The sequence below is a fragment of the Numenius arquata genome, chromosome 26 (assembly GCF_964106895.1).
Source record: "Numenius arquata chromosome 26, bNumArq3.hap1.1, whole genome shotgun sequence".
Lineage (NCBI taxonomy): Eukaryota > Metazoa > Chordata > Aves > Charadriiformes > Scolopacidae > Numenius > Numenius arquata.
In genome coordinates, this window is record NC_133601.1 from 807,339 (window position 1) to 938,730 (window position 131,392).

A 131,392-nucleotide genomic window follows, 5' to 3' on the forward strand; every position below is an offset into this window, starting at 1 on the left:
ATGCCAAACGCACCATGTTAAAATACACTTTTTAACTATTTCTTTGCAAACTGAGTAACAACAATGCGATTCCTTTGTAAGGAAAGGATTTATCAGCTGTTTTGATTAATTGGCATCAGCAGAGGGGGGGTCACTGCCGCAGTAAATGCGTGTGGGCTCTAAAACAAGGTCATTAATGTTGGGTGCTTTGGTGGTTCCCTGCTGAGCCCTGGAAGAAACCCACAGATTTTGGTGATTTCAGTTGAGAATTTAAATCTGCCGTGGGAGCCTGTCGGCTGCTCCTTCCCGGGAGGCACCCTCACGCTTTTCCTTTACTTTTGCTTTAATTTTTTGCGGTTGCGCCACGCTCCTGGCGAGTGCCCGACTCGGGTGCTGGCGCGTCGGAGCCGGGCTGCAAAGTCACGGGATTTTGTTGTTTTCTGGAGCTTTTTCTCTGCGGTGGCACCTCGGTGCAGGCGGGGGCTGGTCACTGCCCCCTCCCGCGCACGGGGCAGGCGTCAGTTCTTGCGGCGCTGGGATCTGTATTGTCGTCTGGCCAGGCTGCTGGAGGCCTCTGCAGCTCGGGAAGGAGAATGATAAAAGGCAATTTTGTGGGTAAATCACCTTCTCTGGTCACCACCTCGGTCTTGGAGAATCTGTTATAATGGAGTAATGGGGCTGGAATGTTTAATTTTGGCCTTTCTTCTGAAAAAAAAAAAAAAACCTTCTGGTATCTTAATTTCAGGCTGGAACGGGAAAGACACAATTACTAGACGTAATTAACAATGAGCATAAAATGTGTATATATGGAAACTTTACAGAAATAGGTGGGTGGGGAGGAGGGGGGGGCGGGGGGTGTCCTGGTACGAAGTAGTCACTTTAACATTGAAACCTCTGCCTCATCGAATTCAGGGTTTAACGTACTTGAAGCTCTGCGGTTCCTTACACAGCTTTGGTTTTATTTATACATCCCCTTTTTGTACGCTGCATTGACCCTGTCGTCGACGTCCCTGGAGTTACTTTCTGCTCCCGCCGTTCCCTGGGGGTTGGGGGGGTCCCTGGCAAAGGGGAGGATGTTCCCGGGCGCGTGTGTGTTCACGGGGCGATGGTGTCGCACGAGGGACGCGCCTGGGAGTCGCGCTGCCCCTCCGCTCTGCGGCCCCTCGGCCCCTTTCCCCCTTCCCTCCTCCTTCGTGTAGCAAAACCATTTGCACTTACGATACACTCCTCCACTTTGGATGTAGTCACGGTGTTGTTCTGAGGAAAAAAAAGAAAAAAAAAAAAAAAGAAAAAAAAAAAAGGCAAAAAAAGAAAAAATTTTAAAAAAGCGGTTTGCTTTTCTGTTGTGCTCCTGAGCTGGGAGCTCGGGCGGTCGCCCCCCCCTCCCCGGTGCGGGGCTGTCCCTGCTCTGGAGGGGGGGTCCCGGAGCTGAAACTCCGTGCTTTGCCCCAGAGACTCCTGCGATCGACGGGAAATCAAAAAAGGGAAAATGGATGAACTTGCCAAAGCCATTCACTCGCCCCCCCGGTTCCTTGCCTGGCACTGGCTGCCCGGGGGCTGCACACGGGGAGAAAGGGGGAGATACCCCCCCCCCCTCGCCCCCATCTCTGCCAGCCCCGGGGGGTGGCCATGGCCCCTTCCAGCCGCTCTCACTCGCTTTGGGTATGAAGGGACCGGAGGAAAAGAGCGTTTCCTGTCGCTGGTGGGGGCTGTATCTCAGTTGTGGTGTCACTTTTCCTTGGCAAAGCAGCCGATGGCGTTGCCACAGACAACACGGTGCTACGGCGGCGTTGGGGGGGCCGGGGGGGGGGCGGCCAGCGATGTTGCACAACACAGATCCCTGCGGAGTCCCCTCCCCGTCCCCCCGCGCTCCCTCTGTACCCCTGACCTTTGTAGAGTCGTTATTTCCGTAGACTTTGTTTATCTGTAACAAACTTTGTAGATTCTGTGAAATGTTAATTTTAAACGAAATCACTCGAGTCTTTAAATAGCGAAAGCATCGATATTCACTGCAGTCGGTATCTGAAGAGCTTGGGGGGGGCTGCCCCGAGGCTCTGGGCACTGAGGACGTGGTGTGAACTCTCCCTGCCATGGTCCACGGGGGCATTACTGTATCATGACTTGATGTTGCCGCATAGACTTTGAGATATCCCGTATTCGGGGGGTTTTGTTGTTGGGCCCATGTTCTCTTGCATAGTGTGAAACCTGTAAAGCTTGGTTAACCTGTACATAGGGAGCTTTACCGTCGACTAGTCATAGTGTACCTAGAATTGCCTGTAATATTTTAGCTTCTTACTGAATGTCTGTGATGGTAGGAACATATAATTTTTGTACATTATATTTACTGAGATGTCGCCTTTTTTATTTTACAAATACTTTGGAATTCAGATGTGTTTTTGCTTCCGTGAGGATTAATTTGGAAAAGTTTTTAATGACATTCCACTGATTTGAACTTTTGCTTGAGGTTGACTTCAATAAATCGTTCTGAATGTTCCAACGACAAAAAGGCTTCTCCCTGCCTCTCGCCGGCCGAGCACCGGGGCTGTCACCCACCGCGTGGCACCGCGTCGGGCGGGAGAGTCGGTCCCGTGGAGGGTAGGATGGATCTGCAGAGGGATGGGGACAGGATGGGTCCATGGGATGAGGCTAACGCTGTGAGGTTCAACATGGCCAAGGTTCAACGTGGCCAAGTCCTGCTCTTGGGTCACACCAACCCCACGGATGCCACTGGATGGAGAGCTGACTTGGTGGAAAGGGACCTGGCTTGCCCAGGTGGCCAAGAAGGCCATCAGCGTGCTGGCCTGTGTCAGGACCAGTGTGGCCAGCGGGGCTGGGGCAGTGGTGGTCCCCTTGTCCTCAGCACTGGTGAGGTCCCACCTCAAATAGTGTCCGGTTTTGGGGCCCTCACTCCAAGGAAGACATTGAGGGGCTGGAGCGTGTCCAGAGAAGGGCAACGGGGCTGGTGAGGGGTCTGGAGAGCAAGGAGAAGGGTCTGGAGAACTTGTGAGGAGCGGCCGAGGGAGCTGGGGCTGAGGGGAGACGCCATCGCTCTCCGCAACCCCCTGAGGGGAGGGTGTAGCCGGGGGGGGTCGGTCCCTTCTCCCAGGGAACAGGCGCTGGGACAAGAAGAAACGGCCTCAAGTTGTCCAGGGGGAGGTTTGGGATGGATTTGAGGAGACGCTTCTCCGCAGAAAGCCCTGTCAAGCGCTGGCAGAGGCCGCCCGGGCCCGCGGTGGAGCCGCCGCCCCTGGGGGCGTCCGTGGCGCTGTAATGGCGGCGGCCGCGCTTCTCCCCGTTCCCCCCGGGGGAACCGGGGACCCTGCCGGGGGGACGCGGGGGGCCCTGCCCGGGGCGGGGAGGGGAAGGGCCGGGCCGGGCCGCTCCGCCCCGGGGCGGGCGGCGGCGCCATGTCGGGGCGGCGGGCGGCCATGCGGCGGGCGGGGGAGCTGGCGGGGGAGGCGGCCGTGCGGGCCCTGCTGCTGCTCGCCTGCGGGTGAGGGCGAGCGGGGCGGCCCCGCGGCTCGCCCGGCCCCGGGGGCTGCGGGCCAGCCCCCCCCCCCCCTCCCCAGCGCCACAGCCCCCCGCCTCGGTGCCACGGGAAGGGCCCAGCGCCCCCAATAGCCGGCGGTGGCCGCCTTCTGCCCGACGTGGGATTATTTAATATTTTTGTTTTGTTTCGTTTTTACCCTTTTTTCCCCCCTCTCTCCCCAGGGCGATGGAGTTCTTGCCGCCGTTTCAGCGCCTGGTGCAGCCCGAGGAGATGTGGCTTTATAAAAACCCCTACAGGGAGGTGGATCGCGTCCCCGCGGTGCCCATGTTCGTAAGTGCCCCCGCTCCCCGCCTGGGCTTACGTTTTTTCTCTGATTATAAACTCTCCTTTTGAACCAAAACCTACCGGCTAAAAGCCTGATACTGCGAGCTCCTGCGGTTCTTACTGCGCTACTGAAGGTGCCGGGTATTGCTGCAAAGAAGACAACATTTACGGTCCGTTTTTGTCAGCTTTTTTAGGCTTCGCCATCCAGGGTTGCGTTTGGGGCTTTAACAAAGTTTGTTAAAACTGTTTTTTGTCAGTTTTTTTAGGCTTTGCCATCCAGGGTTGTCTTTGGGGCTTTAACAAAGTCTGTTAAAACCAGTGAGAGCCTTTGGCTGTTGTTCACAATCGATTTCAGGTCTGTTTCGGGATGACTCTGATCACGGACTGTAGCCTGTCTCTCCTTGTCAGGGAATGGTTTGCTTGAAAGCAGGGATTTTCAGCAAATCTTTATTACCATTTGATTGTGAAAATGTTTTCCCTGGGTCTCTCGGCTCTGTTAGGTTTTAAAAAGGGTAAATTTACTCTTTTGAAAGAGTAAATGTTGGATTTCAGGAGGGCGATGCCCCGCTCACGGGGGTGTCTGTGGAACCCGCGGCTCCTGGCTTGGGCAACCACCCGCTTTCCTGGCCAGTCCCACTGGTGATTTTCCACGAGATTTGGGCATGGGGTTTTTCAACCTTAAAAGCCAAACCCCCGGCGTGGTGTTTGGGTTTGGCGGTGGCAGCGGGACGTGTGCCGGACTTGCAGGGGACAGCAGCCTCCTCGGGAGCCTGTCAGACTCCCCGTGGGGGGAAATAACACCGCCGAGATGTTGTGAACGAGAACCTGTTCTCTCTGAATCAGCGGCTCCCGTGGGTTTTGCTGACAAGCGGCGTGGGTGCCGCTGGCAAAGAGCTAATCCCTGTAGGCTTGGGGACGGCGAGGTGCTGTGAAGGGACACCCACCAGCAGGAGACGAGGGACAGGGAGCCGGCCCCAGCAGCGCTCCCCTGCCAGAGATGCTGTTTGAGAGGCTGAGGATGCGCTGGGCATCTCTCAGAGGAGGGAAGGCTCCGCTGAGCCTGCGAAGCACGGGCAGGAGTGGGGTGCAGAGGGGGGGCTTTTCAGTGCGCTGTGTTATTTATGCTGCCTGGGGGCTTTTTCTTGTGCTTCTACAGGCGATATCCGGCAGCCCAGGGTTTTCTACATGAGGTGCTGCCGTTGGATGGCAGACAGAAGGAATAGCCATGCTGTGGGGAGCTCAGGGGTAGTCAGGGTTTGCTGCAAACACAGCTGGGGTGGGTTTTGTTTGTTTGGGTTGGTTTTGGGGCAGGAAAGCGCAGAGTCTCTGTGAGCGACTGCGGTTGTGTTCTGGCCAGAGAGCTCAGATCCGCTGCGCTGACAGACGCCCAACAGCCCTCTCGTCTCCTGGCAGTTCATCGCCTTTCTGTCTCCCCTGTTGCTCATCGTCCTGGCGAGGGTGTTCATGGACGCCGACCGAGAAGACACGCAGGAAGCCTGCCTCGGTGAGCTCCTCCTCACCCCGCAGAGCCAGAGCCCCCCGCGGGGTCTGCCCCGGGGGTCTCACACATGAGTCCTTGGCTCTTGCTGGGGCACAAGTCTTGTGCCGGGGGTCCCAGACCTGAGCTGTGCGCCTCCAGCTGAAGTCTGAGCGCTGCCCGAACGTGCCTCGAAGCTGCACGTTGAGGTGGGGATGGCGCTGACGTGGCCTCTCTGCTCTCTCCTAGCTGCCAGCCTTGCTCTCGCCCTCAATGGGTTTTTTACCAATGCCCTGAAGCTCGTCGTGGGGAGGTGAGAAACTGGCTCACTGCGGGGAGGGGAGACACGTCTGTGCCATGGCAGAGCTGCAACAGCAGCAGCAAGGGCCAGGAGCTGTTGTTGGACATACTCAGCCTGGAAGGAATGTGTTTTTTCTAGCTGTAAAGGCAATTAGAACAAACGCTGGCGGGGACCTGCTGTCTCAGGGCATCATTTAGATGGGCTCGCCCAGGCCTGTGCCGGGGAGGAGCGCTTTGGCACGCAGAAAGGGAGCGGGGGGGATGGTTTCACCTCCCTGGGCTGCGTCGTCGGGGTGGCAAAAAGTTCCCCGTGCCGAGCTGCAGCCGGAGGGGTTTGCTGGTGGCTGGCGACTCGGCCGGGGGTGCTCTGTGGGAGGGCTGGGTGCTCGGATGGCTCCTGGGAGCCCGAGGGCTACGTGCCTTGTTCTCCTGCCCCAGGCCACGGCCAGACTTCTTCTATCGCTGCTTCCCCGACGGACGAGCCAACGCAGAGCTGGTGTGCACAGGCGACCCCGGCGTGGTGGCTGAGGGGCGAAAAAGCTTCCCCAGTGGACACGCTTCGTGTGAGTTTTCCGTGTCCCCCCCCCTCTGCAGCCCCAGACAGCGAGCCGTGAGGAGCAGAAACCCTTGGGGAGGGCAGCTTGGGCTTGCTTTCACACACCCCGTGGCTTTGGCCACATTCATTGGCCTCTTTGGGGGCCTCAACTTTCCCTCTGCAAAGCAGTGGGGAGATGAATGTCACGTGAAGCTTCTGTAGCTCCTGGGAGGAGGGATCCTCGCCAAGTACCAGCTTCTACGGCTCCTCCATCGCTCATGAGCTGGTCCTTCCCTTGTCTCGCATGGGCAGGACCTGCCACCGCAGTCAGGGAGAGGGTGGAGGGTGAGAGCCTGGAGCCGTTTCTGAAGCGACACAATTCTCTTCCAGTCGCCTTCGCTGGTCTCGGCTTCTCCGCCTTCTACATCGCGGGGAAGCTGCGCTGCTTCGCTGCCAGCCGGGGGAGCAGGGCTCTGCGGCTCTGCGCCTTCCTCCTCCCGCTCTTCCTCGCCACCCTCATCGCCGTGTCCCGCACCTGCGACTACAAACACCACTGGCAAGGTGGGTCGGGCTCTGCAACTGGACGGGGGCACTCGGTGCCGGTGGGGGGTCCGTGCTGCTGCGGAGGTGCTCAGAGCCACCTTAGGGTTTTTGGATCACTCCTCCTGTGGTAATTACTCTGCTGCCTGCACGGAGATGATGCCTTTCTCTTTCTTTTTGGAATCTACACCAAACTCGGTTGTGGGGGCTATTTTCGGAGCAGCTCAGCTCTGCGCTGGGAAGCCACCTGCTGGAGAATTCCATGGCGAAACTTGGGCAGATAAAGGGAAATGAACTCTCCTCTGCTCTTGCCCGCAGATGTGCTGGTTGGCTCAGCGATGGGCTTCGTGCTTGCCTACCTCTGCTACAGGCAGTATTACCCTCCTCTGGTGGACTCCCTGTGCCACAAACCGCTTCTGTACAAATCCAGACAAGTGCCAGAGCACCAAGAGAAGGCGGCAGCTCCCGGCTTTCACCTGGAGATATAGCGATGGGCTCCGTCCTGCCGGCACCTCTCCGGCTGCTCCCCCAGGGCTCGGGCAGGGGAAGGCTCTGGGGAGGTCGCTCTGTGAGAAGTGGCTCAAAGGAGGATGAACCTGAAACCCAAGCAGGCGTTCTCTGCAGAGCTGGTAAGTTCTCCTGCTCAGGGGCCTGTGTTGCTTCATTTAACCCGATTTTTGTGGCCTCCCTCCCTTCGGGGCCGCTGTGAAGCAAAGGAGGTGCTGGGCGTGGGAGGAGAGCCCGGGAACAAGAGGTCCTGAAGCAAGACCTGGAAAAATGGGACAATGTTGGAGTGCCCCGTCCGGTGGGCCATCTTGTGTCTGGGCCACAAAGCGCCATTGGTCCCCTCCCTTCGTTCCAGCCGAGCTCTCCCGTCCCCTCCCTCCTCGGGGGAAGCCTGTGTCGAAATGAACTGCGGGATCCGCTCCTGGCGCCGGGTTTCAGTCCGTCTTTTCAATCAGAGCTGAGCTAATTTGGAGTAACGAGCGCGAGGTCACGGTCTTTAACCAAGGATTGAGCGGGGGAGAGGGAAGATGAAACTAAATTGTTATTTGTATTATTGTGCTAGCCTTGATTTTTTTTTTCTAACTTACCCAATAAAGGAGTTTAATTTTTTTAACGAGCTGTGGTACTCAAAACTTTACGTCATGGACTGGGTTTATGCTGTATAAGCCGATTCCTTTGGTGTGTCTGCAGGGGTTTCCAGGTGGGCGTTTATTTTGTGTCTCTTCCCTTGCAGCTTTAATACGGGTGTAAAGAGATGACAATCGGCAGAAAATGCCGTGGTGTCTGGAAGCATCCCTTCACGGGTGCTTGTTTCCCTGCACCGCGCTTTGTTTTCTCAGACAACGGAAGGGTGAGAACTCCAGGGCCCCGCGGTGTGGCAGGACTGGTGTAAGTAGTTATTTGTCACTCGTCTCCACCATAAATACGTGTGGTTTTGCTCAAGTCTGTGTACGCGCAGAGGTGAGGCTGTAGCAGAGCTCAGGACACAACAGTAATGAAAACGCCACCCCATCACCTTCAGTCTGGGCCACATAAGCCCTCTGTGACCCTGCAACTTCAACGGAAGTTACAGAAGTAGCTTTAATTTCCCCTAAAATAGCGCACGTGTGAATTCTTCAACCGCCTTCCCTCCCTCTCCCCCCGAACAGGCACACACCACAGCAGTCATCTACTTGTTTATTTTGGCTTTTACTGGAAAAGACATTAAATAACATTTAAAATTTATTTAACCTTTTTTTCTTCTTTTTTTTTTTGTTCTTTTTTTTAACAAAGTGCATAACTTAAAGAGCTGATCATTAGAGTGTCCCGTGTTAAGACTCTTCCTTTTCCTACTCTCGTAGGAGACGCTTTAGCCATGAGTAGCTCAGGCGCCGGCTGAGCAGCGTGTCTGTTCCTGCAGTCAGGTAAAAGAACAGCTTCTGTTCCCCGGGGCCGGGAGGGGGGCCGGGGGCTGCAAACAAAACCCTTCCCATTGTGCAAATAACACAGGACAACGGGGGAGAAACGAACAGGCGGCGGGGAAAAAAGGCTCCTTACCCCACGCAGGGTGAAAGCGGGAGGGAAAGTGGTTTGGCTCTTCCCAAGGCTGTGACAGCAACGACCTTACACACCATGAAGTGTCTGCCTCTGCCTTGTCCCCAGGCTCTGGCCACAGCCCAGCCGGGGTGGCTTGGGGTGGTTTGTGTCACCCGGGAGAGATCTGTCCCCATCCCTGTCCCCGTTGGAGCAGAGCGAGCACACCACAGGCAGCCACCGACGGCGCTGGGCTCCTTTCTTCACTGGGGTCACTGGGACAGGGTGTCACCACCCTACGGATCTGGGCTCTGGCCTTGCTGGCTGTATTTTGTGTGTTTCAAACCAAAAAAACAAAGACCCTGGCTGGTGTGAGATCCCTGTAGCCACCCTGAAAGCCACACTGCAGCAGGACAGTCGTGCTGCTCCGTGCCCCTGCAGAGCCGTGGAGGGATGTCCCTCGGGAGCTCCCAATTGTCCGGAGGCTGCTGAGGAGCAGCTGCTTTCCCCTGGCAGGGCTGTAGTTTGACCTGGAGGTGAATCCTCTCCCCTCCAGTCCCACCTGGCCACTAGCTTGGTCCTACACGAGACATCCCCAAGGTTTGCTGGCCACCGTGGGCTGGATGAGGATGCCCAGAAGCCACTACCAACCTACCGCAGCCGCAGGCACCAGCGCCCGGGTCAAGTGCCCCGCAACGAGCTGTTTTATGGGTCAGTCCTGCATGGCACGGCCCGTGGGCACTCACGCAAACCACGCAGCAGCAATCCCAGATGAGAAGGGCTGGTGGACACCTTCCTGCTCGCTTCGCAGCCGCCACCGGGGCCCTGGGTTTCCCCTCCCACAGACCACGGTCCTCGGTGTTAGGGCAGGGAGAAGTCAGCACTCCCCTTTGCTCGCCGAGGCTGCTGCAGCTTCTCTCCGTGCTGTGCATTTAAGGCTTTTATTCCTCAAGGTCACAAGCTGCGAGTTTCCTCACTGGGCCAGGCCCTCGGTACCGGTTCCTGGCCCAGACGGCTGAGTTCCTGGCCCAGACGGCTGGTCTGCCTCGGTGCTCAAGGAGCCGGTGCGATCGCTTGCAAGGTGGAGGGTTAAAAGTACACGTTGCCACGGGGAGTCACAGTGCGAGTGCTGGGGTGTGGTTGAGCAGAAGTGTTTTCCCTCGATATTTCCCCCCCCCGCCCCTTATCCCTACCCAAAACAGAGGAAAATCGTCCTTATCTCCAGGCAGCATCAAGTACTTGGGAAGCGGCATGCAGGGGACACGGCAGCAGAGGAGAGAGGAAGGCAGAGAAGAGATCTGGGCTTTCCTGGTGAGTGCTCGGTTGAATTGGATCTAAGAAAGCAGAAGGAGAACGTGGGAAGATGCTCTAGGGCAGACCTAACCCCCAGGAATTACCAGTGTCAGGCTTCGAGGGTGAGGAAACCCAAGGATGTGGCTTGGCCCCGGTCTCCCCTCAGCCAGGAAAGAGCAGCAGAGGGTGAAAACACCCCTGAAAAAACCACAGGGTCCACGCTCTGGCTCTCTCTGTCTATAAGAAACGTTTAGCCTGGGAGGTTTGGAATATGGGCTGCACCTCTGGTCGTTCCCTTGGTGGATCCAACGGATCACGAACATGGACAGTTCCTGCCGCCCTTAGCAGCAGCAGCAGCGGTTTATTTAAACTCCAAAGGTGCTCGTGTATAGGGTGAGAGGAAAGAAGCCAAACCTGCTGATGGGCCACAGAAAAAACCCAACACAAACTCCTGCCTTAGACACAGCACAGGAAATAAGGGATACCGTTCCCTCAATCGGACCAGATGCCCCCTGAGGTGCCCTAGGAAGGTGGGAAGGCAGGCGTGGGCAGGGTGACTTACGGCAAGCGGCCAGGAGAGCGCAGGGTGGTCACTGGCTTCCTGGCAAAGGTTGATCCAGTGTAATGCCTTGTGTCTGGTAAATCTCCTTCAGAACCAGCAGAACGGTGTCTTCTGACTCCCTGGAGGAGGAGGACAGGGGAATTAGAGGGGGACACTTCCCTCCATGCTGTCAGGACCCCTGTGATGGTTACGGGGTACACACGGCGCTCAGTGAAAGCAGATGGTGCCAGGCAAGGAGAACTGCAATGGTCTCCTTCCCCTGTCCCTACCCACCCGCCGTGTCTGCGTTACGGCCAGGAAAATGTCTTGTTTACTCAGTTAAGGCATTTCTTACTACGTTGGCTTTAAAAATGATGTCACTGCTTACATCAGACCTGAATTTGAAGCTTTGCCAGTTGTGCAGAAGCTTACCAATAGCAGAGATGCCCTTGTAGTGCAAATAAATACTCGTTAAAGCTCTCTATTGGCTTCTCCTGCAGCACATAGTCTATGCGATTCCCTCCGTTGAGCCTCCCCACGTTGATGAGGGAGGCCTCTTCTTTCACGGCCACGGGGGGCTCTTCTGCCTTGATCTCTGAAGGAATAAAGAAGAGCATCGTGGTTCAGCCAAGGGGCACCAACAGCCAGGAAGATGCAACAGCATCACCGTGCCCTCCCTTTGTCCCACGTGGGTTAGAAGGGACCTTAAAGCCCACCCAGTGCCCCCCCCTGCCCTGGGCAGGGACACCTCCCACCAGATCAGGTTGCTCCAAGCCCCCTCCAACCTGGCCTTGAACCCCTCCAGGGATGGGGCAGCCACAGCTTCTCTGGGCAACCTGGGCCAGGCTCTCACCACCCTCACAGCAAAGTTGTTCTTCCCCAGATCTCATCTCAATCTCCTCTTTTTCAGTTTAAAACCCTTCCCCCTCGTCCTATGGCTCCCCTCCCTGATCAAGAGTCCCTCCCCATCTCTCCTAGGTCCAGGATGTGATGCTGCATCCCTGCTCCCCGCTGACCTGGCTGCTTCTCCACGCTGGCCTCTGCCTCCCCTTCAGCCTCAGCACTCGCCCCCTCCACGGCGGGCAGCGGGGCTCGCGTGAAGGACTGCCAGGCCACCCGCAGGGAGCCCAGCAGGTTGTTCTTCAGGTCCACACTCATGCGCGTCAGCCCTTCCTTCAGCTCTGAAAGGCAGAGGGGGGGTCAGTGCGGGGCTGGGGGCTGCAGCCGCTGCCCTGGGGATGGGGAAGAGGGGCTGCCCTGTCCTTACCGAGGTGCATTCTCTTCCTGCCCTTGTGGTGGGGCAGCAGCATGGGCTCAAACTCCAGGTCGGGGACGATCATGGGCTCAATCCTGTAGGCCACCGGGTCGAACTGTAGAGGGAGGGGGGACAGTGAGCGGGGGCTCATGCTCCGTGTGTCTCATGGCAGGACGGCTCTGGGGTTTATGCCTACCGGGTGGAAGATGTTGAAGAAGCCTTTGCAGGTGGGCAGGCTGTAGTTTGGGTTGATCCGCTTCACTCCTCGCACCGTTAGGAACATCCCAATGGGAGACCCGAAAGCGAAGAAGATGGTGGGCTTGTAGTCCAGCTGAGGGTAGTTTGCCGAGACCTGGGAGAGAGGGAGCTGGGGGTTTGTTTCACGAGACACCCTCCGTGCTGGTGTTACGGGGGCCTCGTTGTTGCCGTTAGAGCACGGTGCCGAGCTCGGTCGTTACCTGTCCTAAGCCCACGTCCCGGTATTGGCAATTCCCGCCGTCGTCGTGCTGCGATGGGGATCCAGGCTCCGCTCCGCACTCCCCGCTGTGCCCGGGACCTGCTGCGCTCTGGTCCTGCAGCGACACAATGGGAATCTCGGCTATCACAGGTCCTGCAGCGAGTCCACGCCACGGCCCGTCCTCCCACCCGGGAGCCACAACGCCAGGCAGCGAACTGCCCGGCATCCCCCAGCCTCCACAACCAGGGCCACCTTGGCACCATCACCCTACTCCCACCAACCACCTCTCTCTGGCTGCCATTGCTAACTTCGGTCTCTACCACCGCTAACTAGTCCTCCTGCTCTCTCTGCTCTGCCTTACAGGCCACGGGATGAAGTGATGCTGCAGCAGCGCAGTCACCAGGGCAAACACGAGCCCGTGAGAGCCGCCCGAGCGAGGATGGCCGGGAAGGAGGAGGTCAGGGCGCTCAGGGACTGATCGTGGGCTGGTCCTTGTCTGGGAGCGACGGGATGGACCTGGGTGAACAGGAGCCGTGCAGAAGACAAACCTGCATCTCCGCCTTGGAGCTGATGTAATGAAGTATCTTCATTCTTGGTCCTAAGGGAATCCCCATTTCTTTAAGGTTCGTCTCCGTGCACAAGAACTGGAAAATAAGCAACCCAGATATGAGTGCAGGAGCAGAGAGGGGAGTGCAGTGAGGTATTTCTGTGCTCCGTAATTCCATTCCTGCCACGCGCCTCAGAGACAATCCCTGTGCGGGTGACTCAGGACCAGGAAGACGTGCAGAGGGTGGGAGGACTGGAGAGAAACGCAAAGAAGAGACAAACGAGAGGCAGCAGACCAGGAGAGCTCCTCACCAGTGCTTGCCTGTCCATTTTCTCCTTCTCGAAAACATCACAATATTCGGACAACTCCAGCTTCTTCAGGATTTCTTTTACTGCCTCGATGCCCCTGTTGCTTGAGGTTGTCCTGGACCCCTGTGAAAAGAGCCGTCAGGGATGATGCTTTTTGCTCGCTGATTTTCTCCCGTGCGTTTTGGAGTCTCTCCCCCCTCCCCAGGCAGTGGCAGAAGCAGGAGGTCGGTGCGACACTGTCCTGGAACGGCTACCGGGGCTGGCGCTGCAGGGGCACTCGGGGGGGTCCAGATGCCACCAGATGCTACGTACCTCCTGGCTGTGCTCGTCCTCCTCAGGAGCAGCCTTCTGGTTCGTCAGGAGATCAAACAAAATCAGCGACCCTGGAAACCAGGCGCAGGCAGAGAGAGCATCAGCAGCTCATCGGGGAAAAGCCCCACGCCATCTCCTTTCTGGGAACCCTCCCCGCTCCCGCGGTACGGCGACATTGAGGGGACCCGTGGGGGAGACCCCCACCCCCCTTACCCAAGCTGTGCCCCGCAATGGAGACCCCCCCTTTGAAGAGGGGGTTCCTCCGGAGGAAGAGCTGGTAGAGGCGGTTCATTTCGGAGGCCACCGTGTCCACGATGGTCTGGCAATAGGTGGAGCTGTTGTAGAAGAAAACGTCCAGGATGGTGTCGTTGATGAAGTGACGCAGGCGGTTGATGCTCGGCAGAGTGATTCGCTCCAGGTCACTGTTGGGGGGGGAAGAGGAAAGAGGGGGTTGCAGTTGGAGGTGCCAGTGAACCCTGCCACGCTCCTAAAGCAAAGCGTAAGGTCGGAGAAGGATTTCCACCGTCCCCAAGGACATAATGCTGTAATCCAGATCCTCGGCTCCTGCCAAGACGGAAGGCAGAGCACGGCTCTCACATTCCAGGCAGGAATAAGGAGCCTGCCCTGTTCCCCAGGAGCCCTGCTCTCTGCCCTCCCTGGGGCCCTGCTCCAGCAAAAATGGGGTACTCTGCTTCCAGAGGCCATTAACGAGGTGGGGATGCCCACAGTCCCCCCTCTGTCCTGCTCACCCCTGCACCTTCCCAGCCCTGAGCGCTCACAGCTCTCCCTTCGCCCGCCTGGAAAAGCGGAGTTTACGCCGGAGGAGCCATCCGTGCGCTTTGTGCCGTTCCCAGGGAAGCCGAGGAGGGGGCTGCGGGGGACACTTACACGTCCACCCCGGTGGAGTGGAGGGAGCTGTGCCAGTTGACGGGCAGGAACTCCACCCGCCCGATCTGCTGCTGCTCCTGGGCCTTCTTGAAGTGCGCCTGCAGCATGCTCAGGGAAACGTTCCTGAAGTCGTTCACTGGAAAAGAGCAGGAGCTCGTTACCGAGATCCACCGGCTGCAGGACAGGCCTCCTGCATCAACAGCGCTTAATAAGATAAAAGAAAAGATCATTACCGGGGGAAATCCCACCAGGGTCTTTAATCTGCTGCTGCTACCCTAAGACCTTGGACCTTTAACTACAAGATCAGGGGAAGGCTCCATGTCCTTCCACGTGCGTTTACGGGATTTCGCTGTCCCAGCTGTAAGGAGCCGCCTTTCCACATGGGCAGGGCTTTAACGCGGCAGTCGGGATAAGAAAGGTGCTTTGGGGAATTTAAAAAACAACAAATCTGTTGCGAAGGTGCACGTGTTAGAAAGGGAAGCCTAAGGGAGGAGATGAACGTGAAATGGCTCAGTTTGGAGGGAGAGGGGCCCGTCCATCTCCTCCATTTCAGATGGTCAGCAGCCTTGATCATCAGATGAACACACAGAAGAACAGGCTGCGTCAAGGCAGAGGTGTGTTTTGTAGGAACTAATGACTGTCTGCCGTGGAAAAATCCCTGCTGCCTTGATTTCTACAAGTTAAATCGTGTGGGGCTTCCAGGCGGTTGCCGCGATCACCTCTCCTGAACCGAAGCACTCGGAGCTTGACCCAAAAACGGACAGGTCAGAGCAGAGTCACTTGGCTTCACGTCCTGTCACCAACACCGATGGAGGGTGGCTGCTTGGGGGGGGGGCGTAAGACCAGCGATGCTTCCTCGCATGCTCTCCTGGCCTCTGGGCATCCGCAGCTTGGGGATATCCTCAGCCAGAAGCAGCATCCCTGCTTTGGGGCCAAAACCACTCCAGGGGGGGCTGGATTGGGGTGTTGGACTTCACCCACTGAGACGAGTCCGTAGCGACAGACGGAGCAGGTCACTGATGAGTTCAGCAGGTTTGGGCAGTTACTCAGAAAATCTGTATCCCGTTTGGGAAACTCACTATTTTGAGCGGCAGCGGAACGCAGTGAGGAAAAGTGGTTGCCCAAACCTTTCCGGGTGGTGGGATTTAACGTGGTGTGAGCGCTCTCTGACAGCGCTTCACGTTCTCCGCGCAGACAGGGGTATGGAAAGGGGGACCTGGCCGGGCCCCACACCTACCGCACTGGACGATGCTCCTGAAGCGGATGTCGCACGCTGGGCCGATGCCGTGCACCACGAAAACCAGGTGGTCGATTTGCAGGGGCTCCCCTAAAGAGGAAAGAGGAGTTCAGAGCGCGGGGACGGGCATCGCCGAACGGGGAACTGACCCAGTGGAACCACACGCTCCGCAGGAGCCTCCCATCCTCACCTCACGGTACAAACCCTTGAGTCCGGGCCCGGGTTTGTGCCGGAAGGGCAGCGGGATTTCTCACGTTTCTTTGTTTTTTCTCCTGCTAAATCCAGCTGCCCACCCCGGGATGGATCCAGGAGGGTGAGGATGGACAGAGGAAGGCAAGGCAGCTCGTCCCGCCTTGTGTCACCATCCTCGCTCCAGTGGGAGCGTGTGGTCCTCGCGGTGACACCCGCCCGGCCGTGGGGCACGTTTGGTGCGGGAGAGGGCAGGAGCAGAGGACGGGGTCCAGCCGCCCCGTGCTGAGCCCCCCGGCCCCGCGTCCCGGCAGCCTCAGGTAGACACCAGGTGACGTTTCGCCTTGTTCTCTGCCTCCCACACGCTCCAGTTTGCATACACACCTTCCCGGAGGCGTGCGGGCATGGAAATGAAGGGGTTGGACGGGAGAAACTGCCTGTCCTCACCACGGGGACAATCCTGGGGCCCAACCAGGAGCTCGGGGACAGTTGGGGGGGCAGAGCTGACGCACAGCTCCAGGGACGGGGAGGGCACGTGTGCCAGAAAGTCACCTGCGTGTGGGTGAGGGACGTGTCCCTACCACGGAAAGAAACTCCTCCTTTACCAGCGCACACGCCAAGACCTCGGGGTTAATTGCAGGCACCGCAGCGCTTTCCACGGCTCTGGTCTCAGTGCGGGGGCTGGAAATGCCTCCCCCCCCATGTCTCTGCTGCCTCTGCTCGTTCATTTACAGGTTCATTACCTAGCGCTTTGTTGCTGGGAAGGTTTCTGAAAACCATCCTGTTCCTTTTGGCACAAAACTTCTAGCTGTGCCCTTTATTTAAAGGATCATGGAAGCATCTCTCAGTCCCTTTGAGAAAATGGGTTGGAAAGCAGACTTGGTAGGTTTGGGAGGGCAGAAGGGGGGAAGAAGCCAGCTCACCGTTGGGGATCTCAGCAGCGATGTTCTCCACTCCTCTCTTCACAGTCCGAGGCCGACCTTGTTCCGTAGGAGTCGAGCCCCAGTCATCGGAGGAGGCAACGGGATGGTAGTGCACCATCAGCTGGGAAACGAGAAGAGCCTGTCGTTAAACTGTGCCACGTTCTGGAGCTATGGGGGCAGAAATCCGCTGGTAGGTGGCACCGGGTGGTACCAGACCACGAGCCCTTTGCACAAAGGGAGCGAAAGGGATGGTGAAAGGGAGGGGAAGGTGGGAGACAGAGTCTCTGCTGGCATCGCCCCCTGCTCTGGCACAGCTCAGCCAGGGGAATGGCGTTGGACAATCTGCTTGTCCAATTCGAGTTGGTTTCTCAGCAGATGTGGTTAAAAGAACCAGCATAAAGCCAGAGCATAAAGCCAGGCCCTCAGGAGAAGTCCTTGCTGGTGAACACCGAGACCACCAGGCCCTCCTCACCTTGGGGTTGTGCAAGATAATGATTTCCCGGCTCGGGGACTCCAGTTTCTTCTTCCACTCGTCCAGGGTCACAGCAACCATGTAGGCTTCCTGAGGAAAAGAACACCCCCTGTGAGTCAGCTGAAGGCATTCCCATGAATATTCAACCACCCAAGACATTCCCCACCCATTTTACGGTGTCTCTTATCAACACATTTTGCGAAAGAAGCAGAGGAACGAGCCAGGTCACGCTGGGGGAACAAGAGGGTCACCTGAGTATCACCCACTAGGGAGCTTCCAGGAGGCAGCAGCAGCAGCAAAAGCCTCCCCCAGCAATTCAGAAGGGTATTTTTTGGTACATCACAATACAGATTATGGTAAAGATGTATATTTTTAAATATATATATATATATATATATCTTTCCAAAGAAAGTCTCCAGCTATTCACAGCACAGACCACTCAAGCCTAACGCTTCGTTCAGTGGGTGCCCGTGGTGATGATTCCTCTTTGTTGCGTTCACATCTCCCTTGGGTTTGGTGAAACCCTGAGCACGAGGAGGACAGTTCTCACGAGGAGAGTCACAAAGCAGACAGGGCCAGCAAAAACCAGCGCAGAGCTGCTGGAGCCAGGCTGGAAGCACGGCCAGAGCCACACAGCATGCCGACAGCACCCGGGAATGTGCAGCAGAAGGGTGGCACCGGGGCAGGAGGAGGGCAGGAGGAAGGGGAGAACGCCCAGCTCCAGCGGGCTGGGAGGGAGGCAGGGGCAGCGTTTAATTTCTGTGAATCGGCCGGGAAAACACCACGCCAAAGTCTCTCTCGAGTCCGCGTCCTCAGGCGCGACCACGGCGCCAGCTGCCCCCGATGGGGTTTGGGACGTGGGGGCCAGTATTTGACACTGAGAAGCCAAGATGCTTCTCGGCAAGAGGGAAGCTGCCAGGAGAGGCCAGTTTACCTCCAGTTCTTCGCTGAAGGTCTCCGAGTAGGGAATGTACTTGTTGTCCTTGTCTCCCTTGTAAAACCAGGTGCAGCGCCGCACTTCGGAGACCTCCTCCTCCCAGTACACCGCCACGCGCTGCCTCTGCCTCAGGTGCACGTCGTACCTCCCCCCCGACGTTGGGACCACCAGATCCTCTTTGCCTCTCCCTGCGGGAACCAAGGCCTGGAATTAATGGTGAGAGGCCCAGAAAGGTCGTGTACCCAGCCAGATCACGAGGACGAGACTGCAGCGGTGGGCAGCACACGAGTGTGCACGAGCATCGGCAGCAGACACCCAACGTTCTCCGTACCCAGGCACGGAGAGCAGCGTTGGTGGGCACCGCAGGAGAGATGCCCCGAGTCAGGCTTCCCCCGGAGGCAGAAGGTAAGATGAAGGCGTTAAGCTACAACCGTCTCCCTCTCCGGTTCAGGCACAGGCTTACAGGGACTCTTCCTGCCTCACTTTGATGGTAAAAACGTGAATTTGTGGCCCTGGGCAGAGCAGTGTGTGAGGGTGGAGGTGCGGGTCTCCGGCTCTCTGAGCCATTCCCCTCCAGAACAAAGAACTCCGCGCAGATCCCAATAAGGACCTCAAATTCTGTTAATTCTGTTGCCTTTTGGGTCTGCCTGCTGGCCGGGCTGCTGGCGGAGCGCCCAGTGCCAGGCTGTGCTGGGCTCGGCCGCGTCCTGGCACCGGGGACTGGCGGGATGGCCCCTGATCCAGAGATTCCCGGGAGAGGGAGGACGGAGCGGCCCTTGGGCAACGGGAGCTCTGCCCATGGCCGCCGGCAGCACGGTCCTGGCAGCGGGTGGCAAAATCAGGCGGTATTTGGCAGAAAGGGGGTCTCGTGGCCAGCGGTGCCGCTGGGAGCAAGGAAAGCGTTGGGAGGAATCTCCCCAGCGGAATTTCTGCCATCCCGCCGGCACTCTCCCATCCCCACCAGGAGGGTGCTGTGGCAGGACGATGACAGGTAATTCAGAGCATCCGTGGAATGAATGAGGTCAGGGAGATGGATGCACCCCAGCAGCTCGGCTATTCACCCCATCAGGGGGCACGTTGCCAAAAAACGGAAAAAAAAAAAAAAAAAAAAGTCCCGATTTAAAATTCCCGAGGGAAAATTTTGCATCCCCGGTGGAAGCCCTGGGTGCGCCCAGGGAATTTCCCGGGATACCCGGGCAGCGCTTCCCCCTGGCACACACCTGATGCTCCCCCGCTGACCTCACCAGGCCCCTTCCCCGCTGCGATTTTAGGAGCCGGGGACAAGGTATTTAGAATCAAAGGGCAGTTTAAAAATAGCAGTGATGGGAGCGGAAGGCGAGCGGTGCCGTGACATCCCCCGGGCCCTGGAGGGGGGGGATGGAGCTTTCGGCAGGGTTCCCCCCGCCCCAGCCCCCCGCCCGCGGGGGTTTGTGTCCGTCCCCCCCCCTACCTGAGCCGTGCGCCTCTTCCAGCCGCTCCGAGTCCTGGCTGCTGAAGGGGACCCACCGCTCCCTGCCGTCCGTGACCTTGCGGTAGAACCAGTGCGGGGCCACCGGCTCGTACCCGTGTGCGGGGTCCGGCTCCCCGGGCTCCGGGGGCGGCGGCGCCTGTTGCTGCTCCGGGGCGGACATGATGCTCCCGCACCGGGGGCGGCGGGAGACGCCGTGGGGGGGGGGGGGGGCGGGGGGGCGAGTCACAGCGCCTCGGAAATCCTGATTCCGTCTCAATTTGAAGGCGCTGCCCCCAAATCTGCCCCCCACGCCGCGGCGGCGCCGGGGGTGGCGGGGGGACGGACCCGGCGGTGTGTCCCCCCCAGCCCCGTTCCCCGCCGCCTCTGCACGCGCGTGTCCGTGGGTCTGCGGCCCCCCCGGTCCCCGGCGCGGCCCCGCTCCCCCGGCGGCTCCCCCCGGCCCCGGCCCGGCCGCCAGCGCAGGCCCCGCTCCGGCCCCGGCGACCGCCCAGCCCGGGGCGGTGCTCCCCGGCCGGGCCGGCCCTCCCCGGCGTCACGGGCGGGGACGGGGCGGGACCGCGGCCTGCCTGTATCCCTGCCGTATCCCTGCCTGTGATCCTGCTGTATCCCTGCCTGTATCCCTGCCGTATCCCTGCCTGTGATCCTGCTGTATCCCTGCCTGTATCCCTGCCGTATCCCTGCCTGTGATCCTGCTGTATCCCTGCCTGTATCCCTGCCGTATCCCTGCCTGTGATCCTGCTGTATCCCTGCCTGTATCCCTGCTGTATCCCTGCCTGTGATCCTGCTGTATCCCTGCCTGCCATCCTGCCTGTATCCCTGCCTGTGATCCTGCTGTATCCCTGCCTGCCATCCTGCCTGTGATCCTGCTGTATCCCTGCTGTATCCCTGCCTGTGATCCTGCTGTATCCCTGCCTGTATCCCTGCTGTATCCCTGCCTGTATCCCTGCTGTATCCCTGCCTGCCATCCTGCCTGTATCCCTGCCTGTGATCCTGCTGTATCCCTGCCTGCCATCCTGCCTGTGATCCTGCTGTATCCCTGCCTGTATCCCTGCTGTATCCCTGCCTGCCATCCTGCCTGTATCCCTGCCTGTGATCCTGCTGTATCCCTGCCTGTATCCCTGCCTGTGATCCTGCTGTATCCCTGCCTGCCATCCTGCCTGTATCCCTGCCTGTGATCCTGCTGTATCCCTGCTGTATCCCTGCCTGTGGTCCTGCTGTATCCCTGCCTGCCATCCTGCCTGTGATCTTGCTGTATCCCTGCCTGCCATCCTGCTTGTATCCCTGCCTGTATCCCTGCCTGCCATCCTGCCTGTGATCCTGCTGTATCCCTGCTGTATCCCTGCCTGTATCCCTGCTGTATCCCTGCCTGCCATCCTGCTCGTATCCCTGCCTGTCATCCTGTCTGTGATCCTGCTGTATCCCTGCCTGCCATCCTGCCTGTATCCCTGCCTGCTATCCTGCTTGTATCCCTGCCTTCCATCCTGCCTGCCATCCTGCCTGTATCCCTGCCTGCAGTCCTGCCTGCAACCCTGCCTGCCGTCCTGCCTGTGTCCCTGCCTGCATTCCTGCCTTCCATCCTGCCTGCAGTCCTGCCTGCAGTCCTGCCTGTGATCCTGCCCATATCCCTGCCTGCCATCCTGGCTGTATTCCTGTCCATATCCCTGCCTCCCATCCTGCCCGTGATCCTGCTGTATCCCTGCCTGCAACCCCTGCCTGCCATCCTACCTGCAACCCCTGCCTGTATTCCTGCCTGCCATCCTGCCTGCAGTCCTGCCTGCATCCCCTCCTGCATCCCCTGCCTGCAGCTGCAGCTCTCGGGAGGGTTGCGCAGCCCTTGCAGCGGCCCAGGTGGATCCACACCCAAACGCCATCGCAGGCAGGCGATGCCAGCGCTAATTGAGACTCTCGGGCCTAAGTGTCGGCTCCAGGTGGGTCATTACACCCCTGAGCCGGATGCGGGCGGGCAGGGGTGCGCGGTGCCAGTGCAGCATCGCCGGGAAGCACGTGCCTCCGTGCCGCTGCCTCCCACGTGCGGCGTGGACGAACACTCGAGCACAGGGCGCTCCGCAGCAGAAACCACGGGACGCTCATTTAGTGTTTGTTTTTCAGTCCTTCCGTGCCCCTTTCGCCTCGGTGGAGATTGAGAAACCCTCTTCTGACGGCGGCTAGGAGCCGCTCCTAGGAGCCACGGGGCAACCCCGGAATAAGAGTTTGGTTTCTGTAGAGACGAGCCCCGCGATAAACACAGAGACACACGCTTTCTAATTTGGGGGTTTGTGACGTGGGCGGATGGATGCTGCCGGATAAACCAGTTGCCGGGAATCGCCGTCCCCGCGCTCACCTCCGCCACGGCGGTTGCTGGCTGGGAAGGCGAAATGGCCAGAAGTGCTAAAATCCTCAAGTTTTGCATCTGTGGAGCAAACGGCACCCGCAGGGTGCTGACAGGGCTCCTGCGCCTCTGCCGCAGCCTCTCCCTCCTCTCGGATCGCCGCCCGAGCCTGACCCACTTTGGTCCCGCTCTGAAGGAGACGGGAGGCAGCGGGGACACTGCGGGGACAGATGCGGTGACGCCGTTTGGAGCGTTCTGCGGCGGTGGGGAAGGTACACCCCGAGCCCGGCGCTCGGCTCGGCGCAGCTTTGGGGGAAACACCCAGAAACCCACCGTTGGGGGGTGCAGAAACGTCGGCCGCAGCCGCCTCTGCCTCCCAGAGCCCGTCAAACACCCAGCCCCCCTGAAATGCTGAAACCTGCCATTTCAGCCCAGTTTGGGATGTTCTTTCCTGTGCTTGTCGCCGGGGTTTACGTAACCCTGTGCCGCATCCTCCCCACACGCGGGGAATTAAACTCCGGAAGAGGAATTATTGTGATGGAATACGTTACCTCGATGGGTTCAGCCCCAAAACACCAGAGAAGGAACCCACCTCCCTCCTCCCTCCCAGACTTTGCCTCCTGTGCCACGCACGGGCTTTCAGTTTTCCCTATGAGCAGATAAAGGCATCGTTCCTACCACGTCTCCGCAGCGGGAAACCTTTGTCCCAGGGCACAGAGCAGTGGTGACAGAGCCGCTGAGGGTATGTTTATTTAATTCTCCCCGAGCTGACTGCATTGCAGTGCTGCTGAGCCTGCGAGGGGTCAGGACTGCTCCTCACTCCTCACGCGGCTGGGAACGGCTCACCTCTTCTCCCTGGCAACTGCCAGGGGAGGGAAACGGCTATTAGAGCAAACAGGATGCCGTCAACAATACAGTTTTGTTCCCGGTGCAGTTCTTGCTGCTGAAACAAACACAGAAAACACCGTTTCAGCCAGCTCCGCGCTCCCGGGCTCTCTGGAGCTGGCTGCCGGCTGCTGCTGTTCTCCCTGTAAGCAGGGACTCGCTGCAGCGCTGCTGCTGATAACGCCACCTCCCCAAAAAAAGCAGCGGGGGCTGAGGCATGAGTGCCCTGTTCGTGGCCACCTTACTGGGGTGACAGTGGCAGAAAGAGCGGTGAAGCCCGTGGGCAGCGGGAGGGGGACCTGCCCCTATGGCCTCGGTGTGTGCGGGGTTAGAGCTCGGCTGCGGTTCTGCCCCTTCTTGGGGTGCTCTGGAAAAGGGGTTGATCCAGCAAAGGGGGGAGACCCCGCTGCCGGGAGGGGTGTGAAGCTGCCGGCACCACGACCTGTCCTTTTCGGCCGTGGCAGTCAATATGCTCCGATTGACGAGCGGAATGATTTCACTCTCTGCCCAAGCAGGACTTGCACCATCTCTTGCGACAACAAATCTCAGACGTTGGCTAGATCCTGGGCAGAGGGAACCCAAACCTTTATTCCAACAGCCATGCCAACCAAATAACAAAACAAATGTGGTAACAGAGGGAGAAATGAGCTCTTTGGTAATTCCCTGGAGAGCCCAAACGCGGTGAGGCTGTGGCCTGGACGTGGTGCCAGCCCTGAGCTGGCCGGAGAGCGAAGCGGGGCAGGGTGGGCACGCTTTAATCAGGGCTGGCTCCGCTCCAGAATAGGAGCTACAGGATCAAACGTGCAGCCGCCTCCAGCAGAGCCTTCCAGCCAGGTACGGGTGGTTTCCGAGCTCAGCCGTGCCCTGAGCACCAAGGAGAAATGTTCTCCCCCCCAGCATCACCCGTTCTCTCCTTCCGAGCCCCCCTGAGCCCCCCGAGAGCAGAGCCTTTGCCTGTGGCAGAGCGTGGCATCGAGCACCGCGGCTCCTCCCGCTCCGCCGGCCGGATTCGGCACCTCTTGACTTCTCTAGAATGCGACAAGTTAGGTCTCTGTGGGTACTTACCTTCCTTCTTTCCTTTTTCATCTCCTTCAAAGCCTTTTACAGCCAAACCCTGCGGGAGGTGCCGAAGGAGCAGAAGGGCAGGAACCAGTAACTCTGGAAGTGAGTCCCCAGCCGTCCCCCAGCACAAGGACTCGGCTTCCTGCCCCCGCACCCAGCCCGCCTTCAGAGTGCTTGATGGCTTTTGTTGCCCGTACTCCTCCCTTTCAAAAAAAAAAAACCTAAACCTAAATAAAGTCATTACTGTATCAGGCTAATGCAGTGAACCCGCAGCGGTCTCTCGGGGAAGATTTCAGGGCATTAGAGGCAGCAGTTACCAAGACTTTACACCAGATGGTAAGAGGAGGAGGGGCGGACACCACTATGCTGGTTTAAAAAGCCACCGGTAGCAAGGCTGGTTGTGTGGAAATTTCCCCTTCCACGAGGATTTTCACAAAAAGAAACAAACCCAAAGCAGGGATTAATTGCTGGAGACGCTGCTGACACTGCTGCCTTTGTCAGAGAAAGAGAAGTGGCGCTGACCGGGGCCGGGCCGTTGCTTTGTGTGTGCGACGCAGTGACAGCCATCGCTCTGTCCGTCTGCTCTGTCTCCCCGTGCAGCCGCCGGCCTCACCAGGCGGATTTCACGCTGGATCCGAAGGAGGGACGGCTCGGCCCGGCTGCTCTCTGCCCGACAAGAGGAAGGAATAAAATAGCATTTATCCGTCCCAGGACACTCAGCTCTTTCCTGGCTTCACCCCGGGGGGGGCTGTGTTTGCAGGCTGACCGCCACGCGTCATCCCAGGCACATCCAACGAGCTGCAAAGGTCAGTCCCGTCCAGGAATGGTGTGGGATCTGCCCGGTGCCTTCAGGACATGGGCAGCCCCCAGAGCGCAGGGTCAGGGTGCTCCCAGCCTCGGGCGCACCAAGACCCCTTCCCAACCCCTTCAAGACCCCCTTCCAGATCCCTTCCCAATCCCTTCCAGACTCCTTCCAGACGCCGGCCACCAGCCCTGCAGCCAGAGCTGAAGGCTTCTGGGGCATCTGCACTACCTGGGAGGCGATGGGGGACACTGTCCCCCACCGCCCCCAAACAGGGATGCTCGGGGGTGACTTGTTGCCTTCATCCCTGACCCCCAGCCGCTGAGACAGCTTTGGTTACGGGCAGGTCTCTACAACCTTGCCCACAGCTTTTTTTTTTAAAGAAAGGAGACCTTGAGATGTCTTAATTACAAAATAACATTTAAAAGCTGTCCGGGTTTATTGTCTCATCACACACGGTCGTGATTCACTTCACATGTTGTAACCAGGAGGTTAAGAGCGGGCCGAGCCGTTCCCGTCCCCTCCGCGCTGTTGGGTGCCACCAGGGTGGCGTTGCAGGGGAATACAAAAATGCGGTATGTGGAAGGACCTTAAAAAGTGGATTTTTGTTACCCAAGTGACCTGGAAGCATTTCCAAGCATCCTGCCGTTTCGGGTCGCTCTGCTCTGACATTGTTCCTCTGCTTGTACAGACTCTCCAGCGGCAGAACGGAGACCTCCGGGCTGCGTTCCCGTGTCCGCGGGGGAAACGGGGACCGGCTCTTGGCGACAGAGGAGGAACGGCACGACGTGACATCTGCTCGGGCGGCCAGCGTGGTCCCTTTCTGCGGCGCTTCAGTGCACTAGAAACAAGCCAAACCCCACCACGACACGGCAAGTTTTTATGGTGAGGAAGCTGAAGCTGGAAACACGGGTGGCGACGGACAAGCCCGGGGTCTCGGTGTGTGGCTGCCCGTTGCAGGACGGCTGTGACCACATCTGACAAGGGTTCCGGCTGCATAAAGAACTGCTGGGGCTGCAGGAGGCACCTAGAGATCGGGGCGGGTTTGGGGAACTTTGTACATTGGGTTTCTTCCTGCAGATGCAGGGGATGCGGATCCCCACGGAGACCTCTACAGCGTAAGCACCTCGGGTGGTTCTGCCTCTCCAAAGCCTGGAACAGACAAACAATTCCGTTTGCTGCTTCAGACCTCTCTGAGTTGTCCATTGCCAGGTTGTTGGTTGGGGCTGGGCTGCTGGCTTGGGGCGGGAGGTTGGTTGGTGGCTCTACTTGTGTGTTTAACTCGGGGCTTATTGCTATTCCATCGTCAATAGTGCGTAGCAGAAAGAGCTGAGATTTAACAGAACTAAAACTCTTTGGAACCTCAACAACGGACTGTGTGTTGTGGCTGATGTGCTTTCACAATCCCTTTCTTTCCAGTTTTTCCAGTATGGCCTGAATTCTGTGGACGGACTCTTTCCTGGCCTGCCGAACACTGTCCTGGCCACCAGTCTCGATGGAATCCAGTTCCAACAGCAGCTTGGTCAACATCTCCTCCAGGAGCCGGTAGGATTTATCTGTCTTTTTCCCTACGAATTCATCCACCTCTTGCTCCAGCTGCTCAGCCTCCCCCATCACCTGGAGGATTCGCTGGATCTCGGGCTGGATGGCTCCAGAATTCGTCGAAGGCTGGTCGCTGGGTTTAAAACCAGCCTCCCGGCTGCCGGCCGAGGGCTTCCGAGAGGTGGTGTCGTACATGTGGGGCTGGGCGCTGTACTGCACCCTGGGCTTGGGGGGGGCTGGCTTGTGGTCACTCATTGTCCCAGTGTGCTGGTGGTGGACATCGGAATAGTAATGGTGTTGGCTCGGGCTTTGCTCGGGGTTGTCGTAAGCGCTGTCCTACAGTCAGAAGGAGAAAAAAAAATCCTTAAGTGCATTTCCCTTAAAGCCGGGTGTTTAATCTGGCACTAGAAAGGCAGGGCTGAGGGAAGGGGGTGGCGGGAGACGTGGTGACAGCTCTGAGGTGGGCATGCCTGGGAGGATGGGGTCAGGCCTGACGTTACCAGGGACCTGGGCAGCATTTTCTAGACTGTCACACACCGTGACGTCATAACACATCGTGTCCCCACGGGCTGGCACCCCCTGTCCTGCCAAACGGGCTGGTTTCTGTGAAAGGTCCCAGAGAGGGACACGGGACCCACGCTCCGGTCCCGGGCCGTTAAAGAGCAGATCCCTGGCAAGAGGGACGTGTCTGGAAGAAACAGGGTGAGCCACCAAGCACTCGTCAGCCACGAAGAGGGGAGATTTGGATCCCATTTGGATATTCTGGAGAAGACACTTCTTTACAGGTAGCACTTTTGAGCTGTTCCCAAACCCCAAAGCCCCCAAATCTCCCCACCCCCCATCAGGGCTGCTCCAGGGACCAAACCTCCTGCTCAAACCCAGAGGACCCCGAGATGAACAGACCCCACCAAATACATCACTTCCTTAAATTTTTGGCTTAAATCCTTCCTCAGTAGAGGGTGACTGTGCCCAAACCAGGCACTTGCAGAGGAATATCCGAGTCTGCAAACTGCCCGGCGGGTTGGTCCCGCTGATTCCTGACACCTTTTGCTGCTTGAGAGAGAAGAACTGGGCGAGCAAGACCAGGTCTGACCCATTTCAAGACCTGCCCTGGGACATCTGCTATCTCCAGCACCTTTCTGGAATCTCAGCCGTGGATTTTGGGATGCGAACGGGAGATTTTGCTGGCAGTGCTCTGGATACCTGCTGCTTTGTTTCCACCTACACCAACTGTGCCCGGAGAAAGGGGCATTCCCAGGAGACAGAGACGGGCTCTGGGGAAAGCCCTACAACCTCGGAGCTCTGGGGGCAGCCGGGAAGAACTGCAGGACCATCGGTTGTACCTTTGAGTCCCACGCGGGAGGGTGGGGAGCAGCTCCGCTGCCGGTCCAGGATGGATGCGATTCGGAGACGAAGGGGCTCCCGTGGGCCGGGGCAGCGGGCCAGGCGTAACGGGGCTGCACCCCATAGACGGGGGGACCCCACGAGTCCTCCGGGGCTCTGGGCTGTGGCGGAGGCCCCTGCGGCGTCACCCCGGGATTGTCTCCGTACGGATACTGCGGGATGGGCATTCCTGGAGTCTGTAAGAAAAGGGGGGACGGGCATTACCCCCAGAGTCCCTCCAGGCAGCCCCGGGAACAACCTTGTTGCGCGATGCCTGCTTTCCCAGCCCACAAACTTGGAGTCTCCAGAGAATGGAGATGACCACCATTTTTTATAATAAAAGCAGGCAGGACAAGCTGCCGTTAGGACCCACGGATCCATCGGAGGAGGCACCTCAGGCTTTCCCTCTGCTGTGGCCCCATAAAACAACAACTTCTCCCCCGGGAAGCGCAAGCCCAGCAGCTGCACGGACACCGGGGCTGGAAATGGCTCTTACCTGCGGCGGGGAGTAGCCAGGAACCTGCTGCCTCCGGAGAGAGGACCCCTCGGTGGGGCCGTCCGGGGGGGTGTAGCTCCAGGGGGGAGCGGGCGAGGGGGGCCGGTAGATGCCCGTGGACTCGGCAGGGTAGGGGGTGTGCAGGGGCCTGGAGCAGTAGTAGCCCCGTGTCTGCGGGAGACCGGCGTAATGCGGGGCAGCACCGGCAGCCGGAGGGTACGGGGGGCTGTAGGCTCCGTTTGCGTAGGGAGAATCCATCGCCTGGAGAAAAGGGAAGAGCAGAGGGAAGGGGATGGGGCACGGACACGGGGCAGGGGGCCTCCGCTCTGGCCCAGCACAGCCTGGGGAAAGAGCACTGGCCCTTCCTGCAGCGTTTAACTGGGGGGTTTCTTCCTCCCCACGCTGATTTATGGCTGCCCCATCCCTGGAGGGGTTCAAGGCCAGGTTGGAGGGAGCTTGGAGCAACCTAGTCTGGTGGGAGGTGTCCCTGCCCAGGGCAGGGGGGTTGGAACTCGATGATCTTTAAGGTCCCTTCCAACTCTAACCATTCTATGATTCTATGATTTTTCCCAGTTTTAGGTGTTTCCTGTTCTAACGTGGCCTTCTACTGGCCACTGCCAATAAACGCTTTGGTCCCACCGCCCTCCCAGCTCACTGGGGCAGTGCTGGGGGCGGGGGGGGTCATTATAAATTTGTCTGGAGAGTGGGAAGAGCAGATAAAAGCTTAACCGTGCTCCACTGGGCTGAGCTGTGCTCAGAAACACGCAGAGGATTCCTCACAAGCTGCTCTTGGGAGGTTCAACCCACGTCGATGCAGTCACCGACCGGCGGGTGAAAAGCGCTCCCGGAAAGTTGTGTTTCCTCTTTCGCTCTGCAGAGACAAACCACGCGAGCGGACGAGATCTACCAGTTGTGGGGCCCCGGGGAGCGGGGTGCTCCGAGCCCCCAGCCCCAGGTTGTGCCCCCGCCGCCCCCGTCGGGATTGACAACCCATCGTGCGAGAGCTCTGTGCGCCCAGAACGTTTGTGAGGATTCATCCGAACACGCTCCAGCAACCAATTCCTATCGAACCTGAGCTTCCCTCTAGCCCCCGCGGAGATAATGAAGCGTTGGGATTTCGGGATGACTCCCTGTAGCTTTGGGCAAAGCAGTTTTTTTGCCCATTAGCTGTTTGATGGAGGAGAGATTGTATCACCTGTGTGTCGGGACTTCTGAAAGAGCTGGATCAAACCTACTCATCCCATAGGATTAACAGGAGCCACGGTTGTGTCCGGCCTCTGTGGAGAGAGAAAAGCCTTTCCCCTCACACAGCATTTGCGCAGTGGCCCCTAAAAAAAGCTATTGCTGCAAGAAAACCAGCAAATAACGGAGCCGGGACGAGCAAGTATTGGGACACAGCGGGACTGGGGAAGGTTTTTCCCCCCCTTTGCCCGGCGCTGCCGGCTCCGTTGCGCCAGTGGGGTCTGTGGCACAAATGCCACCGGGGACGTGGCCCCACCTTTGGTGTGCCCTGCCTGGGAATAGGGGGACGCGGCAGGGGACGGAGCCTCCAGCCCCACAGTGGCTTCAGGGAACAGGCAGCTCCATCTGACGGTGCGGGGCCGGTTATCCCGGACCGGGACCCGGTGCAGGGCCGGTTATCCGGGACCCGGAGTCGGTAAAGGGCCGGTTATCCGGGACCCAGAGTCGGTAAAGGGCCGGTTATCCAGGACCGGGACCCGGTAGACCCAGTGAAGGGCTGGTTATCCTGGACCTGGACCCGGTAAAGGGCTGGTTATCCGGGACTGGAACCCAGACCCGGTGCAGGGCCGGTTATCCGGGGCCGGGAGCCCTCCTGGCCAGCGATGCCCATCTGGCACCAAACCCGCCGGGGACGGTGGCATTTCCCGGCTGAGCTCTCCGTTAATACACACGCCCTAGAAATGTCACCTTGAACTGGATGGGAAGGTAAAACTTTCCCGCGTTCACCGTTCTATGGGGTTTTTGAGCCAGTTTGAGCCACCGGCCCGAGCCCGGGGGGGAGGGGGGCGCGCGGGTTTTTAATGCGAAGGGATGTTTTTGGAAACCGAGCTGAGAAAAATACGGAAACGGGACTTTCGGAGGCAAGAGCCGAGACTAAAGGTCCGGAGAGCGCGTCGCGGCTCGGTGCCGTCGTTCCCCGCCGTTCGGGCCGGGCGTGCGCTGGGGGTTGCGGGGCTGACCCGCACCGCCGGGCTCCGGCCTCCGGCGCCGTCCCGGTGGCCGTAGATGTGGGCACCTCGGCCGCCCGTTCGCGGCGGGGCAGAGACCAGGGCCGCAGCTCTGCCCTCCCTCCCCGCCCGTCCCTCCCCGCCGTTACCTGCGCGGCCGCCGGCGGGCGGGGGGACCCGGGGGGCCACGGCGGGCCCGGCTCGGCGGCGCGGTCCCGGGGCTCCATGGCCGCCGCCCCGCCCCGTCCCGCCGCCAATGGCCGCCGCCCGCCCCGCGGGCCAATCGGCGGTCAGGCCCCCGCGGGCGTCGACCAATCAACGGCCGCCCTGCGGGTACAGCCGGCGCGGCTTAAAAGGGCAAGCGCCAGTGCGGGCCCCGCCCGGCGGCGGGGCGGTTCCGGGGCGGCGGCGGCGGCACCGGCGCATGGCGGCGCTTCCGCTGGGGGCGGCGCGGCGGCACCATGAACTACATGCCCGGCACGGCCAGCCTCATCCAGGACATCGACAGTGAGTGCTCCGGGGCCTGCCCGCCCCGGACGGCTGCGGACCCCCCCTTCCCCGAGGGCGCCGTTCCCCGTGGGTGCTGCCCCCCCCCCCCCTCCCCGCCATGAGCGGTCGGACTCCCCGTTCCCTGTGGGAGCTGCTCTCCCGGTGGGCGGTTGGACGCCCCGTTCTCCATCCGTGCTGCCCCCTCCATGGGGCGGTCGGACTCCCCGTCCCCCGTGGGAGCTGCTCCCCAGGTTGGGGGGTCGGGCCCCTCCGTGCTCCGTAGGTGCTGCCCCCCCCGTAGGGCGGTCGGACCCCCCTCTTTCCCCGTGAGTCCTGCGCCCGGTGGGCACCGGTTCGGCGTGGGGGCTGCTGCGGGAGGCATCCTCGCTCCCCAGCACGCTGCTGGGGCAGTTACCCGCACATCACCGCGCTCCCCTCGCTCTGTGTTGCGGGGTGGGGGGTGTCGCTGCCCACGCGTGGCCGTGGCTGACCCCCCTTTCCCCCCCCGGTCTCCCTCTCCCGCAGAGAAGCACCTGGTCCTGCTGCGGGACGGCCGGACGCTCATCGGGTACCTGCGCAGCATCGACCAGTTCGGTAGGTCAGCGCCGGGGGGTTACTGGGGGGCTCTGGTGCCAGCCATGGCGGGGGGGCGGGGAGGAGAAGGAGGAGGAGACCCCCGCGGTGCCCGTTCGCGTGAGCCGGGCGATGCTCCAGCGTCCGTCAGGGCCGCGCTTCCCGGAGCAGCTCCCTTCCCAACCCGTGCAGAGGGAGGTTGGGTTTGGGGAGAGCTCCCCGGTCCCTGCCGACGAGGGGGGGCTGTGACCCCGTGGTGAGGGGCCCCCGCCCGCCGGTCCCGAGCACCTTCCCTTGGCTGGAACCGGCACGAGATTTAAAAGAAAGGGGTTTAGTTTGTGCGCAGAGCGACGGGATCGTAGATCGTATATTTTCGGAGCGTGTTTGTGTTGTGGATTAAACCCTGTCCCGCTGGACTTGGTCCTTCCCGGAGACCCCTCCCAGAATTGGCCGTTTCTCCCCCCCCTGCATCCAGCACGGACGCTCTGCCGCCTCTTTTTTGGGCACAAATATCCCGGGACACGCACACGGGTGATGTCTGTGCTCCCGGCCGAGTGCCGCGGTCCTTCCCCAGAACCCGCAGCACCGAGGATGCCGTCGTCTTCTCTGCTGCCGTCGGCACCTGGTGCCCGGGGGGGGGCTCGGGCCCCGGTGGTCTGGGCTCGCTGCCTGCTGGGGGGGGGGGAGGAGAGAGGCTGCCTCGCAGCACCTGAGCTGGCCCCGCTGCTCCCGAGGTGCCGCATCCATCGCTTTTCAGCCGGGATGATGGTCGGTGCCTTCGGTGGTCCGGGTTTTCTGCGCGGCTGAGGGGATGAGACGCTCCTCGTAGCTGGAAAACAGGGCAAAACGGGGATGATTTTCTCTCTCTCTCTTTCTCTCGATCGCTGCAGCAAACTTGGTGTTGCACCAGACTGTGGAGCGCATCCACGTGGGCAAGAAGTATGGGGACATCCCTCGAGGCATCTTTGTTGTGAGAGGGGAGAACGTTGTGCTGCTGGGGGAAATAGTAAGTAAGCGGCTCCCCCCGTCTGCCCCCCGCCTGCTCCCGCTCGGCACTGAGCTGGTGGGGTTTGTGGTGACGTGACTCCAAGCAGCAGAGCCGAGACGGAGCCGGGTGTCCGTCTGTCTGTCTGTGTGCTGTGAAATACGGTCACTGTGCCATCGGGGGGGCTGAAGTTTGAGCCCCCTCCCGGGGCCGGTTCAGGCTGAACCATCACGAAAAGGCTGCCGTGTACCCGAGGGTGGGGGCAGAGGTGCCGTCCCGCGGCTCCAGCTCCTCTGGGGTGATGTGACAAGCGGAGGGAGACGTGGGGAAGCCCTGATGCTGCTGGAGGGTGTCGTTAGCGGCCGGCTGTGGGGCTGTCACCTCCCTGCTGGCTCGGCCGCCGGGGACACCGTCCGGGATGGGCTCGGGAGGAGTCGAGCGCCGTCTCGCTTGCTGTTGGCTTCGGCCCTTTGGGCTGAGCTCAGCCCGGGAGCCGTCTCCTGTGGGCCGTGACCCAGGGGAGCCCGGGCATTCCCAGGACAAACCCCCGGGCTGCCTTCAAGAGAGAGCCCTGAGCCGGGGGGGCAGCCCCTGCCGTGGCTGGTCCCCACCTCGGGAAGCATCCTGCTCCAGTGACGTTGGCAAGAGCGACGGAGCACGTCATTGGTGCAGCGATGCCCACTGTCCCCAGGAGCACGAGGCGCTTGTGGGAAGCGCTCGGACATCACCGAAGCCCAAGCACACAACAGGGGGGGGTGTTAACATCCCGGTGGAGACGGGAGTGTGGATCTGCCCCAGGTTTTTGCCATCTCTGCTGGCTTTCAGCCCCTCCAGACCGGCCGCTGCTCGGCGGAGGTGACATCGCCTCAGCCCCGAGGTGCCCCATGGGGAGCGGTGCCCGGAGCCCCCCAGGAGCAGAGCTGTGGGGTCCTGGCGGTGGCTGAAGGGGCCGTTTCTCTTGCAGGACCTGGAGAAGGAGAGCGATACGCCTCTGCAGCAGGTCTCCATCGAGGAGATCCTGGAGGAGCAGCGTGTGGAGCAGCAGGCCAAGCAGGAGTCGGAGAAGCTGAAGGTGCAGGCGCTGAAGGAGCGAGGTCTCTCCGTCCCCCGGGCAGACACCCTGGACGAGTACTAGCCCTGCAGCCCCTCGGAGCCTCCCCCCGCGGCAGAGCGAGGGGTGCCCCGTGAGCCGCCCGCGCCGGGGCAGGTCTCTTGGGAAAAGGCGGTTTTTACGTTCAGGTTGTGTTTTCTGTGGCGCAGATAACTGTAAGAGAGAGAAGAGAGGAAAAAAAAAAAAAAGAAAGAAAAAAAGAATCATGCCTTTAGTTTCTCCTTGCGGAGAAGGAGAGAAGGCCGTCGGCTGCCCCAGAGGCGGCCGGGAGCGCTGGGGAGCGCCAGCGATTGTGTTTGGGAGGTGAATCGCTGGGTCCTTTGGGTTGGTTTGATTTTTTTTTTTTCCTCCTCCCGTGACTCTGGGTGAGAGTTTTCCTTGACGTGTAAATAAATCCTTGATCTCAACAGCGATGCTTTGGTCTGTGTCCGGGACCTGGTGGTTTTCCCCTCTCTTGGGGGCCACCACCCTCGTCCCAACGCTCGTCCCTGCCGGGTGCTGCGCAGGGGGGGAGACCCCCTGCCGTGGGGTGGGCTCGCTCCGAGGAAAAGCTTACGGATGTGGGGAGATCCCTCCCTGGGACGGGGAGCAGGACCCGGGTACCCCCCGCGCCCCAACAAGGGCTGGGCTCTCCCCAGCTGGGCTGCGGCTGCTCCCCTGCAGCTGAGCCCGCTAATTACCTGCTGATGAAGATCTGCCGCAGCTGGGGGGGCACCAGCAGGCCCCCCCCCCAGGCAGTGTCTCCTCGCCGTGGTGCTTTGGAGGAGCCGGCGTGGCTGCGGCAGGTAGGAGAGTCCTTCGCGTGGCGCTTGTCCCCGGGACGTTGGGTGACGGTAAGCGGCAGCGGTTGGCATTGGGGTGGCTTTGGGTGGCTGCCAGCCTGGGGGAGCTCCCGCACCGGGCGAGGGGGGGGTGCCCTGCGGAACCCCCCCGGCTCCTTTCCCCGCAAAGAGAAACACAGTTTGTTGTGTTTTTTTTTGGAGGGGGGAGCCAGGGGGGTTCCCACGAGTGGCTGTTCTCTTCCCAAGTCGCCCACTCCCTCGCAGGACGAGCCCCGCTCCCCGCCCCGTGCACCCAACAGGGTGCTGCCCCCCCCGGGAAACCAACAGAGAGGGCTGCCCGCCCTCCCCCCCCACCCCGGACTCCCCTGTGCCCCTTCTTGCTTTTGGGGAGAAACTGCCGCTTTCCCGGTTGCGTTCGCTCCCGTAGCCGGAGTCCGACGCCGAGAGTTTGGTGGAAGAAAAGGCGTAAACAAGGAAATGCAGTTTCTTGCTTTAATGAGGCGGGGGGGGGCGCGGGGGGGGGAAGGCTTTAGGGAGCGGGGGGCGGCTCCCGCAGCTGGAAAATCTCCGCCGGGAGGAAACGGCTTTTTTTGGGTTTCGTTGCTCTGCCCCTGTTGCTTTGCTGGGGGGGGGGGGGGAATGGGGCGGCGATGCCCGCGGGAGGGGGCTGCCCTCCCTGGCGGTGCGGGGTCTCGTTTCCCGGGGGAGGGGGAGGAGGATGAAGGCTGCTCCGCGGCCGGCAGTCCGGGGGTCGGTGCCCACCCCCCCTCGGGGGGAGTGCGGGGGCTGCAAGGAGCTGCTGCCGCCCGACCCCCAAACCGGGGGGGGGGGGACGGGACACCCCCACGGGGGGGTGGGGGGGGCGCTCCCGTGCGGCGGGGCGCGGCGCTGCCCCTTACATAAGCCCGTGACGCCAGGGGGCGGCCCGTGACGTCACGGCGGTGACGCACCCCCCCCGCCCTCCCCCCCCCCCCCCCCCCCGGAGGCGGCCGGTTGCGGCGGGAGGCGGCCGGACCGCCCCGCGCCGGGCATGGTGTGCGGGAGGGGGGGCTGCTCCGCCGCCCGCCGCCCCCCCCCCGCCGCGCCATGGAGCTGGAGAACATCGTGGCCAACACCGTCCTGCTCAAGGCCCGCGAAGGTACCGCCTTCCCCCCCCTCACCCCCCCCCGTCCCGGTGTCCCGTCCCGTCCCGGTCCCCGTTCCCACGCTGCATCCCGAGTCCCCTCCCCGCGCCCCCCCCCGCATCCCCCTCCCAACGGGCACCCTCGACCCCCCTGTGGGCACCCCGGTGGCCGGGTGGGCTCATCCCGGTTGGCATCGCCGAGCCCCCCCCCCCCTCCGGGAGGGGACAGCTGCTCCCCGCGGTGGGGGACGCGTCCGTCCGTCCGTCCGTCCCTCCCGCCCCGCAGACGACGCGGGGCACGGAATTTAAAAAGCAGTTTCGGTGCCGATTCCCCAAGTCCCGCCTGTGACGAGGCGCCCGGGGCTCGGGATGTGGGTCGGCCGAGAGCCCCTCGGTCCGTCCGTCCCTCGGTCCGTCCGTCTGTCCCTCCGCGCCAGCGGGACGTGTCTGGCGTGGACGGGGCTCGCCTGAGCAGAACTTTGCCGGTGCCAGGACGGCTCGGTGCAGGCCCGAGCGGAACGGGCGCTGCCGGGAAAAACACGGCCCTGCCGGTGCGGCGGCGCAGCCGGGGGGGGGTGCCGGTGCCGTCACCCCGCTTTGAGCCCCGCCGGCCGCTGGGGCGAGGCCTGGGGGGGGCCAAAGGCTTCAGGCCCCCGCGCCCCTCCAGGATCGGGGCTGGGCACGGGATCCCGGGGGAGCGCGGGCGCCTTTGTTTGCTTTTGGTTTTCCTTTGGAAAACCGGCGCCCTCGTCGCGAAACCTTTGTGACCGGAAAGCAACCGGCCCCGAGAGCCACCGGCGCAGCCCCGCGGGTGAGGTGGGGGACGGGGCAGCTTGGGAAGTCACCCCCTTATTTTTATTTTTTGCCAATCCTTGTCTTCCAAAGGTTTCCTTGCCCCCGTCGCGTTCCCTCCCAGCGGCACCGGAGACGCCGTGGGGACGGCTCGTGTGCAGGGCCGGAGAGGTGCCGGTGCCCTCACCGGGGGGGGGGAGAGGTTCCACGTCGGGGACTTGGGGCAGCCGAGCCATTGGCACCGGTGCTCCCTGCTGGGGGCTGGCCCCCGCTCCCGTCCCCAGGGATGCGCGACGGCCGCCCACGTGAGCCTCAAGCCTCGTCCCAACCGGGGGTTTTGGCCTGGGGGGCTCTGCCGCCCCGGGCGCCAAACGGGTTAATGTCGGTGTGCGACGGCTGCGAGAGGCGCCGGAAGCCGGGAAGCGGAGCGGGACGAGGGCTGTGTCCCGCTTCCCTCCCCGGTGGCGTGGGGAGGACGAGAGCTGCCTTGGCGGAAAGCTGAGCCCCCGCCGGCCATGGCTGGGGCGTCCCCACGCTTGGGGGTCATGGGTTGACCTCGTGCTGGGGGCTTGGCAGGGTCCGACCGCGACACCCCGGAGCAGCCATCGCATTTGGCCAAATGCCCCCATTCTCAGGGTGTGCTGGGGGGGCTCACACAATTCGTCCCCGAGCTGCTGCCGCCCACTGCAACCCTCCAAAGGACCTTGCCCTGCTGCAGGTCCCTCTGCTGTGGCCTCATGACCTTTCCTGTGGTGCACCTGGGGGCTTTTCCCCCCAAAAGGTGGTCTGGGGGAGCTGCTCCCCCCACCACGAGGGCTGCAGGAGGCTCTGTCCGGCCGGACTCCCTGGGCTTGGTGCCCAGCTCCCTGCGGGGGCCGCTGGAGATTTCGAGGGAGAGTGACGTCCCCGAGGGCTCCTAAAGCTCCGGGAGCCAAAAGGGCTTGTCTGCCCACGGAAGTGCCCGGGATAAAATCCCAGGAGCGTGCGGGCGCGGGGGAGATAAGAGGCGGTGAGTAAGGCTTTATGGCTCGCCGGGACGGGGGCAGCCGGGTCCACACCTCCCCGGGCATCGGTGCTGTCTCCGCACGCCGGTGGTGGGGGCCCTGGGGGGACACTCTCCCACCCGTCGCGGGGCTGTCGCTGCCGCCAGCAGCTGTGTTGGTGTAACACACCCCCCAGCGTGTGCTGTGCCGTTTGGTACGTGGGCTCCTTTCCGCCGAGGAACTGTTTTATTTCGCTTTCCGCAGCTTTTCTGGTTGCCGCGCTCGGGCTCGGCAGCGGCGGCGTCCTCATGGGGGGTTCACCTGGGGGGAGCAGGGCCGAGGGGAGCTCTGAGTTCTCGTTTTATCTTCCCTGCTGCGTCCCGTCCCGCTCCCCGGTGGGCAACTGGCTCTCGTTTGCACGGGCAGGGGGTGGGCAGCGGTGGGATGCCCCGGCATGGCCACTGGCCGCTCCCCACATGTCCCCCCCCTTCCCGATGCCCTGACCCTGCAGAGGATGCTACGGAAGAGGGGCTGGATGCCACCGGGATGTCCCCGTCACTGCCCTGCTGCCCAGCACCAAGGGGTCCGTGCTGGTGGGGGGGCTGGCTGTGCCTGGTCCCCCCCTGCAGCCCCATGCCGGGCCAGGAAGGGTTGCCAGCCCTTCGTGTGGCTCCTCCAGGATCCTGCTCCACCCTGGGAAGCCGAGGCAAGGGCAGGGCTGCTTCCGCAGGGGGCTGCAGGCAGCAGTGGGGACATGGGCTGGGGTGGTCCTGCCCCACGGTGGGCTCAGGGCTGGCACTTGCCCATCCCGTGGGTGTCCTGCCTGCGAGGAGGGACACGGATGTCTCCTTTTCTGGCCGGCGTGGAAAGCTGCCTGAGCTGCTGGGGCACGGGCGGCACCCCACTTCCCAAGTCCATGGCCGTGGGGTACAGTGTGATGCTCTGGGATGCGAAGGGGGAGCCGAATCCCTCCGGAGCAGCCGTGTGTGGCCGGAGCAGATTGAGCACTGGCCGGGGCTCCCCCCTGCCCGGGGAGGTTGAGCCGGCTCCGCACAAGGATTGTGTATATAATTTTTTTCCCCCCTTTTCCTGGAGCTCTTTGGGTCTCGCACAGGCTGTAGCTCCGTGTCCTGCTGGGTCCCACGTTTGGGCTTCCCTCGCTGCTGGGGTGGGAGAGGCAGGAGGTGGCCGGGGGTGCCGGGGAGGGAGCGGGACGGGGTTTGCTTTGCCTGAGCTCAGTGCGGGTGAAGGAGCAGGTCCCGCTCCGCGCCCCGCTCCCGCTTTGCCCCGGGGCTCGGCAGGAGCCAGGTGGCTCTGCCGCGGGTGGGTTTTGGTGCAGTTTCACCTGGGATGCACTGGGAATGGGATGTGCACCAGGACATGATGCTCTGCCCTGCTCGCCCTGGCTGTGCTGTGCCGGGAAAGCGGGCTGGGGAAGGAGGATGCTGTGGAGGCAAAACGCTTCTGACCTGAGCCTCCCCGTGCGCTCAGCTCCCCCGTGTGCTCCCCAGCCTTTTCCCGGCGGCACCGTCCCATCCCGCAGCGAGCTCTGGCAGAGCCCGGCTGAGAGTGCATCCCCGGGGGAGATGTGTTGGGGTGTGGGCGATGAGCCTTAATTTATCTTTATTGTCGCAGCGAACAAGTTGGAATTTGGAAGGGGCACTGTACAGCGTCGGGCGGCGCCGGGGGCTGGCACCTGCGGAGCCTGTGGGAGAGGCAGGGAGGGAATTGCGTGGGCAGTGTCTCGCTGAGCCCGGCCACGAAGCCGTGGCCCCTGAGCATCCCAGCGAGGTCGGGGCTGCCTGGGCCACCCATCGGATGGCTCTCACAGCGGGAAGCTGGGCATCACCCCTTTGCCGGGCACCCAGGGGGCTCCAGCCTGGGCACCATGGGGCGAGGGGAGCGGCTGCTCCTCTTCCTCAGGCACCGAGGATGCTGTGCTGCCGGTGTCAGGGTGAGCAGGGTGCCCGGGGACCTGCTCCGTCCCGCCGCCGAGGCTGCTCCGCTGGCTGGCGCGGGGCTATTCCTGCCGGAGGAAGCGAGCCCATGACGGCAGGAAGCTCTGCCCGGCCGAAACGCCGGCCCCGCCGGAGCCCAGCACCGCGGCGTCCCGTGGGCTCGCCTCGGCGTCACCGGGGCCGGCGGCAGGCAGTGCTGGCCGGCCACCAGCTCGGAGCCGCGCTGATGTCAGGTCCCTGCAGAGATGACTTCACGAGCCAAGCATTCACCCGGGAGGAGCGGCCGCTGCTGCGGGTCCATCCCTCTGCCCCCTCCTCGTCCCTGGGGAGTCCCCGTCCCCGAGGGGGCAGAGGCCGGGCTGCTGCAGCCCCACGGGCAGGACGAGGGGCTCAGAGGGGAGATAAGGAAACCAGATGTTTATGGGAGGGAGCGATGCGGGGCCGTGGCATTGTTCGGGGAGGAAGCCTGCACCCACCGGGCTCAGCCTCCCCCGGCGCCGGGCGATGCCAAAAGGGATCCCGTTCCTGCCCTGGAGTGAGACTGGGAGCGGTGACCGGGTGGGGATCCCCTCGGCTGTTGGGGACGAGGGTCCCCTCAGGGGTCAGAGGGGTCAGCCTCTGCAGGGCTGGCAGCGTGTTTTCCCACGTGGCTTTAGAGTTGCCCAAAGCCCCAACGCTGGCGTGTGTGAGCGATGGGTTTTGGGGACCAGCAGTGGTGGGATGGGGGGGAACCCCAAACCGGGTGGCTCTGCAGGACTGGGCAGGGGGTCTGCCGCACCATTCCCCCTGTCACCAGCTGGGCTGGGGAAACGATGCCCATCCTGCCAACGTGACCCCTTCTTCTCCCTCTCCCCGGCTGCAGGAGGTGGCGGCAAGCGGAAAGGCAGGAGCAAGAAGTGGAGGGAGATCCTCCGATTCCCCCACATCAGCCAGTGCGATGAGCTGCGGAAGAGCCTGGGTGAGTCGGGGAGGGCACCGGGAACCGGCAGAAGGGGCTCCCGGGTCCCGGCATGGCACTGGGGCCGCGGTGTGTGCTCAGCACGGTGCGTGGCACGTCCCGCCTTCCCTTGCAGAGCCAGAGTACGGCAGCCTGTGCCAGAAGCAGCCCATCGGCCGGCTGCTCTTCCGGCAGTTCTGCGAGACGCGGCCGGAGCTCCTGCGCTGCATCCGCTTCCTGGACGCCGTGGTGAGGGACCCCACGGGATGCCACCCCACCCACCCTGCCCGGGGACCCTGACTTTTTCCCGGGATGGGGCTGGTGGCGGGGTTTTGCCGAGTTCCCGCAGCAGGTCTGCAGCCTGAGCCCCGGGGCAGCGGGGTACCCTGTGGAGCGGTACCCGGGGGACTGCGGGGGAGGCAGAGACCACCCCATCCCAGTGCGCTGTGGGTTTCTCTCTGGATGGTGCTGGAGGAAGGGGGGGGGTCTCCGTCCCAGCAAGCTCAGAATGATGCTGGGGAGCCCACCCCACCCTGTTGCGAGGTTTACCCCAGTGCCAGGAGATGCTGGGGATGGGGAACTCGAGCCCCATCAGATGATCCATGTGTCCCACTGCTGCAGGGTCAGCAGTGGGTCCTACAGGGCTTTCCAGGGCTGCGGGGGGCTTGGGGGGAGCAGCCGGAGTCCCCTGAACATGCAGAGACCCCGCAGCTGGGGGGGCTGCTGAAGGGAAAAATAACAACCTGTTTGTGCCAGCTCTTGGGCTCTCACCAGACATTTTTCCCCCGTTTTTGAGTAACTAGAGCTGCCCGGGCTGCAGTGGGCTGGGATCTGGCTGCCCACCCCCCGTCCCCTCCCCTGCCCGCTGTGGGGAGCCGTATGGGAGACCCCCGAGGGCTGCCAGCACCCCTGAGAGCCCCCGGTGTGGGCAGCTGCCCATGGGGCGGGTGCAGACAGATCCCTCTTCCCACGGGGGGGGGCACAGGGCAGAGCCGTGCCCTGTCTGCAGCCCCCTCCTCTCCCCCCGGGCATCCCAGGCGGACTACGAGCTCTCCCCGGATGAGAAGCGGAAGGAGATGGGGGAGGAGATCATCCGCCGGTTCCTCAAGCAGGAGGTGAGTCCTGGAGCGGGGGGGGGGCTTTCTTTACCCCCCTCCAGGCAGCCCAGAGCAGGATGGGTTGAGGATGGGATGGGAGCAGGGGCAGCGGTGGGGGTTCTTTTTCTGGCCGTGGAGCAGTGTCCCCTCTCTCTGGGCATCCCAGTGGCATCCATCGCCCAGCTGGGATCTGGGGGGGGGGGGGGAGGAGGGGGGGCACGGGTGTGCATCCCTCTGCTCCCCTCGCAGTCCCCGGATTTCCTGCCTGAGGTGGGGCAGCCCCACGCCAGCCGGTGCCTGCAGGACCTGCAGAAGAGCCCCTGCAAGGACCTCTTCAGCAGCTGCCTGCGGTGAGTGTCCTGCCCCGGGGAGGGGCACCGGGGGGGGGGGGGGGGCTGCGGGTGACACCGACCCTCCCCTCTCCCCCCGCAGCCCCCTGCACGAGTACCTGAGCGGGGACCCCTTCGCCGACTACCGGGACAGCATGTATTTTGACCGGTTCCTGCAGTGGAAGTACCTGGAGAGGTGAGTGGGGAAGGGTCTGGGGGGGTCAGAGAGGTCTTGCGGGGGGACATCCAGGGGGTGACACCCCCAGGGCTGTGTGTTTCAGGCAGTCGGTCACCAAGGACACGTTTCGGCAGTACCGGATCCTGGGCAAGGGTGGTTTCGGAGAGGTACGGCCATGGCGGGGGGGACAGGGGGTGATGGGGGGCTGGTGGGGGCTCACCCTGATGCTGTACCACCCCCCCTGGCCAGGTGTGCGCCTGCCAGGTGAGAGCCACGGGGAAGATGTACGCCTGCAAGAAGCTGGAGAAGAAGCGGATCAAGAAGCGGAAAGGGGAGGCCATGGCCCTGAACGAGAAGCAGATCCTGGAGAAGGTCAACAGCCGGTTCGTGGTGCGTGCGGTGGTCTCCTGGGGGGGTTGGGGAGCCGGGGAGAGGGTCCAGGACTGGTGCTGACGGCCCGGGGGGGCACACAGGTGAGCCTGGCGTACGCCTACGAGACGAAGGATGCTCTTTGCCTGGTGCTGACCATCATGAACGGCGGTGACCTCAAGTTCCACATCTACAACATGGGCAACCCCGGCTTCGAGGACGAGCGCGTGGTCTTCTACGCAGCGGAGATCTGCTGTGGTCTCCAGCACCTGCACCAGGAGGGCATCGTCTACCGGTGAGACTGGCGTGGGCACGGGGCGGCCGCAGGGGACCCGCTCTGTGCTGAGCCATCCGTCCGTCTGTCCCTGCAGGGACCTGAAGCCGGAGAACATCCTGCTGGATGACGATGGTGAGGAGGGAGCTGCTGGGTCTGGCGCTGCCTGTGCTCTTGGCTTTGGGGATGGGTCTCTCTGTGCCTCCTGGGGGGTCTCTGGCTGTGTTTTGGGGAGGATCTGCAGGGATGTGGGGTGGCCCTTCCCTTGGATGATGCTCTCCATCTGGGGCACTTTCCCTGGGATGATGCCCTGAATCCCCTCCCTGCCCCAGGCCACATCAGGATCTCTGACCTGGGGCTGGCTATCAAGATCCCCGAGGGCGAGACCATCCGTGGCCGCGTGGGCACCGTCGGCTATATGGGTGAGCATGGGGGCTGTGCCCTGGCCCGGGGGTCTCGGTGCCGTGGCGTGCCGGGTCGCTGATGGGCTTGGGGGCCGTGCCTCGTAGCCCCGGAGGTGATCAACAACGAGCGCTACACCTTCAGCCCCGACTGGTGGGGCCTGGGCTGCCTGGTGTACGAGATGATCGAGGGGCAGTCGCCCTTCCGTGCCCGCAAGGAGCGGGTGAAGCGGGAGGAGGTGGAGAAGCGGGTGCAGGAGGACCAGGAGCCCTACTCGGACAAGTTCAGCGAGGATGCCCAAGCCATCTGCAAGATGGTGAGCTGGGGAGCGGCTGGTTGCCCCCCATGGGGGACAGGGATGGCTCCGTGCCCCAGCCATGACCACCCGTCCCCCTCCCCAGCTCCTGGCCAAGGACCCCAAGCAGCGGCTGGGCTGTGGGGCTGAGGGGGCGGCCGAGGTGAAGCGCCATCCCTTCTTCAGGAGCATCAACTTCAAGCGCCTGGAGGCCGGCATCATGACCCCCTCCTTCGTGCCGGACGTAAGGGCAGGGCAGTGGTGGGCTCCCGCGGCAGGGGGGGGTATGACCCCCACTCCCCCCCACTGACAGCTCTCGGGGTCCCCGCAGCCCCGGGCGGTTTATTGCAAGGACGTGCTGGACATCGAGCAGTTCTCCACAGTGAAGGGCGTCAACCTGGACCAAACCGACAACGATTTCTACGCCAAGTTCGCCACCGGCAGCGTCCCCATCCCCTGGCAGAACGAGGTACGGGGCGGGCACGGGGCTCTGGGGGGGTCCCACCCTGCTGTAGCACCGCTGGGGCTGCCCGTGCCCATCACCCCCGGTGACCAGCCCCCCTGCAGATGATCGAGACCGAGTGCTTCAAGGACCTCAACGTGTTCGGACCCAGCGGGACCCGCTCCCCAGACCTGGACTGGAGGCAGCTGCCCGAGCCCCCCAAGCGCAGCCTCCTGCAGAGGCTCTTCCGACGCCACGTAAGAGATTGGGGGGGTATTTTTCGGGAGGGAGGTGCCTCGGGGTCTCCCCAACACCCCTCCGGCTCACCACATGCCGTCTCTCTGTCTGTCCCTTGCAGCCGGCCGACTACACCATCGGCACCACCATCCACCCCCCGGCCCCCGCCGCCGTGAACTCGCACCCTCCCCCAGCCAACGCTGCCTGCCGAGCCCCGGCACCCTCCTGACCCCTCTCGCCGTCCCGGGGGAGCCCCCAGCCCCACCATTGCCCTCTCAGGGTTATCTGGGACCCGGGGTCCCCAGGGATGCTGGCAGGGACCGACACTGCCGCCGGCGTGGGCAGGGAGCGATGGAGGGGCAGGAGCGGGGTCTGCCCGACCCCAACCCTGGCAGCCCCCCGGCCCCTTTGTTCTCGGGGGTTCCTGCAGGACCACCCTCGTCCACCCCCCCCAGGTGCTGCCGGGGGAAGGGGCCAGGGCAGGGACCTATTTTTGCTGCGTTTGAGCCCGTTATCTTATCGCTGGCTCGGTGCGTGACCTCTGCGGGCGTGGGGGGGGGGCTGCGGGTTTATCTGCGCTCTGCAAATAGCAACAAAGGCAGCCTTGGAGTGGGGGGACACCCCTGGCTCTCCCCGGCCCTCCCACCGCAGGAGGGATGGGGTCACCCCGACAGAGCCCCCTCCCCGGGTGCACGCAGCCTCCCCCCTCCTGCTCCGGCCACCGCAGCATGAAACGGGCTCAGAAAAGGGAATTTTCTCCAACGGGGGTGGGCGCGGGGGCTCCCTCCGACCCCAGGGCAGCCTCGGGGTGTCCCGGGGATGGGTGTGCGAGGGACAGACAGTGCACGTGGGTGTGCAAGGGACAGTGCCCATGAGCCGGGGGGGGGTGTGTGCTGCGGGTGCCCGGGCCCCCCTGTGCCTTTGGGCCCCGGTGAATCTCTGCCTTTGGTTTACATTCGAACGGGTTTTTTGTACATTTGTAAACTGTTGTAAATATTTGTACGTCGAGCGCCTGGATGTATATTTTTAAGCTAAAAGCTGCAAACGGAGCTGCCTGGTGACTTTGTGCGGGGACGTGGGGGGGTGTTTTGTGGGGGACGGGGGCTCAGTGGGGCTGTTTTTCCTCCCTCAGCATTTTCTCCCTCCTCCTGCCCCCTGGGACGTGGGTGCGGGGGTGCTGGGTGTTTGTCCCAGAGCGGGGCCGTGCCACCTCCCCGGGTGTCCCCTCCCTTGGTTGTGCACCCCCCCTTGTCCCCAGCCCCCCCCCAGCCCGGCTCAGTATCGCCATCTGAGGGTCCGGGCAGGTCCGAGCTGTGGTCGGGGCCAAATCCTGCCCCGAGAAGGTGAGCGGTGCCGGAGCACACACGGGCTCAGCTGGACAGACCGGCCACGCTCCCTCCTGTCCTGATGGAGAGGCACCGTCCTGGTGCCCGAGGTAGGTGCTGGGACCTGAATCCTGTCCCTGGTGCCATCCCTGGTGCCGTGGTACCATTCCTGGTGCCATCCCAGTGCCACGGGAGGGCTGCCGTCCCTTTTCCTCGCAGGGTCGACGGACACAGCGGGCAACCCAGCAGCAGGCGACAGCGTGGGACCCCTGGGGGACGTCTGGAGGAGATGTCAAGGTGACATCGGGAGCTGGTGAGGGCTTTGGGGGGGGGGTGTGTGTCCCAATTCACCAGACCCTCCTGATGGTCCTGGGTACCTTTTTGGCACAGCTTCCCGCCAGGCTGCGGGTCTCGGCGTGTGGTTCCGGGGTGTTGACCTCGTGCACCATGGCGCAGTGTGACTGTCCCTGTGTCCCCTCCCAGGGGGCTCGTGCTCCTCCAGCCCCCCCATCCCGGAGCCGCAGGGGTGGCTCTGCCCCGGGCTGTTTTGGTTCTTCTCACAAACAACAGCGTGTCCTTGTGCCGAGGCCTTGTGCCTGGCAGCGCCTGCTCCCTCTGGGATAACAGCGGTCCCGGATGGATCACGGCTGGGGGGTCTCCCTGCTGCCCCCCATCCCCAGGGTGCTCCGGCTGCGTCCCCAGCAGGGCAGGGTGAGGGGTGCGGGGGGGCTGGGAGGGTCTCACCCGCTCTCCCCGGGCACCCCTGGGTGCTCAGCATGTGTTTGGCACGAGCTGCGGGGTTGGGAGCTCCCGGCAGCGGCTTAGGGATTTCAGCCCCCCCCCCCCCCCCCCCCAGTTTTTCCTCCCCCTGCTGTGCAGGTGTGTGGGGAGCAGGTGGATGAAGCCCTGCCAGGGGGAGAGCTGTGGTGGGACCCCAGGAAGGATGGGAGTCCCAGTTTGCAGCACCCCAGCAAGCAGGGATTTCCCAGTAAATGTTTGGGAAGGGGATGGTGCAGCTTCTGACTTCCTCCTGCCCCCCCCCACCCAGCAACTCCATCCATTCCCCCATCGCTGAGGTGGGCGCGAGGGGTCTCCTCTTCCTCGTGGTGGAGAACAGCGATGGAGAGGAGCCGTCCCGAGGAGCAACGGGGACCATTCCCCATGGCAGGTAGGACCCGCATCATCTCTTGGGGGGCCAGGGGAGGCGAGGGGCTCCCCGGGGCTGAGGCGGGGGTGCAGTGAAGGGGGTTGACCTCCCCCTGGGCCAAGCTGTTGCGACAGCGGGGAGGAAGGTCAGGTCCCCCGCAGGAGGGTGCGGAGCTGACGTCAAAGGAAGCAGCTGGTGATTCACGGGTTCCCGGGTTCCCGGGGCTGCGGGGCCGTAACTCATCCCACAAATGTCGTTTCATCCTTGAGCCTTATCGCCGCTGCCCACCGCTCCCAGCCCCACGCAGATAAACCGGCCTCTTGGGGGGGGACACGACACGACAGGGGCTGCCCCTCACTCCCAGTGCCTTAATACACTTAATTTTCAACATTATACAGAGGCTGCATTAGCGGGGGGCTCTGCGGGGGGAGGACTGAGCACCCTCCAAAACACTCGTGTCCGTGCGATGTGTGTGAAGCATCCCTGGTGCTGCCGGTGGCCATCCCGGTCCCCCACCGGTCCCACACACGTTTGGGGGTGCCAGCGATGCCGGGAGGTCCCACTCTGTGGGGTTTGGTCACTGCAGGGTCTGCAGTGGGGTGTAGTCCTGCTGGGGGTGGGACACACGCACAGGCTGCCCCAACTCTCGTGTGTGGCATTGGGCTGAGCCTGGCTCCGGTTGTTCCGGGACGGCTGTGCTGTGGGGCGGTGCTGTCCATCGTTATCCGTTGTTATCGGTTATTATCCCTTGTTATCCGCCCATATCCCTTGTTACCTGTCACAGTCACTAGTTATCCCCTGTGATCCGCGGCTGATGGCCCGTGCCCCCCAGGTGTGTCCCTGGCACAGGGATCACCCACAAAGCACCGTATGAGCCGAACCCGGGGGGGGCTACACCTCATTTTGCTGCCCTCAGTTTGTTTTGGGGCTGTTTGTGCCCCCCATGGCTGGGGCGAGGTGGGGGGGGAAGGGGGCTGGGGCACTCCCCCATGCCAGCGTGGCGTACGAGCCCATGCCCGCATCGGTGACCCGTGGCCCCCCGGCAGCTGCGCGAGGAGCTGGCTCCGTCCTTGCCCCCCCGTGGCCCTGCCGTAAGTGATGGCTCTTATCTCCCTGCTGACACGCCAGCATCCTTCAGCCGGCGCATTTAAGGCCGAGCACCCCGGGGGGGGGCCCTGGGAGAGAGGAAGACTCGCCGCAGAGACACCCGCCTGCAGCCCACAGCTCCGTCGTCCGCCCCGGGGAGATGCTGCCCGCCACCTCCAAGCTCTGCGCCGCCATCTCCTACCGCCACCTGCGCAACATGACGGGTGAGGGGACAAGGAGGGGGGGACACGGGGCATCGGGCTGGGGGAGGCTCGGGGGATTCTCCCCGCCTTGCCTCCCCCCATGCCCTGCTGCTTTCCGGGGTTCGTGTTTTGCTGGCTCCACTACCCCTTTTTGCCCCCAGACCCGTTTCTGGGGTCCGAGGGTAGCTATGGGTGATGCTCCTGCTGGCTGGGGGGGGTTGTATTCTCGTACCCCATTTCTGGGCACCCCAACAGTTGTTTCTCGGTGTTTTTACCACTTTCATCTGCTCCCCATGTGCTCCCCAACTCGGACACGGAGAAAAACCTGGGTTGTGCAGGACAGTTTCTGTCCCGGAGCAGCGCGGTGACACCCAGCTGCTCCCTGTGCTCCCGGGGACCTCAGCGAAGGCGGCGAGCAGGGACTTTTTCAGTGTTGTACGTTTAAATGGTGGGGGGAAAAAATAATATAGCAAACCCTCTGGAGTGTGGAGTGACGCGTTCTCTGCTCTCAGGTCTGAGAAGACAAGCGGCCGTGGCCATCAGCCAGGAGCTGAGCAAGCTCGCCCGCCGCAGCGCGGGCCCCGGCGCCTGGATTCACCAGGTCCGCAGAAGAAGCTCCTTGCTCAGTAAGTAACCGGTGACCGGGGAGGGGGGGTCTGTCCCGTCCCATCGGGGGGTGACAGTCACGGTCAGGGAACTGCTGGAGAGGGTACAGCAGAGGGCTACAAAGGTGATTTGGGTCCTGGAGCATCTCTCTTACGAGGAAAGGCTGAGGGACTTGGGTCTTTTTAGTCTGGAGAAGAGAAGACTGAGGGGGGATCTGATCAATGCTTATAAATACTGAAAGGGTGGGTGTCAGGAGGATGGGGCCAGTCTTTTTCCAGTGGTGCCCAGGGACAGGACAAGAGGGAACAGCCACAAACTGGAACATAGGAAGTTCCATCTCAACACGAGGAGGAACTTCTTTCCTGTGAGGGTGGCAGAGCCCTGGAAGAGGCTGCTCAGGGAGGTGGTGGAGTCTCCTTCTCTGGAGACATTCCAACCCACCTGGACACGTTCCTGTGGGACCTGCTCTGGCAGGGGGTTGGATTGGACGATCTCCAGAGGTCCCTTCCAACCCCATATCGTTCTGTGATCCCCCGCAGGCTCAAGGCTGGAGGAGAAGCCCTTCAGTGAGATGGACATGTCGTACATCAAGCAAGGAGAGGAGGCCCTGCAGAAATCGCTCAGCATCCTGGGGGACCAGGACGGCTGGAAGACTGAGACGGTGGTGGTAGGTGCTCTGCCTCCCCGTGGGACAACGGGCTACTCCCATAAATGTGTGTGATGCTCATTCTGCCTTCCCCTCGGCCAGGGAAACGGAGACAAAGTGCTGAGCAAGGTGCTCCCGGACGTGGGCAAGGTGTTCCGGCTGGAGGTGGTGGTGGACCAGCCCCTGGAGACGGTGTACGGCGAGCTGGTGGACAACATGGAGCAGATGGGGGATTGGAACCCCAGCGTCAAAGAAGTCAAGGTGGGAAGCGGGGATCAGACCTGTCCCAGCCTCGCGTCCTGCTCGCGCTGGGGCCAGAGGGGTCCCTGTCCCCGTCCCAGCAGGAGCCACAGGGATTTTTCCAGTTTTTGGGAAAGGAGAAGCTGGATTTTATCTTGTCTGCTCCTGGCTGCAGACACAGAGGTTGTCCTGCAGAAATGGTGCTGCTGGTGCAGGAGGGGATGGAGGGAGGGAGAGAGGAGATGGAGGGATGGAGAGAGGAGATGGAGGGATGTGTGGCCCTTACCCTGTGGGGACTGTTCTTACAAGGTGATGGGCCAGCTCTGGTGATAAATCCACACTGTAACTGGAGGAGAGACAGCACCGTGCCCCAACCTGCAGGGAAAAGCACTTTGCTCTTCCCCACCTTGTCCGGAATAAGTGAAACACCTTCCCTTTCCAGGTGTTGAAAACTAATGTTCTGTGCTCTGGGACGAAGCACGTATTTGCCATTTTTCTCACCATAGGCACTGAGTTTTTCTGAGCGTGTGTGTTTGAACATGGGCATCAAAGCTGGCTTTCAGCTGCGTTTGCAGTAAACGCCTCCAATTAACGCTCTGATTCGAAACTGTCCAGATTCTCCAGAAGATCGGCAAGGACACGGTGATCACCCACGAGAAGGCGGCCGCCACCCCCGGGAACATCGTGGGACCCCGGGACTTTGTGAGCGTGCGCTGCGCCAAGAGACGCGGCTCCACCTGCGTCCTGGCCGGCATGTCCACCACCTATGGCGCCATGCCCGAGCAAGAAGGATTCATAAGGTCTTCCATCGCCTTTTTCAGTCACTCCCAGGGTTTTTTTAGTGAAAAAGACTCACACACCGGCTTTTAGTGTGGGGTCGGAGGGATGGGGGTTGTCTCAGAGACAGGAACTGCTGAGGAAAATCTAGTTCTCCAAGTGCTTTGTGAGGCTGGGTCAGACGTTCAGGACAGCAGGATGCCCATGGGCCAGCAATGGGCCCTTGTGGCCAAGAAGGTCAATGACCAATGGGGCATCAGGAAGAGTATTGCCAGCAGGTGGAGGGAGGTCATCCTGCCCCTCTGCTCTGCCCTGGGGAGGCCCCATCTGGAGCACTGGGTCCAGTTCTGGGCTCCCCAGCTCCAGAAGGACAGGGAACTGCTGGAGAGGGGACAGCAGAGGGCTACAAAGATGATGAGGGGCCTGGAGCATCTCTCGTACAAGGAAAGGCTGAGGGACTTGGGTCTTTTTAGTCTGGAGAAGAGAAGACTGAGGGGGCATCTGATCAATGCTTATAAATACTGAAAGGGTGGGTGTCAGGAGGATGGGGCCAGTCTTTTTCCAGTGGTGCCCATTGACAGGACAAGAGGGAACTGGCACAAACCGGAACATAAGAACTTCCATCTCAACACGAGGAGGAACTTCTTTCCTGTGAGGGTGGCAGAGCCCTGGAAGAGGCTGCCCAGGGAGGTGGTGGGGTCTCCTTCTCTGGAGACATTCAAACCCACCTGGACACATTCCTGTGGAACCTGCTCTGGCAGGGGATTGGACTGGGTGATCTCCAGAGGTCCCTTCCAACCCCATGTGATTCTGTGATTGTTCCTTCTAACCTGTGCCCTCCTGTCCTCCTGTGTAGTGACAGGACAAGGGGAAATGGTTGTAACCTGAAAGAAGGGAGATTTAGATCAGGTATTAGGAAGAAATTCTTTGCTGTGAGGGTGGTGAGAGCCTGGCCCAGGTTGCCCAGAGAAGCTATGGCTGCCCCATCCCTGGAGGGGTTCAAGGCCAGGTTGGATGGGTCTTGGAGCAACCTGCTCTGGTGGGAGGTGTCCATCCTAGGGCCGGGGCGGGGGGGACTGGATGATCTTTAAGGTCCCTTCCAACCCAACCCATTCTATGATTCTCCTGCAGAGCGGAGAACGGTCCCACCTGCATGGTCCTGCGCCCGCTGGCCGGCAGCCCCTCGCAGACCAGGCTCACCTGGCTCCTCAGCATCGACCTGAAGGTAGGTTTGGTGGGGACCGTCGGGAAGCAGCAGCGGGATGGGGGGTCTGGGCCTGGTTGCGCTCACGGGCTGTGTCTGCTCCTCCCCAGGGCTGGCTCCCGAAGACCATCATCAACCAGGTTCTCTCCCAGACCCAGGTGGACTTCGCCAACCACCTCCGGCAGCGCCTGGCCCAGCCGGTGGCCACGGGCTGCTGACCACTGCCCAGGGCGGGGGCAGGCTTTGTTCAGGGTGCCGTAAGGAATCTTGTTAACGGGGCAAGTCAGACACCAATTAATTACAGCCTGTGCTAATTAGCCAAGGCCTTTAATAGTAGACACTACTAATTAATACATAGTTTCAATGAGTAAATAAACAAAGCTTTATTTATTAAAACTAATTAGTTGGGGAGGTCTGGGTCAGCACATCCTCGTAGTGCAAAGGCAGGACCAAAAATCTGAGCCAAGCCCTGCGTTTGCTCCACAGTGCATGTGCTGCCCCTCCAACCTCCCTAAATAAATAAAGCTTTAATTAGTGGTGTCTGCTAATAAAGGCCTTGTGCTAATTAGCTAGTAGGGAGGTCCCAGACACCTGGTGGGGAAGGCAGGAGTACCAGCAAACACAGGACTTGCTCAACCTCACGTTTTATTCCCTTCCTTCCCCCAAAACACAAACACAGCACTTACCTAAAAATTTTATTCCCTTCTCCCTCCCCAAGTAAAGCAGCTCTAATTTATTTTTCCTCCAGACACACACAGAGTGTCAAATTATTTATTCAGTCCAAGCTCGGCGATGGTGATCGCTGTGTAACTGGGCGATGCAGTGAGCGGGACCTTCAGCTCCCAGGATCTCTGAAGTGGAGCTACTCGGAGTTTAACTGTAGCTACTCAGCGTTTAAAGCTCATTCAGAACAAGTCACAAGAAAGAAAAAATAAAAATAAAGAGTAAAAGCCTTTATTTTTAAACTGGTTTCCAGTTTGTGGGGAAAAAAAAAAAACAAAAAACCAAAAAACGGTTTGGCCAGAAGCCCAAGTTTGAGTCTCACATGCAGTAGTCTTGTTACACCGTCCCTCTGGCTGGAGGCTGTAGGGTACAGTCAGGCACAGCACAAGTGTCAGTGTTGCTTCTGCGAGTGTAGGTACAGCGGGAGACCCAGCTACAGCCGCTGTCGCTGACACACGACTGGTACAACCTGGGTACAGCACAGGAGAAGTGACCTCCACACGACACTTGCTTCTCCAGCTACACTGTGAGTCGCTGGAGGCTCCCGGAGATGCCCACAAACAGCATGACACACACTAGGACTGTGCACACCGAGACGCCAGCGGGTGACAAATATACATAAATCCTGCCAAAGACCCGCCTTGGCTTCAGCTCGTTCGCCGCTCGTTCCGAGTGATGCGTGTTCCTCTGGAATAAACCCCCCAGGACTGGGTACCCATGGTGTCGTTCTCCTTCAGGCTGCGCCGCCCGCGTGGGTTATGGCTCCCAGGGGGGGCTTCGCCTCCCGTCCACTTCTGTCTCCACATGGTAGAGGACGTCTGCCAGCGTGTGCTCCACCACCGCTCCCCAGCCCATGTCACTCATCTGCATGGGGGGGGGAAACCAAAAATTCCAAGTCTTTCCTTAAACATGAATTCAGCCTCTTACTGATTAAAAAGAGACCAACACAGGCAAGAACAGGAGCTTTATAATCTCGCAGGAGCAGCAAGACAGCATCTACTATTTAGTTAAAATTTAGCTAAGTTATTTGTTGGGCTATCTGTCCTTAAATATTTTTAAATACAATCCTTTTCGGTGCACTATCCGAGTAGCAGCCAGTAGAAGAGGACAGATACCAGCTTGGTATAAATCAGCTCCCACCAACACCACATCTCAACCACCTTTTGTTTAAATACCGTGAGGCTGTCGCAAAGTGGGGGGGTAAAAAAAACTTACCGGACGGTAAGTGATATCTCTGGGTGGATACTTGAAATATGGCCCAAAGTTTATAGAAACCTGCAGAAGACACATTTGTCATTAGATATAAAAAAAAAGGGGCAAATCTCTTTAGTCTTCAGTCCTCATCCCACCCTAGTCCCAAGCCTCCCTGTGCCAGCCCACGGGAACAAACCTCCTTGGTGTGAAAGGAGAGCGGTTTTGATAACGCCACATCACACAAGCGAACAGCGGCATCATTCCACAATTGCTGCACTGAAATAATCCCCACCTTCCCTCTTCACTTGCTTGGCACGCTCCCAGAGCGCCCACGCGCCGCGTTACTGAAACCACGATGGACTGAGGCATACGTTACTCACCGTGCAGCCTTTGTACAAAGAAATAGCAGGAAAATAAACTCCTTCGAAGATGTCTTTAAAGGCAACTCCTTGGCTGGCACCATTCTTGAAGAATATTATCTGAAAAGAAAATAGAAGAGGGTTGGTTGGTTTTTTTTTTTTTTCCCCCCCACCGCTGCTCACTTTCATGACCTCACTGGTGAACTCCAACCCGTTCCTCGAGAGGCAGCTCCCCTTCGCTGCTGCCAGACAATGACTCAAGTGACAGCAATAAGATGAGGAGCAGAGGGCGCAGCTGGGTTGCTAAGCTCACTTTTATTGTTGCTTTAATAAAAGCATTCTTTTTGACGAAGCACTAATGACCAGCCTCCCTTTGTGCTCATTAAATGCAAGGGATTAATACCTTCACTAAGCCAGTCTCAGCAGGCTCTCGGTGCTGAACTCACCTGGCTGCCGGGTGCTTGCTTCAGGCTCTTCTCTGCTTTGTCCACAAAGTCCTTCTCTTCAAAGTACAAGTAGCTTTTGAATTTGATCAGAGCCTGAAATGTTAGAGATCAACCACTTTAGACATAAGCCAGAAAAACTGTCACCTGTAGTGACACAGAGCTCCAGGAGCCCCGCGCTGGGCCAGGCGTGTCTGCTCGCCGTGCAGAGTGATTCACACACCTCAAATATTTGAGAACCAGGAGGGGAAGAGGAGATTACACGAGGTGTGGGTGCTCTCATTCAGCAGCCCACACACAGGCTTCTCTTGCAGGACCTCTGGGTGGGTCCAAGGATCTCATTTTCTCGAGACCAACACTTTGGACCACTTCCTCCGCTACGAACCCCAGTGGTACCCAGTGGCAGGATGGAAAGGGTGGGCTCAAAGGGGGCAAAAGTGAGGCTCCAGCAGACCGTTTCCCACTTGCCCACCCAGCCAACGCTTAATCCCACAGCAAACTCCACACCTCACCTTGTCTTTGTAAGTGTCAGGCAGAGATTTGGCCGTCTCGGTATCTTCTGGAAGACTGATGTAAAAGCCCAGTACGTCCCCCTGTCCGTAGCCAGATGAATAGTGTTTCCCTATTGACTGGTGAAACTTGGTTCCCTTTTTGCTGCGCCAGGAGTAACTGAACTTGTCGTACCCCAGAGGCGCCTGGAGGTTCCCTGCAGAAATCAATGTTTCTTCGTGAACGTACAGTGGAGCAGGGGCACCTCTGTGTCCTGCTGCAGGTTTTGGAGCAGTAATTGCATTCAGTTAACAAATACGACTGCCATTAGTACAAATGCATTGACTACAGCATTAAGCAAGGCATTAAGCAAGGCCAAGCACGCAACAGCATAAAGGGTCCACCTGTATTGTAGTTAGATCAGCTCCAGAAAGAGTCTCCCCTCAAGAAAAGCAGAACACAACTTGCCCTCCTTAGGTCTAAAATTACTGGGGAAAGAAATATAGGAACCAGTTGGAATCCACTGCTAAGAAATACTTAGTAAAATTACTTACCTAGTGGCTGTGACCAGCCCAGTCTGGCAGCTGTGTCCGGAGGCATCTCATCCATGGATATTTCAAAGTACCAGGCTCCTTTCCGCACTCCATGCGAGGCTCGGACCATTGAATAGCCCTTCTCCCCGATCACAGTCAGTCTGTCATCAGAAATCTTCAACTGAGGAGCTGTGGAAGATGAGAGGAGATGATATTTGTGATTTCTGATGTGCGGTGATGTCAAAATACAAGCGAACACACACAAGCGGATTTAACATTTGCAATTCTTAGAGAAATTATGTCCAAAACCTCAGTAACGGGTAACGTGAGGTTACAGCTACACCTTGCACAGGGTTGGCAGCTTCGTACCTCGGTCGTGCAGCGCCAGGAGCACCCGTTCATACAGGCAGGCTCTGTAGAGGTCCCCAGGAATAGGTTTTCCTGCCCAACAGTCCAGCTCCAGTTTCTCGGGGTCGGGCGCGTGGGGGTCAGGCTCGGCCAAGATGTAGCGATACCCGTCCTTATTAAAGGGGTGTTCCAAGGGATATCCGTGGGGGGGTAAGCGCTGAGCGGAAAACAGCGGGTCACTGTGAAACACAAAAGCTACAGGTTGGCACCTCGGGGTGGCTGTGGTGCAGTCACGAGTCAGTCCAGGACAGGGCTGTACCTGTGCTTCCAAAATGTGCGGTGGGAAATGAGAATATACTCATCTATTTCAGATAATTTCTAGCACGTGACCCATGAATAACGTCACAGGGTTATGGCCCGATACCCCATAAATCCACAGAGAGCAGAGGCAGGCGGGAGGCAGGTTGAGGCATCACAAGTGAAGCTGTCCCTCTGCCGAGCACACATCTCGCTACAGATGCTCCTCTCCGTGCCGCTGCATCGTCTTTCCTCTTACCTCCTGGTTTTCTTGGCTGTTCCCGTGGTCCCTCCATCCTGCTGCTTGCGCTTGGCTCCCCGTCCCTTCCCACTGCCTCCGGCAGCGATTCCCCCTAAACACAGAAACCAGGGACATCAAGCTGCTGGTGAGCAGGGGGAGCCCGTGAGCGTGGAATCTCCACAAGCAGAAAGGGGCAGAAACAGCCAAATTAAAATCAGTTCAAGAGCTCAAGTACCTTCCCCCGTAGTTATATTTGAAAATGGACTTTACTGAAAATGAGCGTAGCAAAATCCACAACTTTGACGTAGCTTCTAGTCAACTTTTGAAATGTCTAATTTTAGAGTGGAAGCTCAGTGAGATTTATCAACAAAATGAGCTCAAGATTTTAAGGTGAGAATTAAGAATCATCAAAAGATCTCCAGACAGCAGCACCAGGATCCACTCCAAAAGCGTTATTATTGGCTTTCATGGAGATTCCAGTCACAGCTCAAACTTATTTCTGCAAAAGCAGCAGGAAACCCAACCTCCAGCACACACTATCTGGTTTTAAGCAAAGTCGTCATCCCAGCGACACGCTGCGCTGGAGGAACGTTCTGACACCGACAAGCGATAAGCACTTGACATTGAATTTCCATCTATAAAACAAAATACACCTAAGCTGAGGAAAAATTAAAAGCAATAGAGGTGTTTCTCTTCAGCATTACCAAAACCACTGCTACGATTGAAATAATAATAAAACTATGTTTAAATAAAACTATAGTATAGGAAAAGCTACACATCAAATGGAATCAAGCTATTATCAGTGTAACGTTTTAATACGTTAAACTGAATATGCATTTTATCATTACACTATTTCAAAAAAGATGACTATTGATTTACCAGGAAAGCTGTAAAATTTTAATGTACTGCAGATAAACACCTTTACGAACCACATACTGTGTCGTAACTAAAAATACAGTCAGCTTTTAAATTATCAGCGTTCCCCTTAGAGCGTAAGGGACTCAAACCATTGGAGAAATACCATATTCTGCACAAATGTGACATCATCTCGGCTGCAATCGCTAGTTTTAGTCCAGACACACACTTAGGTTCTCTGGTTTGTCAGCACTTATTTACCTAAACAATAAAATATCACACCAGCTCGCAGATTCAGACCACTTCTTTAGGCATTAAGATTTAAAACTACAACAATATCAGGCCAAATCATACAAAGTAAAACCAAACATAAGTGAAAATAAAACTTTAAACCAGTCAAGAGTTGCAGAATATGATAATTAAAAGCTTCTAACTGCTAAAGATTAAAACGTGAAATTGTTGGTTTGCATTATTGCAATCACATCAGGGCACACTTCTGATTTTTAATTGACTTTAGCTTCCAAGATAATTGAGCAAAAAGCAGCTTTGCAAACAATAATACTTAAGTTTTAGAAGCTGAAATGTAAATATTCACCTCCCAAAGAGGCTCCACCTGTAAGAACAGAAGTGGCACCAAGCATCTGTCAGTCTTCCAGACATTAAAGAAAAAACAACCAGTGCATGAAATGGAGACAACACAGCCTTAGCCATCTACCAGCCTGGTTTAAAAAGCCCCAAACACCTCCTGTCAGGGACTAACTGAATGTGTTTAACATAGAAGGGTGTAGTCTTGTGCATAAAGAAATCTCATCAGCAGTTAATACTACAGTAAGATGACTACAACTGATCTCAGCTCGGCAGTCATTAGCACAGCTGCCATTCCACAAAAAGGAACAACAGTAAAACACCAGCAGTGATTCTAAGGAATAATATATACACGTGATTATCAGGAATAATATATACTTTCCCCAACTACTTTCAAGTCCCAGAGTGAGGGAGACAGGAAATCTGAATAACGCAAGCAGGTAAATTAAAATCATTATGGAAGAACACCGACAAGCTCAGCTTTCTTACAAGCATCTTGATTTAGTTGGCTCCCACGAGGAAAAAAGTTGGAACTTTTACAGTGAAGTAAAATTAATCTATCTCTATAGAAAGGCATGGTGAGACTGACTGAACTTATTTTGAACATAGTAAGTATAAACCCAGCATATGATAGGCTTAATTGCAGCATCTCAGCTGATGTAACTGCACAGACACCCAGCTCTAGGGCTGGGAAAATACAGCTTAACCCCAAATACTCAAAACCCGCCTGATTAAAGAACTTGCCATTTAAGCTTCCGCTGGTGGACACAGTGTTGTTCTGTTTCTGGTTGTCATACGCAGGACCAATGTTGGCAAGATCCTGAAAGAGAGAAAAAAAAAATCTAACGTACAGACTCGGTCAAAGTCACTACTCAAAGCCTGACCTTGGCACTTCCAGGTGCCAGAGCACCCCAACACATCGCCTGGCACAGGACCGGCTTGTGGCGTGGCTTGGCCAAGTTCTGAGCATAAGCCACCAGCAAAAAGAACCCCCAGCCCCGCCTCCCGATCCCCCACGGCACACAATCCCTCCAGCCTTAATTAATTACTTGGTCTAGAAGCCCAAACTTGGGGTAATCTTCTTCTGGGTCTTTACTCCCTGGGTCCGGATGCTCCTTCACCAAGAACACATCTCTCTCTTTACACTGAAATAGAGGAGGAGTTTAAGTTACACAGGGTAAGGTCACATCACCTTCATTAACAAGTGTTTAAATCATACTATTGACTATTAATTTCTATATCAACTCCATAAGAAGCATTTCTTTACCATTCACAACAGCAGACAATTGTACCATTCACAAAAAATCCGCCACGAATTTAACTCCAAATACTTACCATAGTTTTCACAATATTATTAGGCCAAGTCATTTTCCCAGGTCTCTGTCGTGTTGTCATACACTCCCAGTATTTATCAATAAATGGGATGATATCCTGTAAAAAAAAATAAACAGAATTGAGTCTTCACAGTGCGGGTCTGAAAGTTGCGTTGCCAATGGGTTTGAACCTGCTCTTCACCGACATCATAACTCAAATCCATGGTTACTGAACAGCCATACCTTATCTTTTGAGAACATAGTTTTCGGGTGCTCATCTTGTGTCCTCGACTGCCACGTTAAGTTGGCCAGAGCACTAAGGCACATTTCCTTGAGATCTTAAAAACAAAAATAGACCAGAGCTGGAATTACACTTCACGAAGACCAAACACACCCGCACACACAGCGATTGTTACCCTCCCAGCATCCTCGTATCCTGAGTAACACTAAAACCCTCTCAAGCCCTGTCCTAACTCACCAGCCCTCGCTGAACAGAAGATTTTCCACTACCTTAATAAATTAATAGCAAAACAGCAATATATTTTTAGAAAAAGCCACACATGCTTGTTGCTAATATGGGATTTTTTCAGTCATTTTTGAAAAGTTTCAGCAGATCTCTCCCACCGGCTTTAGATAAAATGAAGCCTCTGGGATTATCTTGCACAAAATTTCAATGAATATGCTTTTAAACTTACTTGCTTGTTTTCTTAAGAAATACGTGTTCCCGCTGTGATGGCAAACATTGCAATGGAAACTGTAGTTGGTCATGAAGGGCAAACACGATCTGGAAAAGAGCAAGGTATTTTTAAGCTGAAATGTAGGAACATCAACACTTCCTGCTGTGGCGGGTAAAGCCTTTGTTATTTACATAAAGCACTGGCTTCCAAGTGTCCAAGGACCTGGACAGGGTCCTGGTCCTTGGGGATTTGCACTCTACATACTTCCCCTTCTGCTCACCTAAGTTTCATAGAATCATAGAATGTTTAGAGTTGGAAGGGACCTTAAAGATCATCGAGTTCCAACCCCCCTGCCATGGGCAGGGACACCTCCACTAGAGCAGGTTGCTCAAAGCCCCATCCAGCCTGGCCTTAAACACTTCCAGCGATGGGGCATCCACAACCTCCCTGGGCAACCTGTTCCAGTGCCTCACCACCCTCACAGGAAAGAATTTCCTCCTAATATCTAATCTAAATCTCCCCTCTTCCAATTTAAAACCATTACCCCTTGTCCTGTCACTACACTTCCTGACAAAGAGTCCCTCTCCGGCTCTCCTGTAGCTCCCTTCAGATATTGGAAGGCTACTCTGAGGTCTCCCCGGAGCCTTCTCTTCTCCAGACTGAACAACCCCAGCTCTCTCAGCCTGTCTTCATAGGGGAGGTGCTCCATCCCTCTGACCATCTTCGTGGCCCTCCGCTGGACCTGTTCCAACAGGTCCATGTCCTTCCTGTGTTGAGGACTCCAAAGCTGGACACAGTGCTCCAGGTGAGGTCTCACGAGTGCAGAGTAGAGGGATAGAATCACCTCCCGTGACCTGCTGGCCACGCTTCTCCTGATGCAGCCCAGGATCCGGTTTGCTTTCTGGGCTGCCAGTGCGCACTGCCGGCTCATGTTGAGCTTCTCACCCACCAACACCCCCAAGTCCTTCTCCTCAGGGCTGCTCTCCAGCCATTCTCCGCCCAACCTGTATTTGTGCCTGGGATTGCCACCTCCCAGGTGCAGGACCCTGCACTTGGCCTGGTTGAACTTCATGTGGTTTGCACAAGCCCACCTCTCAAGCCTGTCCAGGTCCCTCTGGATGGCATCCCTTCCCTCCAGTGTGTCAACCATGCCACCGAGCTTGGTGTCATCAGCAAACTTGCTGAGGGTGCACTCTATCCCACTGTCCACGTCTCCAACAAATATGTTGAACAGCACTGGTCCCAGTACTGACCCCTGAGGAACTCCACTCATCACTGGCCGCCAATTGGACATTGAACCATTGACCACAACCCTTTGAGTGCGGCCATTCGGCCAGTTCCTTATCCACCGAGTGGTCCATCCATTGAACCCATGACTTTCCAATTTTGAGACCAGGATGTCATGTGGGACAGTGTCAAACGCTTTGCATAAGTCATGCCCAGCATTAAGCAGAGCTTACGTACGTGGTGTCGATGCCAAACGTGTCCGCTGTGAACCACTTGGTACAAATCCCACACTGCAGCTCTATCTCCCCAAGCTGCCGCCCGTTCTCTTCATCCACCGACCCTGCCTGAGCATCCAAGACTTCAGAGTTGTCCCCGGCAGCTTCCTACAACCAGAGCAGATCAGCAAACTTGGACTGGCTTAAAGACTGAATCAGACAGGAAAGAAGTTTTGTGCAGTAACCTGTCAAGACAGGAACATTTAGGGGGAATATTTTCCTCCTCCCCTAATAATTCCCCCCCTCTCCCAGCACGCCCCGGCCGCCTGCAGCCACCTACCAGGGGGTCCTTTCCATTGGCGGACTCTGTCTCCAGAGCTGTGGTGACATCAACCAGGGCGGCATCCCCCCTGCGAGAGCAGAAACGAGTTCCTGAGGGGGATCCCCATTTCGGCCCTGGCAGAACCATGTGGCCTGGTGTGGGCTGGGGCAGCCTAGTACAGACTGGGGCAGCCTGGCGTGGACTGGCCCTGGGGCCTGGCATGGGCTGGGGCAGATTGGTGTGGGCTGGGGCAGACTGGTGTGGACTCGGGCAGACTGGGGCTGCCTGACCCTGGGATCTGGCGTGGACTGGGGCAGACTGGTCCTGAGGCCTGGGGCAGAATGGCCCTGAGGCCTGGGGCAGCCTGTGTCCGCCTGGGTCCAGGGCCTGGCACGGACTGGGGCACCATGGTGCGGACTGGGGCAGATCGGTACAGCCTGGCCTGCGCCCACGGCCTGGTACGGGCTGTGTCCGCCTGGGCCCGGGGCCTGGCGTGGCCGGGACCCTCCCTGGCAGCACCGGCCGCGGAGCAGGGCACCCTCGATGTCGCTGGGGCCGAAGGACCACCCGCAACCCCACGGCTCCCCGGGGAAGGGTCGGGCACCCCTCGCTCCCCTCACGGTTTCCATGGCTGGGGGTGCGTGTGTGTGTGTGTGTGTGTCGGGGGGGGGGGGGTTGGGCCTGCACCGGCGGGCGGGCAAGGGGGGGATCATACCCAGTCTCGGCGTCGGTAGCGCCCGGTTCGGGAGGGGCGGGAGGCTCGGGGGCCGGCGGCTCCGGGGCGGGCTCGGCACCCTCGGCCGCAGGAGCGGCGATCCCGGCCGCGGCCGCCGCCGTTGGCGCCGCCGCCATCTTCCCGCCGCTCTCGGGAGAAGGCGCCGCGCTCCGCTCTCGCGAGACTCCCCGCTTCAAAGGGCAACAGCCGCCGGTGGGGCCCACCGCGGGCGGGAGGGAAGGAGGGCGGGGGCGCCACCTGCCGGCGGCCGCCGGGAAGGGCACGGCGGGGAGGGGGGAGCCGTGGCGTCACCCTGCTCCGCCGTGACGTCACCCGGCTCGTCCGTGACGTCACCCACCCTGGAAGTTAGGCGGGGGCTGGCTCAAGGGGGGTATACCGGAGGTAGCCGGCGGGGCGGGGGGGTGCCACCGGCAGCGCCCGTGGGCTCCGCTCCGGCTCCGGCCCCACGCCGGGGGGTCCCGCGGGAAGGCTCAGCACGTTGTCCCCCGGAGAGAAGGAGTGTCGCCTCGCCAGCGGCCCCCCAGCTCGGCTCCTCACCCCCCCGGGGCCGGGCCCGGCTGTGCCGGGGGCGGACGCCCAGCCGTGTGTACCCCCGGCCGCCCCCGGTGGCTCTGCACCGTTAACGGCCCCCGGCAGGAGGGTTCCCCGTCACATCCCCCTGCCCGGCCCAGCAGCACCCCTGCCCCAGCCCCACCGAGTCCCCCCCCAGAGGCTGGTATTCCCCCCCCCGCACCCAGCGGCCCTGCTCCAGACCCCCCTGCCCGGACGGGGCGGGGGGAGTGACCGGGACGGTGTCCGCGGGTGTCCCAGGTGCTGGTTCCTTCTCCGAGGAGGACAGGATCGCAGTGCGGGGGTGCGGGGGCCACCCGTCCCCAGGGGTCCCGGGTGCCGGGCAGTGCGGGGCGCTGGGGACAGCGGTGTCCCCGCACAGCGAGGGGGTGGCCGTCACCACCCCCGGCAGGGCAGGGCCGGAGAGAGCCGGTGGTGGGGACGAGCGCAGGAGGGATGGATGGAGAGAGGGATGGGGAGGAGAAGAGATGGGGAGATGAGGCAGGGAGGGAAAGACGGGGAGAAGGAGCGAGGGAGAAAGGGAGGAACGGGGGAAATGGAAATGGGGAGGGATGACGGGGGGGCAGATGGGGGTGGAGAGGAGGGAGGATGGAGATAGGGACGGAGAGAGGGAGGAAGGGAGGGATGGAGCCGGGGGACGGAGGGATGGGAAGAGGGACGGCGAGAATAAGGGAGGGAGGGCGGGCGGGAGGGGGCCGGGGCCGCGGGGAGGGGGCTGCCGGGACCACCCGGGGCGGCGCTCGGGGCCGCTGTACAAATAGGGCGGCTGCGGGAGGCCCCTGCAGCCATGCGGGTCCCGCTGCGCTCCGCACCCGCGCTGGCGCTCTGCGCCCTCGCCCTGCTCCGCCTGGGCTGCGCACCCACCCGGGCATCGACCCGGGCACCGACCCGCGCACCCACCCGCGCCCCGCCGCGCTGCCCCCCGCTGATGCTGCAGCTCCTGCGCTCCCCGCCCGCCCCGCTCCGCGCCGCCGCCGCCGCTGCCTTCAGCCTCTCCCCGCACGGTGAGTGGGCCCGCGGGCCCGCGCATCCCTGTCCTGGGACCCGCGTTGGCCCCGCGCATCCCTGTCCCCGGGACCCGCACTATTCCCGGGACCAGCACCGTCCCCGGGCATCCCTGTCCCCGGGACCCGCACTGTCCCCAGGCAACCTCGTCCTGGAACCCGCACTGTCCCCAGGACCGGCACTCTCCCTGCGCATCCCTGTCCTGGGACCCGCTCTGACCCCTGGCATCCCTGTCCCCGGTACTGCCCCCGCGACCCGCACCGTCCCCGCACATCCCTGTCCCCAGCACCAGCACCGTCCCCGAGCATCCCCCTCCCCATCACCGGCACCATCCAGTGCTTTCCCCCCACCCTGGGGCTCCCACGGCAGGGCCCGTGCCCCAGCAGCAGGGGAGGGCAAAGCTGGGGGTCCCCTCACCGTACCCCTTGGGTTTCAGGCTCCCTGCAGAACGGCTCCCGCTGGGCGCTCTCCTTCGACATGTCCTCCCTCTCCAGCAGCCAGGAGGTGAGTCTGGCCGAGCTCCGCGTCCGCCTGCCCAGCCTTTCTCCATCCCACGACGTGCCCCTGGACATCTACCACAGCCGGCGGCAGAGGTGCCAGGGCGGCAGGACCTGCGCCCACCAGCTCTTCCTGGGCACCGTGGCTGGTAGCCCGTCTTCCACCCAGGCCTCCTGGAAAGTGTTTGAGGTCACCAGCCTGCTCCGGTCCTGGCTCCATCAGGCCGTGGTCCCTGGACACCACGGTCCCGCGGGAAGGGAGCAGTGGGAGGGAAGTGGGTCGGCCACCCTGGCCACCACCCCGATGCACTTGCCCACCTCAAGTGATGCTGGCCACAGGAAGCCAGCCCTGCCCCAGGACGTGACGGATGGAGTCCTGCTGCTCGTCTTCTCCAGGGACAAGTCTCCAGGAGACCACAGCCTCATCAGGACAGCGGAGACCTCCAAGCACGTCATGCGTGACAGCGGCTCCCAGGGCGCGGGGACCCGCCGGCACCGCAGGAACAGGAAGGAGAAGCAAAGGATCAAAGTGAGCGAGGCTGTCGCTGCTGTCCCCGGGGAAGAGGGCAGGTCCCTGTGCAGGAGGGTGGACATGATGGTGGACTTTGAGCAGACCGGCTGGGGCAGCTGGATCGTCTACCCCAAGAAGTACAACGCCTACCGATGCGAAGGGCAGTGTCCGTCGCCCGTGGATGAGACCTTCAAGCCCACCAACCACGCTTACATCCAGGTAAGAGGGGGTGGCTGCCTCCGCTCCCCCCGGGCATCCCAGCCCCACCGTCCCGCGGCAGGGGGGTGACTCTCTGCCCTTCCCTTGTCTCCCCACAGAGTTTGCTGCAGCTCTACAAGCCCAACCAGGTGCCCTGCCCCGCCTGCTCCCCGGTCAGGATGAGTCCCCTCTCCATGCTCTACTACGAGAAGGGCGAGATCGTCGTCCGCCACCACGAGGACATGATCATTGAGGAATGCGGCTGCAACTGAGGCCAGCTCATCCCCCGCCGGGAAGGGACACGTCTCTGCCCAGAAAGTGTCCCCGTGGGCTGCCCACCCCACGACCAACGCACAGACTGGGGCATCACTGAGCCCCCATCACCTCCAAATCCCACCTGCCCATGTGTTGGTGAAGCCCTGGCTGTGCCAGGGGAGGAGGAGTGTGGTGCCCGGGTGGCACTGCATGGCCGCAGTGCAGGGATGGATCCAGGCTACGCACGGGGAAGCCATCAGACACCTCACAGCAGCACCAGGGTGGTGGGTGCTGGGGCAGCCGAGGGCTGGCGCAGAGGCAGGAGCCGTGGCACAGGGCTGGAGCTGCTGCAGCATCGCTCCCTGCCACGGCATGCTCCCCCAGCGGAGCTTTTCAGTCTCCCCTGGGCTTCTCTTAAGACTGCTGTTATATTTCTATTAAAACTCTATCAGATTTCTATTACAATCAAGGCGAGTTAATGTGTTAGCCCGGTGTCCAGACGGCAGAGCCACATGGGCAGCAGCAGGCAGGGGTTCATCTCAGCCTGCTCCTGCCCTGAAACACCCAATCTGAGCCCAGCCCTGGGGGCGATGGAGCCAGGAGGAGCTGGCTGGATGCCGGCAGGGAGGCAGCGACCTCCATCATCCACGCTCCTCACCCAGGACCACGCAGGGAGTGATGCAAAAGATGGACCTGGGGCTCCCGCATCCCTCTCCAAAGCATCATCCGTTCACCAGGAGCCGGAGAGGGTTTGCACGGGCAATAGCGAGGTGTCCCTGGCAATAAGGCAGCCCCGCGGTGGGTCTGAGCCCCCCCAGCGCTCTTACCTGCCCTGAACACCTTGGCTCACACGCTGCTGTAAAACCACGGCTTTGCTCAAAGCTTTTCCACAACTCACTGGATGGAGCTCGTGGTTGTGTAATTCAATAAATTATATATATTAAAAATGCCTGGTCGATTCTGCTGATTTCCCCAGCCCATTTTTGCTGCAGAATGGGGTCTCGGGGTGCAATTCCCCCCATCCCTCTGTCCATGTGCTGCACCCAGAGGCTCTCCCTACCCCGGGGTCTGGCTGCAGCCTGCCTGCAGCTCTGGGGGCTGGAGTTGCCATATGGCGAGCAGTTAAAACCAGCAGAGCCAGGCAGCAACACCCAGCGCGGGTGGGCTGCCACCATAACTTGCTAGAGCAGGGGGGGGCCTGGAATGAAGCAAAAGATGCTCAACAGCTCCGTGAAGAGGGAAATTGGGGTGACATAAGGAAGCAGCTGCTCCCATCCCAATGTGGAGCTGCTCAAGAGCGAGAAGGGAGGCACCTGCAGTCGGTGAGGAGAAGGGCTAAGGGGATTTTCCACCTTTATTTGCCCCTTGGAGATAAGGGGAAGGGCCGTATTCCCTAACAGGGGAATGATTTTAAGCCATGCACAGTGGCCGGTGCAGGCAGCTCTCCTTTGGGGCACCCACCCGAAGGGGTGGTGGGGCCGGGAGCCCCGGGCGATGCTCGGGGTCTCGAGTGCCCCCGGGGTGACCGTGCCCCTCTGCGTGTCAGCCCTGGGGGGTGACACTCCTTCTGGGGCAGCGAGGGTCCATCCCCGGGTTTGGCCGGGCTCACCCCATCGCAGCCGTGGCTCTGGGGTCCCCCAGGTTCACAGCTGCCCCCTCCCACGGCCGTGGAGGGGGACGTGGCTCACGCGTGGGGACCCGCTGCTGGTCCCCGGCTATACGCGGTGGAGGGGACAAGCGGGTGGCCGGGACGGGGCCATCCCCATCCCTCCCCTCCTGGGACCAGCGGCCCCCATTCCACATCGCCGGCGCAGCCTGATTATCCCCAATCCACATCCCAGCCGGCGGATAAACAAAGCGCGTCTGGTTCCCCCCCGCGCAGACCCTCCCTTACATATTCCGACAGCGTTTCACACTGCGACCAGCCCGTCATTAGAGGGTCATTTGCAGGAGCTGTCAAAGGGTGGGCGAGGGAGGCGTGGGCTCACCCCTGGCAGGAACCAGATGTGCACAGAAGTCTCGAGATCTGGGCTCTGGATGAAATAAAATTAGATTTTATTTTTTTTTTTTCCCCTCTTCCTCCGCAGGTTGGTTACTGCCTCTCAAAAAACTGCTGTCACACCGGCAGTGGAGCCAGGGGGTTTCACTCTCCCACGCTCACTCCCCAGCTCCTCGCCCCCCTGGGGGACCCCCTTGCCCTCCCCAGCCCCCTGGGTCCATCAGCCTCGCTGGAAGCTGTATCTCCGCGACCTCTGCCCCTCCATCAAGCCTGTCTGGAATCGGGCAGCGGGTTCAAAAGTTGTGGTGGGGCAGGGGGAAGGCAGCAGCCCTGCCCTGGGAAGGGCTGGGTGGAAAAATAAAGGCTGTAAGAAAAACATCAAAGCATGGACGGTGACAATAAAGCTGCACCACTCTTCTTAGGACACCTATCTTGTGAGCCCGACTTTGCAGGGCTTGGGCTGCGAGTGGAGACCTGGTCCCCGAGCAGAGACCTGGGTGCCTGTCCCTTCTCCTGCCCGAATACACATCAGCCGGTGACAGAGGGAGCCCAGACACCAGGACTATAAACCGGGGGTCCTGCCCAGTGGGCTGCCCTCCTACAGGCAGGGCCAGGCCCCGCGCTCAGCCCTTTTCCAGTGACCGGTGGGACCTTCAGCAACCCTGGACCACAGGCTGCTGGGGCAGGGACACTGCATGGGTGGTGGGACAGCAGGAACAGGACACGGGGGCTTTCACCCTGCTCCCACTGCCCTAGCAGGGAATGGTCTGGCTGGCACACGCGGCCAGACCCTCCTCTTGCCCGCAGAGATGCTCTTGTCACCTCCCTTGGGCAGAAGGGACCAGTTTTTGCACCAGTTTCTCAGTGTGGGTTTTGCTGCAGAGCAGAAACCCCACCATGGGTGCTCGGGGAGCATCTCATTGTCCCCCCAGAGGTGTTGGGGGGCTGGCAGGGTCTCTGCTCTTGGAAGGGCTGGCTCGGCTTTAACATCCTTCCACCTTGGCATGGAAAGGACGGAGCCTTCCTGGCACAGGGAAGGTTTTCTGGTGGGGAAAGTGCCCGGGGTTTTACAGGGGCTGCACGACTTGGATCCACACAGCAGCCTCAGCCCGGCTGGGGTGAGGATGAGGAGCTGCGACCCTGCCTGCCTCCCAGCTTCCTTCACCACGCACGGGGTCAGACCCTCGCAGCCCACGGGCTCCCCCCGAACACGAGCAAGAGCAGTGGCTGCTGCTGGCGATGGCACCGAGCCGCAGCCACCGCTGTCCCCTGTGCCAGCCGGTGCCCGTCCCTCGGGAGGAACAGCCCGCGGTCGCGGAGGGAGCTGGGGCAGGGTTTACTTTGGACGCAGAAGGAAAGAGCGAGCGAGAACAAACAGACCGACGGGTTTATCAAAGGCCCAGGGTAATATTTGTACAAATGGTGGATTGAGGCAGGAGCTGGGTCAGGCCAGTGCTGTTCGTCCTGTGACCGGGACACGGAGCAGGACGCTGCTCTGCCCCGCTCGAGACAAAAAGGGGCAGGGACGGAAAATGCGATGACAAAGCCAACACTTGTCCCTCGGACCTCCCCGGAGTGTCCCAGCTGTGCAGGGCAACCACCCACGGCTGCCTCCCCAGGTAGCCACACTGCAGCCTCCACTTGCCTGGGGGCTCAACCCCCCCCCAAAGCGTCTCATTTCCCCACAGAAGCGGCTCCTCCGCCTGGTAGCGCAGGGACCAGGTGAGGAACAAACCCCGCTCGAGCAGGGATCTGCCCGGGAAACGCTGAGCTGCTCCTTGCATGGCTTTGGCAAGCTTGGAGCATGAACCCATGCAGGAGACGGGTCCAAAAACGCCCGTCGGAAGGATGCGGGAGACAAATGTCAAAAGGCCGGGAGCGGGGGATGCTGAGACCGCGTGGTCCCGCGCCCCGGATGGAGGAGTTCCAGGCACAGGTTTGGGATGAATTGCCCCGGAGGAGATGCACACGAGGATGCCGCAGCACCTCATCACGCGTCCACAGCTTTGGTGGCAACACACCGATGTGCCCATGGCCCCAGGGGAGCCAGTAGGAGACCCCCCCCAGACTCCCCCCTCGCACCTGGCCGGGTGCTTGGCAGGGTGCTCACCCTCTCTCCGAATTATCGGCTATGAATTGCCTTCGGAGGCACCTGGCGCTTTGATGCTCCCCCCGGATCTACATAAACAGGCAGATACCGATGCAAAGCTGTGGCGGGCACGGACGAAATACTTCGCACTTAAAACACTCGTTACCCTTGAGCAGGGGGGTGGGAGGGGACAGAATTTAAAAGCATCGCTTGCAGTCACTTTTGTACCAACATCAAACCCCGTCCCCTTCACGGCCGGGCCACCGTGGGTCAGAAACTGGGCGCAAAACGAGCAGCAGGGCTAAAACGGGCTTGTTTCCCCCCAAAGAGCCACAGCCCTTGGCTGGGGACGGCACTGCCACGGGGGGGGGGGGGGGGGGGGGGGGGGGGGCACCTCCGAGAAGGGTCCAGGATCTCAGGGTGAAACCCCCTCCCGCGAACAGACGCCCTTTTCCATCAAAACCTACTTGCCAAGGGTTCCACCAACCCAACCCTTCCAGCTGCAACACCCCCCCCCCCCCCCTCCAGCAACAACAACAAACGTTTGGGTTGGGGCAGAGCAGGAAAACGAAGACTTAATTACAGCGAACACTGGCCCACGGGGCTGTCGCAGCTTTTCCTGCCTTCCCTAAAGTAACCGGGCTTTGGGCAAATTAACATCAACGCGGGAAGTTTTCCTGAACCCAGCTTTTCTGCCGCCTCCCCCAGAAGCTGGAGGTTGCTGTGGCGGGTGGTGACCAGAGACCAGGAGGGCTCTGAGGACACGGGAGTCTGAACGGCCCCTCAGTGCCCAGGGGCACAGCCTCAGAGTGCCCATTTCCAGCTGAAAATACTAATTTAGCAAAAAAAACCCGACAAGTCGGTGGCAGCCGCAGCTGCCCATGTTCCAGCAGCTCCTCTCTAAAGGCACATCCTAACAAAACCCGGCCGCTGGTGGCCAGGCTGATAAAGTGACACCCGAGGGCAATAAATTCGAATCTGTCCCCATTAAGCCTTCAGAGAAACACTTCTAATCTTATCTTTTTTTCAATCAAAAAAAATGCAAGTTTATCTGCAGCAATTGCTTTGTCTCTGCTCCTTCTGTTGCTCGTTATTAAAAGCCTGCATATCATAATGCCACAATTGAGCCTAATTAGCAGGTATTTAAATGCTATCTACCACTGAGCCGAGCGGGCACCCATTGTCTTTTCGGAAGTCTGAGGCTGGGGCCGTGTCCTCGGATCCATTCTCCTCCTTGAGGCACCTCAACCACCAGCCCCAGGAGATGCCACCGGCAGCAGCGTCTCTAAAGCAGTAACAGGGCCCTTGGGTTAGAGACGGCTCCAGAACCCGCTTATGAAACCGCACTGGAACGCAGATACTCGCCCTGGGGGCCCACCTCGCCCACCCCCACGGGAAAATTACTTTCTCAGATGAAAATTCCCCCCTCAAAACCAGACGGACCCATTTCCAACCTCCCTGCTAAACCCCTCTCCTCCAAAGGTCAGTGTGAGTCTTAATCCCCGCCCCACCAAGTTACGGAAAGGAGAAAGAAGTGTAAAACAGCCCCAAAGTTTCAGCATGGATTAAAAAAAACAGCAGAAACCATTCCAGTTTAGCACTCACTCACTCACATGCTGGAGGAGATCGGCTCCTTCGGGAAGCAGGAGCTGGGGCAGAGCTGGAGGCTCAGGCTTTCCCCGGCAGGAGAAGGCAGCTCGGAGTGGAGACCCTCCGCAGAGCTCAGCTACAGGTGGCTCCTCTTGAGCCAATTTCAGCTGCTTCCACCCCAAACCCGACCCAGCCCTGCCCCTCGTGGGGTGGTAGAAAAGAAGCTCAAACACCTGCAGCAAAACCCTGCAAAAGAACCATCTGGAAACAGATTTTGGTAACTATTTCTGACATCGGGCTCGGAGCCCACTGAAACCTCTCGCAGTGAGTGGGTGCTGCAGGTGGGACACAGAGATCTTCTGCCAAGAGAGGTTAAAGCCTCTCAGGGGAAACCCAAAAGCACAGTGTTTATCTGAGTCATAAAACCATCAAGGTTGGAAGGGACCTTTCAGATCATTGAGTCCAACCATCCACCCAGCACTGACAAGCCCACCACTGACCCATGTCCCTCAGCACCACGTCTGCCCGGCTTCGAAATCCCTCCAGAGACAGTGACTCCACCACTGGGCAGCCTCCTCCAGTCTCTGATAACCCTTTCAATGTAGAAATTTCTCCTGAAGGCTTCACACGGGACCACCCCTTCCATTTTTCTGCCACTGGTTGGTAGGTTCTTGCTGGACCGAGTGAAGGACAGAAGCCGTGTTTATTGCAGTCGTCTCCATACCAGGAGACTCAAAGTGATTTTTATTTCTCCCTTGTATCGCATTTCTGTCACTTTTACAGTATTAAAATGATTAACAAAAAAAAAGCATAAAACTGGAAACAAAACCAATCATTGAGAGTGTCTCCTCTGGCACCCCAAGGCCTGTCCTCGGCGGGGGCTGTGCCGGGGGGCCGCAGCCAGAGGGAGGGGCCGAGGCTCAGCCCCAAAACGGGACACGCTCCGTTCCCAGAGGGGAAGAGAGGCCTTTCCCGGGAAGCAGGAAGGCACTCAAGGCATGGGCTACGCCGAAGCCTGGCTGGTGGGAATCCTCGAGACAAGGTCCTGGTTCTTCACTGGATAAGCACTCTGGGGGCGCCTGCTTTAGATGTCCATGTCAAACTGCTCTTCCTCACCTGCTTAGAGGGACAAAACCCAAGAATTAGTCCTCAAAGTTTCACATGAAATACCAAATATTTTGTGGAAGAAACAACCGTCAGCTGTGCTACAGAGATGTGGCGGGTTGGCCTTAAAAATCTGCATTCAGGCATGAATTTTGATATGGAAACCATCTTGTGCAAGCAAAATGTCTACCCCGGGGATCCCACTCAGACGAGGGCAGAAGTAGAGGAGATGCCCTTTAAGTGATTTATTTCTACCCCTGGATTTCTGTGTACAAAGGAATGTAAAGAATAACGCTGACGACAGCCACTGGGACAAACTTCTGTTACCAGAGACACACATTTCACAACTGATTATCTTCCAGCTGCCACCACAGCTCAGGCGGCCGGAGAGGACACCGGCGTGAGGGGCAATGATCTGCTCCCGGGGACAAGGCTCCTCTGGGAGGGTGACACCAGGCTGGCACCCAGCCCGCGCTGCCAGGGAGCCCAGCGAGCCACTAAAGGTCACAAGAGTGTAATAAAAACATGAAGCAATATTGACTCGGGGAAGATTTTGCTTAGAGAGAGCAGGGGAGGCAGCTGATGAGCGTTCAGATCTTTATTTTTAGAGAGAAGACAAATAACGGTACTCGGCAGTTTCAGGTTGCTTCAAGAATTGATCTCACATAGCTTGAAAAAAAAACCTGTTCAAGAGGAGAAGTTGCTCCTGTTGCTCCTACAGTGCCTTCAGTTATGTGTCGATGTGCAGAAAGCGGCCAATTCTGTTCTCCCAACTCCTCCTCGCTCCCCCAGGTGCTCAATTAATGGGAATTAAGTGATTGTAACAAATTATATCCATCTAATTGAAAAGAGTCCCATTACTGGGGACCACAGCAGAACCTAACAACTGTGAGAACCTAATCACCGAGTAACACCAAGCATATTTTGATTCCGTAAGAAGTTATCGGGGTATTGGTAGAGGATGGGGCCAGTCTTTTTTCCAGTGGTGCCCAGTGACAGGACAAGAGGGAACAGCCACAAACTGGAACATAAGAACTTCCATCTCAACATGAGGAGGATCTTCTTTGCTGTGAGGGTGGCAGAGCCCTGGAAGAGGCTGCCCAGAGAGGTGGTGGGGTCTCCTTCTCCGGAGACATTCAAACCCCCCTGGACACATTCCTGCGGGACCTGCTCTGGGTGGACCTGCTCTGGCAGGGGGTTGGACTGGATGATCTCCAGAGGTCCCTTCCAACCCTGTATCATTCTGTGATTCTGTACTGCCTGCAGCTCCCAGGGATCTCCGGGATCCTGTCCGTGTGTACCCGTCTCTATTTCCAGCCCCCGGCGACGCGCTTCGGTTTCTGGGTGCACTCACCTGCGCTCACTTTCTCATCGCAGTTTTGGACATGGTTGTTCTCAATCTTCAACTCCTCCACGTTTGGGCTGGTAACACCTGGAATGTCCGGAAGGTCAGAAGGTGGTGTTTTGGCAATGGGAGAATTGCGGCACTCCATCAGAAACTTACGGTCGTAAATAATCCTGGTACCTGGCGAGAGAACAAGGGCACTGTCAGGGTTTTTTTAGCATTTTGGGGCAGGAAATACAGCTGGGTGTGTAAGGCAACAGGAGTCACCTTTAAAGTGATACTTATTTAGCACTTAGTCTGTTGTTTGTTTTTTTTTGTCCTACCTTACAAAAAAACCCAATACCATTAACACTATTTGCCAAAAAAGTATGAAAGCATCAGGTGCCCAAGTAACAGCCAATGCTACCGCTGCGTGGAGAGAGCACAGGGCTCCAAACCCCAGCCCGACGCGACAGATCCACCCCCTCCTACCCAACTCAGGGTCACAACAACCCCCAAAGGGAACAGCAAATTGAATTTAATTTCCGCTCATAATCACAACAGCCTTTTCTGTCGGGGGCTGAGAGCTGTGGGCAGACCCAGGGGCACACAGCAGGGACAGGACATGGCCGTGCCCCCCTCCGTCACTGAGCGCTGCCCAGCAGAAATTCCTGCACCTCCAAGAACGGACCTTTCCGAGGACTCGAATGCAGGGAGTCGTTAATTCCTGGCTGTTTTAATGGTTAACCAGACAGCGGCTGACTCTCCCTGCCCCACGTGGGACCAGCCGGCTCCAGCGCATCGCAGCCAGCCTCGGCTCCAGGCATGGATTTCTAGGAATACCACTGGGCTGAACAGCCCGTTCCTTATAAAGGAATTGCGCTGGAAGGAGCTCAAAAACCACAGGCAGAAAAGGGATTCCTCCAAAAGACCGCGGCCTTAACCCAGAAAGTACTGAAAAATAAATCAATCAGCTTTTTCTTCCCCAAGAGCAAACCCCCTTTTCTGTATCCTGTTCCAGCAAGAGGGAAAGGCAACTTCTCCTTGTGCGCTCCCTGAAAAACTTGAACTAAAAATACACCCATGCAGGGAAACAACCTCCCAGTAACATCTGTCCAGGAACATTAATCTCTATTTTGAAGCATGGCCATAAAATAATGTAGCTGGATATCACGTTTCAAGAAAGTCCCACTAACGAGCTCCCAAAACGCTGGGAACCTTTTCACTAATATATTTTGAATTTAAGTCACTTCACTGGGCTCAAGGGGAGACCCAACCCAGCATCAGAAGCGTGCTCTGGGGTTGGGAAGTCTGGGAGCGGAGTGTTAAATTCCTGGGAGGTTTCCGGGGGGGGTGAGGATGGGGCTTCCTAGAAGCGCAGCTCGGGTACCGGGTATCGGGAGCACAGTTCAGGCGGGCAAGAGCTTCCACGCCTGGTTCACGTTCCTCTGACGGTCACATGCCCGGGGCTTACGAAAGGGGACACGGAGCAGGGCCCAGGCCACCAACGGGCTCCTTCCAAGGTGTAAGGCTGAGCTAAGAGCAGTTCTCCTCCTGCGTCAGGAAAAGCTACACTCCCCGGGACTGCTCCGCTCCCTGGAAGCCCTGGTTACTCCCCGGCTTCACCACCCCGGTGCCTCCACGTGCAGCCTGGGAAATCCGGGTGAGAATTTGGCTCACTTTGAGTATTTTCATCGGGATGAAGCGCTAGGCTTGAAGAAGTCCCCAGTTAACACCACCTCGCTCCATTCCTGCGCCCTGAGCTTTGCTGCTCCGTCCCCGTCCTTATCCCGAGAGCCACCTCCTCGGTGGCCGAGCCAGGAGGGCCGGTGGCAGCTTCCCAGGAGTACCAGGTCACGGCAACCACCGCGGGCACCGCAGCGTGCTGGGCACCTCGGCTGGTGAGGGACTGAGCTGGGAGGACTCCCCAGATACTGCCGCACGCGGGCTCTGCTTAAAGACCACGTGTGCGAGCCCTTGGGGAGCGGGCGAGGAGCCAGGACGGGCACAAAGGGAATACTGAGAACAGACCACGCTTAAAGGTCACACATCCTTGTGGCCAAGAAGGCCAATGGCAGCCTGGGGGGCATCAGGAAGAGTGTGGCCAGCAGGTGGAGGGAGGTCATCCTCCCCCCTCTGCTCTGCCCTGGGGAGGCCCCATCTGGAGCACTGGGTCCAGTTCTGGGCTCCCCAGTTCCAGAAGGACAGGGAACTGCTGGAGAGGGTACAGCGGAGGGCTAGAAAGATGCTGAGGGGCCTGGAGCATCTCTCTGATGAGGAGAGGCTGAGGGACTTGGGGCTTTTTAGTCTGGAGAAGAGAAGACTGAAGGGGCATCTGATCAACACCTGTAAGTACTTAAAGGGTGGGTGTCAGGAGGAGGGGGCCAGTCTTTTTTCAGTGGTGCTCAGTGACAGGACAAGAGGCAACAGGTACAAACTGGAACATGGCAAGTTCCGTCTAAACACGAGGAGGAACTTCTTTCCTGTGAGGGTGGCAGAGCCCTGGAAGAGGCTGCCCAGGGAGGTGGTGGGGTCTTCTTCTCTGGAGACATTCAAAACCCACCTGGACACGTTCCTGTGGGACCTGCTCTGGGTGGACCTGCTCTGGCAGGGGGTTGGAGGAGATGATCTCCAGAGGTCCCTTCCAACCCCATATCGTTCTGTGATTCTGTGATCACCCCTCACACGCTCCCCTGCACCCCCATATACTGTGGTTTTTTTTTTTTTTTTTTTTATCTCTGCTGTAAGAAAACCAGTTCTGCTGTGCTGGCTGAGGAGAGGGAATCTCTTCCCTCCCTGGGGGGATGGAAAAGCCCCAGCACGAGGTGTCCCCAAACAGGCTGGGGACAGCCCAAGGTGCCACCCAGTCACGAGAGCACGGCGGGCTTTGCCAGGTGCACACACCCCAACAACAAACACCCTTCGTGCCTCTCCTCCGCGCTCGGACATTCATTAACTCTCCTGAGACACTGCTCCTGGCAGGCTCGTTACGCCGCACGACGCTGTTAATTGTTCATTTCTGTTGTGTTACTCAGAGCACACGAACATAGCGGGGACAGAGTCATCCTCCTGCCTTCTGTGCATAATTACTGCACGCGCTCGTTAAGCACTGCAGTTATTGGCTGCTTTCAGAGGAGAGAGAACATATGGCAAACACAACACCCGGAATTCAGTTCCCCAACCAAGCATTTCTGCACAAACACCAAAAAAAAACCCCAACCAAAACTCAAGTGAATCAGCAATGCTGACTTCCCTCTTTCTCTGAATTTTAACCCCTTAGGTATTGGGTTGTGAAGAGACAGGAAGGTCTGAGGGACGAACAAACCACCATCCGCCACCTCCCCTTTGGGTTGTTCTTTTGGCTGAACTTCAAGTACAGTTTCATCATTCCAGCTGCTCGCACTGCTCCTCCACGCAGCAGCATGAGGGAGGGAGGGGGGGGAAAAATTACTAAAGGTATGGAGAAAATGATCTGAAAGCAGCGATGAGCGAGAGTGTGGGCAGCTGCTGGAGCTGGAAATACCCACAACCGACCCGGTGCCCGGTTTCATCATCTGGAAGAGCAGCCGCATGTCTCGAAGGCCAAACTACTCCAAATAAACAGACTCTCCGGCAAGGGACGCAGACACAGAACCCTTCAGATGGACGGGCCCTCTGGAACGAGCTTTGCCCGTTATGTCCCTGTAGATCGAAGACACACGAGGCGTCTCTGAGATGAACGCTCTGTGAAGGGGCTGGGTGCTCAGCCCCCCGCAGCCGCCTCCCCCGCGGGCAGAGTTAACTCCCCCGATCAGTTTATTCCTATTTGAAGATGAAATCCCCAAGAGACACGAGCCCCGGTAGCCACATGCAGCGCGGCGAGCCGGCAACAAAGGCAGAGGGACCAGCCCGCCCTCTTTCTGCGGGGGTTTCGAGCTTTCAGGAGGCAGAGCAACTCGGGAGGAGGGAAAACAAAAAAAAAAACACCCACAAAAGGAGGCTGCAGGGTTTGCTCCCTGCCAGGAGAACTGCAAATAGCAGAATTAATAAGTAACCCAAAGCGCGGGACGGGTTTGCTCCCTGCGAGGCGCCCCAGCAGCCTTGTTTGCCAGCACGGGCACCAGGCGCCTGCTGTCCCGCTGCACCGGGGGAGGGGGAAGCCCCCCGGCTCCCTCGTTGTTGTCCCCCCTCCCAGGCACCGCAGCGGCCCGAGCTCGGCCCGGGGAGGGGGGACCCGGGACCCACACGTGGCTCCCCCCGGACACCCCCGGCCCCGCACAAGGGCCTGCCCGGTTCCGCACCCGCCGGGCTCCCCCCATCCCCGCCCCGTCCCGTCCCGCAGGGCGAGGCCCGGCCGCGACCCGCCGCTCACCGCCCGGCGTGGTCCCGAAGACGGTGCCCCCCGGCGTGGTGCTGTAGTCGCCGGGCGGCAGCGGGGCGCCGTCGGGCAGGGCGAGGCGCTTGCCGGGGCCCGGGATGTCGCGACTGGGCGTCTGCTCCTGGCAGCAGCGGCCCGACATGGCACCGGGAGCGGAACCGGGCGCTGCTGCAGCTGCTGCTGCCGCCGCCACCCTGCCCGCCCTGCCCGCCGCTTCCGGCCCGGGACACGCCCCTTCCGCCGCGGGGTACGACGGGAAACCGAGCGAGGGGCGGGGCAGGGGGCGGGGTGTAGCCGACATGGGGCGGGGCCTGTGGGGAGGCGTGGGATGAGGGCGGGGCTTACTCTGAGAAGGGGCGGGGCCTGTGGAGGTGGGGCGCGCCCGGGCGCACGGCGGGTCCCTGTGCCCCCCGGTCCTGCTCCCCCCCCCAGGGGCACCCACCTCCCGTGTCCCCCCGTCCCGTGCCCCGCCTCCCAGCGGTACCCTCCCCCCTGTGCCTCCCGGTCCCGTTCTCCTCCCCCCCCCGGGGGCACCTACACCCTGTGTCCTCCGCTCCCGGGGGGCGCGTTGCCCCCTTCCCCTCCACCCCGTGCACCCAACGCCCTGCAGTGCCCCCACGGGGGGATGCTGACAGCGCTGCCTCCTCCCCACGGGGGTCCCAGCCCTCTGTCCCCCACCCGGGGGGTGCCCCCCACCGGCTTAGAGCCCCCCGCCTGCCCCACGCGGGGCTGCAGCCGGGGTGGCTGCTCTGGGAGGTCCCGGGTGGTCCCAGTGTGAACCCTGCGGGGACAGATGTCAACCTGCCTGGGTGGCAGACCCCCATCCCAAATGGCTCTGCCACCTCCGGTGGGGGGCTGAGACCAAACGCGGGAGCGGCTGGGGGGGGGCCACACAGCGCCCACACACGTGTCCGACACCCCCCACGCCGTGCCCGGGGTGGGGTGCTGGGGCAGACCCCGAGCAGGACTGCTCCGGTTGGGCTGCCCGGGGCTGCGGGCGGTGAAAAAATACTGGTTTTCGTAAAACTTTATTAAATAAACCATTGAAAAAGAAGCTGAAGCACAGTGGGGTGGGTTGGACTCGCTGGGCCGGAGCCCCAGGCTTGGGGCGGGGGGGGGATGCAGCCCTGGCACAAAACCTCTCCGAGCATCCCCGGGGTGGGCAGAGCCTGCTCCCCCCCCGCAGCACCGCCCTGCTCACAAGTGTGATGAGTTCCTGCAGCTCAGCCCTGCCTGCCGGACGGAGGGAGAGGGGCTCCCTGAGCTTGTCAGAGGGGTGGCACGGCTGGGAAGGGGGCAGACCCCCACCAGTGCCCCCACCACCCCACCCTACCCACATTTCGGCAGCGTTGGTGAATCGTGGCGGCGGCCGGGGCTGTGGCAATGACCCGTCCTTGTCCTGCCCGACCCCCCCCATCACTCCGGCTCCAACAGATGGAGCTCGGCTGCCACACGCCTCGCTGGCCCCTGGCCCAGGGCCTGCAGCCGGGCACGGCCAAGCCGGCAGCACCTCGCCGCCTTCCCTCCTTCCCTGCCTGCTTCCACCCACGCTTGGCTTCGGCAACCCCGGCCGGCCAGGGCTGAGCCATCTCCCACAGCCCCCCGACCACTGCCCCATCCCTGGGGGGTGAAACCCCATCCCCGCGGAGCCGTGGTCCAGCCCTGGGGCGCTGGGCGTCCCTGGGGGGGCTCTGAGCCCTTTCTCCAGGGCAGCATCTCTGTGACCAGGGCAGGGGTCTTCCTGCCAGGCTGGGGGATGGAGAGGGGCGCTTCCAGGGGTCTGCTCCCCAAGGACCCCCAGTACCTTGCGCGGGCTGTGGTGCCCCCCAAGGGCCCCCGGGACCCTGGGCAGACTACGGTGCCCCCTGAGGATCCCTGAGACCCCAACCAGGCTGCAGTGCCAGGCAGGCAGCCCTTGCCCCATGCCAGCTGCTGAATCGATTACCGGGTGCTGGGGCAGGAAAATAACATATCCGGCGGTGGCGAATGACATCAGCAGTGACCCCCAACCCAGCGAGGTGTCCCGCCGCCAAATAACAAGGTCCATGGCTATTTCCTCCTTCTCCTCCCAGAGAATGGACCATTACGGGGTCAAGGAGCCGGGGGAAGGTCAGGGTTTAAGGGCATATCCTGGCCGGGGGTGGGGGCAGGGGCTTCATTGGGGTGTCTGCCCTCAGTGCCCGGGGGACCCCTGGGTCAGGGTGTGGGCAAGGACTGGCTGCAACAGCAAGTGTGGGGGGAAAAGCCCCCCAGGTTGTTCAAAATCCCACACAATGCCCTTTCTGAAGGTGCCCCTTCAGGGGACCAGATCCTTCCTGTCCCGCAGAGGTGCCTTCTCCTCGCTTTGAGACCTGCAGGGAACAAGGGGGCTCCCACACAGCACTTGGGGTGCCCAAGAGACCCTGAAATGCTGCCACAGAGCCAGGCAGAGCGAGGTGGCCAGTCCCCATCCCGGACTGAGGATGCGGATGCTCAGCTCTCGCTGCCGTGGCTGAGCCCTGCAGAGCTCCAGCTCATGGAGGAGAACACGCTGCTCCCCCAGGCTGGCAGCGACAGCCTTCCCAGACTCTGCTGAGACCACCTCCCTCCCTGCAGGGACCATCTACCCCCCTGCAGGGACCATCCCCCTGCTGCAGAGACCCCCCCAGAAACCCACTGGCACCGAGGGAATCGCTCCAGGACGCACAGCCCAGAGCCCTAACAATAGCCTTTCCTCCTCATCCGTCTCTGTCTCCCATTTCCCACACAGGCTGGAGATTAAAAATCAAAAATAAAAGCAAGAAGAAAGAAAAGGGGGAACCACCTGGACCCAGGGCCAGTGAAAAACCAGCCCCTGGCAACAGATCAGTGGTGTCTTGGGGGGGCAGGACCCCTGTGCCGCCTGTTGCTGGGGTGCCTGGCACTTCTTTTTTGGTTCTGTGCAGGGGGGCAGCACTGAAAACCGCAGAGAAAAGAGAGGAAGGGGGACGTGGGGACCTCAGCCCCACCATGGCATCACTGTCCCCACGCCTGCTGGAGCTCGGTGCTCCTGGCAGCACACGAGGGACCAGGGATGGTCCTGGCTGGGGGGGTTCAGGAGATGCCCTGGTGCTGCCCACCCTGCGTCGCAGGCACAGGGACCCCGTGTTCTCCTGCACATGCCACCAGCACCCGCTGGTCACAGTATGTTCATCTCTGGGGTGTTTTATCTGCCCTTTCCCCAGGCAGCTAACAGGGCTGGAAAGGCCTTCGTCATCCTCATGTGATACCAGGTTATCGCTTTATTGCCTTCTAAATCGGGAGCAGAAGTGCTGCTGGTGGGTGACCCTCCCTTCGCCCGCTCCCCAGCCGTCGCTGCCTTTGTTCCTGACCTGGTTTAAACCTCTTCCAGTTGGGCAGGGTGGGCTTTTTGTGAAACCCTTCTCCCCTAGCAGGCTCCCGGGGAGGGAAACCCGCCTGTGGCTCTTGGAAAACACATCTCATGAAATAGTGAAGTTTGCACCGCACGCGTGATGGCCGGGGGGGGACATTCCCCCTTCATGAGACCTCACCTGGAATACTGTGTCCAGCTTTGGAGTCCTCAACACAGGAAGGACATGGACCTGTTGGAACGGGTCCAGCGGAGGGCCACGAAGATGGTCAGAGGGATGGAGCACCTCCCCTATGAAGACAGGCTGAGAGAGCTGGGGTTGTTCATCTGGAGAAGAGAAGGCTCCGGGGAGACCTCAGAGCAGCCTTCCAATATCTGAAGGGAGCTGCAGGAGAGCCGGAGAGGGACTCTTTGTCAGGAAATGTAGTGACAGGACAAGGGGTAATAGTTTTAAATTGGAAGAGGGGAGATTTAGATTAGATATTAGGAGGAAATTCTTTCCTGTGAGGGTGGTGAGGCACTGGAACAGGTTGCCCAGGGAGGTTGTGGATGCCCCATCCCTGGAAGTGTTTAAGGCCAGGCTGGATGGGGCTTTGAGCAACCTGCTCTAGTGGAGGTGTCCCTGCCCATGGCAGGGGGGTTGGAACCAGATGATCTTTAAGGTCCCTTCCAACTCTAAACATTCTATGATTCTATGATTCGTCTCTGCCCTGCGGCCCCCAGCGTGAGAGCAGCCCCCTGGGACGGGCAGTGAGGGGCAGTTCCTGCCCATCCCCGGTGGCACTTCCACCAATACTAACTGCGCTGCTGATTACAGGAGGGTTTGCTGCAGACAGGAAGAAAATAAACCGGGGGGGAGGATAAACTCCTGCCTGGTGGGCAGCGGGGACTGGTGGCTCTTGTCTCGCCCGATCCATCATCCCCCCAACTGTGGGCATCCCACGGGGAAGGGCTCCTCTCCAACCCAACGTTGCACCCCGGCTCTCCCTCGGCTGGGAAACCCAGCTCCATCCCCACGCAGGATGGGGTGATGTGGCCCCCCGGGTGCTGCTGCCCACCGCAGCGACCCCCCGATGGCGAGGATGTCCCTGTGGCGCGGCATTTCCACCCCATCCGTGTTTACATTCCCCTCCGATCGCCGGGGGAGATAACGACAAACCCATATCCACTTTGCCCGCTGTTTGTGCAGATAAAAGTTGCCCCCGGTAAACAAGCCCATCCTGCCCGTGGGAAGTGCATCCCCACCCTGCCCGCAGCCCCCCGGGCAGGAAAACCCTCGCCAAGGGCTCAGAGGGACCGTGGTCCCCAATGTCCCTGTCCCCTGGGTGTGGGTCGGGGCTGGCACTTGCTGGGGGTGCTTGGCACCCCAAAACGCACCCCTGGGACACGCCGCTTGCTTCACGCTCTTGCAAAGGAGATTTGGCAGAGTCAGGGATGTCCCTGAGGGCTGGCACGGTGCGGGCACATGCCTGGCACCAGCGTCTCACACAAGCCATGGCTCTGCTCACACCCGCAGCGAGCTCTGCCCCGCACCGAGGGGCTGCAGGGAAGCTCCTGCACCCGGGGCTGGGGGTCTCCGTTTGCTTGTGGGGGAAAAGCCCAGCAGAAATGACTGCAGCGGGGAGGAAATGGAGCAGGGAGAGCAAATGGCACCGACTCGGACTCCTGGGAGCTGGGATGCATCTTTGGGTCGGGAAGGGGAGCTTCTGCCCGTCGGCCGCAGGCTCCCACCCGCACCCTTTGCACAGCCCCCGGCATCGCCCTGCCACGTGCTGGTGGCCACGTTTGCCCCTTCCCACACGTGCTGGCCGGCTCCTGCCTGCTCCGTAGATTGGGCTGGAAGCTGGCCTGGAGATGGAAAGCATCCGTGAGCGATCCGCCTGCGGTTCCCTATGGATCCTGTGCTCTGCCCTGGGGCAGAAGCAGGCGAGAGGCAGCGGGGATGGGCAGGCTGAGGAGGGGACCCCAGCCACCCCAGCTGGGGGTCCCAGCACCTGGAGACCCCTCACTCACGCTTCTGGGAACCAAAAGATCCATGTGCCACTTTAGGAAAAAAAAAAAAAAAATACTCATTGGACCGTTCCTGACCTTGGAGGGGTTTGGAGCCTGTGCCAGCCCAGCAGCTCCTGCTGGTGGGGTCCCTGCTTTTACAACACCCTGCCCTCCCCACGCCAGCCCCCGCTGCCCTCCACCACCATGGAAACACCCGGGACCGGGAAAGGTTTTCATTCCCTGAAAGGTTTTCACTCCCTGAAAGATTTTCACTCACTGCCCTCGGTAGTCCGACTGCCCCGCGGCCGTGCCAGCTCCCATGTGGACCAGGATGCTGGTGGTCTCTCCTGCTGCTGGTGGAGAAGCTGAGCTGCCAGCGCAGGCTCTGCCTTCCCCTGAAAGTCGGGGTTTGGACACCAGCTCAGCCTTTGCCTCCTCTTCCTCCTCCTCCTCCTCCTCACTCCCACCCCCTCCAGGTGCTTTTGCTGAAGCTGCAGGACCTCCTCATTCATGTTCTCATCTCTCCCAACCCGGGAGTCACAGAACAAGAAGCCACTCACAGTGTTTATTGCATAAGGGTAGAAGTTGGGCTCCGAGTGCCACGTGAACCGTGCACCGATGGGGACACCCGCCTGCCAAGGGACACCACAGGGTTTAACCAGCTGTGGGTGCTGGAGCCGGGCTGGGAGCTGTGAAATAAGGCTCTGGGCAGCGATGAGGGTGCCTGGAGCTGTGAAATCTTGCCCAGTTCCCAGTCCGGGGGTGGGATATTCACCTACCAGGACAGAGGGACCCCGAGCCCCTCGCAGCCCCAGGGGTCTCCATCCTGGTGGGGTGGGCAAGGAGACAGGGTGCTGGGGCAACCGCTTCTCCCGGCGCCCAGACACGAGCTCCGGGATGCAGCCGGCGGGGAGGAACCTTTTCCCCATTTGCTTCCCTCAAGAAGGAGGTTTCTGAGAGACGCCAGGGAGGCAGGAGGAACGCACGGGTTAAAAATAGCTGCCACTCCATGGGAGCCACCCTGTGCCCATGGCCAGAGCCAGGGGGGAAGCACCTGATCTCCTCCTCCTCATCGTTGTTGTTGTTTTTGTTGTTGTTGTTTTCCCACCCTACAAACACCCCGGGCTGGAAGCAAACACCCCTTTCCTGGGCGCGATGGGTGTGGGGTCAGGCCCAGGAGGGGACGGGAGCCCCGGGGAGCGGGGGTGCTGCTGGGCACCGGGGATACGGTTTTGAGCTTCAGGAGATGGTGCCCGGGGCAGAGCAGGGTCAGGGGGATGCTCCATGGGATGCTCCTCTTCCTTGGAAACCTCCCTCGGAAAGCACAGCTCCTCTCAGACATTATTTTTGCTGCTGACGGTTTGTTTTTCACGACAGTTTCCACACTTTTTGTGAAATCTGTCCCAGTGTTGTTGCAAACTTCTCCCTCTTTCCCCCCCGCCCCATTTTTCTTTAGCAATAGCCACAGGAAAAGCAGAAACGATGGAGAAGGAGTTGTGAAAACCCCTGTAAAGCCTTTGCAGGTCCCGGCGGCAGCACAAGGACCCTCATTTCTCCGGGTACCTGCGGCTGGAGGAAGATGGGAAAAGTCAGAAATGAACTCCTGCCACGAGGTGTTTGAAAAATGTCAGAAACGGGGAATAACTGCCCACAGGCTTTGCTCTTGCTGCTGCCGCAGGCTCTCCCTGCAGCAATATGGGAAAGAAAACAGCCTTATTATGATTTTATTTTTTTTTTTTAAATCTGAAAACATAATTGCACAGGGATTTGGGGGGCAGGAGAAGGACCTGAGATTGCTTTAGTGTAGCCTTTGACACTGGCTGGGTTTCAGGATCGCGGTGCCCCTTTCCCTAATTCTCACAATGCTGCCGTAGCCTCGGGAAGAGCTGCAGCCCCGGGATGGCGAGCAGCCCCGGGGCTGCCTGCTCCGGCCAGGGCAGGATCGGCCCCAGCAGCCAGATCCCTGCCTCCGTCTCCCCTCCGGTGGGGGGGGAACAAACTGCATTCACCGTGCCAGGTTTCCCACCCCATCAGCCCCATCTGTCCCCCCAAAGCCACCCCGGGGGCTCCCTCCACCAAAGCTGTGTGTCCGGAGGGCAAAACACTGTGGGAACGGGCTAATAAACAGCGACTGGAGTGACCTCAGCCCTGCCTGCGCAGGCAGCGGGCTTTGACCTTCTCGGTACCCAGGGTACACTCTGCCTCTTTCATCATTATCGATGCACTCGCTCCCAGGAGCTTCGCCTGGAAAAACAGGATGTGAGTGTGTGAGATGGCCCCTTTGCTCTCCCGAGTACGGGGGAGCTCGGAGGGATGCGCGGGGAGCAGGGCTTGCCCCACGCTGGGGTGGCACCGGGATTAACCCCCCCCATGCTCTGCTGGGGGCAGCCGGGGAGGCCGTGCCGGGGCAGCAGCTGGGTGGAAGGAGCTAGGAGATGTGGGAACGGTTTTAAGCTGCCCCAGATGCAAAGCACAAAGCATCTGCTTAAATCCCACATAAAGGCGCAATACATGCATTGCCCCTGGCAGGCACGGTGGGATATTGAGCATGCCTTGGCTATCCCAAACTCTAAAACCAGGGGAAACAGCGCATTTTAATTATTTTTTGTTGTTCTGACACAGAGAATTTTCCCCCTCCAGCCGCCGCCTGTGCCTGAGCCCCAGCCGCCGCGATGCTGCTGCTCCCAGAGCTGCATTTACCGGGGGAGCAGAGTTTATATAGAGCCGAGAGTTTATGTACAGCTTCCTCCAGCCTTCCCGGGACAGGCAGTACCCAGCGGGTTAAAGCTTCATCACGGCGTGTTTATGTGCTGACAAGGAAACATGATGACAGATAATCCCAAACAACTTCAAAGCGAGATCCGTGGGGCCGATATGGAAACTATTCCCGAAGTCTCAGCGCGGAGAGCCCCAGACTAATTACCGCTGTGGACATTAAAGGCAGAGCAAGACCCGTTGCCAAAAGCCCAGTGCCTGGCCTGGCCCCGTGCCCACCCCACCGAGCCCCGGGCTCCCCCCAGGCAGCCAAGGGGATTTGGGGTAAAATGATGCTCCTTGAGCAGCTCTTGTTTAGGCAGAGGGTAGAGCATCGCGTGGTCCTCACCAACCTCCTGTGCTGTTCCTGGGTGTCCCCCATGTCCTGGGGAGCCAGGACAGCCCCATCACACCCCTGGGCTATGCCAGCCCACCCAGCAGGAGGGGTTGATGTTGAATGTGGGAGGCATTTAGGGACGAGGGAGGGAGGAATAAAAGATGCTGGGGAGGTGGTGGGACCCTGGTGGCAGCCAGCACTGTGGCAGGAGCCTTGCAGGGGAGCAGGTAGTGACAGGGTGTGTGGCTTTGTGTCGTGGATGACTCCGAGCCCCGGTGGGTTGGCTGCAGAGGGGATGTCTCCTCAGCCCTATGTAGTATGTGGGTCCGTGGGGTCCCTGCGCAGGGCTTGCTCAGAGCCCTCGCGCAGAGGGGGATGCTGTGGGGTCCTGGGCTGGCGGGACCTGCGTGATGTGGGCTGGCAGCTCTCAGCAGTGCTAGTCCCACCTGCGGAGCCTCAGCCTGCTGCCCTCTACCTGCTTCCCCTCAGGGTTTGCGTAAGTCAATCATATCTCCAGGCTCTTGAGGGCTTCAGTGGCCGCTCAGGCTGCTCTGGCGAGGCTGGGGCTTGTAAGCCAGGAGGAAGGGTGCTGTCACATTCCTAGAGCATGTATGGTTTCTTGGGAAAACCTTTTTTGGAAAGCTGGTGGGGGAATGAGTGCTGCTGAGGCCGTAGGGGTGCGATGCCTGTCCCGGAGGTGCCAGGGCTCGTAGCTCTCCCGGGCTGCAGTGGTGAACCCCTCCGGCTGCCCTTGCCCTTTGCTCTGGGCCTGGGGACTTGCGCCAGCACAGCCCTGGCTCTGAATTCCATGGACGGGCAACGCTTTGCAACACCAGCCTGGCTCCAGAGGGGCTCTGGCACCGTCTCTTACTGGTGCAAAGCTGAACGGCATCTCTCCGGTTGCAGCGGTGCCTCTGCCCCGCTCCTGGCACCCGGGCTCCGGGGAAGGGCTGGGGGGCAAACAAGCAAAACCCCTCAAGTGTTCTGCTGGCAGTTTTGGTGCCATCACTTGCTGCCATGGCTTCGCTTCCCGACCCTCTGCTGTGCCGGGGAAGATGAGGAAGGCTGAACCGAAGGGGAGAGCAGGGAGACCCCAGGGAGAGGGGGATGCCCCTGTCCCTGCCGTGGTGTCCCTGCGGCGGTGAGGGCAGGGAGCATCAACGCCGCTGTGACTCCTGCCGTGTGCTGGTTTTTATCACTCGCTCTGTAGCGGCGAGTATGCAAACAGCGTGCCAGGGCAGAGAGGGCAAGAGTTCCCAGCTATAAAAAGCTTTTGTTTTATCCTGGTGTGGCATCAGCCTTGGCGGAGCCTGAATGTGCCGAGTTTAATGATGCTGGGAGGCAAAGCTGGCGCTTGCCTCTCGCTGCCCGGTCTGTCCTCTCCTCCCACCGAGCCTCAGCCCCCCGCTCGGTGCCTGCCGGGCTTCAGTGAGCTCACAGACGCAATGATGAATTGAACATGAGGGGACAGAGGATTAAAACTGTGCTTAATATCTCAGGTGGCAGGTCATGGCAGCTTGGGCAGGGATGTGATAGCGGGTGCCCTCCTCCCCACCAGCCGCCTGCGTGCAGGCTCGTGCACCGCTTGCCCGGGCTGGATTCATCTCCTGGGCAGATGGAAATGAACCGTCCTCCCTTGGCCAGGCTCATCCCGGTGCATATTCCCACAGGCACGAGGAGGTACCTCTGGTTTGCTCTGGCTCTCCCCTCTGTGGGTGACAGGGTGAGCTCCACCACCTCCCTGGCCCACTGTGCAGCCCCAAGGCTGCAGCGCTGAGGCTGTGACCGACACCACCTCGTCACCCCTCGGGGTGCATCGCCCTGCCCCTGAGCGGGCTGGAGCCAGCGCTCACCCCTGCCGAGCTCCTGCCGCCGTCACACGCTCCCCTCCGTCTGCTAAATGCCAGGCGCTGATTTATCCGCTCTCCATGTCTGGGATGGTGCCTCACCCGCACCTTCGGAGAGGGGGATTAGCAGCACCAGAGCCCTATGTGTGAACCTGAAACACTTAATTGGGATGTTGTGAGCAGCCTGGTGGGGGTGGATAAGGCGGTGGGACGGGGATTAAGCAGTGCAGGGACTTTACATCCACTTAAGCAGGAGTGACAACACCCGAAGACTTTAAGATCAGGGCGGGTGGTTTAGAGCTGACACAGGCTCAGGGCACCAGGGGTGGCCAAAGCAGGTTCCCCTGGCCCTGCGTGGGGGGCTGCGTGGGGGGCTACGTGGGTGCACCAGATGCAGGAAGGTGGGCTTATGTCCAGCTGCCTCTGGATCATCCCAGGTTATTTCCCTGGGAATCTACAAAAGGGAATTTGAGCTCCTTGCAGGAGGAAGCCCCTGCTCCATCCTCCCCTGGTCTAAAGGTTGGTTTCTGCTCCCTGCCAGGGCAGCACTGGGCATCAGCCTGGGGGAGCCTGACCCTGCAGGGGAGCACGCAGACCCTTGGCGTTGCCTTGGGAGGATTTTGGGACCTTGCGGGCATCTTGCCCTCGTACTCAGCTCCGCTTGCAGGGGAAATGCCCCGTGATGAAGGGCAACGGAGCTGGTGAGGGGTCTGGAGCACAAGTCTTGTGAGGAGCAGCTGAGAGAGCTGGGGGTGTTCAGCCTGGAGAAAAGGAGGCTGAGGGGAGACCTTCTCGCTCTCTCCAACTCCCTGAAAGGAGGGTGTAGCCGGGGGGATCAGTCCCTTCTCCCAAGGAACAGGCAACAGGACTAGAGGAAACGGCCTCAAGTTGCACCAGGGGAGGTTCAGGTTGGATATTAGGAAGAATTTTTACACGGAAAGGGTTATCAAGCCTTGGAATGGGCTGCCCAGGGAAGGGGTTGAGGCACCATCCCTGGAGGGATTCAAAAGCCGGGTTGACATGGTGCTGGGGGACATGTTTTAGTGATGCTTTTTTTTTTTTTTTGGTCAGAGTTAAATTGACGGTTGGACTAGATGATCTTGAAGGTCCCTTCCAACCTAGAAGATTCTATAATTCTATGAGGCATCCTCCAGGAGCTGCTAAACCCCCTCTGCAGAGGACTCCACTACTTGTGCCATCTCACCCCTCTAACTCCATGGCCAGGCAGACCCTGTGCCCTCCCCCGATGTGTCTGGGACCAGCTCGGGCACCTCTCTCCTCCCTCCAAACCCATCCGTGGACTCCATGTGCAAGCAGAACTCCACCGCTCCTTCCCTGCATCCCAGCTCTCCGCAAGCAGGGATCTTCCCTAATCCATCCTGACTCTATGTATAAAGAAGTATTTTTAAATATCCACTGTTTATTCTGCAGCAACAGCCAAAGGAGCTGCTGTGATCCATGGCATAAACATATTTTCCCAGAGTTTTTTAAACAGCCATTCGACCCGTAGGGTCTCTCTGGGGCCGACTCTGCCTCCCCCTGCCCGTGGTGGCCGCTCAGGTGGGGAGCTGGGCCAGTGTTTCGGGGTGGTGGCAGGGACGGGCAAGGGGAGGGGATGCTTTCCCTGGGCTGGAGGGTACAGCCGGGGTCTCCAGCTCCACAGGGGCTCGGGGTGAGGCTGTGGAGCAGAGGGGATGGGGGTCAGGGCTGCGCGGGACCCAGCATCTCTGTGCATCAGCTTTTCCAGCTGTAAAACTGGGACAAAGATACCGAGCCACATTACTTCCCCTGCCTTGATGAAATGCCCGGGACTCTCCCTTCCTCTCCCCAGTCAAGGCGGCTCCCTGGGAAGGGAGGAGGGCTCCGAGCTCTCCTGTCTGGGAGCGGGAGGAAAAGTCTCATTTATCTGCCAGAGAGAAGCCGTCAGAAGTGGTGCTTCGGATGCTTTGTCCCCTCGGGAAAGCTGTTTGTCCTGCTGTGGGCAGCGCGTCTGTCTGTTACTCACTTTGACCGTGGTGGGAGCACTCCCCTCCAGGGCACAGTGGTGTGGAGAGGGTCTGAACGTGCCATGAAGGACCATCTGTGGGAGAATTCACTGTAAAACCCCCGGGGCTGAGTCCTGCAGACTTTTTGGTGCCCAGAAGCCATTGCAGAGCCCAGCTCTGCTGGGTGGGCACACACTGGGCTTGCTGGGGCAGCGGAGGCGAGGATGGGGAGTGGAGGTGAGGATGGGGAGTGGAGGTGAGGATGGGGAGCCACCAACCCCTCATCACCCAATAGGGTTGTGTCAGACCCGGGCATCCTGCCCCCGTGCCCGGTCTCTGCCAGCTCCATCGAGCCAAGCCCAACGCCCTCCTTATCCATGGCCATTCCCACAGATGCTCTTCCTTTATTTCTCAGACACAAAACCCAGCTGCAGCTCCATGCGCCGACACGCGCTGGAGTTGTACGTGCAGCCACGTTAAAAAGACAGTGACTTTCCTGGGCACATCTCGCTTGTGCCATGTGCCGTGGCAGTGGAGGGACAGATCGCCCTGTAAATACCAAGTCCAGGGCTCGGTCCAAGCCAGCAATTAATGCCAGAGCTGGGAGCTAAAACGGGTTGCATCAAGCCCTCATCTGACTGCTTTGAAAAACCAAAACAGTCTTGTAAAGATCAAGCTTGTAAAAACGGGACTCTGTTTTGCTAACTCATGAATGGGAAGAAATGCCAACTGGATAATTTTTTACACATATCTTTTTTCCTCTTTGTCAACATTCCCCCATTTGGCTGAAACTTCAAAATGCCATATTTGGAGAGCGCCTGTCTTAGAAGTTCCAGTATTTGTATAAATAGCTGATAGTGAAAAAAATTACCCGTTCTGGAGTCTGCCCAGGAGTCTTCAGGAGGAGCGGAGCTGGGGGCAGCGAGGGGGCAGAGGCTGCTGGGGCTCTGGAGCCGCCCAGTGCCTTCCAGCGTGAGGTGGCTCCCTGCTGCCATGTGTGAGCGGAGAAGGAAATGTGGGTGGGGGTCTCCAGAACCCCAGCACCCACCCAAAAGCAAGAGGGGGAGCAGCAAAGCTCTGCCCGCTCTCCTCCATCAGCTGGGAAGGGGGTTTGGGCAATAAATGTGGAAGTGAAATAGTAACCGTGGGACTCCCTGGCTGTCGTTTTTTGGAACGGGGCTGTCATCTTGCCATCCCTCTGCTGATGTCGGGGGGACAGGGGATGTCGGTGTCCCCACCAGGGACAGCCTGCCCTGCCCAGGGAGAGCCTGAGCAGGGTGAGGGGTGTACAGAGAGGGGGGACATGGTGAGCGGCACCTGGGAAAGCCCTGGGGTGCGGCGTGAGGGGTTTGGAGCAAGGGGAGGGGGGCGAGATGCTGAGGTGCGGGGAGAAGGACGGGGGCACGCAGTGAGGGGTGCAGGGCGAGGGGCGCAGGGAGGAGGAGCGGGGGACACGGCGAGGGGCTGGTGTGTGCATGGCACGGCTCGGGGTGCGCGGAGAGCAAGGACGGACGGTGCGGGACCGGGAGGCAGGGCGATGGGCGCAGGGCGAGGGACCGTGGGGATGCCGTGGGGAGCGGGGCGGGCCGGGGGGTGCCCGGCCGGGGGGGGGGAGGCGGTGCCGCAGCCCTTTCTCCTTTCATTGATCTCCGGAGCGGGGCAGCCCGGGGCCGCCCCGAGCCTTTAAAGGCTCCTCCTCCCGGCAGCGTCCCGGGGAGCGGCGCGGAGGGGAGCCCGGCCCCGCCGCAGCCCCGCCGGTCCGCCCCGACGGCAGCTCCGGGCTCCGGCGGCGGCGGCGGCGGCGCAGGGCCGGGGTTTGCGGGGAGGGAGGGAGCGGGGGTGGCCCCCAACCCGGCCGAGATGACTCCCCTGCCCTCCGGCAACGGCAGCGCCTGGGGGGCGGCAGCGCTGGGCAGCGGCAGCAACTGCAGCGGGGCCACCAGCCTGAGCAGGCAGTGGGCGGTGGGGGCCGCACTCAGCCTCACCGTGCTGGTCATCGTGGCCGGCAACTTGCTGGTCATCGTGGCCATCGCCAAGACGCCGCGGTTGCAGACCATGACCAACGTCTTCATCACCTCGCTGGCTTGCGCCGACCTCATCATGGGCTTGCTGGTGGTGCCGCCGGGGGCCACCATCCTGCTGAGCGGCCACTGGCCCTACGGGACGATGGTGTGCGAGCTGTGGACCTCGCTGGACGTGCTGTGCGTCACGGCCAGCATCGAGACGCTGTGCGCCATCGCCGTGGATCGCTACCTCGCCATCACGTCGCCGCTGCAGTACGAGGCGCTGGTGACCAAGGGCAGGGCGCGGGCCGTGGTGTGCCTGGTGTGGGCCATCTCTGCCTTCATCTCCTTCCTGCCCATCATGAACCACTGGTGGCGGGACGGGGCGGACGAGCAGGCGGTGCGCTGCTACGACGACCCGCGCTGCTGCGACTTTGTCACCAACATGACCTACGCCATCATCTCCTCCACCATCTCCTTCTACGTGCCCCTGCTCGTCATGATCTTCGTCTATGTCCGAGTCTTCGCCGTGGCCACGCGGCACGTCCAGCTCATCGGCAAGGACAAGGTGAGGTTCCTGCAGGAGCCCCCCAGCCTCAGCTCCAGGAGCGGCCGGCGGAGACGACCCTCCCGTCTGCTGGCCATCAAGGAGCACAAAGCCCTCAAGACCCTGGGCATCATCATGGGCACCTTCACGCTCTGCTGGCTGCCCTTCTTCGTGGCCAATATCATCAAGGTCTTCTGCCGGCCCCTGGTGCCGGACCAGCTCTTCCTCTTCCTCAACTGGCTGGGCTACGTCAACTCAGCCTTCAACCCCATCATCTACTGCCGCAGCCCCGACTTCAGGAGCGCCTTCCGCAAGCTGCTGTGCTGCCCACGCCGCGCCGACCGCCGCCTCCACGCCGTCTCGCAGGACCTGCACCGCTGCCCCTGTGCCTTCAGCCCCCGGGGGAGCCCCTCGGAGGACAGCAAGGCGGCAGCCCCCGGGCACCCCGGGGAGGACGGCGAGGCTCAGGGCAGCGGCAGCAGCAGCCACTGCAGCAGCCAGACGGAGGAGACCAGCCTGTCCCAGGGCAGTGGCCACCGGCAGCGGCCCCTGGGCGAGTCCCAGCCACAGGGCACCCAGACCACGCTGTGCTCGCAGCTTGACGAGTAGGTACCTGCAGGCGTTCACTCGGGGGGTCTAGATTGGCCATTTGGGATGCGGGCAGGGGGGTTGTCGAAAGACCAGCCCTTTGGGGTGCGACCAGGGGGGCTGTCGATGGTGGGTCCATGGTCTGATGGCACAGTGTGGAACTGGGGGGCAGGCAGTGCCCGGGGTGTGTGGGGGAGGCGCTGGGGTGCAGGGCTGGGAACCGCTGCCCTCTGCCTTTAGGTTCCCTTAAAATCCCAGCCCCTTCACTAGGCTGCAAAACTGGGGTCCCAGCCCAGTCCCACCCTTTCTGGGGAAACCCTCAGCCCTCCAGGATGGAGTCGGCTGTTCCTGGGTAAAAGAAATGCTGGTGGTGACTAGGGAAGCGAACCAGCTGAACAGGAATGTGTCCCAAAGCCTGGGATTCTCCCCCTTCTCCCCCCACTCCCACTTTCTGCCATTAAAGAAGGAAAGCTCAGGGAGCCCCTCTGTGGTGGGGCAGCCCGAGGGTCGCTGTCTCCAGCCTGGGCTCTGCGGGTCTCTATGCCCTCTGACAGAGCGTAATTCTAGGAAGGGAATTGATTTCATCCCCCTCTGTCCCTCGCTGCCGTCAGCCCTGTGGGTGGAGATGGGCTCCCCGGGGCCGGCAGCCCCGTGCCAGGGCAGAGGATGGCTCTGCTGTGGCTCTGCCCTGCCTGCCCGCTGCCTGCACCCTTGTGCGGATTTACACCTTCCTTCTGCAAATTACAGGGTGGGGGATTTCCCCCACCCTGAGTTTTTTATTGGGGTGACAAGATTCGAATCTTCTGGTTACTGTGGATTTTAACGGGCTTTCTCTGGTCTGAGACCCCTCCTGCCACCCGAAGGCAGGAGCGGTCCCTGCCAGCTCTCTCCGGCAGAGATGGGCAGAAAGGGGGACTGGAGGGTGTTTTCTGAAGTCGCATGTTCTGGGGAAGGATTTATCCGTCCGAGGAACACGGGAAGGTAAATGGAGGGGATGGTCTGGGCTTTTCACGCACTGTGCTCCCCTGTTCCAGGTTTGCCGGCAGGGAGACGCCAGCGGGTCCTTCCGTCTGACTGGCAGCAGCCGAGAGCCGGGAGGAGAGTGAGTGCGTCCCCTCGGCCATCGTCCCTCGCAGCGTCTCCTCTGCCCGCCTTGGCCGCTGCCTTCCCTGGGGGAGCGCAGCCTTTGGCCGCCCCGCGGGCAGCTGCCCGCTCTCGGGCACGTGAGCCTGGCGGGAGCCCGGGGCCGTCTGCTGACACCCCCCCGCCTGTCCCAGGGTGCTTTAACCCCCCCTTAGCTTACAGGCTGCTGGAGCTCCAGACCTTATACAGGGTGCTTTTTGCCCAGCTCCAGCCCTGGATCCCCCCTCCCTGCCCGCTGCTCCCCTTTCTCCCGGGGTGGGGGCTCTGGGGTCCCTGTCCCTCTGCAGCTGGGGGGGCTGAGCCCGGTGGGTGATGCCACGTCTCATCCCACGCTCCTCTTGCAGGACCGGGCCTTGCGAAGGGGATGGAGGAGCGGCGCTGGGGGCGACGGCGCTGGAAGGACCCTCCGGTGCTCACACCGACCTGGAGAGGAGAGGGGGCTGTCCCCCCGGAGTGCTCGGGGTCACAGCAGGGCCCGAGGAGCCGGCTCCTTTGTGCCACTGATGCTGGAGAACTGGAGCCAGCTGGGAAAAAGCTCCCAAGTCGCTCACCAAGAGGCAGTTCAGCCTCAGGGATGTGCCTGTGCTCCCCATGCGAACGGGGGACGAGCTCCCACCCTGGGGTGCTTCCTGGCGTGGCCGGCATCGGGATGCGGTGGCCAGCGGCTCTGCTCTCCCAAAGGACCCTGTCGTCTGGGCTCGGCCGGGTTTTGGGCAGTCGGTCGGGAAGGGGAGAAGAGCCTCCTACGGCCACGAGCCCTTTCCAGGATCTGCGCTCCATCCCTGCCCCAGCTGGGGGGTTCCCAGTGCTGGGTGTGATCCCGGGAGCCGCAGCGATACCTTCAGGGAAGGAAAAGTGCAGGGGAAACTGGGCAGAAAAAATGTGAATTATGCTCTTGTCAAATCTCCTCCTGTTCCTCCCTCTCCGTTCGGGGCAGATGCCCAGGTTTCCGTGCCTTTCAGGGATGGGGGGGGGGGGGGTGTTTAGATGAAGCTGGAGGGGCTGCAGCGGGGACGGGCAGGGAGAGCGTTGTAGGGGGGGGTTCACCCCCAGGACCCTCTGCGCTGCTCTGGGTCCGTGGGGCGGTGGGCTGAGGGCCTGGGGGGGGATCTGCTCTGGCTTCAAAACCCGTTTGTGCTGGCGGCGCGGTGGGAGGGGGCGGCAGAGCCCGTCCCCCTCCTCCCCACTGGCTGCGGGGACCAGGCGAGTGCTCGCCTTGGTGGCCATGCCCGCGCCACGCGGCAACTTTTGGGGATGATGTTGGTTGTAAATATGTCACGGTGACTGTAAAGCTTTTTTGTCCTGTTTTGTGTCCCCCCTATCCCCCTCCCCGTGTGAAATAAACCTTCAAAACTCTGCAATGCCCTCGAATCTGTGCCGAGCAGGGGGACGCTGCTTCCACCTCCCCTTCCCGGGGGGCTGCCCGAGGCTCGGGGGTGCGTGTCCCCCCTGCTGAGGGGACACAGTCCAACACCAGCCCAGGAGTTGCTCGTTAGCCCCCTGTGTTAATGAGTAACTTCCCAAACAAGGGGCAAGCCCCGGGCAGGGAGTGAAGGGGGGGCTGTCCCAGGGAATGGTGGTGGGGGCATGTCTCTGCGTGTCCCACCGGCAGGGCTCGTGTCCTCATCTCTAATCAAGCTCAGGGTGGCTTAGATGGGTGCCCACATTTGTGGTTGGTCCTCCTGGGGGGTGTGCAGTGATGAGGGGGTGGTGGGTGTATTGGTGCCACCTGCCCCCCCCCCCCCCCCCCCCGAAGCACCTGAGCTGCATTCCCAAACTGCTCCTCCCTGGGCTCCCCCTTTTCTTTATTAGCAGCCGGGGGCAGGCACTGCCTGCTCTCTTGGTGCTGCTCTCCCTGGCTGGGTATGGGCTGTGGGGCAGTGTGTGGGGTGGGATGTGTCCTGGGGTCCCTGCTGGGGGGGTAGCTCCCTCTGACACCCCAGTCCCTGTAGTGGGCTTTGCTGCTGGGTTAAACACTGGTGCTGGCAAAGCCCCTGGTGAGTTTGGAGGTCTCCAAGTGCTCTCTCCATCCTAAAGGCTTCCCTGAGGCTTTAGTCGCTCTGGTGAGCCAAAACTGCCCTGTACTGGGAGGGTGCACTGGGGGTCCTGTGCTACCTTTGCTTATGGTGCTGCCCTGCTCCAGGGGGGCTGCTCATCCTGCTCTTAGACCTGGTTTTGCCTATAAAGGCATTTAAGCAGTTTTCCCTCTCCCCAGAGGTTTTACCCTTCCCTGAGCGGTTACCCTCGCCAAAGGGGTGCTGCTCCAGCTGCTGTCCTGGCTCTGGGCTTTTGGGACTGGAGAGCTTGCTCTCCGTGCTCCAATGTCATGTTTCTCCCTTGTGCTTCCGCTCCAGAGCGGCCAAATGCTCTTTTCTCCGGTGTTTGTCTCTCAGGAGCTGGTTCCTGCTGCCGGCCTTGGACCTGCCGTGGAGGATGAGCAGCTCCTCTCCCTTCTCCAGGACGCTGTCGGAGGAGCGGCCCGTTGCTGCCCTGTGGGGTACGGAGCTGATGGCAGGAGCGAGTGGGGGGGACGGTGGCAGCCGGGGTGGGTGTGCACAGGATGTGAGTCCCCCTTTCGCCTTGGCTTTTGCTCGCCCGAGGCTTTGGGCACAGGTGGGCACGGGCGATGCTGTGTCCCCGCAGGCTGCCAGCTGAGCGGGGATGTCCGGAGCTGCGTGCTGAAGGAGGAAGATGACTTATTGGAGCACCTGGTCCTGCTGACAACGGTGAGACCCGAGCCTTGCCCAAGAGCCCCTCAGAGCCAGTCTGTGCCCCACCAGTGACGGCCAGGCTCCCTGCCTTGGGGTCTCTGCTTGGCTCTGCAGATCTGCCTGGGGGCCGACGCCAGGGACGAGCTCCATGTGGTGGCCGTCGATTCCAAAAACATCTACGGAGACCACAAGCCGGTGCCCATCGCGGCGCTGAGGACCTCGGTGCTCCCCATGGTAAGAGCAGCCCAGGGTGCAGCATGCAACCCCCTGGCTGTGGGGTGATAATTCCACCCCGGGCTGGGGCTGGGGGGACTTCGAGCTCCGACTCTTTGCAGATCAGCCTTAAAGGTTTGGAGCTGGTCCCTCCCGTCACCTTCGTGCTCAAGTGCGGAGCTGGGCCGGTCTATCTCAGCGGGCAGCACATCACCCGTGAGTGTCAGCGCGTGGGCTGGGGGCTGCTCTGGGGATGCTCCGTGGGTCCCACAGTGGCTTTAGTGGCAGCTGGTGCCCTCAACAGGGCTGCTCTGCCCTGGGGACGGAGGGATTGCTGGTCTGGGGGGGACAATTAGTGCTCATTTGCATTCACAGGCTCAACACAGTGGTCTGTGCCAGGCTCTCCCCTCTGCCTCTGCTGCCGTGGGGTGGGATGGTGTCTGTCCCCACTCCCAGTGCGGGGCCGTGGGTGCAGCTGGGGGGCTTTCACCTCCCCTTGACGGGTCAGCATCCCGCCTCCTGCTGCAGCCCTGCATCTCCTCTCCCCAGTGGAAGATGATGCCGAGTCCGAAGCCCATGAGGAAGAGCTGTCGGAGGAAGATGTAGGCGATGAGGAGGATGATGGAGCACCATAGGGTAGCTGCAGTTCGGAGAAGGCTCTGCGGCTCTGGGAGCGGAGCTGGTGTGATGGTGATGGTGAGGACACCCCGTGCCAGGAGCTGCAAGTGCCTCCTGCCAAAAGGGATGGATCTTTGCAGGGGGGCACAAACCATCTGGGCCTTGGGCACCACCCCTTGTCTGCTCTCCCTGCCCCCTCCGTTCCTGCCGTGCTCCTAAAGGTGCTCTTCCTCCCTCTTTTATTGCAATAACAATGGGAAAGTGCGAATACTCTGGAGTCAGTCTGGACTGTAGTCTGTCCTGTCATCCTGTCCCTCTCTCCCTGCCTGCTGCCTCCTCTTGGGAAAACGAATTCCACGTGTGTAATAGTTGTGATGCTGTGGGTCATGCTGCTAATCTGTGGGTCTGGGGGGCCAGAGGTCCCAGCGAGCAGCCCCCATTCCCCTGCCTGTTCCCAGGACAGGGGCTCTCCCAGCCCCAGCGTGTCCGGAGGAGGGAGGTTCCTCCGTGCTCTGGCTCGGGGCTTGTATGTCCACATAAGCTCAGCCACCTCTTCGTGGGGAGGAGATGATGCTCTGGGGCCGAGGTGCTCGTTTTCCCCCTGCGCAGCTCTGGCACCCGTTATCCTGTGTGCTCCTTTTAATCCAGTAGGAATCACTCTGGCCGTTGCCTGCTCGGATCAGCAGGACAAAGTTGCGTTGCCATCTTTGTGGCAGCCCGGGAAACGCAGCCGAAAGCCACCCTGAACAAGCAGCTGCTGAAATGATATAATTAAAACCCCTAATTGAGAAAATTGCCCAAATCCATTATATGCGTGATACCAGCCGGCAGCGAGGTTGACTTTAAAGGGGAGCCCTGAACCTGGAGGTCGGTGGGCTGGGAAGGGAGCACACGGGTCTCTCTTTATTTTCCCCACTTATAACACTCAAAGCCGCAGAGATGAGCTGATGGATGCTCAGCGGGGGGGGGTGGATATTGCTGTCGCTGTGCCGTAATGGCTTGGGGAGAGGCTGGAGATGGGCTTGGGTGGAAGCAGCTGACAGCCCTGATGGGCTGCCGCCCGGCCGCACGTCACCCCCCCGGCGTGGGCCGTGCCTGGCCCCTGGGGACGCGAGGGGACTCAAGGGGACAGGATCGCAGGGCCATCGCACGCAGCCTTCACCCCAGGACGGGATTGCTCTGGCATCGTCTCCCGCAAGGCAAGTGTGTACCCCGAGCTCCCTCCCCACGCATGTGGGTTTGAGACGTGCCCTGGGGTGGGAGCTGGGAGCCCAATCTCTGGGGGTGAAAGGGGGGGGGAGAGAAAAATATAATGAGCAATTAACTCATCTGGCTTTGGCTTTCGCCTGCCCTCGCCTTGCTCCCAGCGCACAGGATTCTATGCTCCTTTTGGAGAGAGCACCAGAACCACAAACACTGTGTTTCTCATCAAAACAGGTGATTCTGGTTTATTTTCCCCACTGGGGTCAGCTCTGGGACCTGTCACTGCTCGGTGCCACTCAGTGTGACAGCGTGTTGCTGGGGGGTGAGGGCTCTTCCTTGCACCCTACCGCCAGGGCTGATGGGGTTGAAGGTGCCGGGGGGGGCAGAGGCCCCCGCTGCCCGTCCCAGGGGTGTTCTGTGGGTGCTGGGTGCAGGTGGGGATGCTGGCTGCAGAAGAGCAGGAATAAAGGCTGGGGAATTCCTTGCTCCTAATTCCTCAGGTGGGAAGGGGTTGCTGAGTGCTGGCTGCTCAGCGTGAGCCCCCCCGCAGCATTAAGGCATCTCTCTTGGGTGCAGACTAAGCCCTGCAGAGAAATCCAGGAAGAGGAGAAACACAAAGAGGATTAAGGTCAGTACCAGTGAATTCGCACAGTGGCCTCTTCGGCTTCAGCTCCCTGACACTGCAGAGCCCGGCAGCCAAGTGAGCAAGTGGCCACCATGGTGCTGGCACTTTCCTGAGGACCAAGTCCCCGGTGGGTGCACGGGGACAGAGCTGTCACCCCGTGCTGGCCACAAGCCCCTTGCTGGAGCCCAGCCTGCAGGACAGGGTGCCCAGCCCTGGCTGCAGTGTGAGACGCGGAAAGCCACGGCAGAGCCGAGGTAGCCACGGCCGGAGCCAGGGTGGCCCCAACAGTGGGAATGAGGAGGTGTTTTGGGGGAGTCCCTGTCCCCCTTCCCACAGCCTCTGGCAGCGGCGCCCTCACCCCGTCCTGGTCCTGCATCCTGCCCAGCAGCATCTCTTGGAGGGCTTTGGCATAACCATGGCAACTGCCAGGTAATTAACAGCCGAGTCTCAATGTCATGGAGACGAAACGCACAAACAGAGCGTGCCGGGCGCCGGGCACTGGCGTGGGATGCGGCCACTGGGCACGTGGCGTGGGGGTGGTGCTGCGGCCACCCAGCCGGCACCAAAACGGGCTCCATTCCCCCCATGGCAGGGATGTCCCCTCTCTGCGAGGGTGGCACGTGGCAGCCAGCATCCCCTGGGCAGGACAGGGCCCTGCAGGAGCGCGTAGCAGGGTGGGTGCCGGCCTGTGACATAAAAACCTCCTTGGGGAATAACTGAGAAGAGTTTTGCCAGCGAAGGGGGATGCGGGAATGATATTTTAATGCAGAAGATGCTCCCATTTTAGGCTAAAAGCCCACGTTTTAGCCCCCTTAGGCTAAAAGCTGCTTCAGAGGTTTTTTTTTTTTTTTTTTCAGGCTCACTCGTTCCCTGGGAGCTTGGGGGCTTTGCATGGGGTGATGGGGACCAGGGTCCTGGGCTCAGCAGCGGGACAGTCGCAGCCCCCCAGTATCCCTACCTGGCCGGGCTGGCAGCTGTTTTCACAGAATCACAGAATCTTCTTGGTTGGAAGCGACCTTTGAGATCGAGTCCAACCAACAACAACAAAAAACCAAACAAAAACAAACAAACAAAAAACACCAAAAAAAAAAAAAACCAAACCAACAACAACACAACACCAAACACCAAAACCAAAACAAACAACCACACACCACACCCACCCACAAACAGACAATCTTGGGCACTAGAGCATGCCCTGAAGTGCCGTGTCTACACGTTTCTTAAATACCTCCAGGGACGGGGACTCCACCACCCCCCTGGGCAGGCTGTTCCAGTGCCTGACCACCCTCTCAGGAAAGTAATTCTTCCTCATATCTAATCTAATCTTCCCCTGCTGCAGTTTTACACCACTTTGGGGTGGCTTTGCTGGGTACCTGCTGCTGTGCAGCTCCAGCTGTGTGCACACCCTCCAGATTTTCGCGCTCACACCCCCAAAACCCAGGGGAGCTGAGGAGACACCCCCAGAGTCAGGGCTCACCCCAGGCTTTGCTGGTGCAGAGATATTTGTGCCTCCCCCTGCTTGGGGCTGGTCCTGCGCCTCCACTGGGCACAAGTGGGAGCCTCTCCTGCCTTTTTGCATGAGAACCCAATTAATAAATGCTGCAACACCCATTTATTTTATGCGTAAGTGGCCAATTATTTGATGCGTGAGCTCCCCATCAGTTCACCCGTGAGTACCCAATTAATTGCACGAAGGGTTAAATAGTGCAAATCTGAGCACCCAGTGTGTGCAGGAGTGAGCACCCCCTCCCTGGTGTGCCTGGCTCGTGTGGGTGCGTGCCTGAACCCCCATTATTTCAGGAGCCTGATGCTGGGCAGAAAGGGCAGGATGGGGATGGGGGAGGCATTTCCCCAAATACCCTTTTAATTATTTAGATTTTCTGCTGTCTCAGTACCCATACCAAGGTCCCAACTGGTCTCACTGCACCCTGGTGGCTGGTGAGAGGGGCGCTGGGGGGGGTCTGCTCCCCTTGGTACCCCCAGGGCAGCCCCCCGAGCTGCCCAGCCCATGGGAAGGCGGCTGCCTTGCAACACCGCTGGGCGGCACAACTTAATTCTCTGCCGCCGGTGCTTCGTGTGGAAAAGTGGCCCTTGCTCTGGGGACACGTGGGGGGCTGAGGACGTGTTTCAGGAGGAGGCTTCCACGAACGGTAATTTATTTACTGGGGGAGGATTTTTACCTGCTGAGGCTCCGCTGGCAATTTCCCTCCCTGAGCAGAACAAAGAGCAGGTCGGGGCTGGCTGGGGGGGGTGATGGCACGGCTTTCGATCCAGCAGCAAATGTTTGACAAGAGAGACTTTACTCTGAAACGCCTCTTCTGTCTCCGAGAGCGTCCTTTGAGGTGGGCTGCAGCAGGTAGGGTGCATGGAAGTCGATCTAAAAACCCAGTTAATTAAAATTCAGACTGTGGGGCTTTTGGGGGGGCTGCTGAGACGCCTTGCAAAACTGTGGCTGGGCACAGCTCTCCCTTGGGTTCCCCTGGGGGCTTCCAAAAATCTGCCGGGTGGGCTTCGGTCTTTGTAAATCAGGTACGTAGGGGCTTAAGGGTGAAATAACGGCTGGAAGAGAGAGAAATAAACAGGATGGCGAGTCCTGTGCTGGGAAAGAGCGGGAGATAATACATAGAAATAGCCCAGGAAATTGAAGTTGGACTGCGGCGGGAGGTGAGATGATTCAGTGGGCAGGGGGGAGGCAGGGACACAGGAGCAGCCCGGACTGGGGGTCCTGGGGGTCCAGGAGCGAGCACAGTGTGGGGGACCAGGCTTCCTGGGTGGGCAGGGACCTGTTGGCCAGAACCGATGGAATCTTTGCCCCTGGATTTCCTCCTCACCCCCCATCCCGTTCCCCTCGCAGGTGATTATGTGGAAACCTAGGCGTGCTTTCGTCAGGACGGTGGGAACACCTCGGCTGAGCCCCCCCTGAACGGGAGCAGCGACGGAGCCCGGGCTGCGGCCAGACCCAGCGTTTGGGGAGAACCTGATTAATCTTGTTAGGGGGATGGATGAGCTGGGTGCAGGCACGCGAGGCTGTGAGGCTGCAAAAAAGTAGCAGAGCATCTTTATTCGTTTATCCATTAACGTCCTTTGTTATTTCCAGAAACATCAGGAGCTATTTTCTGGGTTGGCTGCCTCTTCCCTCTCCCTTCTGCCAGCAGCCGCCGGCGGGGCTGGGGCAGAGGCAGGATTTGCTGCAGACGCTTCGTCTAAAGGGGTGTTGATGAGACCGGGTTTGGGTAAGTGCTTCCCCTGAGCCCACCCTCAGCCCCGCTGCTCTTCTCCTTTCTCTTCTCTTCCCTGCAAAGCCGTCACTGCTGCCCAGCCCGGGGCTGTCTCTCCCCACCAATGCAGGGCTGCTCGCCGGCATCACCCCTTTTCCGAGCCTGATTTTTCCTTTTTACTCCCCAGAAGCCCACAGGACAAAGCCGCTCTCCCACGGAGCCTCCCTGGGGTGCGGAGCAGGGGTCCCGTGAAGCCTCCCCGGGGTGCGGGGCAGGGTCCTGTGCAGCAGCCGGGGGGGGACAGCCACAGCAAAGCTGTGACGAGGAGCAGGATGTGCCCCACAGACACCTGAAACCTGCGACCAACAGATTTTTGGGGTGCCGAGGCTGGTCAAGACAGGAGTTTTCTTGCCTCCCTGCTGTCGGCAGGTAGAGGGGCTCAGCCACAGGCATGGAGGGGGACGGGGACGTGACCAACGCCACCATCTACGAGCTGGCCCTGCAGAACCACTCCAACGCCAGCGCGCAGTTCACTGGGGTGCAGCTCATCCAGTCCTTCAAGCCCCTCATCATCCCCTGCTACGCCCTGGTTGTCCTCGTCGGCATCTTCGGCAACTACCTGCTCCTCTACGTCATCTGCAAGACCAAGAAGATGCACAACGTCACCAACTTCTTCATCGGGAACCTGGCTTTCTCCGACATGCTGATGTGCGCCACCTGCGTGCCCTTCACCCTGGCCTATGCCTTCAACCCCCAGGGCTGGGTTTTCGGGAAGTTTTTGTGCTATTTCGTCTTCCTGATGCAGCCCATGACCGTCTACGTCTCCGTCTTCACGCTCACGGCCATCGCGGTTGACAGGTAAGTGCGGACGGGGCAGGGGTCCAGGTCCATCCCCCCTGGTCCCCCTAAGCTGCTGTTTTCTCAGCTCGGGGGTTTTGAGTGCCAAACGCTCAAAATTGGAAAAGGAAATATCCAGGGGATCTTTGCGGTCTCTCTGCAGCCTGCTCTTTAGCATCGGCGCTCGGCCCCAGGGGGAGGAAGCGCGGTGGGGCTGGTGGGGCTGCTGCTGTGCATCGAGAAGTGTTGAGCAGTTTCATGCTTGTCTGGGTGAAGCCATCTCTACCCAAGCCCCGTTCGCCCCCAGCCAGCTCTGTGCCCCCCCCCGGCCAGCTCAGCGCTCTCACGAGGGCTGCTGGAGTTTACATCCCGTTCTCCAGCCTTTATTGGATAAATTTCCACCCAAATCACGCTGCGTTCTGGCCCCCGGGTGGAGAGCACTTGTGCCTCCCTGAGTGCGCCCGGGCAGGGGACGAGGAGGGGGTGGTTTATAAAAAAAACCCCACGTGTTTCCATAGAGATCTCCTCTCATAAAAGATGCTGCCGACCCTGCGGGGATGGGGGCAATGCTGGCAGGTTCCGAGTCAGGCTGCGGGGGGGTTGCTCCGTGCCCAGCCCCGCTCCCCAAAACAGCAGAAGCGACCTGGTGCTTCCATGGGCCCCGTGGCAGGGCGAGGGGACGTGGTTGTCCCCCCCTGTCGCCAGCCACCCCTTTCCCAGCAGCGGCTCCCACAGCCCCTCATGCCTTTCTGCCTTCCTTAGGTGCCTGGGAAGCACCGGGGGGGTGTCCGGGGGTTTCCTGGGATGCTCCAGGGCTCAGTGCCCCCCGTTTCTCTCCCCGCAGGTACTACGCCACCGTGCACCCCCTGAAGAAGCGCATCTCGGTCACCAGCTGCATCTCCGTGGTGGGGGGCATCTGGCTGCTCTCCTGTGGGCTGGTGGCCCCCGCCATCGCCCACACCTACCACGTGGAGTTCCGGCAGGAGGGCTTCGCCATCTGCGAGGAGTTCTGGATGGAGAAGGAGACGCAGCGCCTGGCCTACGCCTACGGCACCCTCATCGTCACCTACATCCTGCCTCTCTCCGCCGTCTCCCTCTCCTACATCTGCATCTCGGTGAAGCTGAGGAACCGGGTGGTGCCCGGCCACCCCACCCAGAGCCAAGCCGAGTTCGACCGCCTGAGGAAGAGGAAGATTTTCCGCCTCATCGTGCTGGTGGTGGCAGCTTTCGGGGTCTGCTGGCTGCCCATCCACGTCTTCAACATCATCCGGGACATCGACATCAACCTCATCAACAAGCACTACTTCCTCCTCATCCAGCTGCTCTGCCACTGGTTCGCCATGAGCTCCTCCTGCTGCAACCCCTTCCTCTACGCCTGGCTCCACGACCGCTTCCGCGGGGAGCTCCGCAAGATGTTCTCCTGCAAGAGGAGGATCATCCCCACCAAGACCTGCGGGGCTGCTGGTGGAGTGCTCTGAGGCCAGCGTCCCCCTGCCTGGACCCTCCCTAGCCCTGCACTTCGTCCCCCTCACGGCGGAGCCCTCCGAGGGGTCAGGGATGCTCGTCCAGCCCATGGGACCAGAGGAAAACGGGGTCCCCCTCCCCACCCAGGGTTTTTCCAGCACTCGCCACAGCATCCTTCCTCACGCCTGCCCTTCATCGGGGTGCTCGGGGCTGCTCCCGGTGGGTCGCGAGCTCCGTACCCCTCCAGGACAGCAGCCGGCAGGAGTGAAAATCCATTTGCTGCAGCTTTTTCCTGCAAAGTCACCCCAACTGTGCAGCCGCAGCCCCCCCAGCCCCACCAAAACCATCCCAAGAGGGGGTCCCGAAGGTGAACCTGCACCACGGGAAGCAAGGGATGGGATGGGATGGGACGGGACGGGACAGGGGAGCAGAGCTCCTGGAGGACACCTTGCCCAGCCCCGCGGTGGGGGGGGGTCAGCAGGCTCTCCGTGCTTTGCTTGGGGACCTCGCGGTGTCGTTTAATTCTAAATTAATGAAGGAAACGGGGCGGCGGGAGCGCGAGGAAGCGGGTGAAAAGCGTTTTGCGGGAGCGACGGCTGCGCCCGTGTCATTAAATGAGTCACAGGGCTCTGATTGCGTCGGGTGATGGAAATGGCGTTGCTCCTGCGAGACTGTTTTCGGGGAAGCGCCGGTACTTTTCCGGCAGCCTCAGAGCCGGCAGGGGATGGAGCCAACACCAGGACAGGTCAGCGGCTCGGCCCTGCACCCCCGGACTGCTCCCCCCACCCTGTACCCCTGGACGCCCGCCCGCCTGTACACACAGGCTCCTGTACCCCCCTGAACCCGCACATACTGTACGGACACGCACAGCCCCACACGTGCACAAAACACCCCTAATACACACACATACACCCCTGTGCACACACATGCCCATTCACACACCCCTGTACACACCTGTACATGCGCACACACCTGTACACCGCCACACATTCATGTATATACCTGTGCCTATACCTGTACAACCCTGCACACACATGTACACAGCTGTACATACACCCCAGCACACACCTGTACATGCACACATTTGTACACTCCTGCACACACCGGTACACACACAGACATGTACACATCTGCACATACACCCCTGCAGACCCCTGTGAACACCTGTACATGCCACACACATCTGTACATTCACACCTGTATGTAGACACCTGTACATGCCACACACACCTGTACACACTTGTATATCCACACCTGTATATAGACACCTATACATCCACACTTGTACACACCTGTACATGCCACACACACCTGTGTGCATACACCTGCACACACCTGTACATGCCACACACCTGTAAACATCTGTATATAGACACCTGTACATCGACACCTGTACACACTTGTACACGCCACACACACCTGTGTGCACACAGCTGTAAGCATCTGCACATACACCTGCACACACCTGTACATGCCACACACCTGTAAACACCTGTACATCCACACCTGTATATAGACACCTGTACTTCCACACCTGCACACACCTGTACATGCCACACACCTGTAAACACCTGTACATACACACCTGTATATAGGCACCTGTACTTCCACACCTGCACACACCTGTACATGCCACACACCTGTACACACCTGTGCATACCCCCGCACACACCTGTACACACTTGTACATCCACACCTGTATATAGACACCTGTACATGCCACACACCTGTAAACACCTGTACATACACACTTGTATATAGACACCTGTACTTCCACACCTGCACACACCTGTACACACCTGTGCATACCCCCGCACACACCTGTACACACTTGTACATCCACACCTGTATATAGACACCTGTACATGCCACACACCTGTAAACACCTGTACATACACACTTGTATATAGACACCTGTACTTCCACACCTGCACACACCTGTACATGCCACACACCTGTAAACACCTGTACATACACACCTGTATATAGGCACCTGTACTTCCACACCTGCACACACCTGTACACACCTGTGCATACCCCCCCGCACACACCTGTACACACTTGTACATCCACACCTGTATATAGACACCTGTACAGACACCCCCGCGCACACCTGTACACACACAAACACCTGTACGCCCCAGGCCCCGCCCACCGCCGCCCGGCCCCGCCCACCTCCGGCCCCGCCCCGTGCTCTCGCGAGAGGGGCGGGGCGTGGCGGGAGCGCACCGGGCCGTGCACCGCTCCCTTCCCCGCCGTTCTCCCTCCCGTTCCCGCCGCCATGTCGGGCCCGGTGCCGGCGCCGGCCTGGGCGCCCACCCACGTGCAGGTGACGGTGCTGCGGGCGCGGGGGCTGCGGGCCAAGGCGGCGGCGGGCCAAGGCGGCAGCGACGCCTACACCGTGATGGCGCTGGGCCGCGACAAGTTCTCCACCTCGGTGGCGGAGCGGTGCCAGGGGCAGCCGCTGTGGCGGGAGGAGGCCACCTTCGAGCTGCCGCCGCCGCCGCGGCCCGCCGCCCTCCGCCTCACCGTGCTGCACCGCGCCCTCGTCGGCCTCGACAAGTTCCTGGGACGCGCCGAGGTGGATCTGGCGGCCCTGAGGGCCGATGGCGGCCGGCGGCACTGCAGGTGGGCCCGGGGAGGGCCGGGGCGGGGGGGCTGAGTCCTTCGGGGAGCAGGGAGAGGGATGGGGAGGGTCTGTGGGTCCCACAGGGGACATAGAGAGGGGTGGGGGGGTGTCTGTGGGTCCCACGGGGGCTACGGAGAGGGATGGGGGGTGTCTGTGGGTCCCACGGGGGCTACGGAGAGGGATGGGGGGTGTCTGTGGGTCCCACGGGGGCCACGGAGAGGGATGCGGGGTGTCTGTGGGTCCCACGGGGGCCACGGAGAGGGATGCGGGGTGTCTGTGGGTCCCACGAGGGCCACGGAGAGGGATGGGGGGTGTCTGTGGGTCCCACGGGGGCCACGGAGAGGGATGGGGGGTGTCTGTGGGTCCCACGGGGGCCACGGAGAGGGATGGGGGGTGTCTGTGGGTCCCACGGGGGCCACGGAGAGGGATGGGGGGTGTCTGTGGGTCCCACGGGGGCCACGGAGAGGGATGGGGGGTGTCTGTGGGTCCCACGGGGGCCACGGAGAGGGATGCGGGGTGTCTGTGAGTCCCACAGGGGGCCACGGAGAGGGATGCGGGGTGTCTGTGGGTCCCACGGGGGATATAGAGAGGGATGGGGGGATGTCTGTGGGTCCCACAGGGGACACGGAGAGGGATGGGGGGATGTCTGTGGGTCCCACAGGGGACACAGAGAGGGATGGGGGGATGTCTGTGGGTCCCACGGGGGCCACGGAGAGGGATGGGGGTGTCTGTGGGTCCCACGGGGGCCACGGAGAGGGATGGGGGGGTGTCTGTGGGTCCCACGGGGGCCACGGAGAGGGATGGGGGGGTGTCTGTGGGTCCCACGGGGGCCACGGAGAGGGATGGGGGGGTGTCTGTGGGTCCCATGGGGGCCACGGAGAGGGATGGGGTGATGTCTGTGCCCCCTGGGGGCCATGGAGAGGGATGGGGAGGATTTGGGTCCCTCGGGAGCCGGGGAGAGGGAAGCGTGGAGAGTGTCCGTGCCCCACAGGGGCCATAGAGAGGGTTGGGGGGTGTCTGTGGGTCCCACGGGGGATATAGAGAGGGATGGGGGGGTGTCTGTGGGTCCCACGGGGGATATAGAGAGGGATGGGGGGGTGTCTGTGGGCCCCACAGGGAGCAGGGATTCTGGTGGGGGACCCCCGTTCCCCATGGGATGTCCCTGAGCTCCACAGGGGTGTGGGGGTCTGTGAGGGGACCCCTGAGCTCCACAGGGATGTGGGGATCTGTGGGAGCCCCTGTGCCCCACAGGGTCCCCTGAAGCCCTGTGTGGGCCCGTGGGGTGACCCCTCGGGGCAGGATCCCTCCTGGTATGGGGTGGTCCCCCATGGCTCTGGGGTGCCAGCCTCCCTGGAAGAGGTGGGGGGTCCTGCGGCTGCTGGGCCAGCCTGAGGAAATGCGGCCGGTGCTTTTTTGGCTGGTCCGGCCATGGGTTTGGGTTTGATTTTTACGTATTTACCTGCGAGTGCTGACAGTGCACGCTGGGGACGGCCGGGTTCACCCGGGAAACTTCATGTATTTAAAACGCCTTTGCCTTCCCACAGAGAACAAACACGGGCTGCAGGCAGCTGTTTGGGTATTTTTCTTAATAAATACCTAGCAGCGCCCAAACGCGTGTAAGAGCAGATAATTCAGCGTTCTATGGGCTGGCTTCGCTGTCGTCAGCAGGACACCGAGCCGGGAGACTCGTCCTTTAATGCCAGCTCTGTGTCATACCCCCTCCTTTCAACATAAACACCGGGGACCGTGCCCTGAAATCCCGAGGGTGGTTACTGGGAGGGTTTTACTGGGAGTCAGCAGCCTTGTAATGTGGGCAGTGAGTCACCTTCCTCCTCTCTCACCTTCCTCCTCTCCCTCACCTGAGCACAGCCAGGTATTCACAGCGCCTGGGCCAAAGCCGAGTCTGCCTCGCGTTTCCTAACAAAGCCGTCGGGGCCGTAATTACAACCTGGCTGTCATTAAGGCTGTGTCAAGCACTGATGTGTTTACGCTGCGGAGGTGATGTGCCCTTCTGCGAGGCGAGTGCCGCCGGCCTCCCACGCTGGCTGCTTCATGTCCGACTGAAGGAAAATAGAGGAAAAGGAATAAAAAACCCAACTTTTGATGCTTCTGGGAAAATTCCTGGTATTTTAAGTTGTTAGTGTTGTCCTCCCAGCCCTCGATTTTCTGTTTGAAGCCCGTCACCGCAAGCCATGCTGATGGATACCTGTAAAGGGCTGGTTTTATTTGGAAAATAAATGCCTGTTGATTGACAGGGGCATGGTAACATGGTAAATGAAATTAATAAGATTTTGTAATTTGGGGGGAGGTTGTCAGTGCGTTATTTACTGTTCTCAAAGCCACAACAACGTTCGGTGCGAGGCCGCCTTTCGCTGAACACACAGTTTGCATTTCAGATGCCGTTTGAACGGGGGCTGCTCTTTTCCCCGGGGCAGAGTGAATTGTTGTGGCACCGCAGAGCACAGGATGCTCCTAGAAATCACGAGATATAGAACAAAAGTGCTCGGTGCTGGCTTGCATGAAAGGGAACGGATTCGCGCTTCCCCTGCTGCCGCCTGACAGAGCCTGACGTCCCATAAAATCCCTTCCCTGGTGCTCCTGTAACTTCGGGTGTGAACACCGGACTGGAGCGTGGTGCTTGGGGATTCGTTTCCCTCTAAAGTGTTCCTCTGTAGCAGGTTTCTGAATTCATCTCCTTCAGCAAATCCTCACTGCCTTTTCCCATTCTCTTTCGTTGCTTCCAGTGCACCTTCAAAGGGCTGGAGTGCAGCTTTGATGGAGAGGCAGATTTGCATGCTCTGCTCCCTTCCTTTATTCCCTGTACCAGCTGGTGAGGAGGAAGAAGCCGGTGTTTCCCAGGCGGTTTTTCCTATCGGTTCTGTGGAGTCGGGAAGTCTGCGGCTCCAGCCATAGACACAAATATTGGTGTGAGGGCTGATAATTTTCTTTGCCGGCCCTAACGCGGTTTGTGTGTCATTGAGTGGTAAATGAGCATGTGTGGTGGCGACGAGCGGACGGGGGGGTTGCACTTTAGGATACCCCAACACTTCATTAATATGCAGTGCTTAATATTCTGGAGCTGCGTTTCGGAAGGGATAAGGCTCTGTCTGTAAAGAGGGTCCTTCCTGGCGAGGAGCCGGTCGAGGTGAGTGGAAATCCCCGGACTGTAAGGCTTGGTTTGGCTCTCGTTTGGCTCTCGCCGTGTTGATGAGGGGTTCCTGAGCTTAAGAGGCTTTAAGCAACAAGGAGCCGCTGGAATGAAAGGTATGAGGGCGTGTGGGAGCTGTCTGGTACCGACTGCTTGCCAGCCCACTTCAAAGTCCTCTGCGAATTTCAGAAGCCAGATAAAAGGACAGAAGAGAGTGGCTGAGCTGAAATACAGGAATTCTGTGTTGTGGCATTTTTTTTCTTCTTTTTTTTTTTTTTTAACCCTTCCTGATCTGAGGTTTAAAACAGATTTTACTAATAACATTCTATTTATGATAAGAAATGTTTTCCTTGGCACCTGGGGCCGTATGATTATGGTGTAGTTGTAAGATTAAAGGCATTTCTTTCTTTTTTTTTTTTCTCCACTGTAGGTTATTTGGTTTTCAAAACATAAACACCCTCTGTTGTTCTGAATGACCCGTGCCTCTCAAGAGCTTGTTTGTAAAAGAAATCTTGTTTCTGCAGGTGGTACAAGCTTCGCTCCAAACCAGGGAAAAAAGAAAAGGAGAGAGGGGAGATCGAAGTGGATATCCAGTTTATGAGGAGCAACTTGACAGCCAGTATGTTTGACCTGTCCATGAAGGACAAGTCCCGCTCTCCCTTTGGCAAGTTCAAAGACAAGCTCAAGGGGAAGAGGAGCAGTGGCCTTTCCGACACGGCCTCGGCCATCGTTCCCAGCACGACTCACTCCCCCGCTGACAGCGAAGATGAGTCGGTTGAGAAGGAGAAGGAAAAGAAGAAATCGAAGTTCAAAAGCCTGTTTTCCAAGCCTGGCCTGCAGAAGACGTCCCTCTCCCAGTCCATGTCGGTCCTGCCCACGCAGCAGCCCGTCACCGAGAGGGTTCGGCTGAGGCCCAGCGACTTCCAGCCACAGTGGGACGAGGAGGGGTCGGACACCTCCCCGACCTCTGAAAGTGAGTATTAGCAGCGATGGGCACAAGGCCTTTCTGCAGAGGTGTGATTGCGCTTCTCATGCTTTTTAAACCACTAGTTAGATTTTTTTCTTAATGAGCAAATCCATACAAAGCCCCTTTTTTCCACGGGGGTAGGGGACCAGAAGGTTTGGAAGTGGCTGGTACAGTCACACTTGCCATGTTTCTGTTGCCACAGTCCATCAATGACTGTGAAGCGCTGAAGGTGTCAGAGGAAAGGATATTCTTGCATCTTGAATTTCTCCCCCTTTATTTTTTCCAGAAACCTTTGGAAATGCCCTGGAAGAGAAGTCCTCTCCTTCTCCTGTATTCAAGTCTCGCAAAACAGCAACTTTGGACAGCAGGCAACTAAACCAAGTAACCACTAGCCACCCCAAGAAAGAAGGGCTCTCTTTATTCAGTGGCCTTAAATCCAAAAGCGATCCCATTTCCAAGTCTAGTCTGTGTATCAACGGCAGCCACGTGTATATGGAAGAGAGCGCGACGAAGGACAGCACTCCGGCCTCTTCCCCCTCTCCTCACAACTTCAGGAGGAAGCAGCTCTTTGCTTCGGAAGAGAACCTGTCTTCCAGATCTGCTAAAGTTCCCGAAGAGACGGGAAGAACATCTCCTAGTCATGCTTTCTCTGGGTCTGCATCCTTGGAGACCTTTAAATCTATGACTTTGCCGTCGTACAAATTGCTCAGCAGTGAAGAATACCCAGAAACTAGTGTTCCTCCGACTGTCGAGGTTATTAAAGAGACCAAAAAACCGGACCACAAAAAGTCTGCCTTGCTCTCCCTGGTCACAGGGAAGAAGGAAGCGGTGAAGACCAGCGATGCTGAGAATATTCCCGACAGGACCCTGCAGGAAGAGGAAAACAAAGTTCTGGAAGAGAAGAGCGAACAAGAGACCAAACATGTTGAACTTCCAGCAGATTTAAGCAGGGGAGGTCCTTCAGAAGAAGGTCACCGCGCAGAAGACATCTTTGCAAACAAGCAACCGCTCAACCCTTTCGAGGAAGAACGGAAACCTGAAAAAGCTGCTGCGCCGGCGAAGACCAAAGCGGTGAAGCCCAGGTCAGTGGCGTTTGCCGCGAGCGCTGACAGAAATAGCCACGTGTGGGCTCTGACTGCACTGCTTCCTGCCACAGGGCAGTGCCCCTCACCCTGGCATCCGGCCTGCGGCAGAAGCCTCTGGCTCTGCCGGGCACCCGGTGGGGTTACACTGCCCTTTGGTAACAAATAATAACTCCGAGTGCTCTCTCAGTATGAAAAAGCGACGGATATAGGGATATTCCTTATAAATGATGCCGAAATAGCGCTTCTCTGAGCACGGGCATCTCTGCAGGTGCTGTAGGGGTGATTTTTCTTGCTGCATCTTTGGCAAAAACTAACGTTCTTCAGAGCTGCGGGGCTTGAACGTTCCCAGGGGCTGAAATACCAGTTCTAACATCTCCACTTTTCTCTTCTGTATGTGGCTGTGGTCCTCAAAAGTGTTTGTCTGGCAGCCCTTCTGCTTCTGGTCGTTGTTCACAGCAAGTTGAGGGACATTTGTTTAAATTTGCACACAAGGCTTTTTCGGAAATTCTGCTCCTTTATCCTTCATGTATATATATATATAAAAATATATATATATATAAAAGTGTGTGTGTGTTTATATATATATGGTGAGTCCACTAATAAGGCTGTATTTTGTGTCTGTCTCTAACTCCTTATTTTTAGTGCTTTAAGTGTCTTGCACGTGAAGTGTCTCACGTACTAATAAAATTGCTTGGGGTGCAAAAGGTGAGATAGCACTTAAAATCAGCAGCCACCGCAGTGACCTCTGCCAGCTCTTCAGCAGAAGCGTTCTGACGTAAACCCAGTGCTTGGCAAAGACAGGGTTAAGTGCGTAAAGTCTGTCAGAGAGGCTCTGAGGTCTCTCACAGGTATAATTCCTCCCGGGTGTTAGGAGTTGATGGAGTCTGGTGCTAAAGCTTGTCTGTTCCTGCCTCGTGTTGCATCCGCAAGTGACATGCGAGTTTTTTGTCCCTTTTTGCAGACTGGGCGTGCCTTCAGAGGAGGAAACCAAAGCCACGCTTCCTACTCTCGCACCCGATTCCCTCCCTGCTTTTCTCTCTGTGCACCGTGTCAGTAGTGACAACAATCCTTTTATTTCTAAAACGGGGCAAAGCGCCCGAGTGCCAGGCTCTGAAAACATTACTAGTTCTCCTGCATCTGTTACTTCTCCTCCTGCTTTTGCTGCAGAGCTTTTCAGTGGCAAGAACCCCTTTAGTCCTGAGTGGGGCAGGGCATCTGCAGCCCTGGATCCTGAAGGCATTGCCCATTTCCCTTCATCCCATCATCTTGCAGCCTGTGTTCCCAAAACGCCTCTTCCCGGGCAGGTCTCTAGTAGCGGGAATAATCCTTTTGCTTCTGAGTGGGGGCAGAGCCTCCAGGGGCCTGGGGGCTCTGATGCGCAGGCTTCCCGGGGTCTCTCTCACCCGCCCGCACCTTCTCTCCCCTCCGATTGTCATTTTAATGACAATAATCCCTTCGTGTCCAAGCTTGGGTGGGAAGCGGATGCGCCAGGTTTGGAAGCTGTTGCTAGTTCTTCCCCTGTCTGCCTTCCTCGTGATGAGGAAGACTCTTCCTCAGCGCAACACCCCGCTGAGCTGAAACACTCTGCTCGCGATGCTTCAGGGAGCTCTTCAGATGTGGCTTTAACTAGTAATGACAAACCTGTCCCAAAGGGAAGTAAACTGGGCAACAGGAAATCTGTGTCCTTTCTCCTCGGCGGGTCGGAGGGCGCTACGTTAAGTGATGAGGATTTGGGCAGGCAGGAACGTGAAAAGCAGGGCTCTGATGTCAGTGAAATGGAATTGACGGGCTCAGATGCAAGCAGAGAGGGAGCAGCGTTTACTGGAGAGCTGGCAATGGGGCGCTACGCATCCTCAGAGCGCTCTGGTGACAGCACAGGTCCCATCCGGGTTCAGGGTGGCATGGAAGAAGGTGCTGTAAATACTGAGCCCTGCACAAAGGACGGCAAACACTTTGCATCTCTCTCAAAGTGTGATAATAACCCATTACCAGAGACGGGTGCTGAGCAGCCGCCTTCCCCCCAGCGTCAGCTGAAAGAGAAGCAAGAGATCTGTGGTGAGAAGAGACGGGCAGAATGTGCACCCACGTTAGAGCCCCAGGCGACTCCTCTTGATCAAAATGACTCTTTTTCTCGAGTAGGATCTGCCAGACCAGCCTCAGGAGCTCACGCAGTGTCCCCTGGGGAAGCCGACGTAGGGAGGGCTGACAGGGAGGTGTTAGCGGCTCCCAGGCCAGCACCACGGCTGTCTTTAACTCTGACAAAGTGCCCACCGGTTTCTCAGGCTGATGAGTTCAGTGGTGATGTGCCTTCTTCAGGCGACGGTGTAAAATCTGCGCCTGGGCTCCCATTACGTGTTGATAAAGCCTCAGACGCTCCTGGGTGCCTCCCCCAGAGTGGCTCGTTAGAGACTGTCACTCCACCCGTGACATTCAGAGATCACAGCAGTAACAGGCATTTAAAAAATGAAGGTGATGATGACCTGTTTGACTGTCTTACAGATCTAGAGTCTGCCATTCCCGCAGACCGTGGTTCAAAACTGGCCAGTCTTCCAGTTATTCCGGAGGGAGGCTCCGATGAGGAGCTGCTGGGTGACTGTCAGGAGACCCGCGGTGTCGCTGCGGGTGATAGAAACCTTTCGGGGACTGGAAAGCAGTCCTTGGACGGAATGCCTTTGCATGGAGAACTGACGGAGCGCTCTGGGAGCTCTGCTGCAGCCCAGGTAACCCTGGCTGCTCTGGGAGGAGGAGGAAGAGGAGGAAGTGCTCTTGGTACTTGCAAGCCCAGCAAACCAGGTGTGCTGCCTGCCAGAGTGGATGTTCGCGGTGCCAATAACCGGGCGGCTGACTCAGGCTTAGGTATGACGTCCAATTCCAGGGAGTGTAGTAGTCATTTTGAGAAAAAAGAGCTGAAAATAAGCACAGGTAGTGAGGAGCGAGCAGAGTGCGACTTCTCTGAGCCTTCTGTTTCCTCTTCCTCCCTGTCGAGTCCTTCCCAGCCCTACTCTTCCTCTTACTCTCTCCCCTCCGACGCCCCAAGTCGTAGAGCAGAGTCTCCGAAAAAGCCAACAGCCGAGGGCTTCGCAGATAAAGCAGGAAATTCGGGCAAGAAGAAGCTTCTTCAGGCATGGGTTTCACCCTCTGAAACATTTCCTAACCAAAGTCAGCAGAGTGGTGAAAGCGTGTCTCCTAAGCACAGGTGAGAGAACACGGGGAACGCACAGGGAGCGTCTCAGTGCTGACCTGAGCTTTGCTTTTTCTTCCCATGAGCGCAGATCTGTCTCTCCAGCTGCAGGAATTCGCTGTGCTGTGAATTTACAGTGACATGGCATCCCAGAGCCTTAATTTCCTCCAGCCCGTGGATTTCTTGGGGCCTGGGTCTGTCGCGCCAGCGGGGGATTGTTGCTGGCACTGGAGAAACCTAAAGGCTCTTGGGGGGACCTGCCATTCATCATGGAGCTACTTAGGAAAAATGTTAGGGAAACTTGGTCACAGTTTCAGAAGTAGGGTCATTTCATCAAATTGGGGAAATGGACTGGAATTCATCCATGTTTCAGAGATGGGAGAATGGTCACAGGAGGCCTGATAAACTGGGGGGCTTCCTTTCCTGGCTGGACTGGGCTCCTGAGCCTTGACGTGAATCGCAGCCAGCGATGCAGCTAAAGCCTCTCTCTCGAGAGAGAGCTCCTGGCTGCTTTCCTGCAGGCCCAGCCAGCCAACTGGGCTACTGCTGCCCGAAGAAGGGTGCCACTGAGCTGTCAGCCCTTGGGACTTCATCTGCAGAGCTCCAGCTAGGCTCTGGGATGCTTCAGGGCTGGCGTTTGCTGAGCTACAAGTAAAAACTTCTTCCTGTATTAAAATGTGCAGTATAAATCCTGCTCGAGCAAATGAAGATAGTGCTTTTTGACAGCTGATGGCGTAAGTTCTGATTGGAAAAGACGCAAAACATGCTTGTCCCATGACAGTAGAAGTATTCGATATGTTGCAAGAACCGCAAATACGTTCTCGTTAGGAAAGTCAGGCTCAAATACAAGAGCATGAGAGATCAGAGGAGCTGCTGCTTGTACTGCCTTCTCGTGTGGACCGACCTGCCTTTGCTTGTGTCACAGAATCGTTGTCTGGGTTGGAAGGGACCTTTAAGATCATCGAGTCCAACCATTAACCCAACTCTGATAAAAACCATCACTAAACCATGTCACTAAGCACTATGTCAACGTGTCTTTTAAATCGCTCCAGGGATGGTGCCTCAACCCCTTCCCTGGGCAGCCCATTCCAAGGCTTAATAACCCTTTCCGTGTAAAAATTGTTCCTGATATCCAATCTGAACCTCCCCTGGTGCAACTTGAGGCCATTTCCTCTTGTCCTTGTGATATACCAATCCCTCCTTACTGCTTCTTTATCTCCAATGCCTTAAGTCAATAAAGATAGTAGAAAGAGGACTAGACTATACTTATAAAAACCCTGTAGAGACAGGACTGCCTTGTCTTCCCGAAGCTGAAATCTTTTATCTTTCTGGAGACAGAGAAGGGTAGGAATTTCCCTGATTTCTTGCTATGTTTGCTTTTAGTCTGAAGTTCTGTGTAGTGCTGGCGTTGTACGTGCTGCCTGGATAACCTGAGCCTGTTGTACCGTTGCAGGCTCCATCCCGTGAAGCCAATGAACACCACGGCAAACAAATCTCAGAGTAAGAACCTGGATGTCATCAGCACCATGAATGAAAAGCTGCTGGAGATGAACGTGAAGGTATGGAGGAAAAGTGGCACTTGGAATGACCCTTAAGCAGTAAATTGAACAGACTTCGTGTGTTTGAGATGGTTTTGCCTGGGCTCGGATCTCATGGATCCTCAGCAGGAAAAGAACAGTGGTTGGTAGAGCCATGTGGTGACGGTGACAGGGGACGGGTGACTCACAGGTGGTGCTGCCCCTGGAAGATGGTCCCTGTTGGTGACCTGTGGGAGCTGCCTGAACGGCAGAGAAGATTGGACAAATTAGTCACCGTTTTCAGACGTGATTAGTCCCCAAAGCTCATTTTCACCCTGAAATAAGGACGTGGATCTCAAAGCTGAGGGAAAAAGTGACCTCGGGGTGGCTGTTGCTTTGTAAGGTGTTGTGTTAATTACCCTGCACGGGCTGAGGGGCCGGGCACCTGCAATTAGAGCACGGCTGCTTCCTAAAAGCCAAGCTGTGCAGCTCCCGTAATCACTCAGATTTAAAGGAGGGTTTTTTTTTTTTTTTTTTTTTTCATAATCTTGGCCTCAAAAGAGACCTCCAGGCTTGAGGTGTAGCTCAAAGGCCACGTTGAGCAGAATGGCTAGGAGTGTCTCCGGGTCAGCGGGCAAAAACCACGGGTACCGTTCCCCTCTCTAAGGGTTTCGTGGGGAAAATGAAGCGTTGGTACCGAAATAGCTGTAGTGCCTCCTTCTGGTGTAAGTGGAAAAGAGGAAAATGCACGTTAAGTGATTCAAACTGACGGGTTGCCGTTTTGAAGGAGTTGAAAACTTGTAATTAGCGTTCTGCTGTGGTTCTCTGGTCCCACATAAGAAATCCAGAACCTGTCAAATTTGCTTAAGGGTCAAAAGCAGGCTTTTTGGAGAACCTGTCTGATGTGTTTTCCCAGTGATAACTACAGTAAGAGGGAAATGGCAAAGTCCTAAGTGGGACTAAGTGGCAAAGGCCTCGGTGGGTGTTTCTTGCTGTTTAACCTGAATTTGGTTTTTCTGGTCTTTGGGTCATCTTCAACAGCAGCCATCCCAGCGCTCGCTTGTAGATGATGGTGGTTGATGGTGCGTGGCTGTAACCTCCGGGCATCTTGGCTCGGCCAGACGGGCTGCCCGGGGTCTGCATGATGTTCTTTCAGTGTAAATTGCAGCAGAGTTGAATTACAGAACTGACGTCATGCAAAGATTTTCTGCTAAAACCCATGCCTGGTTACCATCCATAACCTCTCGCTCTGAGCCTTCTGCCCTGGAGAAGGCTGCCCGAGCTCTATCAGTCCTGTCTCTGTGCCATAAGTAGTACACACTTTGAGGCAGTTGCTTTTTTTTTTTTTCCCCTCCAAATACTTTCAAAAAGCTGCTCTGCGTTCTGGGAGTGCACGAGCAGGTAGTGTTTTGTATGAACTTTTCCAGGCTGGGTTTGCAATGGCCCGAAACGTGCTTCGTAGCAGAAATCATCTGGGCTGGGCTGGCGGCTCTCCCTGGCCTTCCTGGTGCCTGGGCAGGCTCTGCTCCATCCTAAAACTCTAAAACTCTAATGAGTGATGTTCTGAAATGCCGTTGGGAGGGAACTTATGTTTTAAAAGACACAAAGCACAGAAATACTTTTGCAGAGCAGCTGTGGCTCTTGCAGACGCCGTCTGGAAAGCTGTTCATTGGGGCTTGAAATTCCTCAACCCAGCCACGGTTCTGTTGCTGTTTTGAAATGCCCCGATGTCTCTAATGACCCTGCCTTTCTCCTCTCTCCCAGAAATACGATCCATCGGATCCTGCCTATGCGTACGCCCAGCTAACCCATGATGAGCTGATCCAGCTGGTCCTGAAACAGAAGGATGCAATTACCAGGAAGGATCTCCAGGTGCGGGAGCTGGAGGACTACATCGACAACTTGCTTGTCAGAGTCATGGAGGAAACCCCCAACATTCTCCGTGTTTCCACCTCTGGGAACAAAAAAGCTGGAAAGATGTAAAAGCCCTGGGGCCACTGGTGGAATGAAGGGCTGAATTCTCGCCGGTGGAGTTGGATTCATAAGGAGACGACATGAAGTAGGTGGTGCCGGTTGCGCTGCCCACAGAAAATGACCTCTTTCCCCTTTCTGTCTTGAGCAACTCCCAGTTTGATCAGCAGTTACGTCAGGTCTTGTCTGCGGAGTCAACTTCTCCTATTTATTTTTTGGTTTCTTTCCATTATTTGGGAAGCTTTGTTCAGGCATCTAACCCAAAGGCTGATGCGATAGGAAGGATGACGGGTTTTTGATGTGTTTTGCTTGCCAGCAGGGCACTGATGATCCTTTATGAAGATTTTGTTTTATTTTAATGGTTTTGTTTCGTAGCAGCTTTGATAGATCGATTACTCTCCTAAGTTGTAGTGCAATATAAAATCTTGTACAGTAGAGCTTGAGGATTTGATTGTTTTTAAAAAAAAAAATAGTAATAACTACACTGGAGAAGTCCAAAGATGTGATGTGTGCATCAGACCGGGGCTGTGTTTTAAAAGGAATTAATGCCCTAAAAGTTGAATGCAAGTTAAACCTTAGACTGGAAAGGAAGAAGCAAAGCTTAGTTAATCTCATTAAGTACATATTTTTTCAAAGCAGTTCTCCACGGGGAAGGTTTACAGGTGGTTTTGGTACAGGAAACGCTGAGATGTCGTGGTCCGTTTGTCTACCCCAGGAATGGTACTAATGGATTTGGGCCCAAGGTGCATTTTAACTCAGAAGCTGTTCTCTTATAGACTCCAAATTGCTGATTTGAAGGTCATTCAAACGAGGGAGGCAAAGGTACTCCTGGTTTCTGTTCTCTAGTCTTAAATAGGTGTGGATTTTACGGCACATGTGCGTGGCCCGTGTCTCTTGCTGCATGGGAGCACTGTGATTATTTTTCTTTGACACCACTGCAGTTTATTAAATTTAAAAACTTCGGATTTTGGAGCTGGGGCTTGCCTTGGAACAACCTTCAAGAGTGATGAGTCTTACAACACTTTCTTTGGTGTGTTCCGTGTACAGCCCCGAGAGGAGCCGAATCGCCCTCCCCCGGGGATTCGAGCTCCTGCTCAAATTTAATGTGGTTCTCTGTGACCTGCAGCTCAGAATGGACTGAGAATTTTACGTAGCTGAGAGAGAGCGCTGGTTTTGCTGGACAACCAATGCCTCTCTCTGCTTCCTTCCTGGGGGGCTGCTTTGCAGCTCGATGCAGACAGGGATGGTGGATGTTCTCCCCATCTCACCTGACAGCAGATCACAGCATAGCGCTGTCGAGCAGCCACCAAGGCAGGCTTCCTCCAGTAAAAAACTGAATGTGGCTTTTTTTTTTTGGTGAGCTCTTGTCAAAGATCAAAGCAATCAGATGCCTCTTTGCATCTCTGGGACTTATCAGGGTTGTGAGAGTCCGTAAAAGGCTGAAATACCGAGAGCGGGTAGCAGAGGACCAAAGCAAATGCTCCTGCCTTCGGAAGCTGAAAGGGTTTGTTGGGTCACTCCTGGTTTAGCTGGAAAGGGGTGAGGTTCTAACTCAGTTTTTCTGCAGCAAAGCACTTTATTGAGGGGCTGGACCAGCTGGATCGACTATCAGCCTGTTAGTAGTCTGCTTACTATTTTCATAAAACACTGAAAACTACGGGAGACTTCTCAAATACTGTATTTTTGTAGCGAAGAGTAGTTTAATATATTTACCTAGAGATGTATACATTTACTGGAAAATTCAAAAAATGCTGTTAATTACATTTTTATTACTGTAAACTGACTAATTACCAAAGTCTGGAGCTTTTCTGACAGAGCTGTCCTTCACGGGAGGCTCGAGTTGAAACAAGCCTTAAGCATTAAGAGTCTTCTAAGACTCTGGGTACTTTTTTTTTTTTTTCTAATTTTACTTTTACTTGAGCAGATGTCTTCAGCGAAGGGGTTATTTCTTTTCTACTGTACCCTCTTCTGTGAATGAAGGGTCTGAAATGCAGAAGGTCTTAGCGGCGTCTCCAGCTCTTGGCTGGTGGTGTGGATTGTGCGTGGTACTGCTTGGCCTTCCTGAAAACTGCTGCTGCTTCTCGTGCCTTGAAATAGCGAGGAAGATGAAGGATCAATTTGTTTCCTCCTTGTGCCTCACTGGATCTCTGGAAAGAAACGGTTGCCTATACCTCACTGATGAACTGGTCTTTAATAATTAAACTGGACTTTCTTCCACAGCTGCTTTCTGATGGTCTAGGTCAGAGAGTCAGGAAAAACGGTTGTGCCTTTGAGCGGTAACTGAACTGTTCAAAAACGGTGTTTTATCGGTCGTGGTAACCGGACGTGTGGGAAGCAAGGCAGGACTCCTGCTTTTCGCTCACCTCATCTTAAAGCAAGGTGGGCACTACGGAGTGGCCGCCGAAGGCACCGCGGCGCTGCGTGCGATGCTTTTGGAGTGTGGATTGATTTTTATGAAGTTCGGGTCACGTGTATTCCTCTCGGCAGGAATGTGCACCTTGAGGTTACAAGCTCAGAAACAAAGCAGTAAAATGCGGTCTCCTTGGAGACGAAGCCTTAAAACTAAAGCACCCTCTCCTGGCAGCCTTTTTTGCCAGTTATAGCCGTGTTTGTTGAGGTGGAGCCCAGGCTGAGGCTGGATTTTGCCCCCGGGGTTGTTCTCTGGGGTGGTTGTGGGTGTTGAGCCTCCGCCGGAGCTGCACGGGCGCTGCTGGGGGGTGACACTCTCGGTGAGGCTCCCGCTTCGGCTCCCACAGCCCCAAAAGCATCGCACAAACCTTGTACCTCAGTCCTGTATCGGCAATACTAGTTAAAGCCTTTCTTTGGCATTAGGGGACTGGCATTTTGTGCCCAGCAAAGTGCTTCACCTTGACTTTAGGGGCCTGAAGAATCAAATGTGTTGTTTTATTATTGAAGGTTCTGAATGTATTTTTCCCTGTTTGTACTGTCTGCTTTTAGCCTGGGTACCTACTTGGTTTTAAATGCCTTTTGGTTTCCTGGAACACTAAAATAAAAATGCCTTATATCTAGTGTTCTGATCGCTTTGTCTTTTTTCTGAAAGAGCAGTTTCAAAAGGGCCTCGTCCCCTCCTGGCGCCCAGCTCCACTGCCCGAAACTCCTCATCCTCAAGGTATTTTCGGGCTAGTTCCATCCCTGCCAGCTCTCGGTGCAGGAAGTTCATGGTAAATACCTCGCAGGGTGGGGAAACCTGACGGACGAGCTCATCCGCATCCGAGTTTCTGTAAAGGGGAAAAAAAAAAAGAGATAAAATAAATGTGTGAAAGGTTTGTTGGCCAGGAGCCAGCGCAATCACCCCGGCCCCTGATTGTAATGACCCTCAGATTGTGGGCAGCCGGTGACAAGAGAGGAAATCAACCTCCTGCTGTTTCGGGGCCATTTAGTGCCCGAAACCCTGAGTGCTGTCATCGCCCACGGCCGCCTCTGGGGAGGGAAGGGATGGGGGGTGGCCTGGAGCCCCCCAACATCTTGGGACTTGATGGGGACAATGAGCTGTGGCTGCCGAGTGTCCCCAGGGGAAGGTTTCCACGAGTGTGGAGCAAGGGAGAGCACTGTCCCCTCGGTGCCTCTCCTCTGTTGAGAAAAAATCTAGTTATAAACAAACTGTGGAAGGGCTGGGACTTGGATAATGGCTGCAGACTCTCACAGAGAAGCGAAAATGTCCTAAAATATTACTGTGCAGTCTTGGGGCAGCCACAGCTCTGCATGATCTGCAGCAGGGTAGAGTTGTGAAGCTTTCTATCCTCTTCTTGTTTAGGATTCTTCTAGAACCTGTCTCTTTCTTGAAGAGGTACGCAAATGTAGCTTTAGGTTTTTTGTGTGGTGTGAAATGTTTAGAAAACAAAGTCTGGTTATTACACGCTCTGCAACAGCAAGGCTCTGTTCTGAGCTTCCAGCTCCTAAAGGCTGAGAGAAAGGGAGGGGGAGCTGCTTTTACACCAAGTTTAGTGTTTTTCTGTAACCAATAACTCTGCAATCTCTCCGTTTAGTTTGCGTTTTTGCTTTTCCATCCTCCTCTAGTTTTGCAGCCAAACATTTTCAGGAGCTCGGACTGACCAGAGGCAGGAATAGGAATGTTTCTTTGCAGGCTGTGCTGCTTGAAACTCTTCCTGGAGGTGATCCCTCCAGGAGGTTGTGCTGCTCACCCACCCATCTGAGGTGGTGCTTTGTGGAGGCGATTCCAGGAGATGAAAAGGGCTCAGAGGGGCAAGGCCCCATTTTCAATTACATTCATTATAGGCCCTGTCAGGTTTTGCAGGAGGCCACTGAGGAGCCAATTAAGAGTTTTACAGATCAGCAGCTTCTCATTAAGAAGCTCTTTGCAGCAATACAATGGTTTTTATTTCTTATAAATGTGTGTCACTGGGTGCGAGGCCTTCAGTTCAGCTCTGTGCTGGCAGAGGATTCCTCTCTCCCTCCTCCTTTCTGGTGTCTCTCACTGGGACTGCTCTTTTTAGCCTTAAAAGGGGAAGTCGCGGCCCAAACCACCCAATTACTGAGATTATTGTTAAACGCACAGCCCGCGGCTCTCCCTGCCGGCACCGCTGCACAAACGGCTACACACCCCCCCGGAACTCGAGGTCCCCGGAACGCAGCGTTCGGGGGTGCGGCGACCCAGCCGGACCGGCGGCGGGCAGGACCGTGGGCGTTGCCGCGATCGGTGGGCGTCGTGGCTCCGGGCGCCGCGATTGGTGGGCGGCGGTGTGCCCTCCCCCAAGCGGCGTCGCGATTGGTGGGCGGCGGTGCGCCCGTCCCTCGCGGTCCCCCCACCCCCGCCTCCCGGGGACCGTTGGCGGCGGCGATGGCGGCGCGGGGCCGGTGTCCCAGCTGCGGCTCGGCCGCCCTGGTGGAGGACGCGCACTACGCGCAGCAGCAGCTGGTCTGCGCCGCCTGCGGCTGCGTCCTGGCCGAGGGGCTCCTCACCACCACCTACACCGAGGAGGAGCACCTACGAGGTGCGGCCAGGCCCGGGGAGTGGGGGGGGGGGGGGGGGCTCTGCAACGGCGGGGAGAGCGTGCGGCCTGGGGCAACATTCCGGGTGAAAAGCTGGTTTTGGCCAATCTGAGTCGGCCCTAGCAGCGAAGCGCTCCCCACGCAGCCATGTTCGCCGTTCCGGGGGCTGTTGGGCTCCCGCAGCCTGCGCGGCCGCGGTGCCGGTGCGGAGGGGAGGGCGGGCGGTGGCGGGGGGAGCCCGGCCGTTCCCCCTCCCGCCCTCAGCCAGAGCCCAGCGTGGCTTTTCCGTTTAAGGGTCAGGCCGGCAGCGCTTCCCCGCCAGGTTTTAGGCTTGGAACCGGTGGTGTGCTGCTTTGGGGCATTTAAATCTCTTCCAAGAAAGACAGGGAGCTGCTGGGAGAGTCCAGCGGAGGCTACAGAGATGATGAGGGCCTGGAGCATCTCTCTGCTGAGGGACCTGGGGCTGCTCAGCTGGAGAAGAGCAGACGGGATCTCATCGATGCTGAGCAATAGCTAAAGGGCAGGGGGCAAGAGGATGGGGCCAGACTTCCCAGTGGTGCCCAGGGACAGGACACGGGGCAACGGGCACAAACTGGGACACGGGAAATGACTGTGAGGGTGGCAGAACCTTGGAAGAGGCTGCCCAGAGAGGTTGTGGGGTCTCCTCTGGAGATATTCCAAACCCTTCTGAACACATTCCTGTCCAACTGCTCTGGGTGACCCTGCTCTGGAATGGGGTTGGACTGGATGATCCCCAGAGGTCCTTTCCTACCCCAGCCATTCTGTGATAAAAGCAGTGGAGCATCCCTGAGGCTGTTCGCTGGTTCTTCTTGTTGACAAGTGATGGCTTGAAGGGATCCTGCTCCTCCCATTACTTAACCTGTGCTGCCACCTCTTGTTTAGTGCCCTCAAAGACCTGTCAATTCTGATAATTGGAATTATCAGAAATTTGGGCACCCGATTGCCCAAAACCTAAATGACACCATCCCCCAGAGTCCCTGCGAGACCATCTGGCCTAACACTGACTGTTTTTCAGAGGTGGCCTATTCCCAGAGCACCGGCCAGAAGGAGCAGCTGAGCCGCTGCCTGCAGCGAGGTAAGAGCTTCCCTCACACCCCGCTTCTCTCCTGCTGCTTCTCTATACTGTTTTACATGTTTCTAATGCTCTCTAAAATGGTAAAAGGATTCGGAGCTGGCTGTAAAGCATGAAGGCGGCAGTTAATTCTGCATCCAGCCAATGCCTGCCTTCAGCAAGCTGCCTCACCTGCACCGAGGGACTCGGGAGATCTTTCCACGCTGGCTACAGGAGCTGGGCTGCTCTGGCCCCTGTGCCTGGGGCAGGGTGAACACTGGCTGTGCTGTGATGTCGAGCAGAACTGCTCATCAGAAGGTGCTCAAGCTCATCCTTAAGGGCAATCTCTTCCCACAGGGATCAGGCGGGTCCAGGACCTCTGTAAAGTCCTCCAGCTCCCGAGGGTGTTCGAGGAAACGGCGGTGTCGTACTTCCAGAGAGCTGTGCAGCACCCCTCCTTCCACCTGGTCAGTCTGGAGAAGAAGGAGCTGCTGGGGGGCTGCTGCGTCTTCGTGACTTGTCGGCAGCACAACTGGCCCGTGACGATGGGGACGATCTGCTCCCTCCTGTACGCGAAGCAGGAGCTGTTCGCCAGCGTCTACCTGAGCCTGCAGAAGGAGCTGGAGCTCTCTGTGCCGGCCCTGAGCCTGGCTGATCTGGTGAAGACGCACCTGAACAGGTAACGGGGCCCTTTTGGGGCATTTCAGAGTCCTGCATGTGACACCAGGGGTGGAAAAGCTTCTGAAACGCAGCCATGGGCAGGGCAGACGTCCCACAAGCACACACAGGGTGTTGCTGAGTGCGCTGAGGCAAAAGCAGATCATCTGGAAAAGTATCCCTTCAGACGGCTTGCAGCCCCAGATCTACTGGGAGAACGTTGGGCTGGGTGGTGGTACTGGTGCAGCAGCTTCTAAAATGCGTGATCTGGGAGTGCACTCTGTTGTCCCTTGAGTGACAAACTTCATCCACTTCTTGCTCCAGCCAGCGATGGTAGTGCAAGAGTGGCTGGGAGGTGGACGTGGGCAGGACTGGTGCTTGCTGATGGGCTGGGGAGAAGGGCCCACCTGTGCTTTTACAGACTGTGATGGCTTTTTTGCCTCCCTCATCACAACCTGGGCTGTGATTCTTCTCTTCCTGCCCTCTCCTCCTCAGTTTGGAGAGAGCAGTGAGGCACTTAGCCTCATAAGCAGAAGCAGGGGCAGGGTGCGTTGTCCTAAAGGACCTTCCTGCAGCCACCTCCTGCACAGAGCCGGATTCCTGCCTGGTGAGAACTTCCCTCTGCCCCGGTGCCAATGATGGGCTCTTCTCTCTTGCAGCTTTCGGCTGTTCCAGCACGCGACCGACGTCCCTGCCCCATTTGTGGAGGACAAGGAGAAGGTGGTGGCCCGAACGATGCAGATGGTGGAGTTGGCCAGCGAGACGTGGCTGGTGACCGGCCGGCACCCTGTTCCCATCGTCACGGCGGCGGCTTTCCTGTCGTGGCAGTCGCTGCAGCCCAGCGCCCGCCTCTCCTGCACCCTGGGGCGGTTCTGCAAGCTGGCGGGTGTGGACCTGCCGCCACCGGCACACCTCAGGCTGAAGGAACTTCTCGAGATCCTCCTGAGAATGGCCTCCCAGCTCGCCTGGCTGAGGGTGTTTAAGCTGGACAAGAAAACTGTGGTCAAACACATTGGGGACCTGCTGCAACACCGGATTTTCCTGTTGAAAAATGCCTTCTGCCTGCAGGACGAGGAGGAGCAGGATGCTGCGGCCCCGGGCGAAGGGTCCCCCGGCTCTCCTCCGGCAGCAGGAGGGGCGGCGCAGGAGAAGGGCTGTCCCTCGGGAGGGAAACGCCAGCGTGAGGGTGGCACGAGGCCCTTGCTGCCGCCCTGCCTTATCAATCCCAGGAAGAGACTACGGACGGCAGCCCCGAGCCCTTCGGACTCCGCCATCACCGGCGACGAGCCCATCTCCGACAGCGAGATCGAGCAGTACCTGCGGGGCCCCGAGGAGATCCGCGCCTTCAGCAAGGCCAAGGCCTGGCCGTGAAGATGCTTGTCGCCGGCGTGGTCTGGAGGACGGTGCTGCCAGAGACACTGTGGGACCAAAAGGAAGAAACCCAATGGTGACAAAGCCATCGCACGCTGCGGGGACACTCCCCCAAGGGAGCGGGGTTGTGGGGAAGGAGGGGGCTGTGTCCCGTTTCGTGGTCTGGACCAAAACAGGGCTTTTTATGGAGTGACTCTTTCGGGTTACGTTGTGTTTCTGTTAGAAATAAATGGAAGCGCAGGTGCCAGGACAGGTTTCTGGACTCTCTCTCACTGCAGCCCCTGGTCAAAGGGGTTTTGGTGCGTCCCAGTCCTGTGGGGCAGCGACACGAATGATTCTGGTGGACTTACTTCAGCGGGGATGCCCAGGGGAAGGTCTCCAGCACCTTCACTGGTGCTGGTTTTCCCTAGCGTTTCTGGGGTGGCCTCACCTTCTCGTGCTTCACCTCCTTTGGCAGAATGGGTTTGGGAGGGTCAAGGAGACACCGTAACGTGCTGAGAGAAAACTGCCCCATCCTTGGTTAAATAAAGGATGTGAAACTGCTGGAAACTGGCAAAGGCAGAGAGGTTTGGGTGCTGCTCACTCCACACAGCGCTGCCCCCTCCCTGCCTGCTGGCCTCTTGTATTCGAACCCAAAGCCCCTGAGAAATAACAGTGGATCTTGGCAGATTGGTGAATCTTTAATATATTAAACAAAACATATCTGCTAGAAAAATTCTATTTATATAAAAATGAAAAAAAAGACCCCTTTAAAGACATTTCTTTGGCATACTTTCCCCTCCCTCCCTCCCCCAGGTATATTGCAGGAAGCTCTCTCTTGATATGTCATTTGCTCGTAATGTAAACAGACAAACAAACAAAAAAAATAGTGTAATTAATAATACAAAGCTTTTTCTATAATACTGTCACAGTGCAGCAAGCGTATATAACAACTCAGCATCAGCAAGGCCGTGCAGGCTGCGGCATCCACAAGAAGGATTTAAATTGTATTAAATACCAGGCGCAGTGAAAGGGGGTTTAAGCGGGGGGGTTGGGCAGGGAAGGGGAGGCTGGGGTGGGGGGTGGGGGGGGTGGCAGAGCCCCGTTAAGCTCAGGGGTCCCCCAGCCCCATAGGAGGGGTGTGGGCTCCCAAAGTGAGACAAATCCACCACTAAGTGCTTTTTTTTTCTTACTCCACTTCACTCTCCCCGCCGGGTCCTGGCGACCCCGCGGGAGGGAGCAGAGTAATTAAACCCAGGAGAAAAAGGGAGGCAGGAGGAGGAGGAGGCTGGAAAGGACCGAGGAGGCAGCAGGCTCCATCCTCCCTCCTCTGCGTCGCTCTTAGAGCCGGGGGCGATGCTGGACGAGGGGTGAAATACCCTTGGTGGGCTGGGGCAGGTGGTGCGTAGAGGTGAGACCCCCCCCAGAGCCTGCTCCTCCCCACAGTGTGGCTTTTTTACCTGCATGCTAGGGGAAAAAAAAAAAAAAAAAAGGGGGGGACAGGGGGGACGACACACGACTTGTTTTTAAATGGGGAAAAATAAGTGCTTATCTGTGTTCCAGCCCTTTGAACACGTCACATGAACTGTCCAAGGAAGGGCCCTAATTAATTGGCCTCGTTCTCCTGCTTTCCCAGGAATGGCGCCTGCTCCCCGGCGCCTTCCTCTCACCTTCCAGGAGCATGAGGCCAGGAGTCGGGGGGGGTTGGGGTGGGGGGGGGTTCCTCTGCCTTCCCCAGAGCAAACCCAAGTATTTTCTGAGCCTGCACCCCTGGGTTAAGGCCGAGGACCCGCTTTGGGTCTCTGCCCACGGCTCGGCTCTTTGGTGCTTTAGTGGAGGGGGGGTGTTTGTGTCAGTCTGGGCTCCAGCTCCACCAGCGTGCCCCCCCCATTGCATAGTTTACACCTCCCAGGGCTTGGGAGCCTTTTCTGGCCGGGATTTTTAGTGTCTGGCATTAAATCAGTGCAGACAAACGGCCTCACCTGGGAGCCGAGGCTCCTCTCACCTTGTGCTGGCTCGGCAATATGGCTTTTGCTCCGGCGGCCGCGTAACCCACGGTGGGTTACCCAAACCCAAACGCTGGCGGATCAAAAAAAAAAATTACTTACTTTTTGCAGGTTAAAAAACATTTCAGACGGAGAAGCCGCTCGCTGAGTCGCTCGGAAGCGGCTTGCTCAGGCTGGGGGTGGGGGGGGGGTGGGGGGGCGCATCACACAGGCATCGGCGCTGCGGTGCCTGGAGGTAAAGGGCACTTGGGGTGGTTCCCCCCCCCCCCCGGCGGGAATCTTGCAGTCGCGGCAGGAGCGGGTTGTCGCCAAAGCACCCGGGGACTCGCCTGCTCCCGGAGAACACTGCTCGGTAAGGAGGCACTCGCATCACTTACTGATCTGTCTATACATATATACATTCAATAATATATATAGCTTTGAAAAATAGACATTTGTTTCCTCTGTATATTATAAAATAGCATTTAGGATCAGTCTGAAGCGACGTCCAGGGGTGATGAAGGCACGGCTACGATTCAGGCTGCGGAAGAGCGAGGATTCCCTTTCGCCTCCAGCCCCCGGCGCTGCCATGGGAAGCTTTGAGCCTCCTCGGGGAGGGGGGGACACGGAGCGGGGGGGGGTCCAGCATCACCCTCCACCCGGGCTGAGCCGCAGCCCCCGGCCCCGGCCCCGCTAGTGCACGTGGCGATTCCCGCGGCGTCACCCTCTCGCAGGCGTCCCGGCCGCGGCACCCGGAGGAAAACGCTGCGGCCACCCGGTCCTTCCCCACCTTCACACCGTGGTCTCGCTCTTCCAGAGGCCGGTCTTCATGCCGGCCACGCTGTCAGCGCTGGCCAGGTTGATGTCGTACTTGCTGCCCTTGAGGCCGCCGTTGTGGCTGGCCACGTTGAGCGGGTAGGACCGGCGCTTGGCCTCCTTCTCGGCAGCGGCGTTCGGCCGCAGGTTGTCCCTGCTGGCGCTCCTCCGGCGACCCTCGGCAAAGTCGGGCGCCCGCCGGCCGCCGTCGCTGCCTTCCGAGTGGCTGGGTGCCATCTCCCCGTCCTGGGGGGGCCGTGGTCCCAGGCGGCCGCTGCCGACGGGGCTGTTCCTGCCGCTGTGGTAGCTCTCGGAGTGGCTGTTGTGGAGGCTCCCGCTCTCGCTGGAGGGATGCTCCGAGGAGGGACCTCGCAGCATTTTCAAGCGGTGATGCTTCCCGTCCCGGCACGGCTTAGTTCTGCCCCGGTGGTTCCGACGGCTGTGGAGGTTGCTGGCGTGTCTGCCGGCACCCGCCGTCTTGCCGTCGGTGGGGTCCGGCTCCGGGCGAGCGTCCGCCTGGCTCTGGGCTACCTGCAGGTTGGTGAGCTTGCAGCGGCCCCCGGCCGAGCCGGCGCTGCTGGGCGAGGAGGAGGAGGAGGCGCCGGAGCGAGCCGCCTCCGGGTCGCAGCCGATGAAGACCTGGGAGCCGTCCTCTGGCGCCAACCCAGGGTGGACGTATGCCTGCATGGGCAGCGCGTTCCTGTAGGAGGGGCAGCAGGAGAACCAGGAGTTGAGGACGTCCCGGCGCCGGACGCAGTGGTGGACGAAGATGAAGAGCCCCAGGGCCACGGCGGTGATGCCGTAGAGGCAGCTGAAGATGACGTTGAGGTACCAGCGCTGGGACACAGCCATGGCGCCGAACGTCCACAGGGCGACGTACAAGGCGTGGGTGGTCACCAGCGCCCAGAATTGCACCCGCAGAGAGTAGACGCCGTCCGCCTCGGGGCAGGGCGGTCCCGAGTTCAGCGTGACCGAGATGGACCCCGAGTCCGTCAGGAGGTCCCCGGCACCCCCCAGCCGCGGCGGCGGCTCCAGCGGTTCAGGGGCGTCTTTCCGGCGCGAGGGTCGGCACTGGAGGCTGAGCCCGGCGCAGAGGAAGTAAATCCAGGTGACGAGCAAGATGAAAGCCACGGGGACGTAGAAAGCCCCCAGGCTGGGTCGCCACACCAGCCAGCAGCTGTACGGGAGGAAAAGGGGCTCTGAGGAGCAGATCTGGGTGCCTGTGGTGCCACACAGCCATCGTGGCACCGTGATGCTTGGCATCCCTGCCCCAAAGGGACGGGGATGGGCTCGGTGGCAGCCTGGCTGTTGTTTTCCCAGTATATGAACTGCTCTCGGGAAAGGTCTCACCAGCCTTTCCTGAGGTTGCCCGGATTCCTGGCACCGCAGGGGAGCAGCCCGTTCGAGGAGGAGGGATGCTGGCGCAGGGGACACTTACTAGGGGTTGTTGTCATGGTAGTTGTGGATGTTGACGGCCGCCGTGATGCCGCAGATGATGAGGGGGATCCCACCAGCAATCAGGTAGAACCTGCACGGGGGGGGACACATGGTGAGACCGCACGCCCGGAGCGAGCCCAGGGGACAGCATGGCACAGCGACGGGAAGGATGGGCTTGTACAGCAGGGCAAGTCCTGGCCCAGCCTCTGGATGTGGGGCAGGGGAAGCTTCCCCGGCTCCCCGTGGGGCTGGGGTGAGGGGAAGGGGGCTCTGTACCGCAGCATGGGTCTGGGGGCTGGCTGGGACGTGTCCCCATCTGGCTGCCGCGGCGTCTTCCAGGTCAC

General features: G+C 59.1%; 15 protein-coding genes across 17 annotated transcripts in view; 10 read left to right on the forward strand and 5 right to left on the reverse strand.

The window, feature by feature from the left end:
• The first annotated feature begins 3,386 nt into the window (after nucleotides 1-3,386).
• PLPP5 (phospholipid phosphatase 5) lies at nucleotides 3,387-7,763 on the forward strand. Its single transcript, XM_074164208.1, has 7 exons — nucleotides 3,387-3,472; nucleotides 3,691-3,799; nucleotides 5,207-5,297; nucleotides 5,520-5,583; nucleotides 6,009-6,133; nucleotides 6,496-6,666; nucleotides 6,964-7,763. The coding sequence occupies exons 1-7, from the start codon at nucleotides 3,387-3,389 to the stop codon at nucleotides 7,131-7,133; spliced, it is 816 nt and encodes a 271-aa protein (XP_074020309.1). The 3' UTR covers nucleotides 7,134-7,763.
• A 549-nt stretch (nucleotides 7,764-8,312) lies between these two features.
• DDHD2 (DDHD domain containing 2) lies at nucleotides 8,313-19,654 on the reverse strand. Its single transcript, XM_074164337.1, has 17 exons — nucleotides 19,474-19,654; nucleotides 18,021-18,211; nucleotides 17,087-17,176; nucleotides 16,615-16,735; nucleotides 15,503-15,592; nucleotides 14,266-14,401; nucleotides 13,591-13,799; nucleotides 13,378-13,448; nucleotides 13,069-13,188; nucleotides 12,759-12,854; nucleotides 12,212-12,325; nucleotides 11,950-12,105; nucleotides 11,766-11,868; nucleotides 11,515-11,679; nucleotides 10,931-11,093; nucleotides 10,520-10,638; nucleotides 8,313-9,998 (listed from the first exon to the last, which is right to left on the reverse strand). Exons 1-16 carry the CDS (start codon nucleotides 19,652-19,654, stop codon nucleotides 10,548-10,550), a joined length of 2,097 nt encoding a protein of 698 aa, XP_074020438.1. The 3' UTR covers nucleotides 8,313-9,998; nucleotides 10,520-10,547.
• Nucleotides 19,655-24,995: 5,341 nt separating this feature from the next.
• BAG4 (BAG cochaperone 4) lies at nucleotides 24,996-30,409 on the reverse strand. The gene is made up of 4 exons (XM_074164338.1): nucleotides 30,332-30,409; nucleotides 27,994-28,254; nucleotides 27,458-27,694; nucleotides 24,996-26,450 (listed from the first exon to the last, which is right to left on the reverse strand). The coding sequence occupies exons 1-4, from the start codon at nucleotides 30,407-30,409 to the stop codon at nucleotides 25,971-25,973; spliced, it is 1,056 nt and encodes a 351-aa protein (XP_074020439.1). The 3' UTR covers nucleotides 24,996-25,970.
• Nucleotides 30,410-30,568: 159 nt separating this feature from the next.
• On the forward strand, nucleotides 30,569-33,750 carry LSM1 (LSM1 homolog, mRNA degradation associated). The gene is made up of 4 exons (XM_074164340.1): nucleotides 30,569-30,689; nucleotides 31,197-31,265; nucleotides 32,135-32,250; nucleotides 33,194-33,750. The coding sequence occupies exons 1-4, from the start codon at nucleotides 30,644-30,646 to the stop codon at nucleotides 33,362-33,364; spliced, it is 402 nt and encodes a 133-aa protein (XP_074020441.1). The 5' UTR covers nucleotides 30,569-30,643; the 3' UTR covers nucleotides 33,365-33,750.
• A 1,458-nt stretch (nucleotides 33,751-35,208) lies between these two features.
• Nucleotides 35,209-43,767, forward strand: LOC141475659 (G protein-coupled receptor kinase 5-like). Of its 2 annotated transcripts, none has more exons than XM_074164107.1 (16): nucleotides 35,209-35,260; nucleotides 39,841-39,936; nucleotides 40,052-40,164; nucleotides 40,953-41,030; nucleotides 41,262-41,362; nucleotides 41,445-41,537; nucleotides 41,623-41,686; nucleotides 41,769-41,909; nucleotides 41,993-42,183; nucleotides 42,260-42,297; nucleotides 42,495-42,584; nucleotides 42,672-42,880; nucleotides 42,966-43,103; nucleotides 43,191-43,328; nucleotides 43,427-43,558; nucleotides 43,660-43,767. In XM_074164107.1, exons 1-16 carry the CDS (start codon nucleotides 35,209-35,211, stop codon nucleotides 43,765-43,767), a joined length of 1,782 nt encoding a protein of 593 aa, XP_074020208.1. The 2 variants fall into 2 exon arrangements, with proteins under 2 accessions (XP_074020208.1, XP_074020207.1); XM_074164106.1 differs by having other exon boundaries at nucleotides 40,052-40,161; nucleotides 40,908-41,030; nucleotides 41,608-41,686.
• Nucleotides 43,768-45,917: 2,150 nt separating this feature from the next.
• On the forward strand, nucleotides 45,918-52,208 carry STAR (steroidogenic acute regulatory protein). Of its 2 annotated transcripts, XM_074164328.1 has the most exons (9): nucleotides 45,918-46,031; nucleotides 47,139-47,320; nucleotides 47,812-47,925; nucleotides 48,445-48,572; nucleotides 48,654-48,812; nucleotides 49,407-49,591; nucleotides 50,700-50,793; nucleotides 50,883-51,075; nucleotides 51,326-52,208. In XM_074164328.1, the coding sequence occupies exons 2-8, from the start codon at nucleotides 47,257-47,259 to the stop codon at nucleotides 50,988-50,990; spliced, it is 852 nt and encodes a 283-aa protein (XP_074020429.1). In that variant the 5' UTR covers nucleotides 45,918-46,031; nucleotides 47,139-47,256; the 3' UTR covers nucleotides 50,991-51,075; nucleotides 51,326-52,208. The 2 variants fall into 2 exon arrangements, with proteins under 2 accessions (XP_074020429.1, XP_074020428.1); XM_074164327.1 differs by having other exon boundaries at nucleotides 46,008-46,031; nucleotides 50,883-52,208.
• Nucleotides 51,403-61,454, reverse strand: ASH2L (ASH2 like, histone lysine methyltransferase complex subunit). The gene is made up of 16 exons (XM_074164326.1): nucleotides 61,309-61,454; nucleotides 60,612-60,681; nucleotides 60,294-60,439; nucleotides 58,848-58,936; nucleotides 58,396-58,490; nucleotides 58,175-58,270; nucleotides 57,889-57,984; nucleotides 57,584-57,659; nucleotides 55,418-55,511; nucleotides 54,883-55,100; nucleotides 54,535-54,702; nucleotides 54,004-54,197; nucleotides 53,495-53,587; nucleotides 53,070-53,168; nucleotides 52,711-52,770; nucleotides 51,403-52,359 (listed from the first exon to the last, which is right to left on the reverse strand). The coding sequence occupies exons 1-16, from the start codon at nucleotides 61,443-61,445 to the stop codon at nucleotides 52,252-52,254; spliced, it is 1,839 nt and encodes a 612-aa protein (XP_074020427.1). The 5' UTR covers nucleotides 61,446-61,454; the 3' UTR covers nucleotides 51,403-52,251.
• A 1,232-nt stretch (nucleotides 61,455-62,686) lies between these two features.
• Nucleotides 62,687-64,382, forward strand: NODAL (nodal growth differentiation factor). Its single transcript, XM_074164245.1, has 3 exons — nucleotides 62,687-62,903; nucleotides 63,341-64,131; nucleotides 64,230-64,382. Exons 1-3 carry the CDS (start codon nucleotides 62,687-62,689, stop codon nucleotides 64,380-64,382), a joined length of 1,161 nt encoding a protein of 386 aa, XP_074020346.1.
• Nucleotides 64,383-70,751: 6,369 nt separating this feature from the next.
• On the reverse strand, nucleotides 70,752-77,052 carry EIF4EBP1 (eukaryotic translation initiation factor 4E binding protein 1). The gene is made up of 3 exons (XM_074164239.1): nucleotides 76,823-77,052; nucleotides 72,502-72,672; nucleotides 70,752-71,159 (listed from the first exon to the last, which is right to left on the reverse strand). Exons 1-3 carry the CDS (start codon nucleotides 76,968-76,970, stop codon nucleotides 71,128-71,130), a joined length of 351 nt encoding a protein of 116 aa, XP_074020340.1. The 5' UTR covers nucleotides 76,971-77,052; the 3' UTR covers nucleotides 70,752-71,127.
• Nucleotides 77,053-90,952: 13,900 nt separating this feature from the next.
• ADRB3 (adrenoceptor beta 3) lies at nucleotides 90,953-94,732 on the forward strand. Its single transcript, XM_074164241.1, has 3 exons — nucleotides 90,953-92,247; nucleotides 93,265-93,332; nucleotides 93,718-94,732. The coding sequence occupies exons 1-2, from the start codon at nucleotides 90,953-90,955 to the stop codon at nucleotides 93,302-93,304; spliced, it is 1,335 nt and encodes a 444-aa protein (XP_074020342.1). The 3' UTR covers nucleotides 93,305-93,332; nucleotides 93,718-94,732.
• A 1,074-nt stretch (nucleotides 94,733-95,806) lies between these two features.
• Nucleotides 95,807-96,932, forward strand: LOC141475624 (nucleoplasmin-like). Its single transcript, XM_074164067.1, has 5 exons — nucleotides 95,807-95,870; nucleotides 96,017-96,099; nucleotides 96,199-96,318; nucleotides 96,420-96,513; nucleotides 96,826-96,932. The coding sequence occupies exons 1-5, from the start codon at nucleotides 95,807-95,809 to the stop codon at nucleotides 96,930-96,932; spliced, it is 468 nt and encodes a 155-aa protein (XP_074020168.1).
• A 5,480-nt stretch (nucleotides 96,933-102,412) lies between these two features.
• On the forward strand, nucleotides 102,413-104,276 carry LOC141475625 (prolactin-releasing peptide receptor-like). The gene is made up of 2 exons (XM_074164068.1): nucleotides 102,413-102,819; nucleotides 103,643-104,276. The coding sequence occupies exons 1-2, from the start codon at nucleotides 102,413-102,415 to the stop codon at nucleotides 104,274-104,276; spliced, it is 1,041 nt and encodes a 346-aa protein (XP_074020169.1).
• A 2,267-nt stretch (nucleotides 104,277-106,543) lies between these two features.
• On the forward strand, nucleotides 106,544-118,772 carry RAB11FIP1 (RAB11 family interacting protein 1). The gene is made up of 6 exons (XM_074164264.1): nucleotides 106,544-106,890; nucleotides 110,564-111,012; nucleotides 111,293-112,088; nucleotides 113,053-115,287; nucleotides 116,726-116,831; nucleotides 118,554-118,772. The coding sequence occupies exons 1-6, from the start codon at nucleotides 106,544-106,546 to the stop codon at nucleotides 118,770-118,772; spliced, it is 4,152 nt and encodes a 1,383-aa protein (XP_074020365.1).
• A 4,793-nt stretch (nucleotides 118,773-123,565) lies between these two features.
• Nucleotides 123,566-127,080, forward strand: BRF2 (BRF2 general transcription factor IIIB subunit). Its single transcript, XM_074164253.1, has 4 exons — nucleotides 123,566-123,733; nucleotides 124,768-124,827; nucleotides 125,161-125,482; nucleotides 126,120-127,080. The coding sequence occupies exons 1-4, from the start codon at nucleotides 123,580-123,582 to the stop codon at nucleotides 126,829-126,831; spliced, it is 1,248 nt and encodes a 415-aa protein (XP_074020354.1). The 5' UTR covers nucleotides 123,566-123,579; the 3' UTR covers nucleotides 126,832-127,080.
• Nucleotides 127,081-129,587: 2,507 nt separating this feature from the next.
• The window catches only part of ADGRA2 (adhesion G protein-coupled receptor A2), a 21,299-nt gene continuing 19,494 nt past the window's right edge, over nucleotides 129,588-131,392 (reverse strand). Inside the window, exons 17-19 of the mRNA XM_074164171.1 lie at nucleotides 131,325-131,392; nucleotides 131,050-131,139; nucleotides 129,588-130,788 (exon numbers count right to left, since the gene is read on the reverse strand). The exon at nucleotides 131,325-131,392 is cut by the window's right edge and continues 78 nt beyond it. Of these exons, the coding sequence (XP_074020272.1) occupies nucleotides 129,588-130,788; nucleotides 131,050-131,139; nucleotides 131,325-131,392 (1,359 nt within the window). The remainder of the gene's footprint in view (nucleotides 130,789-131,049; nucleotides 131,140-131,324) is intronic.

Coding starts and splice junctions, on each gene's coding strand:
- LSM1 (XM_074164340.1), top strand. CDS start 30,644: ATGAACTACATGCCCGGCACGGCCAGCCTCATCCAGGACATCGACA. Junction 30,690..31,196: donor CCTCATCCAGGACATCGACA/GTGAGTGCTCCG, acceptor CCTCTCCCGCAG/AGAAGCACCTGGTCCTGCTG. Junction 31,266..32,134: donor GCGCAGCATCGACCAGTTCG/GTAGGTCAGCGC, acceptor CGATCGCTGCAG/CAAACTTGGTGTTGCACCAG.
- NODAL (XM_074164245.1), top strand. CDS start 62,687: ATGCGGGTCCCGCTGCGCTCCGCACCCGCGCTGGCGCTCTGCGCCCTC. Junction 62,904..63,340: donor CTTCAGCCTCTCCCCGCACG/GTGAGTGGGCCC, acceptor CTTGGGTTTCAG/GCTCCCTGCAGAACGGCTCC. Junction 64,132..64,229: donor CCAACCACGCTTACATCCAG/GTAAGAGGGGGT, acceptor GTCTCCCCACAG/AGTTTGCTGCAGCTCTACAA.
- LOC141475659 (XM_074164106.1), top strand. CDS start 35,209: ATGGAGCTGGAGAACATCGTGGCCAACACCGTCCTGCTCAAGGCCCGC. Junction 40,162..40,907: donor GCATCCGCTTCCTGGACGCC/GTGGTGAGGGAC, acceptor CACAGGGCAGAG/CCGTGCCCTGTCTGCAGCCC. Junction 43,104..43,190: donor CCCCCTCCTTCGTGCCGGAC/GTAAGGGCAGGG, acceptor GGGTCCCCGCAG/CCCCGGGCGGTTTATTGCAA.
- PLPP5 (XM_074164208.1), top strand. CDS start 3,387: ATGTCGGGGCGGCGGGCGGCCATGCGGCGGGCGGGGGAGCTGGCGGGG. Junction 5,298..5,519: donor CACGCAGGAAGCCTGCCTCG/GTGAGCTCCTCC, acceptor GCTCTCTCCTAG/CTGCCAGCCTTGCTCTCGCC. Junction 5,584..6,008: donor CTGAAGCTCGTCGTGGGGAG/GTGAGAAACTGG, acceptor CTCCTGCCCCAG/GCCACGGCCAGACTTCTTCT.
- BAG4 (XM_074164338.1), bottom strand. CDS start 30,409: ATGGAGCCCCGGGACCGCGCCGCCGAGCCGGGCCCGCCGTGGCCCCCC. Junction 28,255..30,331: donor GCCCGCCGGCGGCCGCGCAG/GTAACGGCGGGG, acceptor CCTTTTCTCCAG/GCGATGGATTCTCCCTACGC. Junction 27,695..27,993: donor CTGGCTACTCCCCGCCGCAG/GTAAGAGCCATT, acceptor CTTTTCTTACAG/ACTCCAGGAATGCCCATCCC.
- LOC141475625 (XM_074164068.1), top strand. CDS start 102,413: ATGGAGGGGGACGGGGACGTGACCAACGCCACCATCTACGAGCTGGCC. Junction 102,820..103,642: donor ACGGCCATCGCGGTTGACAG/GTAAGTGCGGAC, acceptor CTCTCCCCGCAG/GTACTACGCCACCGTGCACC.
- EIF4EBP1 (XM_074164239.1), bottom strand. CDS start 76,970: ATGTCGGGCCGCTGCTGCCAGGAGCAGACGCCCAGTCGCGACATCCCG. Junction 72,673..76,822: donor CTTCGGGACCACGCCGGGCG/GTGAGCGGCGGG, acceptor TTCTCTCGCCAG/GTACCAGGATTATTTACGAC. Junction 71,160..72,501: donor CGATGAGAAAGTGAGCGCAG/GTGAGTGCACCC, acceptor CCCTCTAAGCAG/GTGAGGAAGAGCAGTTTGAC.
- RAB11FIP1 (XM_074164264.1), top strand. CDS start 106,544: ATGTCGGGCCCGGTGCCGGCGCCGGCCTGGGCGCCCACCCACGTGCAG. Junction 115,288..116,725: donor AGCGTGTCTCCTAAGCACAG/GTGAGAGAACAC, acceptor GTACCGTTGCAG/GCTCCATCCCGTGAAGCCAA. Junction 116,832..118,553: donor TGCTGGAGATGAACGTGAAG/GTATGGAGGAAA, acceptor CCTCTCTCCCAG/AAATACGATCCATCGGATCC.
- ADRB3 (XM_074164241.1), top strand. CDS start 90,953: ATGACTCCCCTGCCCTCCGGCAACGGCAGCGCCTGGGGGGCGGCAGCG. Junction 92,248..93,264: donor CTGTGCTCGCAGCTTGACGA/GTAGGTACCTGC, acceptor CCCCTGTTCCAG/GTTTGCCGGCAGGGAGACGC.
- ASH2L (XM_074164326.1), bottom strand. CDS start 61,445: ATGGCGGCGGCGCCAACGGCGGCGGCCGCGGCCGGGATCGCCGCTCCT. Junction 58,491..58,847: donor TTTCTTAAGAAAACAAGCAA/GTAAGTTTAAAA, acceptor TTTGTTTTTAAG/ATCTCAAGGAAATGTGCCTT. Junction 54,703..54,882: donor CCTGGCGCTGCACGACCGAG/GTACGAAGCTGC, acceptor CATCTTCCACAG/CTCCTCAGTTGAAGATTTCT.
- BRF2 (XM_074164253.1), top strand. CDS start 123,580: ATGGCGGCGCGGGGCCGGTGTCCCAGCTGCGGCTCGGCCGCCCTGGTG. Junction 124,828..125,160: donor GAGCCGCTGCCTGCAGCGAG/GTAAGAGCTTCC, acceptor CTCTTCCCACAG/GGATCAGGCGGGTCCAGGAC. Junction 125,483..126,119: donor GTGAAGACGCACCTGAACAG/GTAACGGGGCCC, acceptor TCTCTCTTGCAG/CTTTCGGCTGTTCCAGCACG.
- STAR (XM_074164328.1), top strand. CDS start 47,257: ATGCTGCCCGCCACCTCCAAGCTCTGCGCCGCCATCTCCTACCGCCAC. Junction 47,926..48,444: donor CAGAAGAAGCTCCTTGCTCA/GTAAGTAACCGG, acceptor GATCCCCCGCAG/GCTCAAGGCTGGAGGAGAAG. Junction 48,813..49,406: donor CCAGCGTCAAAGAAGTCAAG/GTGGGAAGCGGG, acceptor GAAACTGTCCAG/ATTCTCCAGAAGATCGGCAA.
- LOC141475624 (XM_074164067.1), top strand. CDS start 95,807: ATGAGCAGCTCCTCTCCCTTCTCCAGGACGCTGTCGGAGGAGCGGCCC. Junction 95,871..96,016: donor GCCCGTTGCTGCCCTGTGGG/GTACGGAGCTGA, acceptor GTGTCCCCGCAG/GCTGCCAGCTGAGCGGGGAT. Junction 96,514..96,825: donor CAGCGGGCAGCACATCACCC/GTGAGTGTCAGC, acceptor CTCCTGCTGCAG/CCCTGCATCTCCTCTCCCCA.
- DDHD2 (XM_074164337.1), bottom strand. CDS start 19,654: ATGTCCGCCCCGGAGCAGCAACAGGCGCCGCCGCCCCCGGAGCCCGGG. Junction 14,402..15,502: donor CAGGAGCATCGTCCAGTGCG/GTAGGTGTGGGG, acceptor GCTCTTTTCCAG/TGAACGACTTCAGGAACGTT. Junction 13,189..13,377: donor AGGACGAGCACAGCCAGGAG/GTACGTAGCATC, acceptor CTCTTTTCACAG/GGGTCCAGGACAACCTCAAG.